Source organism: Musca domestica, unplaced genomic scaffold (genome assembly GCF_030504385.1).
Source record: "Musca domestica strain aabys unplaced genomic scaffold, Musca_domestica.polishedcontigs.V.1.1 190, whole genome shotgun sequence".
Classification (NCBI taxonomy): Eukaryota; Metazoa; Arthropoda; class Insecta; order Diptera; family Muscidae; genus Musca; species Musca domestica.
The window spans coordinates 585,995-730,173 of record NW_026712246.1 but is presented as its reverse complement, the minus strand read 5'-3'; the positions used below and the strand labels follow the sequence as shown (position 1 = coordinate 730,173).

At 35.2% G+C, this 144,179-nt stretch overlaps 4 protein-coding genes, 1 long non-coding RNA gene and 1 other non-coding gene across 7 annotated transcripts in view; 4 read left to right on the top strand and 2 right to left on the bottom strand.

The window, feature by feature from the left end:
• Positions 1-8,694, bottom strand: part of LOC131800495 (uncharacterized) — a 12,469-nt gene extending 3,775 nt beyond the window's left edge. Inside the window, exons 1-2 of the mRNA XM_059121432.1 lie at positions 8,346-8,694; positions 8,110-8,262 (exon numbers count right to left, since the gene is read on the bottom strand). Of these exons, the coding sequence (XP_058977415.1) occupies positions 8,110-8,262; positions 8,346-8,472 (280 nt within the window). The 5' untranslated portion in view covers positions 8,473-8,694. The remainder of the gene's footprint in view (positions 1-8,109; positions 8,263-8,345) is intronic.
• Positions 8,695-13,535: 4,841 nt separating this feature from the next.
• TRNAH-GUG (transfer RNA histidin (anticodon GUG)) lies at positions 13,536-13,607 on the top strand. Its single transcript has one exon. It is a non-coding gene; the product is annotated as a tRNA-His (tRNA).
• A 12,569-nt stretch (positions 13,608-26,176) lies between these two features.
• LOC131802064 (protein FAM200C-like) lies at positions 26,177-28,310 on the bottom strand. Of its 2 annotated transcripts, XM_059121414.1 has the most exons (3): positions 28,137-28,310; positions 27,549-28,080; positions 26,177-27,488 (listed from the first exon to the last, which is right to left on the bottom strand). In XM_059121414.1, the coding sequence occupies exons 1-3, from the start codon at positions 28,142-28,144 to the stop codon at positions 26,478-26,480; spliced, it is 1,551 nt and encodes a 516-aa protein (XP_058977397.1). In that variant the 5' UTR covers positions 28,145-28,310; the 3' UTR covers positions 26,177-26,477. The 2 variants fall into 2 exon arrangements, with proteins under 2 accessions (XP_058977397.1, XP_058977396.1); XM_059121413.1 differs by having other exon boundaries at positions 26,177-28,080.
• Positions 28,311-34,286: 5,976 nt separating this feature from the next.
• On the top strand, positions 34,287-74,246 carry LOC131802066 (uncharacterized). The gene is made up of 2 exons (XR_009342027.1): positions 34,287-34,899; positions 73,850-74,246. It is a non-coding gene; the product is annotated as an uncharacterized LOC131802066 (long non-coding RNA).
• Positions 74,247-74,531: 285 nt separating this feature from the next.
• On the top strand, positions 74,532-132,658 carry LOC131802065 (UPF0047 protein YjbQ-like). The gene is made up of 4 exons (XM_059121415.1): positions 74,532-75,373; positions 132,164-132,218; positions 132,284-132,365; positions 132,431-132,658. Exons 1-4 carry the CDS (start codon positions 75,145-75,147, stop codon positions 132,644-132,646), a joined length of 582 nt encoding a protein of 193 aa, XP_058977398.1. The 5' UTR covers positions 74,532-75,144; the 3' UTR covers positions 132,647-132,658.
• Positions 132,659-132,767: 109 nt separating this feature from the next.
• Positions 132,768-136,476, top strand: LOC131802063 (serine-rich adhesin for platelets-like). Its single transcript, XM_059121412.1, has one exon. The coding sequence runs from the start codon at positions 132,782-132,784 to the stop codon at positions 135,848-135,850; it is 3,069 nt and encodes a 1,022-aa protein (XP_058977395.1). The 5' UTR covers positions 132,768-132,781; the 3' UTR covers positions 135,851-136,476.
• Positions 136,477-144,179: the final 7,703 nt, after the last annotated feature.

The window sequence follows — 144,179 nt, the reverse complement described above, 5'->3', positions numbered from 1 at the left end:
TTACTACAGCCTATGACAAAAATTACTTATACAGGACCACGTCTTCGTATAGCTCCCAGATAACGGTTATCATTTGAGCGGTATTTTTTGACGCATTTTTTTTTAAATTTTCAAGTTTCTTCCATATGGTGGAAGTTTGGTCCGGCCGAACTTAACTGCTTTTATACTTGTTTATCGTAGATATGGTTTATGAATAGGGTTTTTGTTTTCACCGATGTTTGAAAGAATATTTTTTTGGATCCTTAGGAATTTATATCGTAAAAAATATTTGTATGGATCAAATAGAGCTTTTTCATCATAGATTTGGGTATCATATCATTCTTCCAGGTTTCTCTTTGAATCACAAAAGATTTGGGCCAACATATAACAAGCAAGGATCATCCGATTTTGCTTCAACTTTGCAAATCCAAATATTAGTATCATTGATAGGTCAGGTGTGAAAATTGCATTATTGGTCCACTTCATAAAGTACCTCCCCCACAAAAGGGGTAAAAATTTTGAATAATTATTACTATTATAAGATGTGAAACGCATGTCCGATTCAGTGTAAAAATTTGGCAAATCCCAATGTTTCTTATAACAAAAGGTCTGGTATGAATATGTTATATATCGGACCACTCCTTCTGTTACCTACACCACAAATGGTCAACATTTTGAATATACAAAACGATCATAAAACGCGGAATGAGCAAACGGTTCTAACCCGGCACATCCAAATATTTCTATTAACACAAGATCTGGTGTGAAGATGGAATATATCGGACCACTCCTTCTGGATCAAAATTTTTAAATAACCAAAACGCTCATAAATTGCGAAATGAACATCCGATTTTCCTCAAATTTCACACATATCAATATTTCTACTAACACAAAGTCTGCTGTAAAGGTGGAATATATCGGACCACTCCTTCTAATACCTCCCCCCCAAAGTGGTAAAATCTTGGAATAACAAAACGGTCATAAAATGCGAAATAAGCTTCCGATTCTCTTTAAAATTTACATATACTAATGGTTTTACAAAAGCGAGATTTTGTGTAAAGATGATATATATCGGTCCACTCCAAACTTGGTACATCTAAAAATTTCTCTCAACCAGGTACGTTTCCCACAAAGGTTAACGACATATATTGAAAATAAATGAAATAAATTTGTTTAATATTTCAGATCCCAATATTTATATCAATATTAGATGAAGTAGAATACATTGCATATCCCAATATTTTTATCAGTTTTAACTGTTTTACCTACATTTTCCAAAAATTATGGCATATTTCATATAAAGTGAATGAAGTAGTCGATATAGTCCTAATATTTATATCACACTTATATCAAATATGAAATGGACAATATTGGCCTACCTCATCCAAAAAAGCTCAACAGTTTGAATAATCATAACGGAAGTCAAAATATATTTTAATAAACGGACATAGGCTTAAGGTAAACATCTGTCGGCAATACCGACTGATACTTTTTAAGTTGCATTTTTAATCAATTTTGAAGATCTGTTCCGGCTTTATATTGAGTAGTTTATATATATTTTTTGTGGGAATTATTGGGCATTTTTTGACTGTTTAAAGAATTTGTTGAGTTTTTAAGATTTTCTTCGAGTGATTTTTTGTAATTTCCTAAAAGACAAATATTATGGATTGCGTTTTTTTTTGCAGGAATTTTATGGGTCTCATAGGAGTTTATATCGAAAATATGTGTAAAATATGGAATATTTCAGTGCATTTTTACACAAAAATTTCATATTCTAATGTCGTGGCTTTTTTAAAGAGCGTCTTAATAGTAAAAAAATCATATAACTCTTAGACTTTAAAATAGAAATAAGTTTAGGAAAGTATGGTAAAAAATATTGATATTGATAAATTTGATTTGTTTTAAGACTTTTAAGAATTCAAAAAAATATAATAATTTAAATATAAAGTTTTTTTTCAGATTTTTCGAACTTTTTGAATATTCTGTTTTTATTATTATTTGCCCCTTTTCTAAAAGTGGGCAAATATTAGTTTGGAACGGGTTTTTATATTTAAATAATAATAACAATTTCTAAACTAATATTTACCCACTTTTAGAAAAGAGAAAAATGAACATTTTTCTATTCTAAGAACTTCTCGGATAGCTATTTGAACCAAGACACTACAAAATGACCCTCTCTCACATTTTGTAGAATGAAAAATGGGTGTGAAGATAAATTGGAAAGTTAAATTGGATTTTAACAGACACAGTTACTTAACAGAGCTCTGTTAAGGACTTAACAGAGCTTTGTTAAAGACTGAGTAAAAAAGAAAATTTTGAAAAATATAATTATTTGTTAATTATTATATAAAAATTTATTACTTCGGTAATAAAATAGCTTGAATACAAATTAGCACTTTCAGCCCATATATAGGTTATAGTCCAAAACCGTTTCAGAGACCCAAATTGGACCCATCCTTAATAATAATAAGGTCCTAACAGATTGAACCACTGTGCAAAGCCTATAAAACCTGCGCGGATCAAACTAGGCTTAAATGAAAGGTCTCTCCGAGCACTTTCAGCCCATATATAGGTTATAGTCCAAAACCGTTTCAGAGACCCAAATTGGACCCATCCTTAATAATAATAAGGTCCTAACAGATTGAACCACTGTGCAAAGCCTATAAAACCTGCGCGGATCAAACTAGGCTTAAATGAAAGGTCTCTCCGAGCACTTTCAGCCCATATATAGGTTATAGTCCAAAACCGTTTCAGAGACCCAAATTGGACCCATCCTTAATAATAATAAGGTCCTAACAGATTGAACCACTGTGCAAATCCTATAAAACCTGCGCGGATCAAACTAGGCTTAAATGAAAGGTCTCTCCGAGCACTTTCAGCCCATATATAGGTTATAGTCCAAAACCGTTTCAGAGACCCAAATTGGACCCATCCTTAATAATAATAAGGTCCTAACAGATTGAACCACTGTGCAAAGCCTATAAAACCTGCGCGGATCAAACTAGGCTTAAATGAAAGGTCTCTCCGAGCACTTTCAGCCTATATATAGGTTATAGTCCAAAACCGTTTCAGAGACCCAAATTGGACCCATCCTTAATAATAATAAGGTCCTAACAGATTGAACCACTGTGCAAAGCCTATAAAACCTGCGCGGATCAAACTAGGCTTAAATGAAAGGTCTCTCCGAGCACTTTCAGCCCATATATAGGTTATAGTCCAAAACCGTTTCAGAGACCCAAATTGGACCCATCCTTAATAATAATAAGGTCCTAACAGATTGAACCACTGTGCAAAGCCTATAAAACCTGCGCGGATCAAACTAGGCTTAAATGAAAGGTCTCTCCGAGCACTTTCAGCCCATATATAGGTTATAGTCCAAAACCGTTTCAGAGACCCAAATTGGACCCATCCTTAATAATAATAAGGTCCTAACAGATTGAACCACTGTGCAAAGCCTATAAAACCTGCGCGGATCAAACTAGGCTTAAATGAAAGGTCTCTCCGAGCACTTTCAGCCCATATATAGGTTATAGTCCAAAACCGTTTCAGAGACCCAAATTGGACCCATCCTTAATAATAATAAGGTCCTAACAGATTGAACCACTGTGCAAATCCTATAAAACCTGCGCGGATCAAACTAGGCTTAAATGAAAGGTCTCTCCGAGCACTTTCAGCCCATATATAGGTTATAGTCCAAAACCGTTTCAGAGACCCAAATTGGACCCATCCTTAATAATAATAAGGTCCTAACAGATTGAACCACTGTGCAAAGCCTATAAAACCTGCGCGGATCAAACTAGGCTTAAATGAAAGGTCTCTCCGAGCACTTTCAGCCTATATATAGGTTATAGTCCAAAACCGTTTCAGAGACCCAAATTGGACCCATCCTTAATAATAATAAGGTCCTAACAGATTGAACCACTGTGCAAAGCCTATAAAACCTGCGCGGATCAAACTAGGCTTAAATGAAAGGTCTCTCCGAGCACTTTCAGCCCATATATAGGTTATAGTCCAAAACCGTTTCAGAGACCCAAATTGGACCCATCCTTAATAATAATAAGGTCCTAACAGATTGAACCACTGTGCAAAGCCTATAAAACCTGCGCGGATCAAACTAGGCTTAAATGAAAGGTCTCTCCGAGCACTTTCAGCCCATATATAGGTTATAGTCCAAAACCGTTTCAGAGACCCAAATTGGACCCATCCTTAATAATAATAAGGTCCTAACAGATTGAACCACTGTGCAAAGCCTATAAAACCTGCGCGGATCAAACTAGGCTTCAATGAAAGGTCTCTCCGAGCACTTTCAGCCCATATATAGGTTATAGTCCAAAACCGTTTCAGAGACCCAAATTGGACCCATCCTTAATAATAATAAGGTCCTAACAGATTGAACCACTGTGCAAAGCCTATAAAACCTGCGCGGATCAAACTAGGCTTAAATGAAAGGTCTCTCCGAGCACTTTCAGCCCATATATAGGTTATAGTCCAAAACCGTTTCAGAGACCCAAATTGGACCCATCCTTAATAATAATAAGGTCCTAACAGATTGAACCACTGTGCAAAGCCTATAAAACCTGCGCGGATCAAACTAGGCTTAAATGAAAGGTCTCTCCGAGCACTTTCAGCCTATATATAGGTTATAGTCCAAAACCGTTTCAGAGACCCAAATTGGACCCATCCTTAATAATAATAAGGTCCTAACAGATTGAACCACTGTGCAAAGCCTATAAAACCTGCGCGGATCAAACTAGGCTTAAATGAAAGGTCTCTCCGAGCACTTTCAGCCTATATATAGGTTATAGTCCAAAACCGTTTCAGAGACCCAAATTGGACCCATCCTTAATAATAATAAGGTCCTAACAGATTGAACCACTGTGCAAAGCCTATAAAACCTGCGCGGATCAAACTAGGCTTAAATGAAAGGTCTCTCCGAGCACTTTCAGCCCATATATAGGTTATAGTCCAAAACCGTTTCAGAGACCCAAATTGGACCCATCCTTAATAATAATAAGGTCCTAACAGATTGAACCACTGTGCAAAGCCTATAAAACCTGCGCGGATCAAACTAGGCTTCAATGAAAGGTCTCTCCGAGCACTTTCAGCCCATATATAGGTTATAGTCCAAAACCGTTTCAGAGACCCAAATTGGACCCATCCTTAATAATAATAAGGTCCTAACAGATTGAACCACTGTGCAAAGCCTATAAAACCTGCGCGGATCAAACTAGGCTTAAATGAAAGGTCTCTCCGAGCACTTTCAGCCTATATATAGGTTATAGTCCAAAACCGTTTCAGAGACCCAAATTGGACCCATCCTTAATAATAATAAGGTCCTAACAGATTGAACCACTGTGCAAAGCCTATAAAACCTGCGCGGATCAAACTAGGCTTAAATGAAAGGTCTCTCCGAGCACTTTCAGCCTATATATAGGTTATAGTCCAAAACCGTTTCAGAGACCCAAATTGGACCCATCCTTAACGGTTTTGGACTATAACCTATATATGGGCTGAAAGTGCTCGGAGAGACCTTTCATTTAAGCCTAGTTTGATCCGCGCAGGTTTTATAGGCTTTGCACAGTGGTTCAATCTGTTAGGACCTTATTATTATTAAGGATGGGTCCAATTTGGGTCTCTGAAACGGTTTTGGACTATAACCTATATATGGGCTGAAAGTGCTCGGAGAGACCTTTCATTTAAGCCTAGTTTGATCCGCGCAGGTTTTATAGGCTTTGCACAGTGGTTCAATCTGTTAGGACCTTATTATTATTAAGGATGGGTCCAATTTGGGTCTCTGAAACGGTTTTGGACTATAACCTATATATAGGCTGAAAGTGCTCGGAGAGACCTTTCATTTAAGCCTAGTTTGATCCGCGCAGGTTTTATAGGCTTTGCACAGTGGTTCAATCTGTTAGGACCTTATTATTATTAAGGATGGGTCCAATTTGGGTCTCTGAAACGGTTTTGGACTATAACCTATATATGGGCTGAAAGTGCTCGGAGAGACCTTTCATTTAAGCCTAGTTTGATCCGCGCAGGTTTTATAGGCTTTGCACAGTGGTTCAATCTGTTAGGACCTTAGTATTATTAAGGATGGGTCCAATTTGGGTCTCTGAAACGGTTTTGGGCTATAACCTATATATGGGCTGAAAGTGCTCGGAGAGACCTTTCATTTAAGCCTAGTTTGATCCGCGCAGGTTTTATAGGCTTTGCACAGTGGTTCAATCTGTTAGGACCTTATTATTATTAAGGATGGGTCCAATTTGGGTCTCTGAAACGGTTTTGGACTATAACCTATATATGGGCTGAAAGTGCTCGGAGAGACCTTTCATTTAAGCCTAGTTTGATCCGCGCAGGTTTTATAGGCTTTGCACAGGGGTTCAATCTGTTAGGACCTTATTATTATTAAGGATGGGTCCAATTTGGGTCTCTGAAACGGTTTTGGACTATAACCTATATATAGGCTGAAAGTGCTCGGAGAGACCTTTCATTTAAGCCTAGTTTGATCCGCGCAGGTTTTATAGGCTTTGCACAGTGGTTCAATCTGTTAGGACCTTATTATTATTAAGGATGGGTCCAATTTGGGTCTCTGAAACGGTTTTGGACTATAACCTATATATGGGCTGAAAGTGCTCGGAGAGACCTTTCATTTAAGCCTAGTTTGATCCGCGCAGGTTTTATAGGATTTGCACAGTGGTTCAATCTGTTAGGACCTTATTATTATTAAGGATGGGTCCAATTTGGGTCTCTGAAACGGTTTTGGACTATAACCTATATATGGGCTGAAAGTGCTCGGAGAGACCTTTCATTTAAGCCTAGTTTGATCCGCGCAGGTTTTATAGGCTTTGCACAGTGGTTCAATCTGTTAGGACCTTATTATTATTAAGGATGGGTCCAATTTGGGTCTCTGAAACGGTTTTGGACTATAACCTATATATGGGCTGAAAGTGCTCGGAGAGACCTTTCATTTAAGCCTAGTTTGATCCGCGCAGGTTTTATAGGCTTTGCACAGTGGTTCAATCTGTTAGGACCTTATTATTATTAAGGATGGGTCCAATTTGGGTCTCTGAAACGGTTTTGGACTATAACCTATATATAGGCTGAAAGTGCTCGGAGAGACCTTTCATTTAAGCCTAGTTTGATCCGCGCAGGTTTTATAGGCTTTGCACAGTGGTTCAATCTGTTAGGACCTTATTATTATTAAGGATGGGTCCAATTTGGGTCTCTGAAACGGTTTTGGACTATAACCTATATATGGGCTGAAAGTGCTCGGAGAGACCTTTCATTTAAGCCTAGTTTGATCCGCGCAGGTTTTATAGGATTTGCACAGTGGTTCAATCTGTTAGGACCTTATTATTATTAAGGATGGGTCCAATTTGGGTCTCTGAAACGGTTTTGGACTATAACCTATATATGGGCTGAAAGTGCTAATTTGTATTCAAGCTATTTTATTACCGAAGTAATAAATTTTTATATAATAATTAACAAATAATTATATTATTCAAAATTTTCTTTTTTACTCAGTCTTTAACAAAGCTCTGTTAAGTCCTTAACAGAGCTCTGTTAAGTAACTGTGTCTGTTAACATCCAATTTAACTTTCCAATTTATCTTCACACCCATGAATGAAAAATGTATGCTCGTAAATTTTTACGATAACTCTTTTTGCTAAAGGCTTTTGACTTAATCAGTGGAAAAAGTTACTGACCTTTAAGGACATTTATCATTGCGATTGGCTTGGTGGCATTTTGAGAAGAGAAAAAATGTTGGAAAACATGCAAAAGGGCTTGGCTGGCTTCACAGTAAATATAAGGTGTTACCATTATACAAATATTCATATGTACACATGTATGTATATAAATGGTACATAAATACCGACAAAACGAACAAACGAACATAAATGACTTTTGTTCTTAAAAAATTTACAAGAAAGTTTACGATACGAGATATGTAGGTGTAAAAATATATATGGAGTTTTTGCAAACAATTTTTAAAAAAATACATATGTACAATTTCAATTTACAATATTTACTAATCCTTATACACATACGAACATTACAAACTGTTCATTATATATAAAAGGATTACTATTTTATAAAAATAATTCAATATCCTTTCCTTAATATTATTACCTTTCTGTAAATCCATATCATCCATTTCAGAATTTTTGATTTGTTGTAATTTTTCGCGAAATTTCTTTGTGATCTGTTTTCTTTGATAGTCAGCTTCGATTTCTTGTTTTGTTCGGGGTATTCGAAAGCGTACACAACAACACACCATTATGACTACAACGAAAAAAAAAAACAAATTGTAGAGAATTTAAATTCTATAACCGTTAATTTTTGGTTTTGGTATCCTCTCATATTACTTATGCTCATTATTATTCCCAAACATATGGCAATAATGTGCCAAACACGAAATCCTCCAATTGTGGTCTTTTCTAGCCATGTTGAGTCGGGGTTTACTTCCAAAAAATCTTGATCCTCGTCGCTCATATTAAAATTTGGATTTTCTTTTTAAATTAACAGCAGAAAAATATAACTTATTTTGATTTTTTTTTGTTTATTTTTCTTATTATCCTTTTTTGTAGTTTTCTTTCGTTTTGTGATGTTTTTGTTTCAAAAGTTCGTAGCAGACTGAAATTTGAATAAAATTCTAAATGTGTTATGACCTATCCTTTGGCGGATGTGTGTGCATGTGTATTGGCCACTTAGGTTATCATAAAGATTTATTTTAAATACAGGGTGTGCCGATAGCTTATGTCTATTTTTAGGTCGGTAGAAATTGAATGAAGGAATTTGTTAAGAAATTGAGAATTTTCACAGTCGGGAAAGAAATTTAAAATTTAGGAATAGTAATGATATAAAAGAGTAGTGAAATAACTGACTGACTGAGAATCGGTGCCCAGACGAAACGGACAGGACAAAAAGTAGAATGTACGAAAAATTAAATACTTTGTATTAGACAAAAGGTATGAGCTAGAATCACAAATTTGTAATGAGAATCACCGATAGAGGTAGGATAGATGTGTGTGTGTTTTTTTTTTTTGAAAATTCGAGCTTTGAGGCTACGAAAAGTTCTAAGATGGTACTAAACTTCTAAAATGGTACAATTTGATATAATGTGAACGAATAGAGCTAAACACATGAAATTTGATATGAGAATCAAAGGTTGGAAAGTTAATTTGAGGTTTTGGAAGTGTGTACTAAAAAGCACTAAGTTTAAAACAGTTTGGCTTTAGGTGAACGGATGAAGCTGGAATTTCGAAATTTTGCAAATTTTTGTGTAGGCAGGGCTATTGGGTTCGTGGAAATTCGTACTGGGTTTTTGGAAATTCCTACTTAAAGGATACGAAAAGTATTAAATTGAATTAAAAATGAAAGCTGTGTCTGTGGAAAAACGGAATGAGCTAGAATTCTAAAATTTTGAATGAGAGTCACTGATGGAGTCCGGGATAGGTTGCGAAAAGTTCTAACTTGTAAAGAATAGAGCTAAATGCTTGAAATTTGGTATGAGAATCAAGGCTGGAAAATAAGTTTGATATATGAAGGTGGTTTCGGATATGTGTACTAAGTGTGCGAAATGTACTAAAGGGTACTAAATTTGGAACAGCTTGATTTAGGGTGAACGAATGAAGTTAGATTTGTATTGGGGTCAATGTTGATAGTTTAGTGATAAAAGGTGATTTTGAAAATGCGTTCTGCAAGTACGCGATAAGTGATAAATAGTACTATATTTGGCACAATTTTTTATTAGGTGAACAGATAGTGCTTGAAATCTTAAATTTTTGTATTAGGGTCGCTGTTCATATGTAGCCTGGACATATGGAGGTGGTTTCAGAAATGTGTACTATAATTGTACGAAAAGTACTACATAGTACTACATTTTGTATTGGGTGGAGCTGAAATCCTAAAATTTGATATAGATGTCACTGTTGGTGTCAGTGGCTAAGGTACGGAAGTTGTACCAAAATTATGTATGTGTACGAAAATTACTAAATAGTGCTAAATTTGGTACAATTAGGTGTTGGGTGATCAGATAGTGCTTTCAGGTTGAAATTTTGTATTGAAATTATGTATATGTGTAGGCTTGACATATTGGAGGTGGTTTTAAAAGTGTGTATTATAATTGTACGAAAAGTACTAAATGTTACTAAATTTGGTCTTGGTTAATGCGATAAAGATAAAATTCTGATACTTGATATTTGGATAACTGTTGTTATCTGAGGTTGAGATTTGAAGGTGGTTTAAATATGCTTCCCGAATTTGTACGTAAAGTACTAAATTTGGAATTGAGTGAATGTATAGAGCTGGAATCCCAAAATTTGATATTGAGGTCTCTATTGGTATCTGGTGTTGAGATTTGGTAGTGGTTTTGCAAATGCGTACTATAATTGTTCGAAAAGTACTAAATTATGCTAATATTAGTTCAGTGTTGGTGTGTAGAATGGAGAGATGGAGAAACATGTTATGTGGCGTTTCCACTGCACTTGATTCGCTCTCTATTCGTTGTTTGACCCTTAACTATGAAAAAACTACCTAATTCTTCACACAAAATTTCCTGAGCGAACACTCATATTTGTACGTTGTTCAAATCAAATCACTCTCAGAACAACGAAAAAATATGTCCCATCCCTAACAAATGAGAGCATTTATCGAAAAAATAAATTATGACATTTAAAAATTAAAAATAGAAAAATTTGATGAAATTTTAAAAATTTTTGGGAAGACTGAAAATTATGAATGAAAACTACAATGTTAAATGGCGTATGTACATTCAAACGAAAGTAAATTTTGTTTTCTCTCTCATTCGAGGTACGCATTTTGTCCATGAGTTAAAATTTCCACAGAAAACGCAAACAAAAGAGGCAACATTTTCAAAATGTTTCTATCGGCAGAAAAAATGTTTGACAAGTGTCTCTCCAGCAGAATTTAAAAATGGAAAAACACAAAAATGTGTTCAAAATGTCAACATTTACACAAAAAGTTGAAATCGTGAATGAAAATTGTAAAATTAATGATATAATAAATCTTCGGGAGGTAAACAATAATTTCTTCTATTCATATTAGTGGGAATTTAATGTATTTTAGTATAAATTCCCATTAAAATCAAGAAACAAAATTTTTGAAAAAAGGAATTATTTTACTATGAATTACGAATCGTGCCGTATGAACGGGTTAATTCGTGTACTTAATTCTGAGAGCGAACAACGTTGTTCGGTTTCCAGTGGAAACATGCTATTACTAAATTTGGTATTGGGTGAAGGGATAGGGATTTCAAATTCTGAAATGTCATATCTCGCAGTTTTTTCTAGGGTTTAGACGTTGAAATAGTTTTGGACAGAAAAATCGGAGGAGGGTTCATTGTGCAATGCTTTTACTAATATCCTCCTCGGTAAACTTCAAAATAAAAGATTTTGAAACTTTTTGGTGTAAAATGTAAACATTTTACTTACTTAAAAAAAAACAAAGACGAAAAAACGTGAATGTTTTAAAGAAAATTTCCAGAGGCTCTAAGAAGATGAGGATTTTTTTAAAGAAAATTCTCAGAAGCACTAAATAGACGTGAATTTTTTGAATGAAATTTCCAAAGGATATTAAAGTTCAATTTTCAAAAGGCTCTAAAAGAAAGCGTGACTTTTTCTAATAAAATTTCTAGAGCCTCTAAAAGGAAACAACATGTTCAGATGCTTTAAAAGGAGGTGCATTTTATAAGGAAAATTTCCGGAGGCTCTAAAAGGAAGTGCATTTTATAAAGAAAATTTTCAGAGGATTCAAAAAACATGGATTTTTTAAATAATATTTCTAAAAGTACTGAAGAGGCGCGTATGTTTCATAGAGAATTTCCAGAGGCTTTAAAAGGACTTGCATTTTTTTAAAGAACATTTTTAGACAGAGATTATTTTTAAAGAAAATTTCAAGATGCTCAAAAAGGTGCTGATATTTATTAGGAATATATCCAAAAAGCTCAAAAAGGTTATGGATTTTTAAGGAACATATCCAAAAGCTGCAAAAGGATATGGATTTTTTAGGAAAAATATCCAAACGGATGTGGATGTTTTAAAGAAAATGTTCAAAGGTTCTGAATCTTTTCGAAAAATATATAAAACTTTGAAAGTATGGAAATAAAGTACTGTGTATAAAGTTTTGATCAAATATTTATCAAACCGAACCAATTGGGGATTTTGAGTACTTAATGGACCTAATATGAACTGTTGGAACGAATCTAAAATTTTAAAGTGGACTTTTGGTTGAAGAAATAAAGGGCACTTTTTAGTTTAAAAATAAATATTGAAGCATTATGCCGCCTGTGTCCATAAAATGAACGCGATTCTTTTGTAATTTTGTTTGAGGCGCTTTGTGATCTGGAGAAAGAAAAAATATAATTTTATTTATGGATAAACTATGTATAAAATAATTGTCCAGACCTTAGAGACCTTAGCCAAATGTAGCTGCCTTTGCTTCACATTGAGATTTTTCGTAGTATTTTCTCTATTAAAAAGATTTGAGTTAACAATTACCTTTTAGAATATAAAAATTAAAATTTATGTCATTTTTTGAATGTTAAGAACTTTTTCTCTAAATTAACAAAAAATATGGCACTAGTAAGAACATAGTAAAAAAAACATATAAAAATCTACTTTAAAAAAATTAAAAAACTAGGAGATATCAATATTCGTTGATGCATTTACCTGTATTCTTCTACCATGGTCGGTACGAATAATTGATATCGTCAATAAATATCGAAATGGGTCTCATAGTAACCCCCAGGTCAATTTGGTTGTACAAATAGGTAACAATTAGTCCCGATTAGATTCAATGCTTGTCCATATTTTGATATAGTCATATAACGTTTCAGATTTTGAATAACTCAAACCCCAATTAGAATTTAGATTTTATCATGATAAAATTATACAGGTGGCCGCATCAACACAGATGCTGGTACAATAAGCTGTCAATTTTTTTTTTGGAATTCTAAATTTTTAACAAAAGATTATTTAAAATAGTGAAATTTGTTGAAAATCACATATCATACCAACATCTGAACGTATGAGAAAATCTTCTAAATTATAAATTATTTGAGATAATTATAAATTATTTGAGATACTTTTTTTGTATTCTTGTATTCCTGTATTCTTCTATCATAGATTTTACTATTTCTTGGCACTCAAATTTTGCATTTACTTGTATAAAAAAACGTTGTTTTTAAGTTTTTTTTTTTTTCATGGTTGTCTTCATCTTTCTTTTCAGCCAAACACCAAATGCCGTTTCAAATACTTTTTTTTAATTCTTCAAAACTCTTTGCTTTCTGATAATATTACACAACACCAAATCAAATCTGCTTTCTTTTAATTCATACACTTTGAAAATAATTTATGTATGTGGGTATATATTTTTTTTGCTGTTGTTAATGGCCAGCTAAACTTGATCAATAATTCGTAACACACTCATGTATGTTTGTATGTCCACACACGCACACATTGTTATTTTGTTTTCTTTTTTTCGTCGTTTTATTTTGATAACAGCAAGCTGTCACACGGCACACAACACTTCACATAGCCGTGATCGTCTAGTGGTTAGGACCCTACGTTGTGGCCGTAGTAACCCAGGTTCGAATCCTGGTCACGGCAATGTTCGCAGGAACATTGTCACGGGTGAAGTTTTTTTTATTATTTAAAATTTTTAATTGTTATGATGAAATTTTCGAGGGTTTTAATAGATTTGGCAATAATGAACAAAAATTATCAATTAAAACAATAATAATTTTGTCATAGGCACTTATAGGTGTTTAATCTTAAGACTGTAGGAATTACAATAGTTTGTAATGATTTAACTAAAGTTTTGATATTTAGTAGAGTCATTTGTAATTGTAAAATTGTAAAATAAAGAAGGTAATGTCATACAGCCATTAGCCTGTTTTTTTTTTTTTTCAAAATTAAAATAAAACATCTCATTGCCAAAATGTTTATTCATAGGCCTATACATGGCCTTTATAAGGTCGGCCATCGATCCCATATGACAACTACACAAATCAGAGATGGGAACCTGCTTTCAATGAAGTCAAATTTGAAGGGTAAATTACAGAAAAATGCAGAGCTGGATATTATTATATGAAATAAGGCTACTTTGATTCAATTGTACCATAACTATAATGTTTCACAAATCTGTTTGGATTTGTCTAGACAGGAAAAGCCGAAAGTCGGGTGGGGCCGACTATATGATACCATACAAACTACATGCACATTTAGTAGAGCTCCCGTAACAAATTAATTTATGTGACTTTAGAGCAGTTATAACTTGGTTTCGGAGGGAGACATTTTTTATATTTTATACCAAATAACATTGATATAGAGTGCATGATAACACTTCGAATTCCACCAAATGGAAACGTACGTCCAGAAATTCACTCCATTAGGGCTGACATTAGCTATTGTTTGCACAATAAACCTGAAATAGGATTAAGCATATATATGGGAGCTATATCAAAATCTTATCCGATGTCGATAAAATTTGGCAAATGTATTTCCAAACTTTATAAGATATCTGGAACCAAATGTCATTATTGTGGAGTGCATATTGGGAATGTGAGGGACTTACAACCCCAATTCGAATGAACCGATTTTAACCAAAATTTGATGTACTTGCTTCTAAACTGAATTTGGTCGGATGTGCCAAAATTCAGGCGATTTGGAGTAATATTGGTCATTTGGTGCACAACTAACCCGAAATCGGTTGAAGATATAAAAAGAAAGGTATAAAAAGATAAGAAAACTGCATCAAAGTCAAACGACATCACTTTTACATTTTTTTTTTAAATTTTATTGAATGAAAGCTAAAAATGTCGGAAATAGCATCAAATTTTAGAATAAGTTTACATTTGTTCGAATTGGTCACCTTTGGCACGAATTATGGCCTTCAAACGGCCAATGAAACCGTCACACGCTGCCCGAATGTTGTTCTGGGGTATTTTGGCCCATTCCCGGTGAAGCGCTTGCTTGAGATGATCGACACTTTGGTATTTTTTAGTGCCAACCATGCTTTCCAAAATACTCCAGAAACAATAGTCCAACGGATTGGTGTCCGGAGATTTTGGTGGCCATTGTGCCCTTGCGAATTGAAGCGAGGAACCTCATGTTGTAACCATTCTTGTGTGGCGTGTGCTGAGTGCGATGGTGTTGAGTCCTGTTGGAAAGCCCAAGGTCTGCGGCCAAAATGTTTGCGTGCCCAAGCCTTTAATACACCCTCCAGAATATTTTGGTGATAATATTCAGCATTTATTTTGATGCCACGGTTGATTAATACAAGCGGAAAGCGACCATCGGCGTTTATGGCGGCCCACACCATCACCATGGCCGGCGCTTGAGATCTGGTGGCCAACCGAAGGTGCACATTTTCAGCTGACCTCTTTGGCAAGTAAACCGATCATTTTGTTTGTTTACAAACTGATGGACAACGAATGTTTTCTCATCGAAGAAAACCAAATTCGGCAGTTCACCACTTTCGGTCAAGCGAAGCAACTCTTTAGCTGTTTTGTGTCCTTTTCTTTCTGTTGCGGTGTAAGTTCTTGCACTTTTTTGAATTTTTTGTGGCTTTACCCCGAGCTCATTTTTCAATATTTGCCGAATGAAATATTGCGATATGTTCAGTTCAAAATCCATTTTTCGGCCACTGCGACGCGGGTTTCGATCAAGTCGCTTCTTTACTTTTCGAACCATTTCTGCTGATGTTGTTGTTTTCTTCCGTCCACTTCCTTGTCGTCGGGCTACGCTACCAGTATCACGGTAACGAGCGATGGTACGAGAAACAAACGATTTATTCACATTTAAATGCTGGAGTGCTATAAATATAGCCACTTGTGGTATTCCAGCCAAATATAAAGAAATCACACTATCACGCTTAAATTCCATCACGAATAACTTTTTTTCTGGAAAATTCTCACCAAAATGCTTATCTGCGCTTGTAAACAATGACAATGAGCTGTCACTGGAATAATTGATACATATATTAAATATATGTAATTTATAGGGTCTACGACGAATATTTAGGGATGTTAAAACGGAATGACATGGATCATATACCCTTCCTTTCAAGGTAATTATTGAAATTTGTAAATGAACAAATTTTGACATTGAAACTCTCTGCACCTAAGTATAATAGGTCGGAATCAATTATAATTATCAATTATATATCACTAATTAAATTCTTAAACACTCCACGATATGTGGTCACCCTGTATATTTTTCTAGCCAATACTTACTACTCGAATAAACATTCCTTGTGGATATCATAGTTTTATTAATATTCATGCATACGCTACGCTCATTCATTTAAAAAAAAAGGACAAACAGGATTTATGTATGTATGGCACAAAACACACATCCACACCACTATCTTTCACGGCTATCAATGTATGAGTGTTGTCCTGTTGGCTCGAACTATGTCGCAATAGCCGAAGCAACACACACCATCATCATCATAATTATCACTATCAGAACTAGAAACATCATTGTCATCGTCACAATTATTACCACCTACAACAAAACATGCAAAAACAGTCAAATGCCACCACGCAAATTTCTTTGAACTTAGCAGTGGGGCCAACAAACAGATGCGCAGGAAGGAACACACAGACACACAACTCAGCAAGGAGTGTTTCAGCATGATAGTATTACATTTTTTGTTAAAAAATTTTGTAAGTACTTTTGTGAAAATGGGGAACAGTGGGATAGAGGGGATTATAAATTTAATAGAAAGGTGGCTTCGAAATGTTTTGATAAACGCATTATTTAAATTTCCAATTCCTTTGATTATACGTCAAATAAACAACGAATTTTCGTAAAATGCGTAGATAGATTAGCTGTCAGTGTAAACAGACTTTATGGTCCAACTCGGTATTGAAGATTTTTGTAAATGTGTGACAAAATATTTCTCGTAACTCTATAGTGTATATCATAAATTTTAAGCAAAAAAAAATAAAAAAAAAGAAACCTAATCTTAACAAGTAAAAAAGAAGCTAAGTTCGAAAAATACCTCTCAAATGTAAACTTTTATATGGAAGCTATACAAAGACGTGGTGCTGCACGTGTGGGCTATACGAAGAGGTTGACCAGCACAGACAATTTTCAGTCTTAGGCTGTAGTATTACGAACTTCAAAACCCAAATTTGAAACAATTCCGGTGAATAATGTCGCTAAAATCATCAAAATACCGACTATCGGGAGGTACCATTATATGGGGGCTATACGAAGACCTGCAAATTAATTGTGATTGGTAAATTATCAGGGTTAACCAGGCCTAATATTTTATACGTAAACGTTCTTTTATAGTGCAGTGCAAAACTAGCTTCACTACCATTGTGATTAAAATATTTCCATAATGTTTCAATTTAATTTACAATTGCATTCATACGGAGGAGATCAACTGGTTTTAACTCTTAACTTTCTAAATAGGCACCATGGTAGAAGAATACTGGTAGATGCATCAGCGGTTGGAAACATAGATATGTCAAAAAAAAATTAAATGTCTTTTCTAATATAAGTAGATTTTTATATGTTTTCTTATACGACATCACTCGGAGGTTATTATAAAACGCGTTTTTCAACAATTTTTACAAATTTAAATAATTTTTCATTTAACATTTTCAATTCCAAAATTGGTTTGACAGTTCATTGTCTCAGCAGCTGTGTCGATGCGTCTACCTATATTCTTCTACCATGATATGCACGAACATTGTCCAATTATAAGACCCCGTACCAAGCCAGCTGTCTACCAAGTTTAATGTCAAAATACATTATTGTGATTTAAATCACTGGACAAAGGATAAGCAAACAAACAAATTAAATGTCAAAACGATTTGTGCACTGTTTTTTATCCGTCTCACTCTTCAATCACAATAAGTACTTTGACAACTCGTTTAGATGATAAGCTGTGGGTTTTTGGAATATTTATACAGTATTTTTTGCTTACCTGCACAATCAAAAATTGCACGACATCTTGTGCAGCAATGCCCAAAATGCAGGTAGCTTCATTGCATTTATCTGCACAATGAAGCAGGTATCTTTAATTTTACTTACGTGCACAAAAAGTGCAGTTATCTTTAATTTTCTATTCGTGCACAACAAAGCAGCAGCAGCATAACCATCTTTTAGTGTGGGAGAGGAAGCGAGAATATGTTTTTAATGCATGCTCTTTTCTTGTGTTGTTATTGTTTTTGCGAATACAAAAACAAAAACGAAGTGGTAGTTTTTAGTGTCTTTTTTGAGTTTGCAAAAAATTTTCTTGTGCAGATAAATACAACTTTTGTAACCAAATTAAAAAAAATTACCAAATTTTCGAGGCAGGAATGTCCAATGTGCAGCTATCGATTGGGCACTTAAATACAATTCAAATAAAGGGATTCAGAAAAAATGGCATAAAAAAAGTTTTTTGGTCTGCAAAGGCCAATGCGCAGATAATGTTGATGCAGGTAAATAGAAACCACTGTATGTCAAAAAATAAGCTGATTGTTGTGTGTTTTCTTATACAAAAGTTGGAAGTTGTTTAGAAATGTACGAGTAACAATTTTAACAAATTTGAATAGATTTTTAAATGAAAACGAAAATTCAATTCCAAAATTGGTTTGACAACAGATGTGTCGATGCGAGTACCTGTATTATTTTATCATTTGCAAATGGGGAACTTATTTTTTGTACCATTTTTAGAGGAAATATTTTTCATTTCATATTTTTATAGAACAAGTATCCTAACAAATCTGTTATAAGATACTTGTTTCATGAAAATTTGAAATGAAAAATATACCGTCTAAAATTTTTCATTTGATTTATAATTTATTTTAAAAAAATGCAAATTAAACTTTTTTTAAACTTGTCAAATTTAATATCATTGAAAACTGCTTCCCATCTCTGATTTGAAAGGGTGGGCATTATTATTTGAAATGAGGATACCTTGAAGTACCAGGTTTGTATGAATTTTGGCACATTTTTACTGGTAGTCTGTTAAAGCAATTATTACTATTTGTAGCTCTTCTTCTTTTTTTCAGTGACAGCCAATCAGCTGTTTTGATTATCAGCCGTTTTATTTTAGTGAGAAATTTCAAGCACGTTTTTTGGAGATCGTAAGCCTAAATTGTTTTTAGAACAAAGTTGGGAAATGGGAAATATTCTTATTTGACAGATTTGCTTTTTACACCCTCTACCTTAGAAATTCGGAATGGAATTTGTCATTCCGTTTGTAACCCGTTTTAGAAGAATACAGTCGCATCGACGCAGCTGCTGAGACAATGAAATGTAAAATTAATTTTGGAATTGAAATTTTAAGATGACATTTAAACATATGTCACAGTAGTTTTCATTGCGTCTAGGACGTTGGTATTGAAAATGAGATTTATCGGTCTAGGTTTTGGGATAGCCCCCATATAACGGTGCCTCCACGGGAGGGTCCACGTTTTCGTATAACCCTTGTATAACCGTACCTCCTGATATTCGGCATTTTGATGATTTTTGGCACATTTAGTCTGAAAATGGTATTTGGATTTTGTAATGGGTTCCAGTTTCGGTGACAGAACATTGTACATATATGTAGGTGCACCTTTTCGCATAGCCCCCGCATGGTACCGCCCGATATTTTGATGATTTTTGCCACATCCTTTAACGGATTTGTCTAAAAATTGGTGTTTGTAGTTCGTAATGGGTTCTAGCTCCGGTGGCAGAACATTGAATATCGTCTTCCTATAGCGCACATATAACGGTTCCATCGGATATTCGGTATTTTGACGATTTAAGCCAAATTTTTTAACAGATTTATGTGAAATTTGGTATTTATGCTCCATAATGTGTTCTACAACCGTCGTCAAAACATTGTCCATATTGGTCCTAGTCACCCTAGTCACATTTATCCACGATATTATGTAAAATTTGCTATTTAAGACTCGCAATAAATTACAATCATTGTAGTATAAAATTGCCTATATAAGCTCCCATTTTAGTATGGCCCCCATTTAAAGTGGAACACCTTGAAAATGTTTTTTTGCCCAATGGTGGAGGGTATTAGAAGTTCGACCCGGCCGAACTTAATGTCTTTTTACTTGTTTATTTTTTCGGACAAATTGTTTTGTTTTGACAAATCAGCTGAACGCTTGTGCTATTAAAAGGTGTGCTTTCTGTGTACTTTTTACAGTTTACTTATAAAAAAGAGAATAAAACTACTTACTCTCTGAGAAAGTATTTGTGGCTCACAATACAAAACATGCAACAAATATATTTTGATTGGTTTTTTTTGTCTGTATATGCGCTATAAGGAAGTAAGTTCTATTCACAATGAGAAAAAAATCTGTTGCGCAGTAGTGTTAAATCTTCCCACTGTGCAATTTTATATTAATGAAAATATGAAAAAACAAAGTAATGCAAAACATTATTTCACTCGGTGTTCGAGTAAAATACCTCACTAACTCTTAACTATGTATTACAAAAACAACAATAATAATAATTCCTATACTTACATAGGTTTTTAAAGTAAACCCTCAGAGAAAAAAATCAAAATTCGTAGAAAATTAGTTAAGCTTAAAAACATTGTCCCAAGGCCATTTGTAATGGATTTCCTCGGTGAATGTGGATGGGTGGATTTTAGAGTGCCAAAACTTTAAAAGGCTTCTTAAATCACCTTTTTTCTTCGAGTGAACTACCATATAGGTTAGTTTCATGTAGAACTTTATTGTTCTTCATAGCGCTTGGTTAAATGGCACTCCCTGTTGTATAAAATTTAATTTACCCACATTCCATCTTCCTCGAACCACCCACCCATCCTTCCTCACACATTGTCATTTTGTTTACTCTTTTAAAGAAAATATTTGATAAAAAACACGAATTGTTCAAATAACTTTGTGGAGGATAACAATGTAAAAAAAAAACAAGAATAGACGAAAGAAATGTTTCAAGGAAAATTAGATAATGACCATAAATATTAGGTTTGTTGTTGGAACCGAATAAAACTTGTGTTGGATTTCTGTTTGGCTCGTTTAATTAACTTCACAAGTGATTAAGTGAAATTTTGTGTGTCTTTTGTTAATTTTTTTTGTTTTTTTTTGTTTGGCATGTCAGTGGGTGTTACCTTTTCATGTGTTTTTCCCTGTTTAATAACACATTTGTTGTCTTCGCTTTTTTTATGGGCATTTTGTAAATTTTGCATTCCACCTGTTACGGTTAATAAATTATAAATAGACAATAGGGACAACTAATATATACGCATGTGATAAGAGGCGCCGTGATATCCTTGTGTAAATATAAATGAAGATTTACACAGTAAAATCTAGCTTACACATTATGTTAAAATCATAGTGACTTTTTCACCTTTATATTTAGTGTCTTTTAGCCTGCTTTCAGGCGTTTCCAAAAAAAAAAAACTTAGAAAGAAATATAAACGTTACCGCACAATAATATATTATATACATACCATGATAGAAGAATATACATAGGTAGTCAGTCGCATCGACCCAGCTGCTGGCACAAGAAACTGTCAAGCCAATTTTGAAACTGAAAATTTCGAATGAAAAATTATTTAAATTCGTTAAAGTTGATGAAAATGCATAACATGCATATATTATAAAAATCTACTTATTTTTGAAGAAAGAAACATTTAAAAATTTTTGACATATCAATTTCCCAAGCGTTATGCCATACTTTTTTTATTTTTTTTAATTTTATTTATTTTTATTAATTTATTTTATTAATTTTAATTAAGCAAAAAAGGCGGAATTCGCACACAATTTTGGAATAAGTTTAGATTTATTCGAATTGGTCACCTTTGGCACGAATTATGGCCTTCAAACGGTCAATGAAACCGTCACAAGCTGCGGTATTTTGGCCCATTCCCGGCGAAGCGCTTGCTTGAGGTGATCGACATTTTGGTATTTGTTAGAGCCAACCTTGCTTTCCAGATACAACAGTCCAACGAATTGGTATCCGGAGATGGTGCACTGGAAATGAAGCGAGGAACCTCATTTTGTAACCATTTTTGGGTGGCGCATGCTGAGTGCGATGGTGCTGAGTCCTGTTGGTATGTCCAAGGTCTGCGGTCTGCGGCACAAATGTTTGCGTGCCCAAGGCTTTAATACACCCTCCAGAATATTTTCCCGATAAAATTCTTGGGTGGCGCATGCTGAGTGCGATGGTGCTGAGTCCTGTTGAAATGTCCAAGGTCTGCGGCCAAAATGTTTGCGTGCCCAAGGCTTTAATACACCCTCCAGAATATTTTCGCGATAATATTCTTGGGTGGCGCATGCTGAGTGCGATGGTGCTGAGTCCAGTTGAAATGTCCAAGGTCTGCGGCCAAAATGTTTGCGTGCCCAAGGCATTTTTTTCTCGATTAATACGAGTGGAGAGCGACCATTGGCTGTTATGGCGGCCCACACCATCACCATGGCCGCCGGCGCTTGAGTTTTGGTAGCCAACCGAAGGTAAACATTTTCAGCTGACCTCTTTGGCAAGTAAACACCATAATTTTGTTTGTTTACAAACAGCTGGACAACGAATGTTTTCTCATCGGAGAAAACCAAATTCGGCTGCTCACCACTTCCGGTCAAGCGAAGCAACTCTTTAGCTCTATTGAGTCTATTTTATACCCTCCATTATATACCCTATATTAATTTTGTCATTCCGTTTGTAACTCCTCGAAATACTCATGTCAGACTGTCTGTGTGTTAGTCTGTCTGTCTGACTGTCCGTCTGTCTGTCTGCCTGTCTGTTGTAATCACGCTATCTTTCGAACAAATTGAGATAGAAGGCTAAAATTTTGCACACATGTATATTTTGCCAATAGGCAGGTTAAGTTCGTAAATGGGCCATGTAGGTCCAAGTTATCATATAGCCCCCATATAACTGTACCTCCCGATATTCAGTATTTTGATGATTTTAGCGACATTATTCACCGGGATTGTTTCAAATTTGGCATTTGAAGTTCGTAATGACTACTACAGCCTAAGACAGAAAATTATCTGTGCAGGTCCACGTCTTCGTGTAGCCCCCATATAACGGTACCCGCCGATATTCGGTATTTTGATGATTTTAGCGACATTCTTTACCGGAATCGTTTCAAATTTGGTATTTGAAGTTCGTAATAGATACTAAATCCTAAATCAAAAAATGAGCCATGTAGGTCCACGTCTTCGTATAGCCCCCATATAAGGGTACCCCCCGATTTTCGGTATTTTGATGATTTAAGCGACATTATTTAGCGAAATCGTTCCAAATTTGGTATTTGAAGTTCGTAATGGATACTACGGCCTAAGACAGAAAATTTTCTGTGCAGGTCCACATCTTCATATAGCCCCATATACCGTACCCCCCGATATTCGGTATTTTGATGATTTTAGCGACATTATTTATCGGGATTGTTTCAAATTTCGCATGTGAAGTTCGTAATGGATACTTCAGCCCATGCCAGAAAATTGTCTGTGCAGGTCCAAGTTTTCGAATAGCCCCCATATAACGGTACCCCCCATATTCGGTATTTTAATGATTTTAACTACATTATAAACAGATTTTTCTTCAAGTTTCACATTTAAATTATTGTAATAACTTATGACAAAATATGCCTATGCAGGCCCACGTCATCGTATAAGAACTCGGTATTCTTAAGATTTTAACAGAATTTTTAACGGATTTTATTTTTTTGAAATTGCCAAATTTGTACCAAATGGTGGAGGGTATTAAAAGTTCGGCCCGGCCGAACTTACAGCTTTTTTACTTGTTCTTTCTGTTGCGGTGTAAGTTTTATGCACTTTTTGGAATTTCAATGGCTTAACCCCGAGCTCATTTTTCAATATTTGCCGAATGGAGCTCACGAGCCATTTTTCGGCCACAGCGACGCGGGTTTCGATCAAGTCGCTTCTTTATTATTCGAACCATTTCTGCTGATGTTGCTGTTTTCTTCCGTCCACTTCCTTGACATCGGAGACACAAAAGATTTATTCACATTTAAATACTGGAGTGCTCTAACGATAGCTACTTGTGGTTTTCCAGCAAAATATAAAGGAATCGCGCTTGAATTCCATCACGAATAACATTTTTTTCTGGAAAATTCTCACTAAAATTCTTTCGTACGCTTGTAAACAATATAATGAGCTGTCACTGGAATAATTTAACAGCTGTCAGACGTGTGGCTTAGAAATGACAGCAGTCTGAAGTTGGTTGCAGTTTTTTCATCTCAACCTGTATAATGTCGTAATGTCTACGAACTTACAAATCATTGTATTTTATTATCTAATAACGTGAGAATTCATCGCGCGAGTTATGTATTTAAGATAAGTTTTGGATTCTATTTTATTTTAATAATTCATCAACTATTTCCTTTGAATTAATTTAATCATTAGTTTATTTTGTCCTTTTCTATTAACTTTTCCCAGGAACATAGCAGTAGAGGATGGTGGGGCATCAAGTGGAGTTGATAAAATACCAAGATAACAGATGTTATTTCCATCTGTTGAAAACGGGTCTCGTTATGACTAATACCACACTGACGCCATCTGTACTTTAATTGTAATAACTATTTATACCATATGTTGTCCGTTTATGGTGAATAATTTTTTTTAGTACTTAGCACAGACACAGAGTCATGCTGTCATTCACAATAAGCAAGTGATTATTGTAAATAACAACTGTATTTGATGGTTTTATTTTAAATCAAATAAAAAAATAATTTTTAACAATTAAAAAAATTAAAAACTGGTTATTACAATATCAGCTGTTTACGATTTATGGGTATCATTTCATATATGACTCCCTTTCCCCATTTGGTCTCTTATTGTTATTGTCCCTGTGTCGTTGTCCTCCTGTCTCATTGGAACGAACACAACATACTATACACAGTGGTGAAATCTCCAATATCCTTTTTTTACAAATCGTCAAAGCCCCTCGTCGCATGAAGAAAAACTGCACTCGTTGCTTTGGCAAAATCAGCAGCATTATTACTCCACCACAGAACAGAGAGGTGGAAACACGTCGTCGTCGTCGTTGTCGATTGAAAAAAGTTTGCGTTTTTTATTGTAATTGTAGAAAGTTTAGTTGAGAAAAAATAGAAAAAAAAATTATAATAAATTTAAAAGTTCTAAAGAAGAAACAGATTTGTTGAAAAGAATCGCTGTATCGTCCGACAAATAAAAGATGCAGTGCTAAAGTCATTTGTAAAAGTCAGCCATATGAATTTATAATTGGCATTTGGAAAGAAAGAAAAAACGGAAGTAAAATTTTCTCGTGAAAAAAGGAATACGAAGCAGAAAAGAAATTCCATAGGTGATGGCGAAAAAAATATGTAAAATGTGTTATAAATTAAAAGGCCAAAATAACATACATAAGCAAATATTTGTGGTTATAGATTTGGAAAGTTCTTTGGCAGTGAAATTCAGGCAAATGGTGTGATGCAAAATCAAATATTTTAAAGGGAAAACTACTAAGCGAATTTCCAAAAAGAAAATCTTGATTTTGTTCTTATTGGTAATTTGAGGAAGTGTTGGTGGGCTACGCTGTGAGTAAGTGAGCTGTGTGAGAGTGTGTATGTGTCCCATAGGCTGGTTGGCTCTTATAGTGAAGTAAAATCAAAAGCAAGAAAAAAATATTTTGTGTCCTACTGAGTAAAGGGAGTGTGACATATATATGCCAAAAAAGGAGAGAGAGAGCGAGAAACGTGGAGAGATAAAACAACAGTGAGTGAGTGAGTGCGGTGAAAAGCCAAAGAGTACCAGGTGCTCTGCCAGTGTTACCGCTGGGAATTTTGAAAAAGTTGCACAAAAAGTCATTTTCATACAAAAAAGTCGCACAGAAAAGTCAGAATTTCAATAAAAAGTCGCACAGATTAATTTTGAAGATTTTTATTCAAACAAAGAACATAAAACATAAAAAACATAAAACTAAATAACAATTCAATAAAAAATAATACAAAATTAAATTATAATTTCATTTTTTTGAAACTTCGTTTCTGTATTTTTGTACGAGATCATCACTGGGATTCCATTCCTCTATTCCTGCATCTAGCAAATTTAGAGCTGATAGCATGGATCCACAAGTTGTTACATTTAATCTATTAGTTAATTTTGTTTTCATTAGTCCTAATTTAGAAAAAATTCTTTCCGCAGAAGCGCTGCTATGGGGCAGGGTTAATACATGTGCGGCAAAATCGTATAGGTGTAAATATAAAGGTTCGTTTAAAAGCATTTTTTAAACTACCTATAGTATGCCAAAAAATCTCAACATTTTTAATGTTAAAAATGTGTTTGTATGACTTATCATTAACTTTACTTTCTAATAGTTTGAATTCGCTAATAAAAGCTTCAGGTTCACTTATAATATAATTAAATTCATATATGAGATCAATATAATTAAAGTCTTCGTTTGAGGTAAAAAATGTTGGTTGCAAAACTCTTAAAACATTTAATTGTTTATCGTTTATATTTATCCTTGACAGTATCTCGTCACAAAGTTTTTGGTAAAATTTTAAAATATTGTTTTTTATAGTTATGCATTCAACATCAAGTATATTTTAGCTTGCATTTCTGTTTCAGCTTCATGACCTATATATATATTTAAAACATCTTTTATATTATGTGTATCTTTAAAATTTATACTTTCTAGCTTTGTGACCGATATATATTCCTTCTTCAGGAAATTTTGTAAAATTTGGAGTAAAATTTCCTTTGTATATGTAATCAGGTATACTATTTGTGATGACTCGCTTTGAAAGCATTTGTTAAATTTATTCATAAGACCCAAAATATATACCAAGAATTTTAAATAAATGAGGTTTTCAGACGACAATCCATCTTGAATTGCACGTATTTTATCCATTGTCCTTGGACATTTTTCTTCACATTGAGCCCGAAGGAAATAATGTTGTAATATCGTCCATTGTTCTACAATTCGTTTTGCCACCGACTCGAACGAAAGCCATCTAGTATCCGAAAGACTTAAAAGCTTGTGTTCTGGGACATTGAACATATCCTGCAATTCTGAAAAATCTACTCGCCTGTTTGAACTTTTGAAAAAATTATAAATGTTCTTGGGTAACTTTTCAACTTCTTCTGGTATACATTTCAAAGCTGAAATATTCATAAGATTTACAGAATGACAAACGCAACCAAGATGGAACAGGTGGGGGATTTTCTTTTTTAATAAACTAGACACCCCAATGTTTTTCCCAACCATACTGGAAGCGTTGTCAGTTGCAAACCCGATAAAATTTTCTAAGGGAATCTTATTATTTTCTAGTGATTCAATAACGGCATTACAAATTGTTTCGCCTTTTTCATTTTCTGGTTGTACTAATTGAAAAAAATTATCTTCAGTCTTTCCTCGGTCCTTGTTGAATTGCCTCACTACCATTACTAGACATTTATTGATGGAAATGTCGGTTGTCTCGTCTATAATGAGGCTAAATTGTTGTTTTTGCATTTTAGAGACTATAGCGAGTTGACCTTCTTTACCGAGAAACTGTGCAATTGCAGTTGATTTTGTACGACCACATGATACCTTAATAATTAAACAATATATATACCTATTGCTTTTTGGTACCAAAATATGTTTACATACCAATTTAGCTATATTTGAATCAGGAAAAATCATGGAATTGAATTTACCAAGTCCGTCCATAGAATTGAAAGATTGGTTTTTTGTAATTGCACGTAACACCAACTTAATTTCAGCAATAGCGACATGTTTTCGTAAGTCTGTATTTCGATGTGGCAAATAATCAGTCAGTTGTATTTTCGCATTTTCAGATGTTTTGGTTATGTTACTAAGATGTTTCTTTGTTTCAGCATGTCGTCGAAGATGGTTTTTTTGGTTTGACAAAAGTTGTTTACAAACAATGCACAGGGGCCGCTTTGTCTCACCATCTTGCTTAAGCCACCTGTATTGCATCTCCCATTCCTTGGAATAATACCGGGAAATATTGCGTTTTTTGGAGGAACATGAAGGTTCTTCATCATTTTCCGATTCGGACTCGGTGTTCTTTTCAGATTCTGAACTTGTTTCAATTATCGTGTCAGCTCCTTTGCCCAGGGTCAGCCTTGCTTTGTTGGGAGATTCATCGTCAGCCTTTCTTTTTGATCTAACAATAAATCTATTAAGTTTAAACATTAATATTTGAAAAATTAAAAAAAAAAAACAAATATTTACCTGTCCATAGAAGATTTTTACAAACACTTGTTTTTAATATAAAATGAGCACAAGCGTCTAAAAACTGAATATTGTTTTCAAAATAACACAAAATACTAATTATTTACTTCACTGAATTCAATTTAATGCTGTACTCTTTATTTTTAATTATATATTTAATTGCACTCCTCTTTCGCCAATGTGATGATAGTGATGATACTATAATGGAGCAAAATTTCATTACACAAAACTACATGACCCCCATATTGGAATGTTATGAAAATTACGTTTTTTAATTGAAAGCTAATTTTTTGTTATTTAATTTTTAAAAATATGTATTTTTCATTTTTAAATGCTTTATTTAGTTGAAAGTGTAAAAAAGAAATTTCATAAAGCAAAAATATATTTTTGGGAGCATTAAATGAAAGAGCAACATATTTTGAGAGAGAGTATTTTAATCATTCACAATAGAGTCTTACTAAAAACAAATAACAATCTCATAACGGAGAGAGCCCACGTCAATGAGAAAACGAACAGGAGAAAAAAGGTGGAAAAACACAATCAAGTGAGAAATCCAAATATATTGTTCGTGTGTTTGTGGAAAAAACATTTTTGTGAATGAGTGTGTCAAAAACAATTAACATCGTATAGTGTAGCATACTTTAAGGCATGGTATCATCGAGCAAATACGACGACGACAACGGGCCACAATAATTACACACATTCGCACACACACACACACTGCTGCTTCCTCTTCGTTGCCTTACCCAACACATACGAAAAATGAAAAATAACAAAATAAAGGATAACAAAACGGCCATTTGACCAGATTTACAAAAAAATTAAATAAAAAAAATACAGTTTTTTGTCTAAAAATTATAAATAATTTATTCTCAACCCACAGCCCAGAATCAAGTGACCCAGAGTGCAAAACGAAACGTGAGCAAGCAAGAATGTCTAAAAATATTTGCTAAAAGAGATGTAATTATTATGAGAGTGATATAAATTCTAAAGAATCCTGTTAAAAGAAGCAAAAGAAAAGAAGAAAAAAACAACAGCAACAACGATAATAAATCCGAGAATTCCATTCATCATTCCCTGTGAAAAAAAAATAAATATTATCCCCAAACCATAACCAAAGTGCTTAATTCCAACAATATTGAATCCTTGAAAATATAAAACAAATTCTTAAACATAAATTTCCATAAAAACAAAAAAGAGAAAACATTTTTGAAAAACAAAAAAATAAACTTCACAACGACCTACTACCACACATTTTGTTGTTATTGTTCTTCTTCTGCTGCCTACTTCTTCATATATTCATGCAGTTGTTGTCTACTTTATCTCCAGCAGAAGCTATACCACAGAAAGTCGTAGCATTCAGCGAACCAGTCAGCCAGCCAACAGCAGAAACTATTGTAAATGTAAGTTTGTTCAACATTATCCTTATCATATATCATTTTGCTCTTCTTCCTTGTTGGTTGGTGGAATAACTACAACAACAACAACAAATCGTTTATAATTCGATTTATTCCACTACATACTTTTGGCATATTTCCGCCTTTCCTTATAAATAGCAAATTCGCTCGTTTACCTCATTTATTCGCTTATTTTATTGCTTCGCCTTTTGCTTCTTCTTCTTTTTTGAGGGAAAATGTATATGGGAGACTGACACATTGCTATCTCTCACAACTCGTTACAAACAATCTTTTTCCTTTTAAAATCATTTCGTTTTGCTTTGCTAAAATGCAGTTTTCATAACAGATTATTTTTATTTTTTTAATAAACAAATATCCATGTTTTTGTTTTTTTTTTCGAATCGCTCCCTGTAAAATATTTACACATTTCACAAATGACAATTAGTCATGTAAAATGTCATTTGGTGTATGTCATATGTCAACAAATGAAGATAATGTTGTTTTTTTTTGGGTAGTTGTGTTTTGTGGCCTAAAATAGAATGTGAAATGTCATTCAGTTTCAACAGGAGACTCATTAGATTAGATAAATCTACAAAAATTCGTGAATGTCAACCGAATGCGTCACACGTAATTTTGTGAAAATATTAATTTATTTTCAATAAGGCATTTTAACCAACCGGAATTTGGTGTAAATATAGACTTGCTATTTGCCTAATTATAAGTCCTTTAAAGAGTAATAGGTCAAAATAATCATGGTGGGCAATAATTGTATTGAATGTCTTGAGTGTAAACCATGTCAAAATTGAGGTGGTAGATTCATGCAATTTTCAGTTGACAATGTTTTCAAAATCATTCATTTCATGACATTTCACTGTCAACATTTATATTTATAAATCAATTGTATATACTCAAATCAGAGATGGGAACCTTTCATCTGTGGATTGAAATATGACACGATACATTACAGAAATGATAGAATAAATTAAAACCTTTTTTCTACCATGTTGTAAATGTAGCTGTGTACAAATAATATGTATTTTAGAATATCGAATCGGTTTCGATGTTACAATAACATCAGCAGTGGGATTCTCTTAGTGATTTTTTGAGCTACCGACAAAAATTGGTAACTATGAAACCTTATATCTTGATACAAAAAAATTAAAGTTGACAACTTTGGTATCTATCGGTAGGCCTTAGGCTGCAAATACATAAAGAGCATATTTGGTTGGCTTAATGCCATGTTTACGTTAGAACTTTTTGTAGGGTTAACCTACTTTGAGAGGATTTATTTGAAGTAAAAGTAATGGATATGACAATTTAAATCTAAATCCAGTGGGTTAACCCTCATATATATAAACGTACTTTAAGTCATCGGTTTGCTTCTTCGTAGATGAACAAAGTAGTTTTAGGTTGACATAGTTCGATTTTGGTCCTAGGCTCCTTTGTTCATTTCCGAAGAAGCCAGCCGATGACTTAAGCCAGCCAAATAAGCGCTTTATGTATTCCCAGCTTTAGCGACTACTTTGGTTTCGCCACTAACTTATATAAAATTTTTGTTAATTACCGAAATTATAAGTATTTTAATCTTACCGACTTTTGTCGGTAACTCAAAAAATGACTTAGAGAATTCCACTAGAGGTAGATTAAAGATTTAGGAAGTAATTTACACTTTTTATTTTGGTGCCAATATTCTGTCAAAACATACAGAGTTCATATATGCATTGTTATTTTTCAACGTCAATTGTCTCTTTATTAGTTTTATTGATAAATCATTTTAGGCTATTTTTTGCGTTTCTTTTGGTTGTATACAGGCTGCAAAAAAGTCAAACGCCATAATTTTTACAGTTTTTTAAATTTTATTGAATGAAAGTAAAAAATGTCGGAAAAAGCATCAAATTTTAGAATAAGTTTAGATTTGTTCGAATTGGTCACCTTTAGCACGAATTATAGTCTTTAAACGGCCAATGAAACCGTCACACGCTGCCCGAATTTTGCTCTGCGGTATTTTGGCCCATTCCAAAATACTCCAGACACAATAGTCCAAAGGATTGGTATCCGGAGATTTTGATGACCATTGTGCGCTGGAGATGAAGCGAGGAACCTCATTTTGTAACCATTCTTGGGTGGCGCGTGCTGAGTCCTGTTGGAATGTCCAAGGTCTGCGGCTAAAATATTTGTATGCCCAAGGCTTACACCCTCCAGAATATTCTCGCGATAATATTCGGCATTTATTCTGATGCCACGGTCGATTAATACGAGCGGAGAGCGGCCATCGACTGTTATGGCGAGCCACACCATTACCATGGCCGGTGTTTGAGTTCTGGTGGACAACCGAAGTTTCACATTTTCAGCTGACCTCTTTGTCAAATAAACACGATCATTTTGTTTGTTTAAAAACTGCTGGACAAGGAAACTAAACTAAAACTAAATTTGGCAGTTCACCACTTTCGGCCAAGCGAAGCAACTCTTTAGCTCTTTTGAGTCTATTTTCTTTCTGTTGCGGTGTAAGTTCTTGCACTTTCTGGAATTTCAATGGCTTTACCCCGAGGTCATTTTTCAATATTTGCCCATGCGACGCGGGTATCGATTAATAGTACGTTTACGTTGTAGGGGATTTAGAAACCCCAGTCAGTTTAAATTGTCAATTCCTTTGAATATACCTCAAATAAATCTTTATAAAGAATGTTAACCCTTAAAAAAATATCTAACGTAAACATACCTTAAGTCGCTTCTGTACATTTCTGCTGATGTTGCTGTTTTCTTCCGTCCACTTCCTTGACATCGGGCTACGCCACCAGTATCGCGGTAACGAGCACAAAAGATTTATTCACATTTAAATGCTGGAGTGCTGTAACGATAGCCACTTGTGATTTTCCAGCCAAAGGATATTAAAGAAATCACACTATCACGCATGAATTCCATCACGAATAACTTTTTTCTGCAAAATTCACACCAAAATGTTTTTGTACGCTTGTAAACAATATAATGAGCTGTCACTGGAATAATTTTAACACCTGTCGGACGAGTGGCTTAGAAATGACAGCAGTCTGAAGTTTGTTGCAGTTTTTTTCATCTCAACCTGTATGTATAAGTAAACAAACGTCAGCTGAGCAGTGTTTATATCCTCGTAAGGATGTTACTAAAGACACAAAATTAACTCACTGAATCCTGTAAACGCTGTGGATTTAATCAGCTGATCTTATCGGATATAAAGATCAGCTCATGTTCTATCATTAGGTCGTCCCATGGTAGAAGAATACAGGTAGATGCATCAACGCTTGGGAACATTATTATGTCAAAAATTTTAAAATGTTTTTTTTTTTTCAAAAATAAGTAGATTTTTATAAGTGTTCTAATGCCATGTTTACGTTAGAACTTTTTTTAGGGTTAACCTTCTTTGAGAGGATTTATTTGAAGTAAAAGTAATGGATATGACAATTTAAATCCAAATCCAGTGGGTTAACCCTCATATATATAAACGTACTATAACACGACACCAATCGGATTTTTTATTATATGAATTTTTCAACAATTCTTACCAATTTTAATATTTTTTCATTCAAAATTCAGTATTGTATTATGTTTACATTGGAGTTTTTTCGCCGCTTTACTCTCAATTATGAGGGTTTATTTGGTTTATATCAGCCCTGCTCAAAACAGTGTTTTAGAACATGAGCCGAGAAAAGAGATAATTTAAGAAAAAAATAAAATTCTGTTTTTCTTTATATTTTACGGTTCTATTTAATTGTTTTTAAACACGGATGTTTGTCAAAATAATTTATAAAGCAAATGGATAAAAATATTTGTATAAATAACGACTTAACACTGTTTTGTTTTAAATAAGCAAAGAGAAATTTGACTGAAAAGAGATATTTTTTCTTGAGCACCACTTGTTTATATCCACTGTGTTTACTAATTCATTCAGAGAAAGTCAGGGCCGTCGCTTGGCTATACGACACAGGATACAGAGATCCGATAATATTATCTTCTCTGATTTTCTTTTTCAATTTATACGCGAATTTAAACCCGTGGACAAGAGACATACTTTTTAATGGTAGAGTGCTTATGAAGCGTCTAAAAGTAAACTTTTCAAACATGATTGTTTTGTTCTTTTTAGACAATAATTTGGCTTCCACCTTTAGGATGAATTTTGCCAAAAATTTATTAAAATAAGTGGTTAATAATATAATGGAATCATTATCGCCGTAACTGCTCCAATGTAAACGTTGCGTATAAAATAAACATGCCATTTAAATTGCCGAAAAATCCAATGAGTTATTTTATTATCTATCTATTAGAGCGTTTATATCGTAATAATTAGCAAATCTAAAGAATATATGTCATTTTTCAATATTTAAACCTATTAAGATTGCCAATTGTAAGGCTTACCCGGCTAAAGAGTTTTATGTAAATTAACTTTAAGTTTCATTATTTACCATTCATTATTATTAGTATTATTTTGATATATGACGACCTGCCTCAATAAAATTTTTAGATTTCACGAATTCCCTAAAAAACTAAGCAATTACAATGACATCTTTATTGAAATAAATAATTATATTACGAAAACTCAATTTATATTGATGCTGTAATGCAAATTTCTATCTTCACACAATTTCATTCATTCCTTTGAGTCTACTTCCCACATTTGACATTTCATTGCAACGAGTAGGCCAAACTCTTCAACGAGTAAATATAGAAATAGAGGTAAGAATTCAAATGGAAAAACAAATAACGACTACAAGAGAGCCAGTCATAAGCTAATGAGCGACAGAGTGGTTTGTGAGAGAACAAAATAAAATAATTGAGTTCAAACAGGCACCGAAATAAGCCACAAAACGAAGAACAAGAATGCAAAGAGAAATAAAAACTCATTCATAATTTAAATTAATTCAAATCAATATTAAAGTGTTTTGTGTGTTTGACGAAAAAAGGAAATTTTTGGTTCAAAAGAAACAAATCTGTTTGACAAAGTTGGCAAATCAAAGAACGTGTTGTTATCGATATCCAATAAGAATACGTTTTATGTTATTGTGAATGATATTTCTAAATGAAATGCAAGTGTCAATCGTGTGTGTTGTTTTTCTTTACGGGAAAAAAGAAAGATTAATATCACAAATATTGCATGTGAAATAAATTGAAATAATCAATAAAGTGAGCGAGTGCATTTTTGCGGAATTTAATAGTTGCTTGCCGTTTAATCCGCTGTGCGGTCTTATCAGAAATTGCCACTGCGTTTTTTTTTGTTTTGTTTGCGGCCGCAAGTGTGCAAATTTTCCTATTGATAACCAAAGAAAAAAAAGAACAACAAAAATCTGTCAAACAATTTAATTCCTTTGCGGCGAAGCCCATTGACTGTAACAAAGGTAATTTGTCGTTTTTATTATTACATCTGAATAATAGTAAATCAATAAAAATATTGCTGTTTCCATAAAGAGGCATATCTCTGCGGAATTGGTATAGTTTTGGTTACCGGAAACCAGGGGTTCATTAAATAAATCAATGCTTTAGGGTTAGGTGGTTCGCATTTGCCTGTATTGGATTTATTAAACTAAATATTTGATTTTTTCTAGATTTTACTGATAACAATGGAATCAACTACGGCTCATAATCAGTTTTGATTCCTCAATTCCTTTTTATACATACCTAATTAGCGCTTTTGTTCTTTGGATGCAGCCATGTTAAAAAAAATTGAAATAGGTTTTCCAACATATATATGCATTTATAGGTGGTCGTACCCAATAAAGACGTTTTCAGAATTGTAACAACCCCGACCGGTTGCCTGGATGTGAACCCGGACATATATTTTTTTATTGAATACAAAATAAATATAAGCAGAGCAAACTTTTCAAATAGATTGTTCTGAAGTCTCGACGTTTTTGATTAGACTTCGACTCCCTTCCACTTTTAGCCGCGTAGCCGGTCTTGGATATACCCAGAGGAGGAAATCTGAATTCCCGGCTGTAGATTGGCTACTTACAAAAGTATGAAGTTGAGGAGAACTATGGTTCACGTAGATGGTGTTGGACATACCCAGAGCAGAAAATTTCGCTTAAAAGAAGTACCAAATTTGGAAGGGTTTTAGTTCGCGCGGCTAATTTGCCCGTCCCGAACGTAAAATAAACTGTTTACTGTTCTCAATAAGTTCAATTTTACGCAATATGTGTAGCACCGTCTTGTTGAAAGGAAAGTCAAGCCCTTGCATTTTCGACAAAAAAGTTCGATGTCGGAAGCACTCACCATTCACAGTTACGTTATGGATATTAAACCCAAAATCGACAGTTATACTTGAGCCAAAAATGAGCTTTTCGTAGATGAACACAGTGAGGATATAAAGGGTGAGATAAAAAAACTGCAACAAAAACAAACGCCATAATTTTTACATTTTATTTTAATTGAAAATTAAAAAAATTGCAAAATGACAGCAAAAAATGTCGGAAATAGCATCAAATTTTAGAATAAGTTTAACTGGTCACCTTTGACACGAATTATGGACTTCAAACGGCCAATGAAACCGTCACACGCTGCTCGAATGTTGCTCTGCGGTATTTTGGCCCATCACCGGCGAGCCGCTTGCTTGAGGTGATCCACACTTTGGTATTTTTTAGTGCCAACCTTGCTTTCCAAAATACTCCAGACACAATAGTCCAACGGATTGGTATTCTGAGATTTTGGTGGCCATTGTGGGCTTGAAATGAAGCGAGGAACCTAATTTTGTAAACATTCTTGGGTTGCGCGTGCTGTTGGAATGTCTAAGGTCTGAGGCCAAAGTGTTTGCCTGCCCAAGGCTTTAATACACCCTCCAGAATATTTTCGTGATAATATTCTGAATTTATTCTGATGCCACGGTTGATTAATAAGAGCGGAGAGCGACCGTCGGCTGTTATGGCGGCCCACGCCATCACCATGGTCGGCGCTTGAGTTCTGGTGGCCAACCGAAGATGCACATTTTCAGCTGACCTCTTTGGCAAGTAGCTAGACAACGAATGTTTTCTCATCGAAGAAAACCAAATTCGGCAGTTCACCACTTTCGGCTAAGCGAAGCAACACTTTAGCTCGTTTGAGTCTATTTTCTTTCTGTTGCGGTGTAAGTTCTTGCACTTTTTTTCAATGGCTTTACCCCGAGCTCATTTTTCAATATTTAGCGAATGTAATCTTGTAATTCAGCTCTCGAGCAATTTTTGGGCCACTGCGACGCGGGTTTCGATCAAGTCGCTTCTTTGCTATTCGAACCATTTCTGCTGGTGTTGCTGTTTTCTTCCATCCATTTCCTTGACGTCGGGTACGCCACCAGTATCACGGTAATGAGCAATGGTACGAGACACAAAATATTTATTCATATTTAAATGCTGTAGTGCTCTAACAATAGCCACTTGTAGTTTTCCAGCCAAATATAAAATATCACACTATCACGACTGAATTCCATCACGAATAACTTTTTTCTGAACAATTTTCACCAAAATGATTTTGTACGCTTGCAAACAATATAATGAGCTGTCACTCGATTAATTTTAACAGCTGTCGGACGAGTGGCTTAAAATTGACAACAGTCTGTAGTTGGTTGCAGTTTTTTCATCTCACCCTGTATGTCTTAACTTCCAATTTGAAAACATTATTGCTGTTTGTGGAATTTATCATATTCCAATTTTCAAAGTTTTCAATTAAATAAAAATGCATTTTAAACCTAACTTCTATTCATTCATCGATGTGAAATTTCGAATCTTCTGTGAAAAAAACTTTTTCTCGTCATAATTTTCTTTCTTTTCTTATGTGAGGAAGTTTTTCCAATTTTAAATGATTTTCCTTTCGACTTACCTGTTAATTCTTTTTTATTTCATTTCATTTGCTTTTCACCTTCCCTGTTTTCCCTTCTTTTTCTCTTTCATTGTTGTGCGTTGGGATTTCCATTTAAGACAAATTTTACGCACTATTTAAATACATACACTGCATTGTTTAAATAGATACCTGCAATTTCTTTGCAATTAATTTAAGCTCATTAACTGTCCGATGAGAAATGCCACATTATATGGTAAACCGATAAGACAAACCGGACAGTTTAAATGAGGATTGTCAAAGTAAATTTCTCTGTCTTTGAGATTAAATAAAAGTAACTGGTATTACGTTTCTGCCCATTTCTGGTGTGACATAAATTAATCAAAATCTGTGATTTGAATTCTATTGAAAACTATATCATAGTATAGCCGAAGAAAATATATATGGGGTTTTATATTGATGTGGATGAAAATAGGTCACCTTGGTGACAAAATATATTCCCTTGCTACAGTTTTTGCATTCCGTCAAATCACATTTCGGAACGAAATAATTTAACGATTATAAATAATACGAATGCTATGAGAACTGGAAAGGAATGTATTATTAATGTTAGGCGTATTTTTGGAGAATATCATCAGACAAACATTTCGAACCCAAAGGATAAAACAGATCAAAGCTTACATCTTGACTTCAGGTTGGAAATACAAAAATTTTGCCATTTTTGGCTGTAGGAAACGTGAAATTATCAGCTACAAGTGGGTATCACTTGAAAGCTTATGGGAAATACTTGGTTTGAACTGGTTTCGGAGTAATAAAATACAATTTGTATTTTTGTACTGGAACTTTTTTAATAATTATTGAAAAGTACTAAGATGCTAATACTACATTACAGACTACACTCAGGCCTTTGGTGTATTCCGATATTGTATACGAACTTTTAGGTCAAATAACCGGGCATTTCCCTCCCGTAAAAATTAGGTTTCCGTGATCAGGTTAAAAATACCTACAGGTGCTAAAAATATCAGGTCAATCCGAGCACAGCCACTAAACGGCACTTAAGCCGAAAAATTTGCGAAAGGATTTAGGAGTGAAGCCTTTCAAAATATAGTAGATGCAGGAATTGAAGCCAAACGACCTACCGCAATGAAGAATTTTTCGGCGAACGGCCTCTTTTGGAGTGGATACACTATTTTTTAAACAAAAAATTATTGTTCAGCGACGAAGCACATTTTTTGGCTCTCTGGCTACGTAAATAAGCAGAATTGGTGATTTTGGAATGAAGTTCAGCCAAAAGCATTGTAAAAGCTACCAATGCAACCAGAAAAAGCCGCAGTTTCGAGCGGTTTATGGGATGGTTGCATCATGGAACCATACTTCTTCAAAAGATGCTGCGAATTGTAGCTGTGCGCTACCTCGAGATGATGCCCAACTTTTTTTGTCCAAAAAGAGGTTCCATCCAGGCGGCGCCACATGTCACACAGTACCGTTCCAATACTCTTTACCAGATGGTCTGCGGAGATGAGAACATAGCTGAATGTGCAGGTCGAGGGAAATATAATTGCGACCAAGAACAAGATCCTAGGGGTCACACTCGACAGCATGCTTAAGTCGTCCGTGCAAACCACAGCTATGTACGACAAAGTGAAAAGTAGGAACAAGGCCCTCAAGGCGCTAGCCCGCATAACTTAGGTGCGGACAAGGAGACATTGTTGAACTCTTATAATGCGATAGGTCGGTCTGTGGCCAGCTATGTGGCCCAGTGTGGTCTACAAATATAAGTGCTACGCAGGTGAAGAACAGTCAGAACTTCCCGAATGATGCCCTGAGAACTGCACCAGGAAGCGAAGGTTCTTCCGTACTTCAATATAACGATATGCTTTCGCTGCAGTACCTGCCTGGGTGTTGTCTTGAGAGACATCCAAGACACAAGGCGTGTTAGGGAGGGAGGTCAAATTTTTGAGGTTACCGTTTGGCATACCATTAGAGCTAAAACGGATTACAATCGATTTTGTTAAAAACATAATGTTAGACATAATAAATTGTTTGATGATCGACCAGAGATTCGATCTAAGAAACAGATTTTTGTACCCTCTACCATACTATGGAGGGTATATTAACTTTGTCATTCCGTTTGTAACTCCTCGAATTGCTCATGACTCAATAAAGTATATATATTCTTGATCAGGGTAAAATTCTAAGTCGATTTGGCCATGTCCGTCTGTCTGTCTGTTGTAATCACGCTATCTTTCGAACGAATTGAGATAAAATGCTAAAATTTTGCACACGTGTTTATTTTTCCAGTAGGCCGGTTAAGTTCGTAAATGGGCCATGTAGGTCTACGTCTTCGTATAGCCCCCATATAACGGTACCTCCCGATATTCGGTATTTTGATGATTTTAGCGACATTATTCACCAGAATTGTTTCAAATTTGGTATTTGATGTTCGAAATGGATACTACAGCCTAAGACAGAAAATTGTCTGTGCAGGTCCACGTCTTCGTATAGCCCCCCATATAACGGTACCACCCGATATTCGGTATTTTGATGATTTTAGCGACATTACTCACCAGAATTGTTTCAAATTTGGTATTTGAAGTTCGAAAATTGATACTACAGCCTATGACAGAAAATTGTCTGTGCAGGTCCACGTCTTCGTATAGCCCCCATATAACGGTACCTCCCGATATTCGGAATGTTGAGGATTTTAGCGAAATTATTCACCAGAATTGTTTCAAATTTGGTATTTGAAGTTCGAAATGGATACTACAGCCTAAGACAGAAAATTGTCTGTGCAGGTCCACGTCTTCGTATAGCCCCCATATAACGGAACCTACCGATATTCGGTTTTTGACGAGTTTAGGTACAATAATCACCGAAATTGTTTGAGATGTCGTATTTGACGTTCGTAATGGATGCTATAGCCTGCGACAGAAAATTGTCTATGTGGTCCAGGTCTTCTCACAGCTCCGATATAACGGTACCTCCCTATATACGATATTTTGATGATTTTAGCTACATTATTCACCGTTTATTTCAAGTTTCGAATTTGAATATGGTAATGGCTTATGACAAACAATGCCTATGTAGGTCCTCGTCGTATAGACCCCAATATAACGGCTTTATTCGATATTTTTTAAATTTTAACAGAATTTTTTAAGGAATTTTTTATTTTTTGAAAATTTCCAAATTCGTTCCAAATGGTGGAGGGCATTCAAAGTTCGGCCCGGCCGAACTTACTGCTTTTTAACTTGTTCTTTTTCTTCTTGGTAACATTGCAATCAATTTTAGAAATTTAAAGTTTATTTAATTTCTATATAACCTAATATGGAAATTGTATCTAGATGTTCATGGCTTTAGCTTTTTCTTTCAAGCACAATACATTGTATCTTGTAAATCTTTACGCCCAATGCATGCATACATAATAGAAAAAAAGTAGTCTGTTGTAGATTTTTTTCAACAATAATTAATCTCAACCAAATCAAGAACATGTACGAATATTTGATTTCTTATTTCCCTTATATGGTAATACGCAAAAACTACAACCTACATTTCGTTTAACTCCCGGATATCTTAAAATAAATCTCTTTATCTAAATTGAAAGTAAGTGGCTGGCCACCACACACACAAATTGTCGATAAATTGTTAACTAATTGATTTAACATTTGTTTTGCTACCGAAATAATAATAATATCAATACTTCCATTGGAGTGGAAATACATATATCACAAATGGTGTTGAGTTTGGTCTCAACGATTTTTGGATACACTTCATCATGGAAATCTTATTGTGGACTCAAAAATTAAAATCAAAATGATCACATTTCTATAATATTAACACAGGGTGTGTGTTGAACATTTATTTCAATTTTGTAATCCTATTATGTATCTTACATTACAAAACCCACATTAGATATTTATTAAAGACAGCATATTTGATTAACTCGTAAGAAATTATTATTGCTTAGCGAAATTAAATTACTTTGCACAAAAAAAAAAACCTAACATAACTACATTTTTTCTTAATTAGAAAGCTATTTTAAAGAAAATTGCTGTGGAAATATAGACGCTTGTGGCATAATTGAGATTATTAGCCTTATTACCTTTTACTCTATTTTCACATTTTTCAATGTTCTTCTTCGTTGTGGCGAAGCGAGCCGCATATATTCGTGGAATTCTTAATTTAATTAATTTTATTATTTCAGAGTTTGAAATTCTAGTTTTTAATGGATTTTAGAGGACTACATGGATCTTTCCTATTATTTTCAAGGCCTACGAGAAGTTTATTCGAGGATTATTTAAAATCAGGTTTAAATACTTTTCAGGGCCGAGTGTAGCAATTAACGTGAATTTAAAGAAACAGTTTTTCAATAAAAACCAGTAAAGAAAGTCTTCAAGTCGGGCGGGGCCGACTTTATGATACCCTACACCACTTTGCTAATTAAGTAGAGCTCCACATAACAATTAAAAGTTTTTATGGGAGAATTCAATCATACACGCTATGATTATAATTATAATTTAAAGTTCAAAGAACTAAACATGCCGAAGCATTTGTATTTTTTTTTAATTCGGACTTGTATTGCCCATTTGGTGCAAAATTAATTTGAAATCGGATAAAAATATATATGGGAGCTATATCCAAATCTGAACCAATCTCGATAAAATTTGGCAAAGATATTTCTGAGCTGTATTTGATATATTTCCCTGAATATCGTTGTTACGGAGTGCATATTACGGCTGTGGGTAACAAATATAACAAATCGGATGAATAATACATATGGAAGCTATAGCTATATCTGAACCGATCTTCACCAAATTTGACATACTAGCTTCTAAACTCAATTCGGTCATAAGTGCCAAATTCCATCCCATTTGGACAAATATTAGACGTTTGGTGCACAACAATAGGTAAATCGGACGAAGTTATATATGGGAGCTATATCCAAATCTGAACCGATTTCGATAAAATTTAGCAAATGTATTTCTGAGCTGTATTTGATATATTTCCCTAAATATTGTTGTTGCATAGTGCATATTACGGCGGCGGTGGACAAAAATAACAAATCGGATGAACAATATATATGGGAGCTATAGCTATATCTGAACCGATTTCGATCAAATTTGGCATACATATTTTCAGGCCTAAGTTGGGTGTATATGCATTATCTCCAATTTCAATAGGGTTCGTCCTTGGGCCAAACAAAAGATCTTTGCAAAATTTCATCTGGATCGGGCAATAAATGCGACCTGTACTTTGTTTACAAAAATACATGGACAGACGGACGGACGGACATGCATAAATCGACTCAGAATGTGATTCTATGCAGATCATCAAAAGGAACTATGGGTCTATCTCGTTTCCTTCTGCCAGTTACAAACAAATGCACAAAGACATAATACCCTGACCACCTTGTGGTGTAGGGTATAATTACAAATTCAGAAAACTGCATGACTTCGGTACATACAGGGTGAGATAAAAACTGCAACAAAGTCAAATGCCATAATTTTTACATTTTTATACCCTCCACCATAGTATAGAGGGTATATTAATTTTGTCGTTCCGTTTGTAACTCCTCGAAATACTCATGTCAGACCCCATAAAATATACATATTCTTGATCAGCATAAAATTCTATGTCGATTTAGCAATGTTACGTCCGTTTGACCATCTGTGGAAATCACTCTAGCTTCCGAACGAAATTAAGTATATTGATAAAATTTTACGCAAATGTATATTATGTCTGCAGGACTTTTGGTATTGAAAATGGAATTTGTTGGTAGTCGTTTTGGTATAGCCCCCATATAACGGTACCTCCCGATATTCGGTATTTTTATGATTTTAACGACATTATTCACCGGAATTGTTTCAAATTTGGTATTTGAAGTTCGTAATGGATACTACAGCCTAAAACAGAAAATTGTGTATGGAGGTCCACGTCTTCATATAGCTCCAATATAACAGTACCTCCCGATGTTCGGTATTTTGATGATCTTAGCGAATTATTCACCGGAATTGTTTCAAATTTATTAGTTGAAGTTCGTAATGCATGCTACAGCCTAAGGCAGAAAATTGTGTGTGTAGGTCCACGTCTTCGTATAGCCCCCATATTACGGTACCTTCCTATATTCGGTATTTGGATGATTTTAGCGACATTATTTATCGGAATTGTTTGAAATTTGTTATTTGAAGTTCGTAATGGATACTGCAGCCTAAGGCAGAAAATTGTCTGTGCTGCTCCACATTTTGATATAGCCCCCATATAATAATACCTCCCTGTAGTGATGATTTTAGCTACATTATTCACCGAATTAGCTATGGTGGTATTTGAAGTTCGTAATGCATACTACAGCCTAAAATAGGTCCACGTCTTCATATAGCCCTAATATACGGTATCTCCCGATATTCTGTATTTTGATGATTTTAGCGACATTATTCACCGGAATTGTTTAAAATTTAGTAGTTGAAGTTCGTAATGGATGCTACAGCCCATGATAGGAGATTGTCTGTGCCGGCCCACGTCTTCGTATAGCCCCCATATTACGGTACCTTCCTATATTCGGTATTTTGATGATTTTAGCGACATTTGTTATTTGGAGTTCGTAATGGATACTGCAGACTAAGGCAGAAAATTGTCTGTGCAGCTCCACATTTTGATATAGCCCCCATATAATAGTACCTCCCTATATTGATGATTTTAGCTACATTATTCACCGAATTATTTCGCATTTGAATATTTTGATGACTTATGACAAAAATTGCCTATGCAGGTCCCCGTCGTCGTTTAGACCCTAATATGACGGCTACATTTGATATTTTTAAGATTTTAACAGAATTTTTAAGGGATTTTATCTTTTTTAACTTGCCAAATTCGTTCCAAATGGTGGAGGGCCGAACATATAGCTTTTTTACCTGTCGGAACTAGCATCAAATTTTAGAATAAGTTTAGATTTGTTCGAATTGGTCACCTTTGGCACGAATTATGGCCTTCAAATGGCCAATGAAACGTCACATGCTGCCCGAATGTTGCTCTGCGGTATTCTGGCCCATTCCCGGCGAAGCGCTTGCTTGAGATGATCGACACTTTGGTACTTTTTGGTGCTAACCTTGCTTCCCAAAATACTCCAGACACAATAGTCAAATTGGATTGGTATCCGGAGATTTTGGTGGTTATGTGTGCGCTGGAAATGAAACGAGTAACCTCATTTTGTAACCATTCTTGGATGGCGCGTGCTGAGTGCGATGGTGCTGGGCTTCGGTCAAAATGTTTGCGTGCCCAAGGCTTTAATACACCCTCCAGAATATTTTCGTGGTAATATTCGGCATTTATAAACACAATCATATTGTTTCTTTACAACTGCGGGACAACGAATGTTTTCTCATCGGAGAAATCCAAATTCGGCAGTTCACAACTATCGGCCAAGCAAAGCAACTCTTTAGCTCTTTTCAGCTCTATTTTCTTTCTGTTGCGGTGTAAGTTCTTACACTTGGAATTTCAATGGCTCTACCTTGAGCTCATTTTTCAATATTTGCCGAATGGAATATTGCGATATGTTCAGCTCACGAGCCATTTTTCGACCACTGCCACGCAGGTTTTGATCAAGTAGCTTTTTTTACTTTTCAAACCATTCTGCTAATGTTGTTGTTTTCTTCCGTCCACTTCCTTGACGTCGGGCTACGCTACCAGAAAATACCAAAAAATTTATTCACATTTAAATGCTGGAGTTCTCTAACGATAGCCACTTGTGGTTTTCCAGCCAAATATAAAGAAATCACACTATCACGCTTGAATTCCATCACGAATAACTTTTTTTCTGGAAAATTCTCACCAAAATGCTTTTGTACGATTGAAAACAATCTAATGAGCTATCACTGGAATAATTTTAACAGCTGTCGGACGACTGGCTTAGAAATGACAGCAGCCTGAAGTTGGTTGCAGTTTTTTAATCCCTCCCTACATTCGTGGAATTCTTAAATTAATTAATTTTATTATTTCAGATTTTGAAATACCATTTTTTATGGATTTGAGAGGACTATATGGATTTTTCCGTTTATGTTATACAAGGTCTGCGAGAAGCATATTTGCTGTAGGTCTCGATTTTAAAGAATTTTTTGACGGAGTACCACAGCTATAATAATTTTTTAAGAATAAACACAAACTCAGAAAATTGCATTAAATCCTTATTTGGATTGATATGATAATAACTTAATGTTAGAAGATTATTTTGTGAAAATATTGCTTTTGTGAAAATATTTTCCAAGAACCAACAAACTTTAATTTCTAGAATATTTCTTAATGATTAGATAATTATCTTAAAACCAAAAAAAAAAAAAAAAAAAAAAAAATAAAAACGTCGATATTTTTAAAATATTTTACAAGGGCCATCAGTTTTTTAAGTCATTTTTGAAGAACCGCTCCAGTACCAACTATGACTAAAAAAAGATTATCATAAATATTTATAGTGCAACAAACAGTTAGCATTTCCAACACTTTTCCTTCCCTGCTTTCCATCGCACTTCTCATGCACACAACAGTAGCCGCAGCAGTAATAACTCACTCATAATATCCATTTCTTGGTTGGTGGCATGGAGTTGCTGTGTGTAGGCCACCAGTACATGGCCCACAACTCTGTCGATTCGTTGGAAAAAACACACACAACAACGAATGAAAAAGAAAAACAAATAGTTTTTTATTCAACGTCGATCGAAGAACGACGAAATAAACCGCGCGCACTATGAACGTCGGACAACCACAAAATGTGGCTTAAGGCGCGGCGGGATGCTATCAACGGAATTTTCGTTAACGGATATCGTCGCTGAACTTTTGTGATTTTTGTTTTTTGGATTGCTATAACTGGGAAAACTATTTTTGTTTCGCATTCTTTTTTCTGTGGAGGAAAAGTTTGAAAGAAAATCATTTTTTTTTAAAAATATGTGAAATGGAGTGTCTTAAAAATGTGCAAAGACCACGATAATCATGTGGCGATAGCTGCAGAAGAAAGTGAAGTAAATATGATAACAGTGATTAATTTAAGAGTTTAAAGAATTTATTCTTTTGCTTCCAAGAATCCTGTACGAACTTCAAATATGAATCCGTATTACAAAGAGGTTTTTATGGACTAGTTCTATGGAATTTTTATTTTTTTAATATCGTTGGATTGTGTCATCATATTTTTGTTCAATTTTTAGGGGTATTTTTCGCATTTACTGTGGATTTTTGCGAAAAAAAATTATCTGAGAATATCCCATATTTCCAATTTTTCAAAATTTGATTGGATACCAGGGCTGTAATAATAATACTAAATATGTAATTTTTTGTCTTGATGTTCTACTAGATATAAAACTGCGTTTTTATACCCTCCACCTTGAAAAGGAGGGTATATTAACTTTGTCATTCTGTTTGTAACACCTCTAAATATTTATCGTAGAACCCATAAGTAGATTATACCGATGTCCGTCTGTCTGTCTGTTGAAATCACGATACTGCCCACATTATTTGACGCAGAGCTTCAAATTATTTGGCAGAACAATTTGTATTGTGGCCCATGTTTAGGTATAGCCGCCATATAACGGTACCATTCGATATTCAGTATTTTGATGTTTTTCGACATATATATTCACGGATTTTTTGAAAAATTGGCATTTGTAGGTCGTAGTGGGTTCTAGCTCCGGGGGCAAAAAATTGTACGTATGTACCGTACCTCCCGATATTCGGTATTTTGACGGATTTTGGCACATTTTTCTACGGATTTGTCTAAAAATTGGTATTTGTAGTAATTGGTTCTAGGTGCGGTAGCGCAACATTGTATGTATAGGTCGACGTTTTTGTATAGCCCCCATATAACGGTATCTCCCAATATTCAGTATTTTGATGATTTTTGCCACATTTTCCAACGGATTTGTCCAACAATTGGTATTTGTAGTTCGTAATGGGTTCCAGCTCCTGATGGGGCTCCTGATAGTGCCACATAATGGTACCTTCGGATATTCAGTATTTTGATGATTTTTGTCACATTTTCCACGTATATTTTTTTTTTTTTTTTGTAAAAATTGGTATTTGTAGTTCATGATGAGTTCTAGCTCCGGTGGTAGAAAATTCTATAGTTAGGTCCACGTTTTCCTACAGCGCAGAAATAACGATACCCACCGAAATTCGGTATTTTGATAATCCTAGTCACATTTATCCACGAAATTGTTTCAAATTGGATTTTTAGGAAGATTTCGTAAACGACAATCCTTCAAATATAAAATTATCTATAGAGTTTTCCGTTTTGGAATGGCCCCCATACAACGGTCTCACCCACTTTATGGTTTTTTGAAACACGTTTGAATTCAGATACTTTTATATAAAAATGTTTTCATTGCCCAAAGGTGAAGGGTATTAAAAGTTCGTTATGGATTTTAATTTTTCTAGGGTTATTATTGTTTTTCGTGATCTATTCTATCTATCAGATCGATTATTAGGTTTTTTAGAAGGGCTTTGTGAGGACCAGCGCTGCAAAAATTTCCTTGAAGTCATTCCATAGAAAAAATTTTGTTTTTTTTTTCAATATTTGTAAAAAGTATTCCCGTGAATTTAAAATAATTAGTTTTGAGTGCTATATGATGGTTTTTAGAAAGATATGTTATGGATTAAAAAAAAGGATATATTTTTCTAAATTTATTTTTGAAAAGTATATCAGAGTTATAATAGTCAATTTTTATACAAAATATTTTTGAAAATTATATTATCACCCCTATATTAAAATGAATATCGATATATGATCGTCGTATTTTTTTAATATTCCTGAAAGTTACCTCAAAATTTTTTTGAAAGCCATATTAGAGCTGTACTCATATTAGAGCTATGAAAAAATATATTTTTTGAAATCTATATTGGAGTTATATAGTCGTGGATTTAAAATAAAAATTATACGTATATCGGAGCTATAATCGTGGATTAAAAAAAATGTTTTTAGATGATACATCAAAGCTATAATTGTAAAGTTTAAAAAATATTTTTTAGAGGTATTTCAAAGCTATAATCATGGATTTAACGTAGCTTTGGAATATTTATTATGGTGACTTTTTGGAAAAGAAAATATGTGAGTGTGATTCTCACTTACTTGAAAATTCTCGATACTTGTTTGCTTTTCACCACACAGTCGTCATATTATAAGCTATAAGAGCCAAACAAATATTGTAAAGCTATTAGTTTCGTCTTAAGAACCTTTTTTATTTCATTGTGGGGAAACAGCCCGGGAACGGTATATCAAAACTGTATTATTACTTTTTTTGTAAATATATTTGAAAGATGAATCCGAGCTGCGATTGTAGATTTTTAGTAAGCCATAACAGATATGAAGCCGTAGAATATAACAGATAATCTAAAAATAAAACAAAAATAAAAAAAACATTTTTTTCTCTCCACCATATGAAATCCTAAATGTTTGGGAGTTTGGTTACATGAGGACCATGCCTACATAGAATATTTTTGAATGAATCTAATCTACCCACGCAGAACCCGAAACGACAAATGACAGCTGATGTAGTTTGGAAACCTTCAAAATACCGATAAAGAGGTGATACCGTTATTTGGGGGTTATATCTAAACATGGATCGATATATTCCATATTTAGTATAAAACATTATATAAATAATTTCAATAACAATGTGTAAATTTTAGAGCTTTATCTATAATAGAATACACATCGTATGCCCTTAATTATATGGTGGAGGGTAAAAAAGGCATTTACAAATATTTATGGATTTTCCATTGTGGACTTTCTATGGACATTTTTTTGAAGTACTTTAACAATATTTTTTTTCTGAAAAATTTGCTGTTGCATACATATGCATTTTTCTTATCCTGTTTTTATTCTACAAATAAAATGAAACCATTCATTTGAGAGGATTTTGTAAACATTACAGTTTCTGTTTATAAACCTGTCTTGTGCAAACTATTTAATACCTTTACACATACAAGCATGCATACATACATACATATATTTTAGAAAATTGTCTTAATATGGCCAAAATTTATTGTTCAATCAAACGAACCAACGAACGAAGGAGCAAAGCAGTAAAACAACAGCAACAACTGCTGCTGCTGCTTCAATTTGTTTTGAAATTGAAAAGCTTAATGAAATGCATTTTTTATGCCACCCTTTGGTATTTGGAGTAGGGTATGTTGAATTGGTCATTTTATTTGTAACTCCGTGAGGTTATAAATGTAGACTGGGGCTTTGGAGTCGACATTGATTCTTTCTTACAGATCAGATATCAATATTTTGTTTGTAATTTCTTGAAAAGATAAATTTAGACCAGGTCTTTGTAGCCGAATTCAACGTTTTCTACAAGATTCGAAGTATGAGCCTATCCCGGGAGATATGGTTTTTCCGAAACGCTTAATATTAATGTAATATCCATTTTCCGACTTTGGAGTCTGGGTTGAGACTCATGAGGGATATATACAGGGTGATATGAAGAAAACTGCAACCAACTTCAGACTGCTCTCATTTCCAAACCACTCGCCCGACAGCTGTTAAGATTATTCCAGTGACAGCTCATTATATTGTTTATAAGCGTGCAAAAGCATTTTGGTGAGTGATTTCCAGAAAAAAAACTTATTCGTGATGGAATTCAAGCGTGATAGTGTGATTTATTTATATTTGGCTGGAAAACCACAAGTGGCTATCGTTAGCTTTTTGTGTCCCGTACCATCGCTCGTTACCGTGATACTGGTAGCGTGCCCGACGTCAAGGAAGTAGACGGAAGAAAACAGCAACATCAGCAGAAATGGTTCGAAAAATAAAGAAACGACTTGATCGAAAACCTCGTCGCAGTGGCCGAGAATTGGCTCGTGATCTGAACACATTGCAATATTTCATTCGGCAAATATTAAAAAATGAGCTCGGGGTAAGGCCATTGAAATTCCGCAGCAGAAAGAAAAGAGCAAAGAATTTGGTTTTCTCCAATGAGAAAACATTTTTTTGTTCGTAAACAAAAAATGATCGTGCTTACTTGCCAAAGAGGTTAGCTGAAAATGTGCACCTTTGGTTGGCCACCAGAACTCAAGCGCCCGCCATGGTGATGGTGTGGGCCGCCATAACAGCCGATGGTCGCTCTCCACTCGTATTAATCGACCGTGGAATCAGAATAAATGCCGAATGTTATCGCGAAAATATTCTGGAGGGCAAATGGCCACCGGATACCAATCCGTTGGACTATTGTGTCTGGAGTATTTGGGAAAGCAAGGCTGACACTAAAAAATACCAAAGTGTCTATCACCTCAAGCAAGCGCTTCGCCGGGAATGGGCTAAAATACCGCAGAGCAACATTTGGGCAGCGTGTGACGGTTTCATTGGCCATTTAAAGGCCATAATTCGTGCCAAAGTTGACCAATTCGAATAAATCTAAACTTATTCTAAAATTTGATGCTATTTCCGACATTTTTTTCTTTCATTCAATAGAATTTAAAAAAAAAATGTAAAAAATTATGACGTTTGACTTTGTTGCAGTTTTTTTTATCTAATCCTGTATATCTTTATCCGATATCAGGTATAAAGTGTACCGAATGGCAAATATCATCCCAAATGAACTGAATCTTGGCAATTCCGACTGACTTCATCCCAGAAACAAGTACTTCAAATTTTGGTGAAAATCGGTTCAGATATAGCTGTAGCTCTCATATATATGTTTCATCCGATTTGGTGTTAAGGTCCCTCACATGCGTAATATGCACTCCACAATAAGAATATTTCATACCGGACATCAAATACAGCTTGAAAATATCTCTGCCAAATTTTATCGAAATCCGTTCAGATTTTTATATGTCTTCTATATACATCTTCATCCGATTTTACGGTTATTGTCCGCCATATATGTAATATCAGCCTGAATTGGGTAGACTTTTAACGGGAGCTTTACTAAATACGCATGGTGCTGTAGGGTGTCATGTAGTCGACCCCGGCGAAATTTTTTATTTAAGAAGATACAAGGGGAGACCTTAAATATATGTAGACCTTAGTTAGACACGCTTAGATCGAAATTTCAATAAAATAGATTCAATATTGAATGGCAAAATTTGTTCCTATGGGTCCAAAAAATATACGAGCAACTCCTGCATACCCTTTGCGGAGTCCTTTTTCAATTCTTTATTTTTTTTAATTTTGAAAAAAAAAAAAAAACATTCAATGACCGAATATAAAAACCTCCATGTTCCTTAACCAGAAGAATGCAGTTTAACATCATGACTGCGGTCGTTTGGGGCCTAACTGATGGGGCTGTTAGGACGAGTGGTCTAGCAAGCTGCTGCACAACGGCTTTCGCTTTGCTTGTTAGCAGTTAACATATTTCACCTTTTGCTTACCTTTGAAGGAAGAAAAAAAAGCAAAAAACAAAAAACGGCGTAACCTGGCTGTTTAGTTATTCATCCGTCCATCCATCCAGCCATTCAAGCGGCCTCATGTTTGTCTGTCTGTCTTTTGGTCCGCATGTCTGTCTTATGGTCGGCAATTCAATGGGAAAAAAAGGCGGAAAACGGAAACATTACAATTTGTTCGTTCTCACTCTCCCGGCAGATGACTACGTAGTTTTGGACGCCGAACTGGCAGGAGTGGCGGTAGGATGTGTGAACCTCAAGTCGACCGAACGACCCATTGCCGTTGTACATTTAGATAACTGTGAGCAGGCATATGCTTTAGTTAGTCAGCGTGTATTGGCTGCTCCCCACTTTGAGTGTGTGTGTGTGTGCGTTTGTGTGTCGGTGTGTTAATATTCTGGAATTAGGTTAAAAGTGTTGTAATATGGAAAACAATGAACTTTATGCGAGCTTTCCTTTCTTCCTCGTTTTCCATGCTTTCTTTCTTTATTTCTCCAACTATATTCATTCCTTCCTTGACTGCTGCGACTGGCTGCCTTCTACTATACTTCGGTTCGTTGCTTACGTGTTTTTCTTTCCGAGTTTTGTTTTATTCATTCTATCGTCCTCACACACACACACACGTCGTTTCTTTGGCTCGTTTTAAACGAAAGACAATTTCCACTTTTTCGTTGTTGTTTTTCCTTTTTTGTTTTTGCGGCAAAATAAGAAACATTTGGTACTGCGGTTCTTTTTCCAAAGTTTATTTTATTTTGCTTTTTCTTCGCATTCTTTTTGTTGTTTCTTTTGTGTCCTTTGCACCTTTCGATGGCATGCCTTGCAGTTGGATTTCAGTGTTTCTTTTTTTTAATATTTTCAGTTCACACAGTGGGTGATGTTTTTGTAGAATATATTTTAAAAATTGGACGGGTCATTTAATGGGAAATTTAAAGGAAAATATGGCCTTTAAGGAAAAATATGACCTTTTTTGGGATCTTCTACATCCAAAATTAAAAACTTTAAAAGGCCTTCTATCTAAAGAAGACCTGTTCAAAGTGTTATTCTTGTGGAAGAGCTATTCCATTTACAGAAGACTTACGAAAGACCTTCCATCCATAGATGACCTGTGACTAGATATCTGCGATCCTTCTATAGATAGCAGAAATGTATTCTATCCAAAAGGACTCTTATTTGAGAAGGTCTTCATAGAACACATAAAAGGCTTTCCAACCATTGAAGATCTAAGATAGAGAGATATCATAACCACAGAAGACTTGAGAGAGACCTTGAATTCGTATAAGACCTGATTGAGGTCTCCTATCCCTAGAAAGTTTGTTATCAGTATCTGCAAAATCCTTACATCCATGGACGAATTGTGACTCGTTTCCAACCAAAAGAAAAACGGTGGAATCTCTGCTATCCATTTATAGATAGGAGAAAGGTAGGGTCTTCTAATTGTGAAGGTTTCAATGGAAGTCCAGCAAAAGGCTTTCCATCCATTGCAGATCTGAGAGAAGACTTGAGGGAATTCTTGAACCCATATATAGGGTATAATAGTGGTTTCCTATCCTGTGACTGGTTTCCAACCAAAAGAAAAACGGTGGAACATCTGCTATCCATTTATAGATAGGGAAAAGGTAGGCTATGGGTCTCCTAATTTAAAAGGTCTCAATGGAAGACCTGCAAAGGGCTTTCATCCATCAATTGAAGATCTGACAGAGGTCTCCTATCCACAGATGACTTGAGGGAAATCTTGAATCCATAAAAGGTCTAATAGAGGTTTCCTATCCACTTTCTCTTCATAAAGAACCTTTGGGAAGCCTGCTATCTATAAGAGACCTGAAAAAATTCTGCTATATTTAGAAGACCTGTGAAAGATCTCCTATTTATAAAATGAGTATGCATAGAAGACCTGGGAAAGATATCCTATCCATAGAAAACCGATTGGGAGGACCCTCGTCCACTGAAAGGAGACCTCGTCCATAGAAGATCTGTAAAAGTACTCCTATCCATAGAAAATCGATGGGGGTCTCCTATTTATATACATGGAAGGCCTTATACCATAGAAGGCATCTGTATGGTCTTCTAGAAGACCTCTGGAAGATCTCCTCCCCATAGAAGACCTCTGCCAGATTTATTTTATCCATAGATGAGCTCTGGAAGGTCTTCTATTCATAGATGAGCTCTGGAAAGCATTCTATCCATAGAAGACTTTTGAGAAGGTCTTCTATCCGTAGACGACCCCTAGAAGGGTTTATATTCATAGAAGACCTCTGAAGAATCTTCTATTAATAGAAGACCTGGAAGGTTTTCTATCCATAGATGGCCTCTGGAAGGCCTTCAATCCATATAAGACATCTGGAAGTTCTTTTATTTGTAGAAGGCCTCTGGAAGGCCTATTCATAGAAGCCCTTTGGAAAGGCTTCTATCCATAGAAGAGCTCTAGAAGGTCTTCTCTGGAAGGTTTACTGCCCATAGAAGACCTCTAGAAAGTCTTCTATTCACCTCTGAAAGGTTTTCTACACATAGAAGACCTCTAGAAGGTCTTCTATCCATAGAAGACCTATGCAAGGTTTTCTGCCCATAGAAGACCTCTGGAAGGTTTTCTGCCCATAGAAGACCTCTGGAAGGTCTTCTATCCATAGAGCTCCTCTGAAAGGTCTTCTATGGATAGAAAACCTTCAAGAGGTCTTCTATCGCATAGAAGGAATGTTTCTATGCATAGAAGGTCTCTAGAATGTCTCCTATCCATAGAAGACCTCGGGAAAGGCTTCTATTCATAGACGACCTCTGTAAGGTCTTCTTTTCTTAGAAGACCAGAGGAAGGTCTCCCGTTTATAATAGACTTGCAAAAGGACATGTGAACAATCTCCTACCATAGAAGACCTATAAAAGGATTTCTATCCATAAAATACCTGAGAAATATCTTCCACTTATAGAGGTCCTCGGAAAAGTCGATAGATAACGAGTTGTAGGACGAGTTCCCTTAGTTTTTGGAGACCTCGGGAAGGCCTTTTATCTATCGAAGTCCTGGAAAGAGCATCCATCCATTAAACCAATTTTAAACTATGTGCCTCCATGATCCCACTGTGTGAAATTTCCACCGGTCTTTTTTTCCAAAAGCGTTGTCCCTCTTTTATTCTCATTTGCACTGACGTTTTGAGGCATGATCCGAATGTTTTATTAAATATTTAAAATATCGGCATACATAACGTTCATCAAACCGTGTTACTGGCCGTAACTGTCGAATGGTTTTTGTGACGTTGCTTCTGGATGTAATGATTCCGATGTTTTCAAAAAAGCTGAAAAAAACGAGAAGTAACAGCAGCATGAACGGTAGGAGGAACAGGAACACCAGTTAGCAATATGTAAATTCCATTGACATTTTTACTGGTTTGCCCCTTTCCTTTTTTTTGTTTTTGCTCACGAACATTGAGAGCCAACAAAAAATAAACGAAACAAAAAAAAATAAAGAATTGACCGCACCATAGTGTCCGCGTACACGTTTTAGTTTCCTTTTGTGTGTTTGTCGTTCTTGTTGTGGTTTTTATTTAACTCAATTTTTAGCACGACAAATGATTCCGTTTCCATACAACGGAACACATAAACTTTTGTGTAATGAATAAAAATCAGGGAGGAAGAAGAAGAAGCAAATGAAAAGGAACAAAAGCTCAGGTCCGAGCCGATGTTGAATTAAAAGCAGCATTTATGAGTTCATTGACATTTCCCTCTTTCGACCATAAATCTCATCACAAATACCCAAAGATGATTATTCGCGTGTATATATGGGTTATGTGAGGTGAGGGGTGAGGGGGAGGAGGAATATTTCGTTTTGTTTTGATGGGGCGATTTTTGCGTGTTTTTCATGGAAGAGGTGGAAAATCGAGTGGCCATCATCAGCGAAATTTAAAAGGGGTTGTTTAGAATTAAATTTTGGCAGGGTAACAATTTTGTTATGTAAGGAAAAGAGTCTTCTATGGATAGAATAACTTTCATTGTAGCTTCTCAATTTAGTACCCTCCACCATACATAGTATGGAGGGTATATTAATATCGTCATTCCGTTTGTAAAATTCTAGCCCTATCCGTCCGTCCGTCTTTCCGTCTGTTGAAATCACAAAACGAATAAAGATAGGAGATTAAAATTTTATACAGGCAGGTCAAGTTCGAAGATGGGCTATATCGGTCCACGATACCGTATAGCCCCCATGTAACCGAACCCCCTGATATTCGGTATTTTTATGATTGTAGCCAAATTTTTCAATGAAATTGTCTGAAGATCCACAAAAGGAGTTCCTTTTGAATACTTTACCCCCTGGAAGAGAAATGTCTTCATAGGTCCACGATATCGTATATCCCCCATAGGACGGTACCTCCCTAGATTCGGTATTTTGATGATTTTAGCTACTTTTTCAATGGAATTGTCTAAAAATCCATACTAGAAAGTCTTTTTAAGCACTTTAACCCCTGGAAGAGAAGTGTCTATATAGGTCCACGATATCCTATAGCCCACATACAACGATACCTCCTGATATTCGAAATTTTGACGATTTTAGGGACATTCTTGACCGGATGTGTTTCAAATTTCGTATTTAGAATTCGTCATGGGAACTGCAGCCTATGACAAAAAATTGCGGATGCAGGTCCAGGTCTTCGTATAGGCCCCATATATCAGTACCTCCTAATATACCTCGGAATATTTATGATTTTAGCGACATTATTCACCGAAGTTGTTTCAAATTTCATATTTAGAGCTCGTAATATGAACTACAGTCTATGACAAAAAATTGTCTATGCAGGTCCAGGTCTTTGCATAGGTCCCATATCTCGGTACCTCCGTATATTCGGTACTTTGAAGATCTAGGAACAATATTAACATGAATTGTTTGAAATTTCCTATTTGAAGTTCCTGATAGGTACTATAGGCTGTGACAGAAAATTGTCTATGCAGGTCCAGGTCTTCGTATAGGCCCCAAATATCAGTACCTCCCTATATTCAGTATTTTGGCGATTTTAGTTACAATATTAACCGAAAATGTTGAAAATTTCTATTTGAAGTTCCTAATAGGTACTACAGCCTGTGATAGAAAATTGCCTATGCAAGTCCAGGGCTTCGTATAGCCTACATTCGGTATTTTAATGAATTTAGCTACCTTTTTTACGGGATTTTTTTTTTCAAGTTTCGTATTTAAATGCTGTAATGGCTTATGACAAAAGTTGCCTACGTAGGTCCACGTCTTTTGCTATATTCGGTATGTTTAAGATTTTAAGAGAATTTTTAACGGATTTTATTTTTTTGAATATTTCCAAATGGTGGAAGGTATTCAAAGTTCGGCACGTCCGAACTTTATGCGTCTTTACTTTTTAAAAAGGTCGTTGATGGCAAGAAGCTCTTCCTGGAGTTGTTTTGGTTTCTTAGAGGCAGTTCCAAAGCTAGGAAATCCATTAAAAAAATAAAATTGCCTATATAAGGCATACTAGAGGTTCGTAAGGACGATGAGAGACCTGTTAAGCTAATTTAAATATATATTTTCTTAATTTTTTTCACTTTCAGTTATTAAATATTTGAAATAAATTGTTATCACCGCCACAGCATCACTTAACTCTTCCATAAAAAAAATCGAAATCGAATTATTATTCTTCAAACAAACATATCATACAAACAAACGCCTGGCCACCTGGTGGCGCACACAAAATTCAGGTCATTTCCAATTCAATATTCTGTTACCAATCTCAACAATTGAAACTGTAATAATCCATTTAGTTCATTTTCATTTGACCAATTGAATATTTTACCCGCCCGCATGCTGTATGCCGCCCGCACTCTGTTGCCTGCCTGCTGCCGCCTGCATGCCAGCCGATACGGCGCACAAACAAAACAAAAACAAACAAAAAATCCTCTTTTAATATTTCATAAACAACAAATTGGCGCTTTGACCCGATTGAGGTTATTCAAATAACCCTTTGTGTCGATAACACAACAACACACCACACATCGATGCTGCTGCTACCCCTTTGCCAAAAAATCTGATTCTTCCTCAATGAAAATATGGTTTTTTGTTTCATGTTTCGTTTTAATAAAGAAATATATTTGGTCTTCCTTTTTAATTGAGGCTTTGGAAAAAATGTAAAAAAGTGTGGAAAAGGGTTTTGATATTGAAAAAGAGATTCAAAAAATTATTAAAATATTCGCTGTTTATTTTAGTTTTGTTCATGATTATTTATTATTAATTATGTGCGATTTTTTGTGTTTCTTTTTCGCCCATTTTCGGTCCAGACGTTGGGGACCATCAGACGCCGACATAATTTTTCTAACTTTTTTTCAATGCTGATTTCAAGCAAGTTAGATTGTGCTTGCTGGTTTGACGATAGATTTATACCCTCAGACTATATTTCATATCATTCTTCATTCTTTAGTTATTTATGTAAAATTCATATGTGTTCTTTAGAATGATGTCCTTAAATGAGTTAAGATATTTTCACAGGTTGTCCTTAAGAAATTTTAAAAATGTATATAATTTTTTTTCAAGACGTCCTTGAAAAATCCAATAATTTTTGACATGATGTCCTTGCAAAATTCTTTTAAAACCCCGTGATAATTTGCTATGAAAAATCCGCAAAATTTGCATAGGCAAAAAATAGCGTTTTATCTGGTCGAGAAGTAGTTGAATATAACAGCAAATCTTTGAAAAATATTAAAACAAATTATAACGAGTAAAAAAGCTGTAATTTCGGTCGGGCCGATCTTTGAATACCTTCCACCATTAGGAACGAGTTTGGCAATTTTCCAAAAAAAAAAAAGCTTTAAAAGTTCTCTTAAAATCTTAAAAATACCGAATGTAGCCCTTTTATCAGTGTCTATACACCAACGTGGACCTGCATAAGCAACTTTTGTCATATGCCATTACAAAATTCAAATACGAAACATGAAAAAAAAATCGGAGAATAATGTAGCTAAAATCATCAAAATACCGAATATTGGGAGGTACTTTTATATTGGGGCTATACGAAGACGTGGACCTGCACAGACAATATTTTGTCTATTGCGAATCTATCTATTACGAACTTCAAATACCAAATTTGAAACAATACCGAAAAAAGGAGGTACCGTAGGTGGACCTACGTGACCTATTTTCAATACCAATAGTCCTGCAGACATAATAAACATTTGAGTAAAATTTTACCAACCTTCTTCATTTCGTTCGGATTTCCATAGACCGACAGACGGACGGACATGATGTGAGGGATGTCTTTAATTTTCCAATCCGAGAAATCTTTAAAAATATATTTTCTAAGTCTTAAATTCTTGTTGCCCATACGGTCCACTCCACTTTCATTTCTTCCCAGCCTCAACCCCGCTCCAAATGAAATGAGCATCCAAATCTCTTCAAACTTGGCACATCTCAGTATATTTAAAAGCATAAGGATACGGCGGACCACCCCTTCTGGTACCTCCCACACAAAGGGGCTAAAATTTTTAATAAATGATTCATTCTAAACATCCCACAAAGGGTAAACACTTCGAATAAAAAAAGCGCTTATAAGAAGTGAAATAAAAGTCATCGGCTTCTCAATGTATATGTGCGGGTTTTCTGTGTCCAAATAGAAGTGCTTCTCTACTTCCAACATCTGTACGCTATTTTTGCAGACATTCTGCAACATTTCTATGATTTTCATAGAGCTAGGTGTTACCATTCACGAAATAAGAACTAGTTGAAAAACAAGTTAGATTGCAGACTCTATATATGGCCGAGAAGTTTTTGAAAATATTTTTAAAAAATTCTCGGTTTTGGACGGAAAGTCCTTTTATAAGATTAAAAAATCGCTAATTTATAATATTATTGAAATCTTTTTAAAAAAATCACAGACTTTTGTTCAGGAAGTTTAAAAAATCAATTTCCACGGCCAGGAAATCCTTGATTAAATATTTTCGATAACTCTTGGAGTCTGGTCGGTGTGAACCGATATTCATATTGACACACTTTCATGTCTTCATTTTTTTAACATTAAAAAATATTGAGAAATTAATGAAGAAAATCTACCAATAATTTGTGGTGGATGTACGAGCAGCGAACCAACATTAGTTTCTTCTTTTCTGCCCTAAGTCTGATAAAAATATTATCATGTAACAAGTTTGGAATATATCGATTACTCAATCCGCTTTATATGGGATATATAATTTTTTTTAGAAAATATTAAACTTTTGGTGCTAGATAGGGTAGCCCGAAATATTCCATTTTCCAACTTGATCAAATTTGGAAAAAATACTTGGATGCGCAAATAATCTGACACTGGTTGCACATTTTATGAATGTTATTTTAATGAAATTTATTTTTTTTACGAGGAACAGTGGACCTATAGAATATAATTTGAATAGGATTCTATAATACCGTATATATAATTCTATAAATAGATCACCTTCTATAGGCATTTGGCTCAATCTATGGGTCTTGTATGGATAGAATACCCTCTATAAGTCTCCTAAAGAAAGAAAAGAGGAAAGGTATTTCAAAGTCCTTTCAAGTTCTTCTTCTCATCAAATTGAACTTTGAAAATATAATCTCTGAAAATAAACTACCAATGAATATTTTCTTCCCATTCCCCCCCCGATGCCCTTTATTGCAATAATCTTTAACGATTAAATAAGCATAGAGAACGTTCTTTGCCCTTTTTACTTGTTATTTGAAATAATAGTAAACAACAACAGCATCAACTACTACAACAACATCAACTACTACAACAACATCAACTACAACAACAACAAAAAACTATTGAGTATGCATTTTGAAAAAGCATTTTTGTTTGTTAACATTATTCACAATTTACATTTAACCCAAAAGCATTCAACCATTATCAGAGAGTAGCTACAGCACACACACACATTCATTCACATACACCATTCCATATAAACAATCATATTCATGATGTTCTCTTTTGCTACTCTCGCTCGTCATTTGAACGAAATCATCCTTGCGCGCCAACAAATGTTTTGCCAAAATCAACAGAAGAACCAAAAAACCCAACGTAATCCAAATCATATTCAATTGTAAAGTTGTGTTCGTGTATGTGTGTGTGTGTGTGGAGGGGCTTGTGAGCGTATGTATTGTGATAAAAGGAAATGAAATCGACCCATAAAAATAAAGTATGAGAAATAAGTAAATAAAAGGGGAGAGAAATAGGGGCAAGTGAAGTCAAGACGAACTTTTCATGCCCTCCAACATAAATGGTCCGTTTGACTGTTTTTTTTTGGGTTTCGAGCGTCAAAAAGTTGTAAACCTTATTATACCTGTATAAAACGTCGAAAAAGTAGAAAACATCATAAAATTCTAAATTATTGTAATATCCCATAAAATGCCGCCCGAATTGGGTGAATTTATTTCAATGAAATGAAAAATTATCTTTCTTCTTCTATATCTATAAAAGAGGAAAATGTGTGAACAAATTTTCCTGAACATTTCCAAATGTACTACAGCATAGCCTAAAAGTAACATAGACTACATAAATTTTTGAAATTACACTTGGAACTGTAGATATAGCAACAACTTTGATTTTGGATGCACATACCCATTGATCGATCACAGATATAGTGTTCAAATTTGGAATGCGTAACGAAGCAAAAATAATTTTGTCATAAAATAAAAAAAAAATTGCAACAAATTCAAACACCATAATTTTTACATTTTTTTTTAAATTTTATTGAATGAAAGCAAAAAATATCGGAAATAGCATCAACTTTTAGAACTAGTTTAGATTTGTTCGAATTGGTCACTTTTGGCACGAATTATCGCCTCCAAACGGCCAATGAAACCGTCACACGCTGCCCGAATGTTGCTCTGTGGTATTTTGGCCCATTCCCGCCGAAGCGCTTGCTTTAGGTGATCGACACTTTGGTATTTTTTAGTGCCAGCCTTGCTTTTCAAAATACTCCAGACACAATAGTGTAACGTATTGGTATCCGGAGATTTTGGTAGCCATTGTGCGCTGGAAATGAAGCGAGGAACCTCATTTTGTAACCATTCTTGGGTGGCGAGTGCTGAGTGCGATGGTGCTGAGTCTTGTTGGACGGTCCAAGGTCTTGCGGCCAAAATGTTTTGCGTGCCAATGCTTTAATACACACTCCAGAATATTTTCGAGATAATATTTTCGGCTGTTATGGCGGCCACACCATTACCATGACAAGCCGGCGCTTGAGTTCTGTTGGCCAACAGAAGGTGCACATTTTCAGCTGACCTCTTTGGCAAGTAAACAAGATCATTTTGCTTGTTTACAAACTGCTCATCGGAGAAAACCAAATTCGGCAGTTCACCACTTTCGGCCAAGCGAAGCAACTTTTTAGCTCTTTTCAGTCTATTTTCTTTATGTGGCGGTGTAGGTTCTTGCACTTTTTGGAATTTCAATGGTTTTACCCCGAGCTCATTTTTCAATATTTGCCGAATGGAATATTGCGATATGTTCAGCACATGAGCTATTTTTCGACCACTGCGACGCGGGTTTCGATCAAGTCGCTTCTTTATTTTTCGAACCATTTCTGCTGATGTTGCTGTCTTCTTCCGTCTACTTCCTTGGCGTCGGTCTACGCTACCAGTATCACGGTCTACGCTACCAGTATCACGAGCGATGGTACGAGCCACAAAAGATTTATTCACATTTAAATGCTGTAGTGCTCTAACGACAGCCACTTGTGGTTTTCCAGCCAAATATAAAGAAATCACACTATCACACTTGAATTCCATCACGAATAACTTTGTTGCAGTTTTTTTATTTCACCCTGTACAGATAACGATCTCCTATATACGAAGGAACTTGTGCCTAACTCCAACATATGATGCCTGTAAGCGATCGAGTGCCTTCTATATGCCTTCTATGAATAAAAGAACATATAGAGATGTAAATCTTCTATAGATAAAATGCCTTCTTCATATTTAAAGGAATTTGTTCTTCCTACGTTATGTTGGTGCATATAATTTTTTACAACTCCTAATGATTGGAACTTTTTTCTCCCTATAAATAAAAAAAAACTGAACATTTTTATAATCCTTCAAATTTCAACTGACAACATTTCCAGCTGTCGGACAAGTGGCTTAAAAATGACAGCAGTCTGAAGTTGGTTGCAGTTTTTTCATCTCACCCTGTATACCTATTTCCAAAATTTCCAAAAATGTGCACATATCTCATATAAAGTATAGGAAGTAGTCGATCTGTATACTACGTTACTTGTTTTAGTATAAAGTGGTCTACAAATAGGGTATATTATATTTTAATCGAAGCTAAAATATTGAGCTACAAAATTTGTTGGTATTTTTGCTGGTATCATTCAACTCAACTATGTAAGCTTTCAACAAACGTATTTCCCCTTCGCTATTATCATTATTATTTTTTTTAAATACATATCTATTGTGTGTAGGTATTGTGTTTCCCCACCCATACATGTACAAAACGGATACACACACATCCATACACACACACACACACTATCATACGTATGTACATATGGATAAAACTGCCTTTGGAGTAACAACCATGGCAAGAGTGCCAAACGTCATAAGCCAGTGGCAGGCGCTACCAAAGTTACGACAATGTTGTCCAAAGTGAATTTTTATTCGTTGCGACAATTTTGTGTTCTTCAATAACTTTTAGGCCAGAATTATTTGCTAAGAAAACAATCAAGACCGAGGAAACCAAAACGAGCAACCACAACAACAACAACATCAATAACAACACTGACGACGATGATAACTGCATGAAGAGGATTTGTTATAAGTGTTCGAAAATTGTTTTACTAATTTGCTTGGCTCGTTTTTTTAATTTTTTATTTGTGTTTTTTTTTTTTCATTTTTTTGTTTCTTCTTACGTCACACCTCTATGGTACTTCAAGAAGGGCAGAGGATGGCAAAAGTCAAGCAGTTTGTGTGGGAAACTGTGTATGCATTTATTTACAAATAACACTGACCAGAACCGAACCAAGACCATGGTTCGAGCCGCTAGAAAAAAAAAAAAAAAAAAACATTTAAAAAACCGAACCATGGTACAAAATGTAGTGTGAACCATTAAAACGAACCAATCCAAATCGACAATTGGTTTGCAGCCCTGATTGAAACTATGGAAACCTTAACTGTCTCCTTGAACATTGTTTCCCAACTCTGGCGAAGATTTTTACCATTAATGGATTGGAACAAGCAGAATCCTTCTTGACTAAGAGTAATCTTGCTGTAAAAGTAAACTTGTTGTTAGTACAGCTATGAAGCTGGGGGCGATCCTTTGGTGCCAATTTCCCATCTCAGCTCCATAGTATTCTATATGCATATATTTGTATATCCTCAGTCATATGGCGATTATTTTATCCATTTAAGAATCGGAACAAGCAGAACCTTCCTAGATCAAGGATTTTAATAAGACCTATTGTATAAAAGTCATCTTGCAATGAATATCGCAGAATTCAATCCTTTGGTGCCCATTTCCTATCTCTGTTCCATCGTATCGTATAGACATATAATTGTATACCTTCAGTTATAAGGCTACATCGAAATAACGGTTTTAGACCCTAAATCCGTCATAGGACATTTGGAGTCGATCTACTGATGTCCGTCCTTCTGTCTGGCTGGTTTGTTCGCACGATAATTCTCGAAGACAGTATCCAATTTGGTCCAAACTTTGTACATCGTAATATTATTATTATTATTATTATAATATCGGTCCACTCCTTCTGGTATCTTGCCCACAAAATTTACTTTGTAGAGCATGAAAAGAGCATCCACTTTTGTGCAAACTTTGCAAGTATGTATATTTTTATCTATGCAAGGTCAGGTGCGAAAATGAAAAATATCGGTCCACTTCATCAAGTACATCCCCACAAAGGGTCAAACATTTTAATTTCGTGGTTATTAGCTCATAAAATGAGAAATGAGTATCCGATTTCTTTCAGACTGGGCACATACCAATATTTCTACCAACGCAAGATATTGTGTAACGATGGAATAGATCGGACCACATATTTTGCTACCTCCCCCACATAGAGTCAACATGCGAAATAAGCATCCGATTGTCATCAAATTTCACACATAAAAATATTTCTACTAACGCAAAATCATGTCAAAGATGGAATAAATCGGTTTTCTCCTTCTGTGACCTCCCCCACAACGGGTCAAAATTTTGAATAGTCATGAAGCTTATAGAACCCTTTTTGAAATGCGAAATGAGTATCCGATTCTCTTAATTTTTCAAATTTCCCAATATTTTACTAAAACAATATCTGGTGTGAAGTTGAAATTTATAGGACCACCCTCCCATAAAGGGTCAAAATTTTGAATAATTATATCTCTCATAAAATGTGAAATAAACATGCGATTGTCCTCAAATTTCACACATACCAATATTTCCACTAAAACAAAATTTTGTCCAAAGATGATATGTATCGGACCACCCCTTCTAGTACATATCCCAAAAAGGGTCAAAATTTTGAATAATCATCTCTTCTATAAAATGTGAAATAAGAGTTTCATGCTCTTCAAATTTCACACATCCCAATTCTTTTATCAAGACATGATCTGGCATCTTGAACGGATTGAAAGGACCTCCCAACAACGGGTAAAAAATTTGCATAACCATGACACTCATAAAAGTACTACTTCTAGTACCTACCTAACAAAGTGTCAAAATTTTGAATAATTATAACTCCTATAAAATGTGAAAAAAAAAATTCCGATTGTCTTTAAGTTTTGCACAACGAAATATTTTTAGCAACACCAGATCTGGTATGAATATGAAATATATCGGACCACTTCCTCTGTTACCTCCCTCACAACGGGTCAACATTTTGAATAATTACATTCCAGACAAAATTCGAAACAAGCATCCAATTCTCTTCAAATTTCACACATCCCATTATTTCTACTAACACAAGATCGGCTGTGAAGATGGGGTATATCGGACCATTCCCTCTGGTACCTCCCCTACAACGGGTCAAAATTTCAAATAACTAAAAAGGCTCATAAAACGCGAAATGAGCATCCGATTCCATTCAAACTAGGTAGATCCCAATATTTCTATCAACCCAAGATCTGCTGTGAAAATAGGATATATCGGGCCACTCCTTCTGATACCTCCCCAAAAAAGTTTGAACCTATAGAGTTGCAGAATGCTCATAAAATGCGAAATAAGCATCCGTTTCTCTTTAAATGTCACCCTTGGTACCCTCTACTATTTGGAAGAAACTTACATACGCAATTTGTTCATAGGCTCTTTAGGACATTCAAATACAAATTAAAAAAAAAATCCGTTGAATAATGTCGCTAATATCATCAAAATACCTAAAAAGGGGAGGTACCGTTATATATGGGTTATACGAAGACGTGGACCTGCATAGATAATGTTTGGTCATAGGTTGAAGTATCCATTACGAACTTCAAATAAGAAATTCGAAACAATTCCCGTGAATAATGTCGCAAAAATATTAAAAATACCGAATACCGGTAGGTATCGTTATATGGAGGCTATATGAAGAAGACGTGGGCCTGGATTACACATTTTTTGTCATATGCTGTATTGCCCATTATGAACTTTAAATACGAAATTTGAAACCATCCCGGTGTAAAATGTCTCTAATACCATAAAAATGCCCAATATCGGGAGGCAGCGTTATGTGGGGGCTATACGAAGACGTGGACCTACATAAGTAATTTTTTTGGTTAGGTCGAAATACCCATTAACATCTTCCAATACGAAATTTGAAAGAATTCCAGTCTATAATGTCGCTAAAATCATTAAAATACCGAATATTGAGAAGTACCGTTACATGGGGACTATACGAAAACGTGGACCGACATTACCCATTAGGTGATTATCTCAATTCGTTCGAAATATAGCGTGATTACAACAGACGGTTACACTGATAAACAGACGGACATCGCAAAATCGACTTAGAATTTTGCACTGAACTGGAAATATATACTTTTTAGGGCCTATCATGAGTATTTCGAGGAGTACGGTGGAGGGTATAATAAATATATAAATAAACGGACATTGGCTCAGGTATATATATCTGTCGGCAAGAGCGAATGAACTTTTAAATTTGTTAAAGGATTTTGTAGAAATATTTTTTTCAGGAACCAACTGACCGAAAAACCCAACATTTCAAGTATTTTAAGCGATTTTTTCAAGGACTTTTTAGAATATTTCAAGGACCAACAAATTTATTTATTTTAAATTTTTAAATTTTTTATTTTAAAAAATTTAAATTTCAAATGATATTTATTTTAAGTCTCTACCCTTTGTTAGACTAAGATAAAATACATCTACCCACACATTGCTATAGAATAGAATACAACAACTACCCAAAGATGACCATATAAGGATAAATCAATAAATGTTTTTTTGTTTCAGTCGACACATATTGCAAAGATCACACACGAACACAGACACAAATATTCAAATAATAATATTTAATGACATTTATAATTTAAAGAACATCCAAACGACTTCTTAAATGCATAAAACGAATAACAAAAACAGTAGAAGCAACAACAACAACACATCGAATACAGCAACAAAAATCCAACTAAAATCCATTACGCAAATTGCCAATGTGCCAATAAAGACTAGAACAAAAACAAAACAAAGCAATACAACAAAAAAGCAGATAGAATTGAGTCAACAGAGCAACAAACAATAAAAGGAAACCAAAGTTCGCCAACATTTTTCCAAGTTGGAAGTCAATTCTTCGACACGAGCCAAATGCAATCAGTGGATGAACGAAACAAACGAGCGTGCATGGGAACATCACACACGCTCCCGTGCATACGGACACATACACAGGCCGACAGACTGACATCCACACAGACACCAATAGCCGTAGTTTGTCGTATCAGCAACTGTAACGAACGTCACAAAGTCAACTAAGTGACGTACTTTAATTTGAAGGAACAGTGACTAGAATAATTTTAAAATGGTCCACGTGTATTGGTCTTAGAAAAATTAGGTTTCCTTAAAATTATTCCTAAAAAAAATAATGTTGCTCTGTGGGTCCTTGAAAAATGTTTTTAGAATAGTCCATAGCCCTTAAAAAATATTTTCAATAATTCCACCTGAAAAAATATTTTCAAAAATTCCACCTGAAAAAATATTTAAAAAAATCCCTGTCCTTAAAAATATTTTGAAAAATCAAACTTGAGAAAATATTTTTTAAAAAACACACGTCTGTTGATCCTTAAAAAATATATATTTTTTAAATAATCCTTGAAAAAATAAATAATCCAATTTCTATTGGTCCTTAAAAATATTCTTTAAAAAATCAACGTTTCTATTGGTCCTTAAAAAAGTTATTTTCGAAAAATATTATTTAAAAAAATCCATGTTACTATTGGTCCTTTAAAAAAATTTAAAAAAATCCAAGTTTGTATTGGTCCTTAAAAAAGTTATTTTCGAAAAATATTATTTAAAAAAATCCATGTTCCTATTGGTCCTTAAAAAACATTTTTAAAAAAAATCCAAGTTTGTATTGGTCCTTAAAAAATATTATTAAAAAAATCCAACTTTGTATTGGTCCTTAAAAAATGTTTTTAAAAAAATCCACGTTTCTATTGGTCCTTAAATAATATTCTTTAAAAAAATCCACGTTTCTATTGGCCCGTAAAAAATATTCTTTAAAAAAATCCACGTTTCTATTGGTCCTTAAAAAACATTTTTAAAAAAATCCAAGTTTGTATTGGTCCTTAAAAAATATTCTTTAAAAAATCCACGTTTCCATTGGTCCTTAAAAAATATTCTTTAAAAAAAATCCACGTTTCTATTGGTCCTTAAAAAATAATCTTTAAAAAAATCCACGTTTCCATTGGTCCTTAAAAATATTCTTTAAAAATTCCCCGTTTCTATTGGTCCTTGAAAAAATATTCTTTAAAAAATCCACGTTCGTTGATCCTTGAATTTTTATTATTTTAAAAAAATCCACGTTTGTTGATCCTTGATTTGGATTTGATCCTTGATCCTTGAATTTTTATTATTTTAAAAAAAATCACGTTTGTTGATCCTTGAATTTTTGTTATTTTAAAAAAAATCCACGTTTGTTGGTCCTTGATTTTTTATTATTTTTATAAAATCCACGTTTTTTAGATCTTGAAGAAAGTTATTTTTTGAAATAATCCAGGCATTTTGGTTCTTGAAAAAAGTAATTTTTAAAAAACCACGTTTTTTGATCCTCGAAGAATGTTATTTTTGAAAAATCCACGTTTTTTGGTCCTTGAAAAAAGTTATCTAAAAAAATCATTCGATTTTTTTTAAATCCAAGTTTTTTGGTCCTTGATAAAAGTTATTTTTAAAAACTCAAAATCATTCGATTTTATTTTACTGGTCCCTGAAAATGGTTATTTTTATAAAATCCCAGTTTCACGTTAAAAAAACATTCTTAAACATTATTCGTAACACTGTGCCCGCAACATTGTTTCAGTATCTCTGATACTATTTTTCAAAATTTACTAAATAACACGAAATATTTTCCTTTTACCGTGTCACAACGTCATTCCGTGTATTGTTGTTGTTGGTGAATTATAAACGACGAACATACGGCTGTTTGGTGCTGGGCTGGGTCGGGCTGTTGCCGGTGGTGACTTGGTGATTGGTGACTAAGACACAATGACAATTTGCGACTACGTAAATATCTTAAGACCCTTATAAGCTTTGACTTAAGGCAAAAATTACAAGAAATACTACGACGACAACAACAACAACAACCGCAACAACAACAATGTTAAATTGTGGAATCAACGTCAGCGCCGGACTGGTAGCGCAGCAAATGATAGTGAACGACGAATAAATCCACTTGTAACAACTTGAATATTCACTAATCGCTACAATAACCTTTTGCGCTTCTTTGTCTTGCAGTTCTTTATTTCGTTTAATTCTTTTAGAGTAGTTTTTGTTTTTTTTTCTTGTTTTAATTGACAATTGCAATTATGTCGATGAGTTGTAAGAGTGAAAGCATACATTCATTGAATACAAGGGAACAAGAAAATATATAAATATTTCGGAATTATAAATTAAAGACATTTGAGATGTTACAGACAGGGATGGGAAGTTGAAATCAAAGGTTAACATCTGGAAGGACTGAAGTTCTAAGAGTAGCGCTCTTTAAATGCCTTGAGGAAATATTTAAAAGAAATCCACATTTCTTATAGTCTGTGAAAAAATATTTGAAAAGAATCCATGTTTGTTAGAAGGTCTTTGAGGAAATATTAAAAAAATCCACGTTTTTTATATTTTAAAACGATCCTCGTTGTTTTATACCTTTACCATACTATGGAGGGTATATTAACTTTGTCATTCCGTTTGTAACTCCTCCAATATAAGGCTATGTTCGGTATTTTCAGATTTTAACCGAATTTGTAACAGATTTTATTTTTTTGAAAATTTCTAATTTCATTCCAAATGGTGGAGAGTATTTAAAGTTCGGTCCGGCCTGCTTTTTAACTTGTTAGTCTTTAAAATATATATTTTTTTAAATCCACATTTGTTTTAGTCTTTAAAAGGTATTTTTTAAATCCACGTTTGTTTTAGTCTTATTTTTCTTAATTCCTCGTTTGTTTTTGTCTTTAAGGAATACTTTTAAAAAATCCACTTTTAAGTGTTTTATAAAATAATTTTTAAAAAATCCACTTTTTGGTGTCTTAGAAAATAATTTTAAAAAATTACGTTTGTTTTGGTGTCTTAAAAAATATTTTTAAAATTTACGTTTGTTTTGGTTTTTGAAAAATATCAAAATCATCGTTTGTTTTGGTTTTCGAAAAATATTTTTAAAAAAATTCACGTTTGTTTTGGTCTTTGAAAAAAAATTTTAAAAACATTAGCGTTTGTTATAGTCCTTTAAAATATTTTTTTTAAAGAAATCCACGTTTCTGTTGGTCCTTGAAAATATATTTTTAAAAAATCCAAGTTCCTGTTGGTCCTAGAAAATATATTTTAAAAAAATCCAAGTTTCTGTTGGTCCTTGAAAAAAATATTTTTAAAAAATTCACGTTTCTGTTGGTCCTTGAAAAAAATATTTTTAAAATATCCACGTTTCTATTGGTCCTTGAAAAAAATATTTTAAAAAAAATCACGTTTATGTTGGTCCTTGAAAAAATAATTTTAAAAAATATCAACGTTTCTGTTGGTCCTTGAAAGAAATTTTTAAAAAATATCCACGGTTCTGTTGGTCCTTGAAAAAATATTTTTAAAAAATCCAAATTTGTTTTGGTCCTTAAAAAAATATTTTTAAAAAATCCAATTTTCTGCTGGTCCTTGAAAAAATATTTTTAAAAAATCTGTTGATCCTTGAAAAAATATTTTTAAAAAATTCACGTTTGTTATAGTCCTAGAAAAAATATTTTTAAAAAATCTGTTGATCCTTGAAAAAATATTTTTAAAAAATTCACGTTTGTTATAAAATTGAAAAAACATTTTTAAAAAATCTCTTGGTCCTTGAAAAAAATATTTTTAAAAAATCTGTTGATCCTTGAAAAAATATTTTCAAAAAATTCACGTTTGTTATAAAATTGAAAAAACATTTTTAAAAAATCTCTTGGTCCTTGAAAAAAATATTTTTAAAAAATCCACGTTTTCTTTTAGTCCTTTAAAAAATATTTTTAAAAAATCTGTTGATCCCTGAAAAAATATTTTTAAAAAATCTGTTGATCCTTGAAAAAATATTTTTGAAAAATTCACGTTTGTTATAAAATTGAAAAAACAAATCAACGTTTCTGTTGGTCCTTGAAAAAATATTTTAAAAAAAATCCACGTTTCTGTTGGTCCTTGAAAAAAATATTTTTAAAAAATCCACGTTTCTGTTGGTCTTTGAAAAAAATATTTTAAAAATCCACTTTTCTGTTGGTCCTTGAAAAAAATATTTTAAAAAAAATCCACGTTTCTGTTGGTCCTTGAAAAAAATATTTTTAAAAAATCCACGTTTCTGTTGGTCTTTGAAAAAAATATTTTTAAAAAATCCACTTTTCTTTTAAAAAATATCAACGTTTCTGTTGGTCCTTGAAAGAAATTTTTAAAAAATATCCACGGTTCTGTTGGTCCTTGAAAAAATATTTTTAAAAAATCCAAATTTGTTTTGGTCCTTAAAAAATATTTTTAAAAAATCCAATTTTCTGCTGGTCCTTGAAAAAATATTTTTAAAAAATCTGTTGATCCTTGAAAAAATATTTTTAAAAAATTCACGTTTGTTATAGTCCTAGAAAAAATATTTTTAAAAAATCTGTTGATCCTTGAAAAAATATTTTTAAAAAATTCACGTTTGTTATAAAATTGAAAAAACATTTTTAAAAAATCTCTTGGTCCTTGAAAAAAATATTTTTAAAAAATCTGTTGATCCTTGAAAAAATATTTTCAAAAAATTCACGTTTGTTATAAAATTGAAAAAACATTTTTAAAAAATCTCTTGGTCCTTGAAAAAAGTATTTTTAAAAAATCCACGTTTTCTTTTAGTCCTTTAAAAAATATTTTTAAAAAATCTGTTGATCCCTGAAAAAATATTTTTAAAAAATCTGTTGATCCTTGAAAAAATATTTTTGAAAAATTCACGTTTGTTATAAAATTGAAAAAACAAATCAACGTTTCTGTTGGTCCTTGAAAAAATATTTTAAAAAAAATCCACGTTTCTGTTGGTCCTTGAAAAAAATATTTTTAAAAAATCCACGTTTCTGTTGGTCTTTGAAAAAAATATTTTTAAAAAATCCACTTTTCTGTTGGTCCTTGAAAAAAATATTTTAAAAAAAATCCACGTTTCTGTTGGTCCTTGAAAAAAATATTTTTAAAAAATCCACGTTTCTGTTGGTCTTTGAAAAAAATATTTTTAAAAATCCACTTTTCTGTTGGTCCTTGAAAAAAATATTTAAAAAAAAATCCACGTTTCTGTTGGTCCTTGAAAAAAATATTTTTAAAAAATCCACGTTTCTGTTGGTCTTTGAAAAAAATATTTTTAAAAAATCCACTTTTCTGTTGGTCCTTGAAAAAATATTTTAAAAAAAATCCACGTTTCTGTTGGTCCTTGAAAAAAATATTTTTAAAAAATCCACGTTTCTGTTGGTCCTAAATAAATATTTTTCAAAAATCAACGTTTGTGTTGGTCCTTGAAAAAAATATTTTTAAAAAATCCACGTTTCTGTTGGTCTTTGAAAAAAATATTTTTCAAAAATCCATGTTTCTGTTGGTCCTAAATAAATATTTTTCAAAAATCAACGTTTGTGTTGGTCCTTGAAAAAAATATTTTTAAAAAATCCACGTTTCTGTTGGTCCATTAAAAAAATATTTTTAAAAAATCCACGTTCTGTTGATGCTTGAGAAAATATTTTTAAAAAATCCACGTTTCTGTTGGTCTTTGAAAAAATATTTTTAAAAAATCCACGTTTCTGTTGGTCCTTGAAAAAAAAATTAAAAAAATTCAAAATAACTGGATTTAAAAAAATTCGCGTTTGTTGGCTACTCCTTAAAAAATTTATTTTAAAAAATCCAAGTATTTTGGCCAGTCTTTAAAAAAATATTTTAATAAAAACCACTTTTGTTGGCTAGTTCTTAAAAAAAAAATCCACGTTTGTTGGCTAGTTCTTAAAAAAAAATAAAAAAAAATCCACGTTTGTTGGTTAGTCCTTAAATTTTTTTTTGTAAAATCGACGTTTGTTACAGTCCTTGAAGAAATATTTTTAAAAAATCCAATTTTGTTATAGTCCTTGAAAAAAATATTTTAAAAAAATCCACTTTTGTATGGTCGTTGAAAAAATAATTTTAAAAATCCACGTTTGTTATAGTCCTTGAAAAAATATTTAAAAAAAACCACTTTTGTTATGGTCGTTGAAAAAATATTAAAAAAAACCACGCTTGATGGCTGGTTCTTAAAAATATCAAAAATATGTTTTAAAAAAATTCGTATTTGTTAAATATGTTTGAAAAAAAAAAAAATACTTTTTAAAAAATCTATAGAGGACCTCCCAAAGGATCACTTTTTATTGGTAGTTAATGTAGTAATAAATTTATATCAGGTACCCCGTATCGTATACTTTATGTCATGACTTATACGCTGCCGATTCTTTTTTTATGATATTTGATTAAAAATTTCCAATTTATTGTTTTCTCATCCTCATTTTTTAAATATTTCCCCCACCACGTACATATATTCTCCTTGGACAACTGCATAATCTGACTTTATTTAACCCATTTTTCTTTCTTCTCTGTTATATTGCAGGTGTTCTGTATATTTGTTTCCTGGTGAAACCTATGCAAGATTCCCCAAAAGATTTTCACAAGAATTGAGAGTGGTGTGGCTACGAAAAGAAAGATAAAGCAGCAATAACCTAAAAACCAAAAACAGAGGAAAAAAATAAAACCAGAAAAAAAGGAAATCGAAAAGCAATGATTTTGAGAAAATAAAAGCAGGCTAAGCCAGCAGGAAGCGTACGAGTGAAATAAATACTAGAGTGGCAGAGAAAAAAGTAGACGAACAGAGAACAAGGAAAAGGAAGCTACTAAAATCCTCCATCCACCAAAAAACAAACTCCCCGAAAACGAAGTTATTGCAAAATAAAAAAAACGGAACGTGCTTCTCTGGCTTGGTGCATTACCGAGTTTAGAAAAAAAAAACATTAGGGAGTTGCCAAAGTGGAGGAAGCAGTACTGGCTTTGAGTGTAATTACATTAACCATTCCCTCACTCCCCACCACCACCAACACTACCACCTTTTTCCGTGAAGAACAACAAAAGGGACCCTAGGAAGTTTCTTCCATTTGTTGGGCATTGTAATTTGAAGTTTTGAAGAATACAACAAAAATTCACTTAATTGCTGGTTAAACAACACGTTCCAACAACGAGGGTGAAGTGTTAGGTCGAGCGAGCTGTGTGCAACGAATCGTTCTATTTTGTTCATAATTATTGGAAAGGCTTTGCAAAGGGCCGCCACAGAAGGGGGAAGCCTACAACGCAACGACTACAACTAAATACGGGCAAAACGCTACTGTTGCTGCCGCTGTTAGTGGATTATCAACGACCAACAACAACAACAACATCAACAACTACAACATTAACGTCATAACAACACAACCAACATTGCAACAACAACGAACCTTGTTAGAAACATCCACTGGTAACAATTTCGAAGCGGTGCCACACAACCACACGTGTCCAGAGCTTTTGTTATATCAGGAACAGTCAAGGGATAACTTCACAACCCGCAATCCATTATCAACAGCGGCAGCAACGGCAGCAGCTTCAGCCACAGCCACAGCCCCAACCCCAGCCAATTCCACCACCTCCGCCAACACAAGTAAAGCAGTAGCAGCAGCCGCAGCAACAACTGCCACAGCGCCGCCGAAAAGCTCACGCAGCCGTAGCCATAAACAACGCAGTAACAGCACCAGCATCACCACGAATCCTCACGGCAAAAGCGGTTCATCGACAGCGGCAGGCCATTCGGGCACTGCCACGAACATCAAACAGAGCGCCAGTCGCAACAGCAATATACGCAGCTCATCGTCGAACAGCACAATGGCCTCGTCGAATCACAGAGGCGGGGGCGGCGGCGGCGGAGGGGGCGGCACAGGTGGCGGTGGCGGTCATGGTCATGCCGGTTCCGGTCTACAAATCGGCTCAGCGTGGTTTCAGCGCAAAATCAATCTCAGACCCCAGCATCGAGGTGTTCATTTAGTGACGGAGGAGATACTCCGACAGATGCCAGAATTATCACAGTTTTCGGTGGGATTATGTCATGTGCAAAGTGAGTAGTGGCAATTTTTGTATAAATATTTTTGTTTTTTTTTTTTTTTTTTTTTTTTTTTTGGTATTTACATAGGATTGGAAATTGAAAATGGCATTAAATTTTTCCATTGACATTGTTTGAAAGCAAAAAAAAAAAAAATGAAAGAAAAGAAAAGAAAAGAGAACAAGACAAAGCATAGCTTTTAAAGATATTTTCCTTTTGGTTATAGACATATTGTCATTTTTGAAGGATTTTTATTGTGGCATTAATGTTTGTGATTTTGGGCAGTGACGTGGGAAATGTGAGTTTCTAGGGAGGGGTCATTTTTACTCGGCGAGGAGGAAGCTATGAGTTAAAAACATTTGTTAAAATTTTAAATTCTTTGGAGGGCAAAAAAGGTTTTATTTTATTATGGCATTTATGATTGTGATTTTGGCCAGCGGTGTGGATAATGTGAGATTTCGGAGAGGTGTCATTTTTACTGAGCGACGAGGAAGCTATGAGTATGAATTTTTTAAATTTCAAAGCTTTTGAGGGTAAAAATGATGGAGTTAGTATATTTTCAGGGGAGGTTTTCTAAAGAGGGAATTTTTCTAACAATGTCAACAAAATTTGAAAGGTCTCTTGGATGTAAAAGGAGACCTCTACCACCCTTCATATCAAGGCCATACGCCATTGCTTTTCTCAAGCTAATCAGAAGCGGTGAGGGTGGAGGGGTGAACTGCAATTTCTGGCATGATAAAATGTATTCTTAATGAAGGCTGTTGCCTCTTCCGTATATCGTTTTGTATCTCAATCCTTTGTCTACAATGTGAGAATTAATTTCTTAAGAATGAAATGTTGGTTTCCGTGATGCTATTTTCTTTGGTTGATTGAAAAATGTAGAGATTTCTTTCTGACATCAGACATCGGGACATCAGGTTTGACCCAATTCAATATTGTTACGAATATAACTTTAGATTTAAGTTAATTTAGATGAATTCCGTTAATTTATGAATTTGAATTGTAACGTAAATTTCTACTACGCAGTTTATTTGAATAACTTCACAACAACAACTACTGTATAGATTTTTCTACATCCTTCCATTTCCTCTTTCATTTTCTATTTTGTTGCTGACGTACAATTCTTGTTAAACGTCATCATTGATGATCGCTTAATTCCTCTTTCTTTGTTACCCCCTCGCCTGTGTATGTGTTGTTGTTATTGTTCACTCAATGTAAGTTTGTATGTGTTGTTGTTATTGTTCACTCACTGTAAGTTTGTATGTGTTCGTTGCATTGGTAGATTGTTCATAATCTAGGCGTTACCAGATCGTCTAGAAACTTCTGTAGCGACAGGCGAGGCTCATATAAATAGGGGAAATGGAAAGGCAGTTAGTCAGTTGTGAATGAGATCGCGAATTGAAACCGTCGAGTAAAGTGCAAATAAAATCATTGTAATAATCGTAATCCGAAAGAACCCGCGTTTTATTTGGTACGAGCTGTATCGGGAAATAAAACAACGTCTACACGGGATTAAGTAAAATCCAAGAATCGTAACAATTGGTGTCGGAAGTGAGATTACGATAATACTACGATGAAGTTTAAGGATCTACGAGTGGAAGACTTGAAGAAGGAACTTAATAAATTGGAATTGTCCTCTACTGGCAACAAGGCTGAACTACAAAAACGTCTGTTGGATGAGTTCGAGCGCCGTGGTATGAACATCGACACATATGAGTTTGACAGTAAGGATGAAGTGGATTTATCGGAAATGGGCGAATCCAACGGTGGGGAAGTCTCGTCAGTAGCTGCCAGGGGTGACGATTTCAGAGAAATGCTAGCCAAAATGTTTGAGGAAAATTTCAGAAGAGTCGAAGAGAATTCCAGGAAGTTAGAAGAAAACTCGAGACGAATGTTCGAAGAAAATTCGAGAATAACGAACGAGAAACTCGAGTACATTACAGAAGTTATTGGAAGGAGAGTGGAAACCGTGGAGGTCCAAATTAAAGAGTTGGATAAGAAAGTGCAGTCGGTTGACGAGAAATTTCTGTCCCACGACCATAGGGTTACAAATCTGGAGAAGAAAATTTCGGAACTGGAAATCAAAGGTGGTCCGGTGCGAGTTCCTGATAACACACTAAAAATCAAACCTCCTGTATTCGACGGCTCTACGTCATTCAATGTTTTCAAGTTACAGTTCGAGACAGTGGCTTCTAGAAATTCGTGGAACGACAGCGACAAAGCGGTTGCACTACTTCTGGCATTGAAGGGCAGTGCTGCTGATGTTATACAGAGTATTCCTGTCGCTTCTAGAAACAACTATGAAGATGTTATTGCTGCACTGGAACGTAAGTACGGTGGCGAACATAAACGAAACATCTACCTTATGGAATTAAGGGGAAGAGTACAGAGGGCAAACGAGACGTTACAAGACTTTGCAGCTGAGGTGGAACGTTTGGTGCTAATGACGTATCCAGGAGAGGATCACCCATTGCTGGACCGTATGAAAATCGAAACCTTTGTGAATGGCATACGTGACCCTGAGATTAAGTATGCAACATATGCGTCACCAAAAGCATCATTTTCCGAAACTGTGTCGTTTGCCCTTGCCCAAGAGACGGCAAGAATAGTTGTTAAGCCCCAGACCCACAAGATTCGCCAACTGGAGACCGAAGGTTGCGAACCCAAATCTCTCGTTAACTCGATCGAAGACGCCATGAGGCGGGTAATAGAAGAGACAAAGTTAGTTGGGATGACTAAGCCCAGGGTTAGATGCTACAACTGCGATAAAGCAGGTCATATTGCGCGCGAATGCAGAGCTAAGCGCAAACGATCCAGGTCATCGTCACCACCTCCAACGAAAGATGGTAGAAGAATGGCCCAACAGTCCACCAATGAGTCACAGTTAAACTAAATCGAGCCAGTCCAGCGGGGCATGAACTGGCTCCCATCGACGATGGCCCCACAATCTCCATAGCAATAGTACAACAGGAAAGTCACAACCTAACAACTGGGTACATCAATGGTGATAAGCGAGTTCTGACGTTAGATACTGGCGCATCAAAGTCCATCGTAAGATCAGATCTGGTAAAGGGTAAAATAACGCAACTTAATGGAGTCAGACTGCGCACAGCAACGGGGGAGCCCGCGGCAGTACACGGTAAGATTACCCTGAGACTAACTATTGCCAATAAATCGGAGAATTACGAGTTTATAGTTGCCGATATCGTAGACGAAGTGATAATAGGCGCAGATTTTATGATTGCCTTTGGTATCAATCTGGATATGAAAGAACGTGTGATGACCTGGTCTAACGTCGAAATTCCGTTAAACGTGGGCTACGATGAAAGTACACCCATTAGACGTCTGACCACGGACCATCCAGAGATAATACCGCCCTGTGCCGAAGCAATAATATGGGTACCAATGAATGGAGATTGTGGAGCCGAGAAGTTGTGGGTGGTGGAACCAGCAGAAAACAGAAACAGTAACATCCTAATAGCGAATGCCCTGGTGAAAAACAACAAGGACGGATTAATTCCTGTTAGAGTTTTGAACCTGTCAAACAAGCAAGAGCAAATTTGCCAATTTTCCGATGTTGGACAATGCACACCAGCTGAAGCTGTAGTTAATTTGGAAACTAACACCGAAAAGCCAGCTGCCATGGAGAAGAAGCACCTCGACGGCTACATAAAAGAGTGGACACACCAATTATCACCTTCCGAGAGGAACAAGGCTAAGCAGCTATTATGGAAATATGCCTCTACCTTTGCGTTGACAAAAGAGCACCAAGGAAGAACATCAGTGGTGAAGCATGAAATCAATACAGCAGACGCGAGACCCATTAAACAGCCTCCAAGAAGTGTTCCCCTGGCAAAAAGAGACGAGGTTCAGAAGCTGATAAGTGAAATGGAAAAGAGTGGTGTAATAGAACCATCGTCAAGTCCATGGTGCTCCCCAGTGGTCTTGGTCAAGAAGAAAGACGGAAGCACCCGATTTTGTGTGGACTACAGAAAGTTGAATGATGTCACCAAGAAAGACAGCTATCCGCTCCCAAGAATCGACGACACATTGGACACATTAGCCGTGACGTCATGGTTCTCCACCCTCGACCTGCAGAGTGGGTACTGGCAAGTAGAGATCGCCGAGAAAGATAAGGAGAAAACAGCGTTTGGCGTAAATGGGGGTCTCTGGCAGTTCAATGTCATGCCATTCGGACTCTGCAACGCCCCGGCTACATTTGAAAGGCTGATGGAGCGTGTGTTAAAAGGGCTGCAGTGGAAATCGTGCCTCATATACCTGGATGACATCATAGTCATGGGACGCAACTTCGACGAACACATCAAGAACTTAAAGGATGTTCTACAGCAGCTTTCGTCTTCAGGCCTCAAGCTGAACCCAAAGAAGTGCAGTCTCTTCCAACGAGAGGTGAAGTTCCTGGGGCACCACGTGACGCCGGAGGGCATATCGACGGATAAGGAGAAAATTCAAGCCGTCAGAGATTGGCCGCAGCCCCGAAATCTCCATGAGCTGCGAAGCTTTCTGGGTCTCTGCACATACTACCGTCGATTTGTCCAAAATTTTGCCAACATCGCCGCCTGTCTACACCGTTTGACGCAAAAAGGCCAGAGGTTTCAGTGGGGCAACGACCAGGAGGAGGCATTCAGAAAGCTCAAAGACATGCTATGCAGAGCCCCCATTTTGGCATACCCTATACCTGGCGGCAAGTTTGTCCTGGACACAGACGCAAGTGAGTGCGGCATCGGTGGCGTCCTTTCCCAGGAAATCGACGGACAGGAAAAAGTCATCGGGTACTACAGCCGGACATTGTCGAAACCTGAGAGGAATTACTGTGTGACGAGGAGAGAGCTGCTTGCTGTCCTTGAGTGCGTTAAACACTTCCACAAATACCTATATGGCCAGCATTTCCTGCTGAGGACCGACCACGCTGCTCTCCAATGGTTGCTGCAGTTTAAGAATCCGGAAGGTCAACTAGCCCGTTGGATCGAGAGGCTCCAGAGTTATGACTTTAGAATCGAGCACAGAAAAGGCGGAAAACACGGTAATGCTGATGCCCTGTCTCGTCGGCCATGCAAAGTGGAATGCAAGCACTGCTCAAAGGCTGAGAATAAAGAGAATATCGTTGATGTCCGACTATTGCAATTTGAGTCGGGTGAAGATTGGTCGACGGAACAACGAAGAGATCCCATTCTGGGCAAAGTAATTTCGGCCATAGAAACGGGCATACGACCTAGTCGCAAAGAAATTACCTCCGAAAGCCCTCTTTTAAAATCCTATTGGGCCCAGTGGGACAGTCTACTTATAATAGATGGTTGCCTATATCGCAAATGGGAAAGTGAGGACGGTAAATCTCACCGGAACTTGATCGTCGTCCCAGACTCCAAAATAAGAGATGTCTTGTCGGAATTTCACGATGGGCCAAGTGGAGGACATCTTGGCATAGCAAAAACCGCTGAAAAGGTAAAGCAGAGATTCTACTGGGTCGGCTGTCAAAAATCCATTGCCGACTGGATCGCCAATTGTGAAAGGTGCATAAGAGCTAAAGGTCCAACACGGAAGAGTCGAGGCTACATGCAGCAGTATAATTCAGGAGCCCCTTTTGAAAGAATCGCAATGGATGTAGCTGGACCGTTCCCAACAAGCGACTCTGGGAACCGGTATGTCTTAGTGGTCATGGATTACTTCAGTAAATGGCCAGAGGTTTATGCTATCCCAAATCAAGAAGCCAGGACAATTGTGGATGTGTTCAGCAAAAATTGGATTTGTCGCTATGGTGTTCCATCTGAGGTTCATTCCGATCAAGGGAGGAATTTTGAATCAGCGCTCTTCAAGGAAATGTGTGACTCCTACGGAATCAAGAAAACCAGAACGACGCCCCTACATCCACAATCAGATGGCATGGTGGAAAGATTCAATCGCACCCTGGAAGAACATCTACGGAAAGTGGTGGACAGTGGCCAACGAGACTGGGATGAGCATATTCCCAAGTTTTTACTGGCTTATAGATCGGCCATTCATGATTCCACATCCCGGACCCCAGCCAAAGTTCTGTTCGGAAATGAATTAAAACTACCTGGCGATTTGATATTCGGTGCTACCCCAAACGACGATGTGAACCAAGATGAAGACAGTCAAAACTCTTTTAGTAAAGTCCACGATGCAGTCCGACATCGAATAAAAATGGTTAGCAACCGCATGAAGGCAAGGTACGATCGAGCGGCAAATACCGATGGGTTTCAAGAAGGGCAACTGGTACTATTGTTCAACCCACAACGAAAGAAAGGACTATGCCCCAAATTACAAACGCACTGGGAAGGACCCTACAAGATTGTCACGAAAATAAATGACGTCGTTTATCGCATCCAGAGGAGCGACAGTCCCAGGTCGAAGATGAAAGTTGTACATTTGGAGCGGCTGACCCCCTACGGAACGGGAACTGTGCCTATTCGGGACGAACAGGCTTAAGCGGGGGGCAATGTTACGAATATAACTTTAGATTTAAGTTAATTTAGATGAATTCCGTTAATTTATGAATTTGAATTGTAACGTAAATTTCTACTACGCAGTTTATTTGAATAACTTCACAACAACAACTACTGTATAGATTTTTCTACATCCTTCCATTTCCTCTTTCATTTTCTATTTTGTTGCTGACGTACAATTCTTGTTAAACGTCATCATTGATGATCGCTTAATTCCTCTTTCTTTGTTACGCCCTCGCCTGTGTATGTGTTGTTGTTATTGTTCACTCAATGTCAGTTTGTATGTGTTGTTGTTATTGTTCACTCACTGTAAGTTTGTATGTGTTCGTTGCATTGGTAGATTGTTCATAATCTAGGCGTTACCAGATCGTCTAGAAACTTCTGTAGCGACAGGCGAGGCTCATATAAATAGGGGAAATGGAAAGGCAGTTAGTCAGTTGTGAATGAGATCGCGAATTGAAACCGTCGAGTAAAGTGCAAATAAAATCATTGTAATAATCGTAATCCGAAAGAACCCGCGTTTTATTTGGTACGAGCTGTATCGGGAAATAAAACAACGTCTACACGGGATTAAGTAAAATCCAAGAATCGTAACAATATTGTTTTATTTAAACCAATCTCAAAAAATGTAATTATTAGCGCACTGTACCTTGGGGCGTATAACTGGTATGAATTCGTGATGTTCTTAGTGCGTATGATTAACAATTTTTATCAATTATGCGGGAGGGTGGTCAAACTTCGAACGACAATCGATTTATTTTATAGTCTATATCATAAAGTGATGTTTATTTTATATGCGCCGTTTGACCTAAACCTGCCTTTAAATTATGGCTATACAGGACGTACGACTAGTGTGAATTCGTGAGGTCCATGGTGCGTATGATTAACAATTTTTGTGACATCAATTATCCGGTCTAGTGTCAGACTTCGAACAACAACGGATTTATTTTAAAGTCTATGTCATAAACTGACGTTTATTTTATATCCGCCGTTTTGCCTAAACCCCCTTAAAATTATGGCTCTACAGGATGAGATAAAAAAACTGGAACAAAGTCAAACGTCATAATTTTTACATTTTCTTTTTACAATTTATTGAATTAAAGCAAAAAATATCGGAAATAGCATCAAATTTTAGAATAAGTTTAGATTTTTTCGAATTGGTCACCTTTGGCACGAATTATGGCCTTCAAACCTCCAATGACACCGTCACAAGCTGCCGGAATTTTGCTCTGTGGTATTTTGACCCATACCCGGCGAAGCGTTTACTCGAGGTGATCGACACTTTGGTATTTTTTAGTGCCAACCTTGTTTTCCAAAATACTCCAGACACAATAGTGCAACGGATTGGTATCCGGAGATATTGGTGGCCATTTTGTAACCATTCTTGGGTGGCGCGTACTGAGTGCAATGGTGCTGAGTCCTGTTGGAATGTCCAAGGTCTGCGGCCAAAATGTTTGCGTGCCCAAGGCTTTAATACACCCTCCAGAATATTTTCGCGATAATATTCGGCATTTATTCTGATGCCACGGTCGATTAATACGAGCGGAGAGCGACCATCGGCAGCTATGGCGGCCCACACCATCAACATGGCCGGCGCTTGAGTTCTAGAAGCCAACCGAAAGTGCACATTTTCAGCTGACCTCTTTGGCAAGTAAACACGATCATTTTGTTTGTTTACAAACTGCTGGACAACGAATGTTTTCTCATCGGAGAAAACCAAATTCGGCAGTTCACCACTTTCGGTCAAGGGAAGCAACTCTTTAGCTCTTTTAATCTATTTTCTTTCCGTTGCGGCGTTAGTTCTTGCACTTTTTGAATTTCAGTGGCATTACCCCGAGCTCATTTTTCAATATTTTCCGAATGGAATATTGCGATATTTTCAGCTCACGAGCCGTTTTTCGGACACTGCGACGCGGGTTTGAATCAAGTCGCTACTTTACTTTCCGAACCGAAATCGTTAAAGATATATTTGGGATCTATATCCAAATCTGAGTCGATTTCGATAAAATTTGGCAAAGGTATTTCTGGGCTGTATCTGATATCTGGTACCAAATATCATTCTTGCGGATTGCATATTACGAATGCGAGGAACTAAAACACCAAATCGGATGAAACATATAAATTGGGGCTATAGCAATATCTAAACCGATTTTCAGCAAATTTAATGCTTCTAGACTGAATTTGGTCGGATTTGCCGAATTTCAGGTCATTTGGACTGATATTGGTCATATGATGCACAATTAACCCGAAATCGGTTGAAGATATATATGGAAGCTATATCTAAATTTAAATCGATTCTCACCAATTTCAATAGGGTTCGTCTTTGGGCCTTTCATTTTTGAGAAATTTCATCTCAATCGGATAATAAATGCGACCTGCATTTAGTCCACAAAAATACATGGTCGGACGGACAGATGGACTGACATACATAAATCGAATCGAAAGTGATTCTATGAAGATCCCCAAATATAACTATGGGTCTATCTCGCTTCCTTCTCCATGTTACAAACACGTGCACAAAGACATAATACTCTTACCACTATATATATATATATAAAACTTATAGTCGTACTGCAGTGCATATGACCAATATTAATCCGAAGTGCATTGAGTCGTATGACTGCCACTTACTCATTCATCAATCATACGTATCATAGATTAAATTTCTTTCCCTTTTAAACCACAAACTTTAATTGGATTTTACTCCATTCTATAGCCAACCATTTCTTCTTTAGATCAATCATATGGTAAGGGCTTTGTGCATTTAATAGACATTTCTTATCGTTGTGCCATCAACTTAATAAACATTTTTACTGTCACCTATTTTTTGCATTGTCGTCTAATAATAATTCCTAGTTATCCAGATTGTCATATTTTTCATCTTCTCTGAGTATATGTGTGTGTGTGAGTGTACCACATATTTTACTTACTCTACTTACACATAACAAAAGAGTTCTCAAGTTTAACGTTTAGTTGTTTGTGCTCTATATCCACCCGTCTCTCTTTCCATTTTTACATTAAAATATTTTTCCTGGCCTCCCTTTATCGCCCACCTCCCGCCTCCCTCCTCGATGACATTGCTAATTTATGGTTTATTGTAATGGTAGTGTGTTATGATTTGAAAATCTTTTATTTTATTTCCTTTTATTGCCAGTAAATCGATATCATTGAATATTGGACTAGGGCTCTTTTCCCCTTTCCGGCTCTCTCTCTTTGTCCCTCTCTAGAAAACCCCTATATGGCTAAACATTACCAAGCACATTGAATATGATTTGTGGGTTGTCAGGTAATATGATTTGTTTGTGTTCGAGAAACGATGACGTTGGCGGCAACTACAATGTAAATAGTGACGACGGTAATGGTGGAGACGAATACGACGACAACCAATTCCATAGAAAAAGCAATGGCACACCCCACCCATATGTGTCCTTCCGCCGCCCTCCTCTCTCTATTATTATTGTAGTATGTATGTCTGTCTCTGAGTAATGTTAACCTAATTTTAGGGGAAAATATTTTTCCATCTACTTATCCATGTATGAGAAGGGGGCTTTGTCTAGCTAAGTATGTTCGGTATGTGTGTGTGTGGCATAGGGGCTTTTGGATAATATTGAATTAAATGAGCTGTAACAACAACTACACGAACTTGAGTATGTTTGGCAAGCTGTATTTATTTCGAATCGAGTGTTGGCCACTTTTCTTCGTGGATTTTTGATTTTTTTAACATTTAAACGTTAGGTTTTCTTAATGTTATTACTTGGAATAGGCTGTCTTTTTAGTATCAGTCGTTTTTGTCAACAGATGTTTACCCCAAAAACCTGCCAATGTTCGATTGTTGACCCTCTTTGGAGAAGTTTTCGAAGGAATGAACCACTATTTTGAATTTCGTATCGGACCTCAATAAATATGCTATAAATATTGTAAAGTGCCAATTTTGGACTACACTGGTTACTTATTTCACTTTAAATGAGATATGTGATAATTTTTAGAAAATGTTAAAATGTGCGTGAGGTACCAAATGTAGTCGACCGAAATATTCCATTTTCATACTTCATCTAATACAGACATAAACATTGGTATGGGTAAAATTACATGAAAATCGAAAATTTATATCCAATTTTATACGAAATCATAAATTCCATATTCCTCTCAGATTTCGGGTTGAGAGTAATATTTGGATATAGCGAGTTGTAGAATCGCTGAGTTGTTTCCCAAGTTATGACAGATAAAAGTGATGAAAATTGTGACCCTTTGTGGGTGAGGTACCAGAAAGGGTTTCGCAGATTTATATAATCTTCACAAGAGATCTTGTGTTTTTGCAAAAAATGTTTGAATGTGAGAAATTTGAAAAGAGTTTGAAGCTTATTTCGTTTTCTTTGAGCGTTTTGCTTTTCAAAATCATGAATCCTATGTGATGGAGGTAGCCGAAGAAATGAACCGATCTGTACCACCTTTATAACATATCTTGTGTTGTTGGAAATATTGAGATGTACCAAGTCTGAATGGAATCGGATGTTAATTTCGCGTTTTGTAAGCTTCATGGATATTCAACATTTTGACCCTTTTGTGGGGAAGGGAGGAGACCGATATATCCCGTCTTCACAGCAGATATTTAGTTAGTCGAAATAGTGGGATGTGTGAAATATTAAGAGAACCGGTTGCTTATTTTGGATTTTATGAGAACCGGTTGCTATTTTCGGATGATTTGACCCTTTGTGGGGGAGGTATCAGAAGAAATGGTCCGATCGGTATCATCTTTATAACAGATCTTATGCTGGTTGTATTAAAATATTGAGATGTACAAGTCTGAATCGAACCGGATGTTAATTTCGCGTTGTACAATCTCATGGATATTCAAAATGTTGACCCTTTGTGGGGAAGGTACCAGAAGGAGTGGACCGATATATCCCATCTTCACGGCAGATATTATATCAGTAAAAATAGTGATAGGTGTGAAATATGATGAGAATTGGATGCTTATTTCGGATTTTATGATCGTTTTGGTCATTCTAAACTTTTACCCTTTGTGAGGGAGGTACCAGAAGAAATGGCCCGCTCTATACCATCTTTATAACAGATCTTGTGTTGACGGAAATATTGAGATTTACCAAGTCTAAATGGAATCGAATGTTAATTTCGCGTTTTATGAGCTTCGTGGATATTCAAAATGTTCACCCTTTTTTGGGGAGGTACCAGAAGGCGTGGACCGGTATATTCCATCTTCACACCTGACCTTGAATTAATAGAAGTATTGTGATGTGTGTAATTTGAAGACAATCGGACTCTTACATCACATTTTGTAAGAGTTATAGTTATTCCGAATGTTGACCCTTTGTGGGGGAGGTACTTGATGAAATGTTGTCTATTTTCGCACCTGATTAAGCACTGATGCAAATATTAGGTTTTGCAAAGATGGAGCAAAATCGGATTATACTTTTCTGTGCAGCATTTTTTTTTTTAAATTTCGACATTTTGTGTGAGAGGTACCAGAAGGAGTGGTCCGATATTACGCATCTCCGAACTTGATAATAATATTACGATGTATCAACTTTGAACCAAATCTGATACTCCTTTCGAGAGTTATCGTGCGCACCAGCCACACAGACGGACATCGCTAGATCGACTCCAAATGTCCTGAAACGGATTTGATCCAGAGAGACCTAAGGTCTAAAACCGTTATTTCGATGAGACACGTTTTGGCCGTATCAAAAGATATATACCCTCTCTAGCCATATGACTGAGGGTATAATTAATAATGAAACGTATAAAATAGTCGAAGATTAATGACGAATTGCCCCATCAACACCCGAAAGGGTTTTAAAAGAGACTAAAAATATTTTCAAAAAATCATGTTAAAATATTTCAGAAGAGGAATTTAAAAGAGGCTAAAAATGCTTTAAAGTAGTCCAAGTTTTAAAAATTGCGATTCCAGTTTTTCTGACAAAGTAAAAATGTTCTTAAAAAGTTGATTTCATAAGTTGAGAAATTTAAAAGATACAGGAAAAGTATAAAATTAAAAAAAAAAAAAATAATAATAAAATTTTGAAATTGGGATTTCAGTTTATCTGACAACGTAAAAATATTCTCAGAAACTTGATTTCTAAACATGGTCTTTTTAGTATCAAATGAGAAAATATCTATTGACTTAATTCCACTGCTGCCTCCATCCTCCACTTTTCCAAACACAGATTAAACTTTTTTAAAATTGTTGTAATACAATCTCTGTTAGTTTGGCATTTGTTTTCGCAGTCGCAATTGTGGGCCTACAGATTTTTCACACGCCTCAGAATACCAGAGTAAACTTTATGCTGCTGCCATGGCAAAGGGACATTTGCAATAGGTCAAATAGGATTCTGTTTCACGAGAGAGTGAGAAGGAGGGATAAAAACTGAAACTCCTTTTGTATTGCCCCAGCAAGCAACATCGTTATGAAGTTTAGGCAGCGCCAGCTTATGTTTGCAAAGTAAACTCGAAAGTACCATTGAGAACCGTTTGTTGTTTGCCAGTTGTGACAATAGTAATTGTAGCCAGCTGAGCAAGTTAGTCAACCGGCCAGCCAGCTCGCCAGTAGTTTGAACGAATGTGCGCCGCCACATGATGCAACTCAATTTCGCCGAATATTCTGTTTCCGTTTCCTTACGACGAAATGCGCGGGTATCTTCTTTGCACACTTTGCCTTCCGTTTGAGATTTTGTTGGTACCCAGTTCGACATTCGAAAAGTGGGGTTATCATTTGATATCAATGACCCTCCCCCCTTCATATTGACAGTATGTAGAGAGAAAACGATCTACTGTTGGCCAGTGAACTTTGAAATATTTCAAAGCTAAAAAAATAAATTTTACCCCAACATCCCCTTCGCCAATACAAACGTTGTCCGTCTTCTTCATTTAAAGTTTAGATCCTGGTGTTCAACTTAAAGTCCATAAACTATTTTGGTAAGTGGAAACATTTCCAACTCCAGATGGAATAGAATTCTCAATTTTCATCTCAATTTTTGTTGTTGGATTTGTTGTATTCTACATTACATGTAAATATTGTGTTGTTGGCCCATGTAGTTGGTTAGTTTTGTTTTATTTTCTACCTGAGATAGTTTTTCTGGGTGGTTGGAAAATTTAAAATGTTTGCTTGAATTTTGGAAGGGTCTACTGAGTGCATCATAAGGTTTGTAAAATTCACACAACAACAACAATTTTTTATTAAAGAGAAAAGAAAATTCATAAAAAAATAAAGGTACAACATTTTTTTATACAAATCCAGGTTTTTGGACGTTAAAAAATCCAGGTTTTTGGATTATAAAAAATTCACGTTTGAAGACTTTAAAGGAGGCTAGAAAAATTCTTTAAAAGATCCGGTTTGGGGCTTTAAAAAATCCACGTTTGAAGACTTTAAAGGAGGATAGAAAATTTCTTCAAAAAATCCACGTTTGAGGACTTCAGAGTAGGCTTTTAAGAAACCACTTTTAAGGATGTCAAAGGAGGCCAGGAATTTTTTTAAATTCACGTTTAATGAGGCTAGGCTAAAAATTCTTAAGAAATCCGCGTTTAAAGATGTCAAAGAATATTTAAAAAAACCACATTTAAGGATGAAAAATTCCTAAAAAATAATCCACGTTTCTGGACTTTGAAGGAGGCTAGAAAAATTCTTTAAATAATCCACGTTCTGGACTTTGAAGGAGGCTAGAAAAATTCTTTAAATAATCCACGTTTCTGGACTTTGAAGGAGGCTAGAAAAATTCTTTAAATAATCCACGTTTCTGGACTTTGAAGGAGGCTAGAAAAATTCTTTAAATAATCCACGTTTCTGGACTTTGAAGGAGGCTAGAAAAATTCTTTAAATAATCCACGTTTCTGGACTTTGAAGGAGGCTAGAAAAATTCTTTAAATAATCCACGTTTCTGGACTTTGAAGGAGGCTAGAAAAATTCTTTAAATAATCCACGTTTCTGGACTTTGAAGGAGGCTAGAAAAATTCTTTAAATAATCCACGTTTCTGGACTTTGAAGGAGGCTAGAAAAATTCTTTAAATAATCCACGTTTCTGGACTTTGAAGGAGGCTAGAAAAATTCTTTAAATAATCCACGTTTCTGGACTTTGAAGGAGGCTAGAAAAATTCTTTAAATAATCCACGTTTCTGGACTTTGAAGGAGGCTAGAAAAATTCTTTAAATAATCCACGTTTCTGGACTTTGAAGGAGGCTAGAAAAATTCTTTAAATAATCCACGTTTCTGGACTTTGAAGGAGGCTAGAAAAATTCTTTAAATAATCCACGTTTCTGGACTTTGAAGGAGGCTAGAAAAATTCTTTAAATAATCCACGTTTCTGGACTTTGAAGGAGGCTAGAAAAATTCTTTAAATAATCCACGTTTCTGGACTTTGAAGGAGGCTAGAAAAATTCTTTAAATAATCCACGTTTCTGGACTTTGAAGGAGGCTAGAAAAATTCTTTAAATAATCCACGTTTCTGGACTTTGAAGGAGGCTAGAAAAATTCTTTAAATAATCCACGTTTCTGGACTTTGAAGGAGGCTAGAAAAATTCTTTAAATAATCCACGTTTCTGGACTTTGAAGGAGGCTAGAAAAATTCTTTAAATAATCCACGTTTCTGGACTTTGAAGGAGGCTAGAAAAATTCTTTAAATAATCCACGTGTCTGGACTTTGAAGGAGGCTAGAAAAATTCTTTAAATAATCCACGTTTCTGGACTTGAAGGAGGCTAGAAAATTCTTTAAATAATCCACGTTTCTGGACTTTGAAGGAGGCTAGAAAAATTCTTTAAATAATCACGTTTCTGGACTTTGAAGGAGGCTAGAAAAATTCTTTAAATAATCCACGTTTGGACTTTGAAGGAGGCTAGAAAAATTCTTTAAATAATCCACGTTTCTGGACTTTGAAGGAGGCTAGAAAAATTCTTTAAATAATCCACGTTTCTGGACTTTGAAGGAGGCTAGAAAAATTCTTTAAATAATCCACGTTTCTGGACTTTGAAGGAGGCTAGAAAAATTCTTAAATAATCCACGTTTCGGACTTTGAAGGAGGCTAGAAAAATTCTTTAAATAATCCACGTTTCTGGACTTGAAGGAGGCTAGAAAAATTCTTTAAATAATCCACGTTTCTGGACTTTGAAGGAGGCTAGAAAAATTCTTTAAATAATCCACGTTTCTGGACTTTGAAGGAGGCTAGAAAAATTCTTTAAATAATCCACGTTTCTGGACTTTGAAGGAGGCTAGAAAAATTCTTTAAATAATCCACGTTTCTGGACTTTGAAGGAGGCTAGAAAAATTCTTTAAATAATCCACGTTTCTGGACTTTGAAGGAGGCTAGAAAAATTCTTTAAATAATCCACGTTTCTGGACTTTGAAGGAGGCTAGAAAAATTCTTTAAATAATCCACGTTTCTGGACTTTGAAGGAGGCTAGAAAATTCTTTAAATAATCCACGTTTCTGGACTTTGAAGGAGGCTAGAAAAATTCTTTAAATAATCCACGTTTCTGGACTTTGAAGGAGGCTAGAAAAATTCTTTAAATAATCCACGTTTCTGGACTTTGAAGGAGGCTAGAAAATTCTTTAAATAATCCACGTTTCTGGACTTTGAAGGAGGCTAGAAAAATTCTTTAATAATCCACGTTTCTGGACTTTGAAGGAGGCTAGAAAAATTCTTTAAAATAATCCACGTTTCTGGACTTTGAAGGAGGCTAGAAAAATTCTTTAAATAATCCACGTTCTGGACTTTGAAGGAGGCTAGAAAAATTCTTAAATAATCCACGTTTCTGGACTTTGAAGGAGGCTAGAAAAATTCTTTAAATAATCCACGTTTCTGGACTTTGAAGGAGGCTAGAAAAATTCTTTAAATAATCCACGTTTCTGGACTTTGAAGGAGGCTAGAAAAATTCTTTAAATAATCCTCGTTTCTGGACTTTGAAGGAGGCTAGAAAAATTCTTTAAATAATCCACGTTTCTGGACTTTGAAGGAGGCTAGAAAAATTCTTTAAATAATCCACGTTTCTGGACTTTGAAGGAGGCTAGAAAAATTCTTTAAATAATCCACGTTTCTGGACTTTGAAGGAGGCTAGAAAAATTCTTTAAATATCCACGTTTCTGGACTTTGAAGGAGGCTAGAAAACCTCTTTAAAAAATCCACGTTTGGGGACTTAAAGAAATCTAGAAAAATTCTTTAAAAAATCCACGTTTGGGGACTTTAAAGAAGTCTAGAAAATTCTTTAAAATCCACGTTTGGGGACTTTAAAGAAGTCCAGAAAAATTCTTTAAAAAATCCACGTTTGGGGACTTTAAGAAGTCTAGAAAAATTCTTTAAAAAATCCACGTTTGGGGACTTTAAAGAAGTCTAGAAAAATTCTTTAAAAAATCCACATTTGGGGACATTAAAGAAGTCTAGAAAAATTCTTTAAAAAAATCCACGTTTAAAGATGTCAGAGGAGGATAATTCACGTTTAATAATGTCAAAGGAAGCTAAACAAATTTCTTTAAAATATTCCAGTTTATGGACATCAAAAGAGGCTAGGAAAACTCTTTAAAAAAACCACGTTTAAGGATATCAAAAGAGGCTGGGAAAATTCTTTAAAAAATCTACGTTTAAGGATATGAAAATATTCTAAAAAGTGTTCTTAAAAAATCCACTTTTAAGGATTTCAAAGGATGCAAGAACAATTCTTTTAAAATCCCCATTTAAGGATGCTAGAAAAAATCTTTAAAAATCCATGTTTAAGGATGCCAAAGAAGGATAGAAAAATGCTTAAAAAATCCACGTTTAAATGTAGCTAGAAAATTTCTTTAAAAATTCACGTTTAAAGATGTTAAAGGAGGCTAGAAAAATTCTTTAAAAAATGCACGTTTAAGATGTCAAAGGAGGCTAGAAAAATTCTTTAAAAAATCCTCGTTTAAGGATGTCAAAGGATGCTAGAAAAATTCTTTTAAAAATAAACATTTAAGGATGCTAAAGAAGGATCGAAATATATTCACGTTTGAGGACTTCAGATGCGGATTTTAAAAATCCACTTTAAAGGATGTCAAGGAGGTTAAATTCTTCCATGTTTAAGGATCCCAAAGAAGGATAGAAAAATGCTTAAAAAATCCATATTTAGGAATGTCAAAGGTGGCTAGAAATTTTTCTTTAAAAATCCACGTTTAAGGATGTTAAAGAAGGCTAGAAAAATTCCACGTTTAAGGGTATAAAAGCATGTTTGGGATCTCCAAGGGCACGAGAAAAATAAGGGTGCACCAAATACGGCCCTATTTTAACCTAATGTCATTGTTACTATCCTTCTTATTTGAGAAGAATTCCAACATCCGTAAAGTGCAGGAATTTTTGAAATAACATCAGTCAACGGCAGCTAGCTATCCATTTGTTACATTCTTCTTCTCCCATATTCCCAGAGTATCCGGGTTCATATGTTTTGTATTTTTTCCTTCTATTTTTGTTAACAAAAATATTTCACACATCGTCGACGTTGTTGTTGTTGTTGTTGTTGTTGATGTTGTCGAGTGAACAAGTTGTTGCAAGTAATATTTTATGAGAAATAAAACATTTACGTTTTGTTGCAAATGTGAAAACTATTTCAATAAAAATCAGAAAAAAAATATTTTCCTGTCATGGTAGCGGGGCGGTGGGGGATGTAAGGAGTAAATTCGGTTGTTAGGGTACAATTTTTTATTTAGGTATTTGAATGAGTTTTCAGTTTGGATTGAAAATTATAATTATAAAATTATATAGGTTTGTGGTGCTTTGGAGATTATATAGGCTACCTTATCATGGAGCCTATAGATTTTACTTGGTCTACTTTGGGCAACATAATCGTGGATTAAAAAAAAATTTGGCCTACGTTGAGAATAATTTTTAAGGAACTTAATACCCTACTTTGAATTTCCTAAAAGAGGACTTTTTAAAGAATTTTGGTAACCTACATTGAATTTCCTAAACGTGGATTTTTTAAAGAGTTTTGGTACCCTTCTATGATTTTCCTGAACGTGGATTTTTTAAAGAATTTTGTTAACCTACCTTGAGTTTCCTAAACGTGGATTTTTTTAAAGAATTATTGTAGCCTACTTTGACTTTCCTAAACGTGGATTTTTAAAGAATTTTGGTATCCTACTTTGACTTTCCTAATCGTGGGTTTTTATCTCTTTCAAATAATCTGAAAGAATTTTGGTACCCTACGTTGACTTTCCTAAACTGGAATTTTTAAAGAATTTTGGTACCCTACTTTGATTTTGCTAAACGTGGAATTTTTAAAGAATTTTGGTACCCTACTTTGACTTTCCTAAACGTGGATTTTTTAAAGAATTTTGGTACCCTACTTTGACTTTCCTAAACGTGGATTTTTTAAAGAATTTTGATATCCTACGTTGACTTTCCTAAACGTTTATTTTTAAAGAACTTTGGTACCCTACTTTGACTTTCCTAAACGTGGATTTTTCAAAGAATTTTGGAACTCCACTTTGACTTTCCTCAACGTGGATTTTTTAAAGAATTTTGGAACTCTACCTTGAATTTCCCAAACGTGGATTTTTTAAAGAATTTTTGTACTCTACCTTGAATTTCCTAAACGTGGATTTTAATCTCTTTCGAAATAATCTGAATTTTGAAAGAATTGTTCTACCCTACTTTAAGTTTCCCAAATCCCGATGAAATGCCTCATATCTCCACCAACCAACCACATGTATAATGTTCCAATTACTAACCACCTAGTGAAGTAATGAAGACACACTTTCTCCCTGCAGCCGCAGCCTACATTCCCTCGCTCACTCACTCTCAACAAATATTCGGTCGACAAGTTATGTGTTCTGTGAAAATATGTATGTATATACATATGAATGTACTATTAACACACCTTGATATAGATATATGTGTGTTTATATTTCTATGGACTTATCATGCGTATGGCAGATATATGCGTTCCGTTTAATGTGTCAACAACCCAATGGAGTTACCCTGGTTGTTGCTGGATCGGAATGTGGTGTATTTCCTGTGCGTGTAAAGTCCTATTTGCATTTCCGTTTTCGTGCTATACTTTATTGTTGTTGCTATTGTTGTTGTCGTTGTCATTTAGTTAAATACAAACATAAATACCTTTTCCACCTTGCGCCAATGGTTGCTTGTTTGGTTGGTTGGTATGCAACCCAAGTTGCCTGGGAAATTGATGTTGGATGGCGTCGTTGTTGGGAGTTGGAGTCTAAGGCGGCAATGTTTACTGACATGTGTGAATGATATTTGTTGTCTTAAACCAAATGTCTTTAATTGTTTGAAATATTTTCCGGAACCGAGAACATGGTTGTTGGTAATTTGCATATTTAGATATTTATGCAAAAAGTGTTCTGTTAATGCTTTGTGGTTTTAAATTTGCAATTGCAGTGGGGGATTTTTTGAAGGAATTTTGGGGCCCAAAATACTTAAAGAATTCCTCTTTGCCTCTAAAGTTTCCTAGTCCTCTTTAACATTTGACATTTTTTCTAGCCTCCTTTGATAACCTTAGACGTGGATTTTTAAAGATTTTTCCACCTTACTTTGGCATCCTTAGATGTGGATTTTTTAAAAGAATTTTTCCATCCTCTTTGATATCCTAGCTTCTTTGACATCCTTAAACGAGGATTTTATACAGAATTTTTAGCCTCTTTTTCTAGCCTCCTTTGACATCCTTAAACGTGAATTTTTCCATCCTCTTTGATATCCTAGCTTCTTTTGACATCCTTAAACGTGGATTTTTTAAAGAATTTTTCTAGCCTCTTTTAACATCCTTAAACGTGGATTTTTTTAAGAATTTTTCTAGCCTCCGTTGTCATCCTTAAACGTGGATTTTTATGGAATTTTTCCAGCCTCCTTTTACAACCTTAAACGTGGATTTTTTTTTAAGAATTTTTCTAGCCTCTTTTGACATCCTTAAACGTGGATTTTTTAAAGAATTTTTCTAACCCACTTTGACATCCTTAAACGTAGATTTTTAAAGAATTTTTCTAGCCTCCATTGACATCCTTAAATGTGGATTTTTTAGAGAATTTTTTCCAGCCTCTTTTGACATCCTTAAACATGGATTTTTAAAGAATTCTTCTAGCCTCCTTTGACACCCTTAAACGTGGATTTTTAAATAATTTTTCTAGCCTCCTTTAACATCCTTAAACGTGGATTTTTAAAAGAATCTTTCTAGCCTCCTTTGACATCCTGAGCAACGTGGATTTTTTTAAGAATTTTTCTAGCCTCTTTGGATATCCTTAAACGAGGATTTTTTAAAGAATTTTTCTAACCTCCTCTGACATCCTTAAACGTGGATTTTTGAAAGAATCTTTCTAGCCTCCTTTGACATCCTGAGCAACGTGGATTTTTTTAAGAATTTTTCTAGCCTCTTTGGATATCCTTAAACGAGGATTTTTTAAAGAATTTTTCTAGCCTCCTCTGACATCCTTAAACGTGGATTTTTGAAAGAATTTTTCTAGCCTATTTGACATCCTTAAACGTGGATTTTTTTAAGAATTTTTCTAGCCTCCTTTGTCATCCTTAAACGTGGATTTTTATGGAATTTTTCCAGCCTCCTTTTACAACCTTAACGTGGATTTTTTTAAGAATTTTTCTAGCCTCTTTTGACATCCTTAAACGTGGATTTTTTAAGAATTTTTCTAGCCTCCTTTGTCATCCTTAAACGTGGATTTTTATGAAATTTTTCCAGCCTCCTTTTACAACCTTAAACGTGGATTTTTTAAAGAATTTTTCTAACCCCCTTTAACATCCTTAAACGTGGATTTTTAAAAGAATCTTTCTAGCCTCCTTTGACATCCTGAGCAACGTGGATTTTTTTAAGAATTTTTCTAGCCTCTTTGGATATCCTTAAACGAGGATTTTTTAAAGAATTTTTCTAACCTCCTCTGACATCCTTAAACGTGGATTTTTGAAAGAATCTTTCTAGCCTCCTTTGACATCCTGAGCAACGTGGATTTTTTAAGAATTTTTCTAGCCTCTTTGGATATCCTTAAACGAGGATTTTTTAAAGAATTTTTCTAGCCTCCTCTGACATCCTTAAACGTGGATTTTTGAAAGAATTTTTCTAGCCTATTTGACATCCTTAAACGTGGATTTTTTTAAGAATTTTTCTAGCCTCCTTTGTCATCCTTAAACGTGGATTTTTATGGAATTTTTCCAGCCTCCTTTTACAACCTTAAACGTGGATTTTTTTAAGAATTTTTCTAGCCTCTTTTGACATCCTTAAACGTGGATTTTTTTAAGAATTTTTCTAGCCTCCTTTGTCATCCTTAAACGTGGATTTTTATGAAATTTTTCCAGCCTCCTTTTACAACCTTAAACGTGGATTTTTAAAGAATTTTTCTAACCCCCTTTGACATCCTTAAACGTAGATTTTTAAAGAATTTTTCTAGCCTCCTTTGACATCCTTAAATGTGGATTTTTTAGAGAATTTTTTCTAGCCTCCTTTGACATCCTTAACGTGGATTTTTTAAAAAATTTTTGAGACTCCTTTGGTATCTTTGACGTGGATTTAGAAGAATTCTTCTAGCCTCCTTTAGCATCCTTAAACGTAGATTTTTTAAAGAATTTTTCTAGCCTCTTTTGACATCCTTAAACATGGATTTTTTATAGAATTCTTCTAGTCTCCTTTGACATCCTTAAACGTGGATTTTTAAATAATTTTTCTAACCTCCTTAAACGAAGATTTTTTAAAGAATTTTTGTAGACACCCTTAAACGTGGATTTTTAAAGAATTTTGCAAGCCTCCTTTGACATCCTTAAACGTGGATTTTTAAAGAATTTTTCTAGCCTCTTTGAACATCTTTAAACGTGGATTTTTTAAAGAATTTTTCTAGCCCCCTCTGACATCCTTAAACGTCCGTTTTTAAAATAATTTTTTCTAGCCTCCTTTGGTATCCTTTAAGTGGATTTTTTAAAGAATTTTTTTCTAGCCTCCTTTGGTATCCTTTAAGTGGATTTTTTAAAGATTTTGTTTCTAGCCTCCTCTGACAAACGTGGATTTTTTAAAGAATTTTTCTAGCCTCCTCTGACAAAGGTGGATTTTTTAAAGAATTTTTTTAGCCTCCTCTGACATCCTTAAGCGTGGATTTTTTAAAGATTTTTTTTAGCCTCATTTGACATCCCCTTAAAATGCTCAAAATTCCAAAAAAAATATGTTTCCAATCTAAAATAAAATTCATTTTTATTCAAGAATAATCTAAAGGCAACTGCTGTCCCGTTGCTAATTACACCCCACTCAAAATTTGCAGCTCGTTCGTTCTGCAGCATGGATTCAAAACTCTAAGGCCAATTCATTTCCATAGAAAGGTTTTGAAGCATATCATTGACTTACTTTAGCTGGTCATCATGATTGCTGCTGTTGTTGCCGTCGTCCGTCGATGCAGACGAAGATGGTGATAAAGGCTAAATGCACTCACCTCACACAGGATTTGTAGATTTTGTTTTTAATTGAAGACACTGACACTGAAGAAAATGACAATATTTTTTTTTAAATTTTCAAAATCAGAAAAAAATCTGCCCAGTACTAAGTTTAAGCTAAGGATTTCAAATTATTTCATTTCAAAATTTCTTACAACTTTTTCTCAGTGTACTCTTGCCAGTAAGCCAATACGAGGAGTCTCCAACAAAAACAACAATCAATTTTAATTATTAACATCAGTATTGGCAGCTATAACAGCAGTAGCAGCAACATAAAGAGTGCGAACTACAAATTCTGTTTATAGTTGGGCTGCAAACAGTAAAGCTCTTCTTACTCCCTCTTCCTCTCTCTCTCCTTGGTGTGTATGAGCGTGTCATAGCAGCAATAATAATCGCACCAACATCATCATCATCGACCCCCTCGGCACTGAGCAGCAGCCAACAGCAACAGCAAACATAATCAATTGAGGTCGAGACATATTTATTGATTTTACTTCCTTTCTCTCCAAGCTACTGCGTTTTGTCCTTTCGTTGCTTGCTTTTCGCAATGGCGGTCATTCATTTGAGCTTCGCATTTTTTTCTATTTCGTTTCTAATATTTTCATAATGAATCTGAAGCAAAACAGTGCTTTTGAGTTCATATTTTTGGAAGCCAACAACGCAAACTGAATATGTAAGCAATGGCGCAGCGTTGTAATTTTGCAGCTGCAAACGTGGTTATATTTTTGATGCACATTCAATGCTGGATTATTGAGTCCAACAGCAATTTAGGGCAGAACGAGCGTAAACGATTTCAAAATGAGCAAAGTGGAGGAAAATGTGAAGTGAATTGATTAAGGATGGAGTTTTTACTTTTTGTTTAGATGAATTAGATCCTCGTGTGTTTAGAGTCGCCTAGTATTCAAATACTCGGGAATATAGCTGTGTTTAAAAATAATGCCAAAAATGCGATAAATAATATGATTTTATGTGATTTTTTTCTATATTTTGTCAAATTTTTAATCTCCAGAGGGGATCTCCAAAGAGGCTAGATTTTTTTTTAATCAGATCCACGAAATTTTTAGAAATTCAGGATGTATGGCCTCAAAGGAATTAAAATTCGTCAAAATTCCACAATAAAAACCAAAGGAAGTTGGAACATTCCTGAATTTGAAAATTAGATGGAAAATTCTTGAATATCCTGGAAGAAGTTGGAAAATCCTTTAAGATTATATACTCCAGAGGATGCTCAAAAGTCTTTAGGAAATAAGAATCCATATTCCCAATGAAAGACCTCAACATCTGTAAACAAAATTAAATTGTTAAAAAATTGTTAAATTGTCAAAATTGTTAAAACTATCTTTAAGGACATTCTACAAAGGCTTTTTAATTGTGAAAATTTTTAAAGATTTTCTAGGGTTTTTGAGATTTTTTATCGAGGGTTTTGAGAACTTCTTACTAGTTTCCTTTGAGATTCTTATTCGTGGTCTTTGTCTTAAAAGTCGAAGAAGTAAAAAAGCAACTAAGTTTGGCCGGGCCAAACTTTTAATACCCTCCAGCATTTGGAAGGAACTTGCAAAATGTTAAGAATACTTTGTTGAAAAATACCGTTTACATGAAAACCGTTATATGAGGTCTATACGAAGACGGCCCTAGTAACCATTAGGACATTTCAATACGAAATTGAGACGAATTCCGTTGAATAATGTCGCTAACATCATCATAATACCTCTTTCCGTTATATGTGAGATATACGAAAAAGTGGACCTGTGCGTACAATTTTCTGTAACAGGTTGAAACTTAGATTAAGAACTTCAAATACGAAATTTGAAGCAGTTCCGGTGAATAAAGTCTCTACAGGATGAGATAAAAAAAAAACTCCAACAAAGTCAAACGCCATATTTTTTACAGAAATCCTCCAAGTAAGGTCTATTACGAAATTGTAAGTGAATATAGTTAGTTAATAATAAGACGATGACGAGGCAAATGAGATCAAGTGGAAGTGATGTGTCCGTGAGACGGATGTTTAATTAAGATCCAAATATTTATAACTTTCCAAGGAAATAGTTAATCCAATTAGAGGGCCTTATAGCGTGAAAATAACTGCAACGAAGTCAAATGCCATAATTTTCACATTTTTTAATTTTATTAAATGAAAGCAAAAAATATCGGAAATAGCACCAAATTTTAGAATAAGTTTAGATTTGTTCGAATTGGTCACCTTTGGCACGAATTATGGCCTTCAAACGGCCAATGAAACCGTTACACTCTGGCCGAATGTTGCTCTGCGGTATTTTGGCCCGTCACCGGCGAGCCGCTTGCTTGAGGTTATCAACACTTTGGTATTTTTTAGTGCCAAACTTGCTTTCCAAAATACTCCAGACACAATAGTCCAACGGATTGGTATCCGGAGATTTTGGTGGCCATTGTGGGCTGGAAATGAAGCGAGGAACCTCATTTTGTAACCATTCTTGGGTGGCGCGTGCTGAGTGCGATTATGCTGAGTCCTGTTGGAATGTCCAAGGTCTGCGGCCAAAATGTTTGCGTGCCCAAGGCTTTAATACACCCTCCAGAATATTTTCGCCAGAATATTCGGCAATTATTCTCATGTCACGGTCGATTAATACGAGCGAAGGGCGACCATCGGCTGTTATTGCGGCCCACACCATCACCATGGCCGGCGCTTGAGTTCTGGTGGCCTAGCTGACCTCTTTGGCAAGTAAACACGATTATTTTGTTTGTTTTCAAACTGCTGGACAACGAATGTTTTCTCATCGGAGAAAACCAAATTCGGCAGTTCACAACTTTTGGCCAAGCTAAGGAACTCTTTAGCGCTTTTGAGTCTATTTTCTTTCTGTTGAGGTGTAAGTACCGCGAGCTCATTTTTCAATATTTGCCGAATGGAATCTTGCGATATGTTCAGCTCACGAGCCATTTTTCGGCCACTGCGACGCAGGTTTCGATCAAGTCGCTTCTTTTTTACTTTTCGAACCATTTCTGCTGATGTAACTGTTTTCTTTCGTTCACTTCCTTGACGTCGGGCTACGCTACCAGTATCACGGTAACGAGCGATGGTACAAGACACAAAAGATTTATTCACATTTAAATGCTGGAGTGCTCTAACGATAGCCACTTGTGGTTTTCCAGCCAAATATAAAGAAATCACAGTATCACGCTTGAATAACTTTTTTTCTGGAAAACTCTCACCAAAATGCTTTTGTACGCTTGTAAACAATATAATGAGCTGTCAGTGGGAAAATTTTAACAGCTGTCGGACGAGTGGTTTCGAAATGACAGCAGTCTGAAGTTGGTTGCAGTTTTTTCATCTCATCATTTACACATTTGTGCCAAATTTTGATTACGACGTCCATTATTGAGGTACTACGTCGGGAACCTAAACACAATTTTCAAAGCCTCCTTCATTATGGGATTTGAAAAGTTCCGATGAGGTTCGAAATTGTGGAGTTTTCAAGAATTATCAATATCTGCCGTCTCTCATCCGGCTTTGCGGTTATTCATCGTCGAGTTTTCTGATTTATCCATGTCTTTTTTAAGCTTTTCTTAGCGATTTTGGATATTTTATTGTTTGTGTTTTTTGTAAGAACTTCGCAAGCGGTTATCGTATATTTTTTGTAAAGAATTCTTCTAGTCTCCTCCTCCTCCTCCTGATGAGTAGGAGAGTTTGAAAAAAAATAAAAAAATTTGTAGACGAAAAAAAAAAATTGAGACTTTCGGTTAGCTTGAAATACCTGGTACCTTTTCCGCAAATAGTTATTTTTTTAATAATTATAAGTGTCATTAAGTATCAAAATATTACTAGTATTTTATGTTATATGTACGTCAACTATATTGAAGGCAAAGCTTTTGTTTATATTTCTTTGAATTAAATGAAATGATTACAATTCCTTCCATTGCTTCAAAATGTCTCATCAAGTCGTTTCTAGAAACATTTTTTTTTTATTTTTAATTTGAATGTGATTTACATATTTACTAGTACTACTACTACTACCTACCACTTTGTGTGACGTACATGTACACCCACATAAAGGACACACTACAATAAATACGTTAAAAGAGCAATGATATCAAAAACTATGTCATACAATTTATTTATAGACATTAAATATGCATAACTTTTATATGGTCCATTGACTTTTTTTTCCTTACCAAGAGGGTTTCCATGTTCCAGACGTGAATGCAATTATCTACCCATGTTAAGGAGTTATAAGATGGGAATTATGTAAATTCATGGAATTATACATATGCACATTTAAATGTTCGACGGAGTTTCTTTGGAGGGAGGTTGTATTCGATATTAAATAATTACTTTGAACGATGTCTTGGAAATAAAATAATGATAAAGAATGATGAAAATGTACTCCAGGCACTAAAACCTATATATTTCGTATGTGTAAACCACTAATATGTCAGTTGAAGCAAATTAAGGACGAAACCTTTGGTCCTTAAGCAAATGGTTTAGTATGACAGTTTTCGGCTCGTCTTCGATTTTCGTGGGCTTTCACAAATTGGTAACGCATTAAAGGCTACATAAAAAATCCAATATTAAATTGTAATAATAATAAATGCTAGTACCTTCTCGTTTCTTAAATTTTGACTTTAAAAATAGTGCAGATATCCATTTGGCATTTCTGTCAACAGGGAACAACTATACGTTTCACAAAATTGTGCTACTCATCCACAAATACACCACCACCCAGTGCTTGGCAAAATTACTCTGGAGCCAATATAAACTCTCCCTACATGCAGCCGCTTGCCCATATGCAATTGACTGAAAAACGAGGGACATTTAAGAAGTTTAAGATATCCCCACATAGCCCATTAAGCAAATCAACTTAATTTTTGGTACGAGCCTCTTTCACTTTCCAAAAACCATTAGTAACGACGATAAAGCCAACCGATGACATTTTAGACCGGCATGACGTAAAACAAGCAGCAAATGAAAAGGAAACAAATCGCAAGATTTTTCTTTTAAACCCAAAGACGCACACAAACGAAAGAGGAGTTGAAGAGGACAGTGACTTAAAACTCACACATACACAAGACTAGAGTTGCCATGTTGGGGGGTTCGAAGACAAAACTAATGTGGATCAATTAGCCCTATCAACGAGACACTCAATTTATCTTCTGTAACAAATCCATTGGCCATTGGTGTTCAATAGCAACTACTGCTCTTCTATGAACAACTGCCGCTCTTTTAGGAGAACAGCAACAACTGCTGCTCTTTTAGGAGAAGAGCAACAACTGCTGCTCTTCTAGGAGAAGAGAAACAACTGCTGCTCTTCTAGGAGAAGAGCAACAACTGCTGCTCTTCTAGGAGAAGAGCAACAACTGCTGCTCTTCTAGGAGAAGAGCAACAACTGCTGCTCTTCTAGGAGAAGAGCAACAACTGCTGCTCTTCTAGGAGAAGAGCAACAACTGCTGCTCTTCTAGGAGAAGAGCAACAACTGCTGCTCTTCTAGGAGAAGAGCAACAACTGCTGCTCTTCTAGGAGAAGAGCAACAACTGCTGCTCTTCTAGGAGAAGAGCAACAACTGCTGCTCTTCTAGGTGAAGATCAGCTACTACTGCTCTTCTAGGAGAAGAGCAACAACTGCTGCTCTTCTATGAGAATAGCTGCTGCTACTGGCTCATCTATGAGAAGAGCTGCTGCTACTGGCTCATCTATGAGAACAGCTGCTGCTACTGGCTCTTCTATGAGAAGAGTTGCCGCTACTGGCTCTTCTATGAGAAGAGCTGCTGCTACTGGCTCTTCTATTAGAAAAGCTACTGGATGTCTATAAGAAAAGCTTCTGGTCTTCTATAAAAAAGCTTATTGGTTTTTTTCTAACAAGGCTTATTGATCTGCTATAGGTAGTCCTATTCGCATTCGATTGAAAGATATATTGATCTTCTATAGGAAAATCTATTTGTTTTCTTCGAAAGCCAAGGAGAAGAGCAACAACTGCTGCTCTTCTAGGAGAAGAGCAACTACTGCTGCTCTTCTGTGAGAGCATCTCTTCGAAAGCCTTATGGTCTTTTTTAAAAAGACTAGGTCACCTTCTGTTAGTAGGCCTATTGTTCCTAATCGAAAAAAATATATTAATTTCCGAAGTGATCTTCTTTAAGAGATTAATTTTTCTTTATGAAGAATTTGTTTTCTATACGAAGACTTGACCTATTGGCATTTTATTAATAATATATATAAATAATTTACTGCTCTCGTCATAAAATTTGTGACAATCCACCCACACTCCCGTTCCCATCTCTATTTCTCTTCTTCTTTTCCGGTATCTTCATTATTTCCCACTACTGCATGTTTTGTCAAATAACCGCAGTAAACAAGCAAACACGCACTCGGCAAGAAAAACCAAGAACAACAACATGAACACGACAGTAAACAAATGGGAAATTGTGTTTGTTGGGACAATGCCGTTGTCGTTGTTGTTTTCTTGTTATTGTCATTATTGTTGTCAAGCATCACAGTAGCTGGAATGTTTGCAGTTGTAGTGGTTACTGACTGTTTGACATTTCGTGGGTTTATTTTTTATTTTTCAAAGACGTCATTTCGTGTGGGTTATGAAAGAAATGTAGTTTTTTTAACGAAAACGAAAAGAAACTAAATTTTCGTTTTTCGTCTTGAATTTAAAATATCTCAACTGCTTTAAATATCTCTAATCACAATTTATTATAACTCATTAATAATTTTTCCCACACAGTGACATATGGCGTATGAATAACATGCGATAAAATTTACATTGACATTCAGTATACGTCACATGACTCCAAGCTCAGTCACCACACACACACACACACACCCTCCATTCATGCACTTGCCAGCCTTGCTGCCATACTTTCATCTATGTTCGACGTCTTTTAGTCTACAAAATTTTCTCAATTGTTTTGTAGTTTTATTCACGTTGAACAAAAGCAAAACAAACACACACCAGAAAAAACTGCTGGTGAGCAGACAAAAGTAGCTGCAGGAGATATTTTTGTTACAGGAAAACTAAAAAGGAAGTTAAGAAGAAACTAAAATAAAAATATCCAACCCACCCTCACACCCATTAGCAGGAGAGAAAAAAAGGTAGAACAACTTTCTGGCATGCGAATACGTGAATACACAGCAAACACATGTGGCACCCACAAACACAGACAAAGCCATACATACAGAGGATAACAGATTTGTAGGGATTTCAATGGAGGTTTTTGCAGGAAGAAAGTAAAATATTTGTAGTATATGTGTGCTTGAGAAAAATATTTGAAAAAATAGGCTTGGATCTTGAATAAATATTCTTAAAAATCTTAAGTAGTTGGTTTAAAAAAAAATATTCTTGGTCTTAGAAAAAGTATTAAAAAACGTTTTATTTGAAATTTAGGTGATCCAAGGTATTTTTAAAACAAGTAAACTAGTATCAGTCGGTTTTTGGCGGGGGGGTTGGGTTAAGCAAAAATGTTTGGACGTGTGAAATTTGAAGAAAGTTGGAAGCTTACTTCGCGGTTTAAGAGTTTTTTTTTTTTTAAAATTTTGAACACTTTATACCCTTTGAGAAGGATACTAACATTTTTGTGTTAGTAAGAATAATGGCATGTGCTCATATCGGAGTTTATGATCGTTTTGGTTATTCAAAATATTGAACCCTATGTGGGAGAGGTACCAGAAGAAATAGTGCGATCTCTACCTTATTTATAACAGAGCTCGTGTTGATGGAAATATTGAGATCTATCAAGTCTGAATGGAATCGAATGTCAATTTCGCGTTTTATGAGATTCATGGATATTAAAAATTTTGACCCTTAGTGGGGGAGGTACCAGAAGGAGTGGACCGATGTATCCCATCCACACCAGATATAGGATTAATATTGTGATGTAAGTAATTTGAAGAGAACCAGATCTTTATTTCGGATTTTATGATCGCTATGGTTATTCAAAATTTTGACCCCTTGTGGGCAGGTGCCAGAAGGAATGGTCGAATCTCTACCATCTTTATAACAGCTTTTGCGTTGATGGGAATATTAAGATGTGCCAAGTCTGAATGAACTAGGATGTTAATTTCGTGTTTTGTGAGCTTCATGATATTCAAAATTTTGACCATTTGTGGGGGAGGTACCAGAAGGAGTCGAAGCCATTTTTACACCTGGCCTAGAACTGACGTAAATATCAGGATATGCAAAGTTGGAATAAAATCGGATTATCGATTCTCTTTCTGTGCAGAAAAAATATATTTTATATATTATATTTTTTTTTGAAAATCTCGATAATTTGTGTGGGAGGTACCAGAAGGAGTAAACCGATATATTTCATCTTAACACCAGACCTTGGGTTAATATAAATATTGGGATGTGTGAAATTTGACGACAATCGGACTCTAACATCACATTTTATAAGAGTTGTAATTATTCAAAATTTCGACCCTTTGTGGGGGAGGTACTTGATGGAGTGGACCGACATTGTTCCTTTTCTCTTCCGACCTAGCACTGATGCAAATATTACGATTTGCAAAGTTGGAGCAACATCGGATAATCGTTTCTCTTTCTGTGCAGAAAATATATTTTTTTGAAAATTTCGTCCTTTCGTAGGGGAGGTACCAGAAGGAGTGGACCGATATATTCCATCTTAACACTAGACCTTGGGTTAAAAAAATATTGGAATGTGTGAAATCTGAAGACAGTCGAACTCTTACATCACATTTTACAAGAGTTGTAATTATTCAACAGGTTGACCCCTTGTGGGGGAGGTACTTGATGGAGTGGGCCGATATTATTGTCCATTATCGCACCTGACCTAGCATTGGAAAAATTTTTGGGATATTCAAAGTTTGCACAAAATCGAATCATTTTTCTCTTTCTATGAGTTAAGTTATTTTCTTTTAAAATTTTGACCTATGGTTTGGATCAAATAGAATACTCCCTTCGAGAGTTATCGTGTTCACAGCCGGACAGACGGACGAGCGGACATCGCTAGATCGACTCCAAATGTCCTCAAACGGATTTGGTGCAAAGAAACCTAGGATCTAAAACCGTTATTTCGACTATGCATGTTTTAAACGTATCAAATGATATGTACCCTCTCTACCCATATGGCTGAGAGTATAAAAATCCGCTTTCTACACCCTCAGCCATATGGCTTCAGAGGGTATATAATTTAATACGACCAAACCGTGCTTCATCGAAGTAACGGTTTTAGACCCCAGGTCTCTTTGGACCAAATCCATTTCAGATAGTTGAAGATGTCCGATGTCCTAGAGGAGTCCGTAACTCTCGAATATTTTTAAAAAATTTGAATCGAGTTCGGAGTTATAATACTGGTAAATCCTCCGCAAAAAGTTCACATTTTGAATAATTATAACTCTCATAAAATCTAAAATAAGAGTCTTCAACTTTGTCCTTTTAAATTTTTTCTTTGAAAAATCCATTCTTGTCAGTCCTTGGAAACAATATTCTTTAAAAATTCATATCCTTAGAAAAAATATATTTAAAAAAACCACGTTCATTGGTCCTCGGAAAAAATATTCTTTAAAAAATCATATCCTTGAAAAATCTGTATTAACAAATCCAAGTTTGTTGGTTCTTGGAAAATATATTCTTTAAAAAATCATGAAAAATGTTTCTTAAAAAATGCACGTTTCTTGTTCCTTAGAAAGAATCTTTAAAAAACGTCGTTTCTGTTTTTTTTTTTTTTTTTTTTTTTTTGAAACATTTTCATTAAAAAATCCACGTTTTTTTGGTCCTTGAATACATTTTCTTTAAAAAATTCACGTTTGTTGGTTCTTGGAAAAATAGTATTTAAAAAATCATATCCTTGAATAGATTTTCTTTCACAAAAAATAAAAAAATCATATAAAAACGTCGTTTCTGTTGGTTCTTGAAAAAATATTCTTTCTTAAAAAAGTTTTTTTTTTTTATTTCCACGTTGCTGTTGGTTCTTAAAACAGTCTTTTTTAAAATTCCACGTTTCTGTTGGTCGTTGAAAAAATATTCTTTAAAAATCCACGTTTCTGTTGGTCCTTGAAAAAAAGTCTTTAAAAAAATTGTTATCCCTACTCATATTATCGCATTTGTCAAACACACACGTTCTTACATATGTGTGTATGAGTATTCTTACATTTCGTAGTGCCTACGTTTTGTTTTCGTGTGGCACCTTAATTTCCCCCATTATTGTTTTTCTTTTTTGAGCAAGAATTGTGTTTCGTATTTAATTGTCGTTTGTTTTTGTTTTATGAAAAAAGGAGAAAAAAAGAAAACAAACGATGTTTGCATAAAAATTAAAATGAAGTTAATTTTCTTTACGTAATGTTTTATTCTCTCACTCACTCGTTTTCCATTCTCTCATTATTTATGCAACAATTTCAATTATATTCAAATATAAGTGAAAAATACAGAAATAAAAAACAAAGACTGGGAAATGCAAGAATGGTGGATAATGTAGACAATGGAAATGCATATACATATGTATGTGTATATACAAATATATTCACATGGACACACATACAGACATGCAAAGAGGACGACACTTGACACGAACAGGAATTGACTTACAAATTAAATTTTTGTTGCTGACAAAGGATGAGAGTTGTGGGGGGTTAGTTAGCTAGTTAAACAATTAAATACATAAATAATTTAATTAAATATCAGCCATTAAAATGTTGAAGGAAAAAAATATTTTAAGTATATTTTGTCCAGGACCAAATACGTACATTTAGAAAAATATCCGGGATCATCAAACATGGACTTTTTTAATTATTTTTTCAAAGAACCACCGGACCAGGATTTTTAAAAAAAAAATAGTTTTTAAGAAAAATTTAAAGACTCAACAAACGTAGGTTTTTAAGAATAATCATTAAAGGAAACTAAAACGTGTATTTTTAAGAATACAGGGTGAGATAAAAAAAAAACTGCAACAAAGTCAAACGCCATAATTTTTACTTTTTTTTTTAATTTTATTGAATGAAAGAAAATATGTCGGAAATAGCATCAAAATTTAGAATAAGCTTAGATTTGTTCAAATTGGACACATTTGGCAAGAATTATGGCCCTCAAACGGCCAATGAAACCGTCACACGCTGCCCGAATGCTGTTCTGCGGTATTTTGGCCCATCCCCGGCCAAGCGCTTTTTTGATCGACACTTTGGTATTTTTTAGTACCCACCTTGCTTTCCAAAATACTCCAGACACAATAGTCCAAATGATTGGTACCCGGAGATTTTGGTGGCCATTGTGCACTGGAAATGAAGCGAGAAACCCCATTTTGTAACCATTCTTGAGTGACACGTGCTGAGTGCGATGGTGCTAAGTCCTGTTGGAATGTCCAAGGTCTGCGGCCAAAATGTTTGCGTGCCCAAGGCTTTAATACACCCTCCAAAATAATTTCGCGATTATATCCGGAATTTATTCTGATGCCACGATCGATTAATACGAGCGGAGAGCGACCATCGGCTGTTATGGCGGCCCACCATATCACCATGGCCGGCGCTTGAGCTCTGGTGGCCAATCGAAAGTGCATATTTTCAGCTGACCTCTTTGGCAAGTAAGCACGATCATTTAGTTTGTTTACAAATTGCTGAACAACGAATGTTTTCTCATCGGAGAAAACAAAATTCGACAGTTCACCACTTTCGGCCAAGCGAAGCAACTCTTTTTCTCTCTTTTAAGTCTATTTTCTTTCTGTTGCGGTGTAAGTTCTTGCAATTTTTGGAATTTCAATGGCTTTACCCCGAGCTCATTTTTTTATGAAAAACGTGGATTTTTAAGAATAATTATTAAAGGACCCTCAAACGTGGATTTTTAAGAATAATAAATAAAGGTCCCTAAAACGTGGATTTTTAAAAATAATTATTAAAGGACCCTAAAACGTGGATTTTAGTAGAATTATTAAAGGACCCTAAATCGTGGAGATTTAGGAATAATTAATGAAGGACCCCAAAACGTGAATTTTTAATTAGAATTATTAAAGGAACCTAAATCGTGGGGGTTTAGGAATAATTTTTAAAGGACCCCAAAACATGGGTTTGTAAGAATAATTAGTGAAGGAACCCAAAACGTGGATTTTTAAGCATAATAATTAAAAGAGCCTAAAACGTGGATTTTTAAGCATAATAATTAAAAGACCCTAAAACGAGGATTTTTAAAAATAAATATTAAAAGACTCTAAATTGTGGATTTTTATGAATAATTATTAAAGGATCCTAAATGTGGACTTTTAAGAATAGTTGTTAAAGGACCACAAAGCTTGGATTGTAAGGTATAATTATTAAAGGGCCCTATAAGTTAATTTTTTTCAAATATTTTTTTAAGGACAAATAAGGCAAGGCCAATATAAAAATATTCTCTCAAGTACCGACAAGCAATCATAAAACGTGGATTTCTAAAAAATCAAGGGCCATAAACTTTTTTTTTTTAATTCTATCAAAAAATAATTTTATAAAAATAATTTTTCGGGACCAACAAAATTCGTGGAATTTTCATTAAAAATATGTTTAAGGACCAAGAACATTAGTGTTGCTTTAAATACGTTTTAAGAGCAATATACGTGGATTCTTTAAATTGTTTAAGGACCAAAAAAAAAAAAAAATCATGGATGTCATGTTACCAACAACTTATGCCCGCATCTAGTTCTGTCATTTCTTATCCATATGATGAATTAAAAAAATCGAATAAATTTTGCAATTTATTACTTCAAAATATGAATATATTAACCATGCCTTAGAAAGTAAATGGTGCATTGCTAAATAAAACAACCAAACTAATAAAAGAAAATGTTCACACATTTATATTTTTTTTTTTGTTTTGGAAAAAATGAAAAGCGTGGAAAATGAAATCTGACAACATTTTTACCCAAAAGTGCACTCAAGTACACCGCTCATGTCTGACTGTCTGGCTGGCAGTTTTGCTACTTTGTTTTACTGGTTGCTTGGCGGCGTACATGCTTTCGCTTAACTTGGCTAACGTGCACGGTTGCGTCGAGCTATGATGACGTCGTCAAGTGCAGATCTGATGTGAAGATGAGTTAAACGAATTTTTGTGTGTGTGTGTCGTTGCCACCATGACCGGCGCAGATTAACTGAAATAAATTTCATAAATTTTTTCGCCAAAAACAAAAAATGTTGCTGCCTCGAAGAGTGGTAAAAGTGGCAAATATGAATGAAAAGAAAAAGAACCGCCACCAAACTGATGCGTGTTATTCTATTAAAACGAAAAAGGCCAAAAAACAACAACAAACATACTAGGGGAGGGAGGGAGGTACAGACAGGCAGGCCTGTTATGACTGCCAACGAACACTTCATGCTTCGTTGGATAGTAGGTTCGTAGTTATGGAATTATCCGTCATAAATGATACCGCCACACTTACTGTCTGCTATGGCAAGTGAAATGGTAAATGAGAAGCAACACATGTGATGGCAGAATGATGGATAGATGTTATGCTTTTTGGGTCACAGTTGCACCTCCATTTGTCTATTGCATATTTATGTGCATTTTGCATGTAAAAATATGTTGCATTGCAGATGTATGTACGTATGCACGTATCCCATCGATTTGTATTTACTTTAAACTTTTTTAGGGTCTTGAGAAGATACAGAAGCATGGATAATATTGTGCATTAGTGGGAAAATTGTTTAAAAAAATATGCCATAAAAAGATCACTTTAGGGTCTCTTATAATCCTTAAAATTTATTCGTAACGACTTTACGCCGAAAAAATCAAAAATTTTTCGGCAATGTCGATTTGCTTTTTATAAGAAGACCTGTTGGTCTTTTTTGAGAAAAATTATTGAGCGAAAACTTTTAACATTCTTTGTGAAAATTTCTTGCGTTTTTGTAAGAATATCTATTGAGAGTATATTAGATTTGTCATTCCGTTTGTAACTCTTCGTAATATTCGTCATAGACTCTGCAAAGTATTTATATTCTGGATCAGCGTAAAATTCTGAGACTATATAACGATGTCTGTCTGTCTGTTGTAATCACGTTATCTTTCGAACGAATTGAGACAGAAAGCTAAAATGTTGCACACATAAATATTTTACCAGTAGGCAGGTTAAGTTCGCAAATGAGCCATGTCGGTCTATGTTTGGTATAGCCCTCATATAAGGGTACCTCCCGATATTCGGTATTTTGATGATTTTAGCGACATTATTTACCCGAACTGTTTCAAATTTCGTATTCAAAGTATTTAATAGGCACTACAGCCAATGCCTAAAAATTTCGTATGCAGGTCCATGTCTTGGTATAACCCCCATATAACGGTACCTCCCTTTATTTACTATTTTGATGATTTTAGCGACCTTATTCACCCGAATTGTTTAAAATTTCGTATTAGAAGTATGTAATAGGCACTACAGCCTATGCCTAAAACTTTCGTATGCAAGTCCACGTTTGGTATAGCCCCCATATGAGGGTACTTCCCTATATTCCGTACTTTGATGATTTTAGCAACATTATTCACCAGAATTGTTTCAAATTTCGTATTGAAAGTTCGTAATAAGTATTACAGCATATGCCTATAAATTTCGTGTACCGTTCCACGGTTTCTCATAGCCCCCATATAACGGTACTTCCCTATATTCCGTATTTTGATGATTTTAGCGACATTATTCTACCGATTTGTTTCAAATTTCGTATTCGAATTTTGTAATGGGTACTGCAGCCTCTGCCTAAAAATTTCGTACGCAAGTCCACATCATCGTATAGCCCCCATACAACGGTCCCTCCCTTTATTCGATATTTTGATGATTTTAGAGATATTATTCGCCGGAATTCGTATTTGATGATCTTTATGGGTACTACAGCCTATGCCTAAAAATTTCGCCCACGTCTTTGTATAGCTCCCGTATAAAGGTCATCATTTAAACGGTATGTTTCCGAATTTTTTGAAATTTTTAAAGTACCTTCCAGATGGTGGGTGGTATTAAAAGTTCGTCCCGGTCGAACTTAGCTGGTTTTTACTTGTTAAAAATCAGATTTTTGGTCTTCTAGAGAATCATCTGTTGAACACCTCTTTGTCTACAAGAAGACCAATTTATCTTTTATAGGAATAAGCATTAAGATTGTAAAGATCTATTGGCCCTTTACAAAAAACCCTATTGGCCTTCCATAGGAGAACCTATTGGGTGTTTATAACAAGAATTATTGATCTCCTAAAAGAAAATCTATTTATTTTTTGTAGAAAAACATATTAGTCTCCTCTAAGCTGTTCTATATAAAGATCGACTGTCTACTACAAGAAGACCCATTGTAGACCTATTTTGCTTCATAAAGAATCCCCTTTGTTTTTTTTGTTAGAGGGCTAGATTGAAAAAAGTGTTTCTAAAATATATGTTCCCCTATTAGAATTCCCTATAAAATATTTATATATTAATCCATTATAATATTTCTGACAGCTGGGGAGAATATCCCAGACTAAAAGCAAGGGAACATGTTACCCCCTGGTAAATAAATGCTGTATAGGTATTTTGGTCCTTGAAAAATTCTCTTAAAAATCCAAGTTTTTTGTTCCCTTGTTTCTTTGAGCGTTTTGTTTTTTTAGAATCTTGAAACCTACGTGAGGTTGTTACCAGCAGAAATGATTCGATATCTACCATCTGTATAGCAGATCTTGTCTTTATGAACATATTTAGATGGGATCGGATGGTAATTTCGCGTTTTATGAGCTTTATTGATATTCGAAATGCTGACCATTTGTGGGGGAGGTACCAGAAGGAATAATCCGATCTCTACCATCTTTACAGCAGATCTTGTGTTAGCAGAAATAATGGGATGTTCAAAATATGAAGAGAACTGGATGCTTATTTCGGATTTTAAAAAGTTTGACACTTTGTGGGGGAGGTACCAGAAGGAATGATCCGATCTTTACCATCGTTATAACAGATCTTGTGTTGATAAAAATATTGAGATGTGCCAAGTCTGAATGGAATCGGATATTAATTTCGTGTTTTATGAGTTTCATGGATATTTAAAAGTTAAACCCTTTGTGAGGGAGTTATCAGTACCTTGGGTTAAATAAAAATTAATAAATATATTCTTAAAAATATACTCTGTATAGCTCTTTTGGTCATTGAAAAGTAGTTGAAATTATTTTTGAAAAATCCATGAATATTATTCTGACATTGAGAGAAGAAATATTATGAAAATGGTCTGATGGTACCTGGAAAAATATTTTCAAAAAAATCCGAGCTTGGTTATCAAATAATCCCCACGGTTTTTGGTCTATTGGTCCTTGGAAAAATATTCTTAAAAATTCACGTTTTTTGATTTCTGAGAAATATATTTGTTGGGCCTTAATGTAAATGTAGTTATTTATCTCTGAAAAAATCCAAGTTTGTTAGTCCTAAAAAGTCACTCTTGCTGGTATAAATATCCTTGCAGAAGTAGTCAAAAAAATCACAAGTTTTGACTAATTGGTCTTTTTAAAAAATAATTCTTGAAAAATCCACTTTCATTGGAATTTTGTTGGTCAATTTGACAACATATCCTCAAAAATACATATAAATTAATCCAATGGAAAATGTCAAAATACAATCATGAACCCAGATTTGTTGGTCATTGAAGAAGCACTATAAAACATCCACTTTTGTTGGATTGCTGGTCCTCAGAAAATATTTTTAAAAAACCACGTTAAATATTTAAAAAATATACATTCAGACTATTAATCCTTGCAAAAATATATATACAAAATTTAAATGGGTCCTTGAATATTAGGAATATTATTTTGTAAAAAACCCACGTTTGTGGGAGGTTGAAAAAATATATAGCCCCCACATAACGGTACCCCCCGATGTTCAGTATTTTGATGAATATAGCCAAATTTGTCAGTGAATTTGTCTGAAAATCCACAAAATGAGTTCCTTCCGAGTACTTTGCCCCCTGGAAGAGTATTGTCTATATAGGTCTACGATATCGTATATCCCCCATAAAACGGTACGTCCCTATATTCGGTATTTTGATGATTTTAGCTACATTTTTCAATGGAATTGCCTATTCAAAGTTGCCTATGCAGGTCCATGTCTTCGTATAGACCCCAATTTTACGGCTATATTCGGTATTTTTAAGATTCTAACAGAATTTTTAACAAATTTTATTTTTTTGAAAATTTCCAAATTCGTTCCAAATGGTGGAGGGTATTTAAAGGCAGAACTTACTGTTTTTTTATTTCTTTTAATTCCCTTTTGTTGGTCTACAGGTTCTTGAAAATATGATAATAAAATCCTCGTTTGTTAGTCGTTGGTCCTTGAATAAATGTTTATAGAAATTCCACGTTTGTTAATCCTTTAAAAATAATATTTTTAGAGAAAAACACTTTCAGACCTTTAATTCTTAAATAAATTAAAATAAATCTAAGAACTGTCTTTTAATCCTATGTTTATATTTATGAAATTCGGTTTGTTCCATTTTCTAAGAATATTCTCGCTTGTTTCTCCTCCACTTCACGTTTGTTTATTAAAAAAGGCTTGCTGGCGTTTTGATCCTTAAAAAAATAACCTTATAAATCTACGTTTGTTGATCTAAAATACCTTGAAAAAAGTTTTCTAAAAAGTCCGTTCATCCTTGAAAAATTATGAAAAAAAAATCCAATTTCTTTGCTATTTAAAAAATATTCTTTAAAAATCCATAAAAATCGCAATAGTCCTTCAAAAAATATTTATTAGGAAATCTATATAATCATACTCAATTTTTGTTGTGCTTCTAACAAAACTCTGCAAATTTGTCAAATTTTAAAATATTTTTTAAACCACTGCTGCGTTGATTTGCTTCATGCGTTAAAGCTGTCGCAACACGCATAGTCCGCTTTAAAGAAAAAAATCAGTGAAGACGTTCGTTGGCGTTGTTCCGCTGTTACCATTCCGGAACGAACATGAAACACCTGTTCTTTTTGGAGAAGAAAGTTCTGAATTACACTTGTTGTCTGCGAAAGATACCTGCGAATACCTTCTATTCTTTGGAGAGAAAGAATCTAGACAAATACTTTCACATTAAGAAATATGTTACTGTTGCGGCCATTGCTGCACAAAACAGAGCCTTTGCCGAACTTTCTCTTGCATTCGTTCTCTTATGCTAGCTGCTGAAACATCTTGATTGTGTTCTATTTTTATAACTTATTATTAGTTTTTAATATATTTAAATAATTCACGCTGTCTAATTATTGAAAAAAATTAGGAAAACATATCAAATGCAGTATTTTAAATATTTAAGATAAATATGCTTCTTACTCCTTGTGTCCCAATAGTGTAGACTATCTTTGTAACTTTTACCTTTATTAACCTTTCTATCTCTCTCAGAACTTCTCTTTATTGCTTTAGAGTTAAATTTAATATTAAGCTATTCTCAAAGCATTAATAATAAAATCTATATTTCGGCTAAATTTTAGAGAAATAGATTCACGATTGCCCACTTTGACTGACAACCTAACAATTATCCCTGATCTACTAGTACCTGCAAATTGAAATGCCCCACTCCTCCCAAACAATGGACACCATAATCTCATTTGCAATAAGATTACTCCATAACAATAATTTGATTTCCCAGAATTTGTTGCCTTTCCCTAGGAGAACCACCTGCTAGTTGACAACTCCCAAACAATAAAAACAAAGAACAACAACAACTACAACATCCATCGTAAACAATTAACAGTTGTTGCTATCATTGTTGTTTGGCTGGTTGCAGTTCCCATTTTTTATTTCATTATTAATACAGCATGACGATGCCCGTGAAGATAAATTGTAAAATATAAATGCAATGTGTTGGTGCGCAAGGGGTTAATTGAAAAATAGTTTTTTTTAATATTAATGATTTTTACCATTTTTTTTGGATAAATCAACGTATTTTTAAATTAATTTAAATTAAATTAACTAATTAAATTAATTTAACAGGAAAATGACACAATTTCCCGACGAGGACGAATAACCAGAGTGGTGTTGGCGGTAGGGAAACTGCATGGAAAATGCTGAATTGCACAAAAACTATGCTAGCTGCGTCATTGAGGCGGGTCTTAAATGAAAGGTCTCGAGGAGTACTTTCTGGCTATATATGCCTTATATTCCCAACTGATTTCAGATAATCGATTTTTTTCGATTTTCTAACCAAAGTGGCGGTATCGGTAGGGAAACTGCATGGAAAATGCTGAATTGCACAAACACTATCCTAGCTGCGTCATTGAGGCGGGTCTTAAATGAAAGGTCTCGAGGAGTACTTTCTGGCTATATATGCGTTATATTCCCAACTGATTTCAGATAATCGAATTTTTTCGATTTTCTAACCAAAGTGGCGGTTTCGGTAGGGAAACTGCATGGAAAATGCTGAATTGCACAAAAACTATCCTAGCTGCGTCATTGAGGCGGGTCTTAAATGAAAGGTCTCGAGGAGTACTTTCTGGCTATATATGCCTTATATTCCCAACTGATTTCAGATAATCGATTTTTTTTCGATTTTCTAACCAAAGTGGCGGTATCGGTAGGGAAACTGCATGGAAAATGCTGAATTGCACAAACACTATCCTAGCTGCGTCATTGAGGCGGGTCTTAAACGAAAGGTCTCGAGGAGTACTTTCTGGCTATATATGCATTATATTCCCAACTGATTTCAGATAATCGAATTTTTTCGATTTTCTAACCAAAGTGGCGGTTTCGGTAGGGAAACTGCATGGAAAATGCTGAATTGCACAAAAACTATCCTAGCTGCGTCATTGAGGCGGGTCTTAAATGAAAGGTCTCGAGGAGTACTTTCTGGCTATATATGCCTTATATTCCCAACTGATTTCAGATAATCGAATTTTTTCGATTTTCTAACCAAAGTGGCGGTTTCGGTAGGGAAACTGCATGGAAAATGCTGAATTGCACAAAAACTATCCTAGCTGCGTCATTGAGGCGGGTCTTAAATGAAAGGTCTCGAGGAGTACTTTCTGGCTATATATGCCTTATATTCCCAACTGATTTCAGATAATCGAATTTTTCGATTTTCTAACCAAAGTGGCGGTATCGGCAGGGAAACTGCATGGAAAATGCTGAATTGCACAAACACTATCCTAGCTGCGTCATTGAGGCGGGTCTTAAATGAAAGGTCTCGAGGAGTACTTTCTGGCTATATATGCATTATATTCCCAACTGATTTCAGATAATCGAATTTTATCGATTTTCTAACCAAAGTGGCGGTTTCGGTAGGGAAACTGCATGGAAAATGCTGAATTGCACAAAAACTATCCTAGCTGCGTCATTGAGGCGGGTCTTAAATGAAAGGTCTCGAGGAGTACTTTCTGGCTATATATGCCTTATATTCCCAACTGATTTCAGATAATCGAATTTTTTCGATTTTCTAACCAAAGTGGCGGTATCGGTAGGGAAACTGCATGGAAAATGCTGAATTGCACAAACACTATCCTAGCTGCGTCATTGAGGCGGGTCTTAAATGAAAGGTCTCGAGGAGTACTTTCTGGCTATATATGCATTATATTCCCAACTGATTTCAGATAATCGAATTTTTTCGATTTTCTAACCAAAGTGGCGGTTTCGGTAGGGAAACTGCATGGAAAATGCTGAATTGCACAAAAACTATCCTAGCTGCGTCATTGAGGCGGGTCTTAAATGAAAGGTCTCGAGGAGTACTTTCTGGCTATATATGCCTTATATTCCCAACTGATTTCAGATAATCGAATTTTTTCGATTTTCTAACCAAAGTGGCGGTTTCGGTAGGGAAACTCCATGGAAACATGCACAAAAACTAGTCCCCTGTTATGATCTAAATAATTACACTCGTATCCATGATCCAAAATGCATCAATAATCATAACAGTGGCAAAGTCCAAAACTGCCTCACTTACCTAGGCAAGCGAACAAGTTTGAACGTTCAGATGGAACTTGTTTGATGATTGCCTACTATAGTAGGCAATGGACAGAAGACGTTCTGGATAAACAATATGTATGAGTGTGTGTGCGAATAACGTTTCATTGTTTTTTTTTTGTTTTTTTTTTTTTGAAGAGAAGCACATCACTCAAATTTTAGTTTGTGAAGTTGCACATAGACCGTTGAAGGAGTTAATTTGGTGAAATTGATTGATTAAAAAAATGAAGAAACAAATTTGGCTATTTTCAATTTTTGCAAAAATATATTACATCGTAAAAAAAAGTGACGGGTTTAAATTAGAAGGATTTGCAAAAGGAAAATCAAATACAAAATTTTTGACTTTTTTAAAAAAAATTAATGAAATTCAAGCTGCTATTGGTATGGCCAAAACTGCAGACAACCTTAAACGACGAAAACGAGTTTATGCTCATTTTCAAACAGCGGTAAGTTGTAGTAGTTTACAGCGTTCGAAAATAAACAGTATGGTACTTGATACATCATAATATTTTTGTCAAACTTAGATCGAGTTCGGAGATGGGCAATATCGGTCCACTCCTTCTGGTACCTCCCCCGCCACATTGGTTAGAAAATCGAAAAAATTCGATTATCTGAAATCAGTTGGGAATATAAGGCATATATAGCCAGAAAGTACTCCTCGAGACCTTTCATTTAAGACCCGCCTCAATGACGCAGCTAGGATAGTTTTTGTGCAATTCAGCATTTTCCATGCAGTTTCCCTACCGAAACCGCCACTTTGGTTAGAAAATCGAAAAAATTCGAATATCTGAAATCAGTTGGGAATATAAGGCATATATGGCCAGAAAGTACTCCTCGAGACCTTTCATTTAAGACCCGCCTCAATGACGCAGCTAGGATAGTTTTTGTGCAATTCAGCATTTTCCATGCAGTTTCCCTACCGAAACCGCCACTTTGGTTAAAAAATCGAAAAAATTCGATTATCTGAAATCAGTTGGGAATTTAAGGCATATATAGCCAGAAAGTACTCCTCGAGACCTTTCATTTAAGACCCGCCTAAATGACGCAGCTAGCATAGTTTTTGTGCAATTCAGCATTTTCCATGCAGTTTCCCTACCGAAACCGCCACTTTGGTTAGAAAATCGAAAAAATTCGATTATCTGAAATCAGTTGGGAATATAAGGCATATATAGCCAGAAAGTACTCCTCGAGACCTTTCATTTAAGACCCACCTCAATGACGCAGCTAGGATAGTGTTTGTGCAATTCAGCATTTTCCATGCAGTTTCCCTACCGAAACCGCCACTTTGGTTAGAAAATCGAAAAAATTCGATTATCTGAAATCAGTTGGGAATATAAGGCATATATGGCCAGAAAGTACTCCTCGAGACCTTTCATTTAAGACCCGCCTCAATGACGCAGCTAGGATAGTTTTTGTGCAATTCAGCATTTTCCATGCAGTTTCCCTACCGAAACCGCCACTTTGGTTAGAAAATCGAAAAAATTCGATTATCTGAAATCAGTTGGGAATTTAAGGCTAATAGCCATAAAGTACTCCTCGAGACCTTTCATTTAAGACCCGCCTCAATGACGCAGCTAGGATAGTTTTTGTGCAATTCAGCATTTTCCATGCAGTTTCCCTACCGAAACCGCCACTTTGGTTAGAAAATCGAAAAAATTCGATTATCTGAAATCAGTTGGGAATATAAGGCATATATAGCCAGAAAGTACTCCTCGAGACCTTTCATTTAAGACCCCCCTCAATGACGCAGCTAGCATAGTTTTTGTGCAATTCAGCATTTTCCATGCAGTTTCCCTACCGCCAACACCACTCTGGTTATTCGTCCTCGTCGGGAAATTGTGTCATTTTCCTGTTAAATTAATTTAATTAGTTAATTTAATTTAAATTAATTTAAAAATACGTTGATTTATCCAAAAAAAAAATGGCAAAAATCATTAATATTAAAAAAAATATTTTTCAATTAACCCCTTGCGCACCAACACATTGCATTTATATTTTACAATTTATCTTCACGGGCATAGCATGACGTTGAGGTTTTACGCTTTTGCCTTTTCTGTTCTTGTTCTTGTTGTTTTCATTCATTTGTTGGTAATTTTTCTGTAGTAGCCGTTGTTGTTGTTGTCGTTGATTCTGCAGGGCCTGTTGTTGTCGTTGTTGTATGTGCTGCGTGAATATTGTTACCCTCAGGTATTCGAGTCAGTTTGGCTTAAGTCATTTTATTTCTTCAGTTTTTTTTTCTCTGAAAATAAGCCTGCAAAGAGGAGGTAGGGCACAGTGGGTAAAATAAGATATGGTCTTCCCATCTTTTAACAGAAGACTTTCCGGTGCTCTATCTATATCTTAGTCTTCTAAGAGAAGCCCTCATGATTCTCTAAGAGAAGACCTCATGATTTTCTATAAGAAGATATCCTGGTCTTCTATGAAAAGAACTCCGGGTCTTCTATGAGAAGTCCTCTTCTATGAGAAGACTTTCTTCTGGTCTTCTAAGAGAAGACCTCCTTCTGGTTTTCTATGAGAAGATCTCCAGGTGGTCTATAAGATCTCCAGGTGTTCTATGAGAAGACCTCCGGGTCTTCTATGAGAAGATTTCGAGATCTTCTATGAGAAGATTTCGAGATCTTCTATGAGAAGACCTCCAGATCTTCTTTGAGAAGACCTCCGGATCTTCCATGAGAAGACCTCCAGATCTTCTTTGAGAAGACCTCCGGGTCTTCTATGAGAAGACCTCCTGGTCTTCTATGAGAAGACCTCCTGGTCTGGTCTATGAGAAGGCCTCCTTCTGCTCTTCTAAGAGAAGATCTCCTGCTCTTCTAAGAGAAGACCTCCTGGTCTACTTTGAGAAGACCCCTATGGTCTTCTATGAGAAGACCCCCATGGTCTTCTATGAGAAGACCCCCATGGTCTTCTATGAGAAGACCCCCATGGTCTTCTATGAGAAGACCCCCATGGTTTTCTATGAGAAGACCTCCTGGTCTTCTATGAGAAGACCTCTTGGTCTTCTATGAGAATACCTCTTGGTCTTCTATGAGAATACCTCTTGGTCTTCTATGAGAAGACTTCCTGGTCTTCTGTGAGAAGATCTCCTGGTCTTCTCTGTGAGAAGACCTCCTGGTCTTCTATGAGAAGACCTCTTGGTCTTCTATGAGAATACCTCTTGGTCTTTTATGAGAATACCTCTTGGTCTTCTATGAGAAGACTTCCTGGTCTTCTGTGAGAAGATCTCCTGGTCTTCTCTGTGAGAAGACCTCCTGGTCTTCTGTGAGGAGACCTCATGGTCTTCTAAGGGAAGACCTTATGATCTTCTAAGAGAAGACCTCATGATCTTCTAAGAGAAGACCTCATGGTCTTCTGAGAGAAGACCCCATGGTCATCTAAGAGGAGACCTCATGGTCTTCTGAGAGAGGACCTCCTGGTCTTCTATAAAAACACCTCCAGCTCTTCGATAAGACGACCTCCAGCTCTTCGACAAGAAGACCTCCTGCTCTTCTATATGAAGACCTCCAGCTCTTCTATATGAAGACCTCCAGCTCTTCTATATGAAGACCTCCAGCTCTTCTATATGAAGACCTCCAGCTCTTCTATATGAAGACCTCCAGCTCTTCTATATGAAGACCTCCAGCTCTTCTATATGAAGATCACCAAATCTTCTATATGAAGACCTCCAACTCTTCTATATGAAGACCTCCAACTCTTCTATATAAAGACCTTCAGCTCTTCTATATGAAGACCTCCAGCTCTTCTATATGAAGGACTCCAGCTCTTCTGTTTGAAGACCTCCTGCTCTTCTATGAGAAGACCTCCTGCTCTTCTTTGAGAAGACCTCCTGCTCTTCTATGAGAAGACCTCCGGGTTTTCTATGAGAAGACCTCCGGGTTTTCTATGAGAAGACCTCCGGGTCTTCTATGAGAAGACCTCCGGGTCTTCTATGAGAAGACCTCCGGGTCTTCTATGAGAAGACCTTCTTCTAGTCTTCTATGAGAATACCTCTTTCTGGTCTTCTATAAGAAGACCTCCTTCTAGTCTTCTATGAGAAAACCGCCTTCTGGTCTTCTTTGAGAAGACCTCCTTCTGGTCTTCTTGGAGAAGACCTCCTGGACCTTCTGCTCTTCTTGGCAAAGACTTACTATTTTTTCTCTGAAAAGAATTTCTGTTTTCTACGAGAATTATTTCATTTCTCCGCTAAAAAATTTTCTGCTCTTCTCGGAGAATTCCTTCCGTTCTTCTCTGAAACTACCGTTTGGTAACTTTTTTAGTGAGGAATCTACTGTACAGCATTCTCCTTTTTTGATTTTTCTCCCGGTGCTGGTTGTCACCAACAACGTTGTCGTCATCTCGTCCTCAACCATATTTTGTTGTTCTTTTTTTTGTTTGTTGTTGCCGTTGTAAGTTTTGTTGTTATTGCTTCCAAAGTGTAACACCTTTTGTCATAAAGTAATTAACAACAACTTTTGGGGGTGTGAGTGGTAGGATGGGCTATATTGGCCTGGACTGGGCCGGGCCGGGCCGTGTTGCGTTGGATAGTTTGTTGGCTGGCTGGGATGGTTTGAATAGCTGCTGGATTGGGCTCAGAATAGTGATGACATAAATTACAAACAATTGCTGTGCAACCTCATCGTCGACGCTGTCGTCATTGTTACCAATTCTAGGAACCCTTTGTTGGTGTTGTTGTTGTTTTGGGTGTTGATCGCGCTATTCTGAATGTCATTGCTGTTGCTGTTGTTCATTCTTTAACGTGAAATATTTACACACTTTGAACATTTTCATTCATTCATTCTTTTAGTGGAGTTTTTTTTAAGTTCTGGCTTTTTTCGCCTGAGGCATTGTAAAGGTATGTTGTGGGTGTGTGTGTGCGGTCGGGCGGGTGTGTGGAGGTTTGTGTGCGTGTAATTCACTTTTTTCTCCTGTTGTTATTGCTTACCTTTTGTCCCTTCTTTCCTTTTTTCGTTCTTTTACGCTTTTTTTTTGTTATTGAAATGTGCAAAGCTAATTAATCTCTCTGGAGTTGTTGAAGTTATCACCTGGGGGAGGCGTGCAATGATGACAGAAGGTTGGTTGGTTGGTATGGACGGATGGATGGGTTACTGGCTAAAATAGTTGTTGGTTGTTTGGTGTTTTTTTTTTTTCTTTCATCCCTTTCCTTTGTGTGTTAATTTAATAATAATAGTTACTGTTGTTCTTGTTGCTAGTTTATTAAACAAACAAATTGTCATAATGTGTTCATTTCTTTGAACATAAATGTCAATTCCTTGTCCACTTTTTTTTGTACATTGTCCGACTAATAAATGTTGATAATAATGAATGTCCTCTTTTGGGTCTTGCTTTGGTGCTGCGATAAGTAATCGACACACATACTCATACATACTCGGTGATGTTCTGCTTGTGAATGTATGCGGTCAAGTAATTTGTGGTAATTACAAGTGTTTAACTAATTGGAATTGCCTCAAATGCCTGGGGACAAATTTTCATTAGCATTTTAACTCATTCCAATGGATTTTTATGAGCATATTAGCAGCTACGACAATAGGAGAATTGGGTTAGCGTTTTGGGGGTAAAGATAATTGGGAATTGTTGGTAAATGTTTACTCGATACTAAAAATTTACTCGACAAAAAAAATTATAGTTTTATTACATACTTATTACGATGAGTCGAAAGGATCCAAACATTAGGTTAAACAAAATAGGAATAGAAAATGTTATAAAGTATGACTCAGTTCCCGACAGATATAAAATATTTGCCTATAAACATTATTACACGTTAATAAATTGAAACAAGTAAAAAAGTTCGGCCACGCCGAACTTTGAATACCCTCCACCATTTGGAACGAATTTGGCAATTCTCAAAAACAAAAAAATCCGTTAAAAATTCTGCGAAACTAAAAAAAACGGTTATAATGTCGATTAAATCAAAATACCGAATCTCAGGAGGTACCGTTATGTGGGGGCTATACGAAGACCTGGATCTGCATAGACACTTTTCTGTCGTAAGCTGAAGTTTCCATTACGAACTTTAAATATCAAATTTTAAACAATTCTAGTGAAAAATGTTTCTAAAATCATTAAAATACAGTATATCGGGAGATACCGTTATATGGGGGCTTTACGAAGAGGTGGACCTGCACAGACAATTTTCTGTCTTAGGCTGTAGTATCCATTACGAACTTTAAATATCAAATTTGAAACAATTCCGGTGAATAAATTCGCTAAAATACAGAATATCGGGAGGTACCGTTATGTGGGTGCTATACGAAGACCTGGACCTGCACAGACAATTTTCTGTCGTAGGCTGAAGTATCCATTACGAACTTTAAATATCAAATTTGAAACAATTCTGGTGAAAAATGTCCCTAAAATAATTAAAATACCGAATATCGGGAGGTACCGTTGTATGGGGGCTCTACGAAGACGTGGACCTGCACAGACAATTTTCAATCTTAGGCTGTAGTATCCATCATGAACTTCAAACACAAAATTTGAAACAATTCCGGTGAATAAATTCGCTAAAATCAATCAAAATACCGAATATCGAGAGGTACCGTTATATGGGGGCTATACGAAGACGTGGACCTGCACAGACAATTTTCTGTCATAGGCTGTAGTATCCATCATGAACTTCAAATACAAAATTTGAAACAATTCCGGTGAATAAATTCGCTAAAATCATCAAAATATCGAATATAGGGAGGTACCGTTATATGGGGGCTATACCAAAACGTGGTTCTAAATGCCAAATTTCAATACCAAAAGTCCTGCAGACATAACATACATTTGAGCAAAATTATTATTAGTATACTTCAATTCGTTCGGAAGCTAGAGTGATTTCCACAGACGGAAAGACGACAGACGAACGGACATCGCTAAATCGACATAGAATTTTATGCTGATGAAGAATATATATACTTTGTGGGGTGTAAAATGTGTATTACAGGGTGCGATCAAAAAACTGCAACAAAGTCAAACGCCATAATTTTTAAATATCATTGAATGAAAGCAAAAAGTGTCGGAAATAGCATCAAATTTAAGAATAGGTATAGATTTGTTCGAATTGGTCACCTTTGGCAGGAATTATGGCCTTCAAACGGCCAATGAAACCGTCACACGCTGCCCGAATGTTGCTCTGCGGTATTTTGGCCCATTTCCGGCGATGCGCTTGCTTGAGGTGATCGACACTTTGGTATTTTTTAGTGCCAACCTTGCTTTTCAAAATACTCCAGACACAATAGTCCAACGAATTGGTATCCGAAGATCTTGGTGGCAATTGTGCGCTGGAAATGAAGCGAGGAACCTCATTTTGTAGCGTGCCGAGTGCGATGGTGCTATGTCCTGTTGGAATGTCCAAGGTCTGCGGCCAAAATGTTTGCGTGTCCAAAGCTTTAATACACCCTGCAGATTATTTTCACGATAATATTCGGGATTTATTCTGATGCCACGGTCGATTAATTCGAGCGGAGAGCGACCATCGGCTGTTATGGCGGCCCACACCATCATCTGCGCTTGAGTTCTGGTGGCCAACCGAAGATGCACATTTTCATCTGACCTCTTTGGCAAGTAAACAAGATCATTTTGTTTGTTTTCAAACTGCTGAACAACGAATGTTTTCTCATCGAAGCGAAGAAAACCAAATTCGGCAGTCCACCACTTTCCGCCAAGCGAAGCAACTCTTTAGCTCTTTTGAGTCTATTTTCTTTCTGTTGCGGTGTAAGTACTTGCACTTTTTGAAATTTCAATAGCTTTACCCGGAGCTCATTTTTAATTTTTTTCCTGAATGAATGATGGTACCAGACACAAAAGATTTATTCAATACAAATTCTGGAGTGCCCTAACGATAGCCTCTTGTGGTTTTCCAGCCAAATATAAATAAATCATACTATCACGCTGGAATTCCATCACGAATAACTTTTTTCAAGAAAATTCTCACCAAAATGTTTCTGTACGCTTGTAAACCCTTTAATGAGCTGTCACTTTAATAATTTTAACAGCTGTCGCACGAGTGGCTTAGAAATGACAGCAGTCTTAAATTTGTTGCTGTTTTTTCATCTTACCCTGTATGTCCCATTATCGCATACATAAAATGTCTATAGAAATATTAAGATTTTTAATGTTCGTCCCAGTCCTATTCATTGTCATTTATGAGAGATCCAATTTTTAAAAAGTTTACTTTTTATAGAGGAGTAGATGGCAGTGGTAAGATATATTTCATTCTCATTTTTATATAATATTGGTAAGAATATTTAGAAGGTCGACATTTGAAGAAAATTATTTACTTGTAGCTAATAGTAGTATTGGGATGTTGGAAATAAAACGAAGAATAAAATTAAAAATTTTCTTGGTAATGTCTTCAGAAAAAAATTTTAAAAATTCTTGAGTTATGCACTTTATGAGCTTAAAAAAATATTCTTTAAAGTTTCACGATTATTCCCCTTAAAGGGTTTTTAACAATTTTCTTAAAAAAAAGATTGTTGACCTTACAGTACTTTAAATATGGTCTGGTCTGATAAAAAATATTACGCCGTGTAAATTTTAAACTAAATCCTTTCCTACGTTCTTTAGGGTATTTAATTTTTTTTCGACAATTTTTAACTTTTTTGTACTATGCATCCTTGAACTCAATCCAAATTTGAAAAATATATTTCGATGTACAAATCATACTTTATGGCTAGAACTACTTCAAATATTCTGAAATTAATTTTGTTCAAAGAGACATATGAACTTTAGCTATTAATTTCATGAGGCATATTTCGGCCAAATCAAATGGATCAAATGTGAGAGTATAATTATCAAAAAGTCCAGGTATTCTTCTTAAGTTTCTTAATATTCATAAAATTTAAATTTTACCAATCCTTGTATGCTTTACATATTTATTTCCTATATTTTTCATTTACCAAATAATCTCAGCTGTGTCTGAACAATTCCTTATGCCGTGTAGGAATTCATTTCAATTAGAACACAAATTTTTACACCTTTAAAGCCTTTTTTCCTATCGACAAAACTCAAAATATAAGTAGCTGCTCACATGCATACACACTACAAACATATGCAAGTGCGCCTGTGTGTGTGTGTGCGGTTATTGCATGTACAGATGACAGCTGTATTGTATATAGCCATATGTAAATTGCAGAATGATATACAATTTTATATAAAAGTGTGGCATAAGAGGTGTATGACTGGTAAAGACCTTGAGCTTTATAAATGATTTACACTCGAGGAAATGTGTGGAAATGTGATCGGGAGAAAAAAGTTTCAATGATTGAGAGCTGTAAAAAATTATATGGCACCAACATATCGCAGGAAGAAATTTTATTTATAGCAGATTTAGATTTCTACGTTTTCTTTTATTCATTGAAGACATATAGAAGGCACTCGATCGCTAACAGGCATCATATCTTGGAGTTAGGCACAAGTTGCTTCCTATATAGAAGATCGTTATCTGTACAGGGTGAGATGAAAAACTGCAACCAATTTCAGACTGCTTTCATTTCTATGCCACTCCTCCGATTGTTTACAAGCGTATTGGTGAGAATTTTCCAGAAAAAAGGGATTTGTGAGGGAAGTCAAGCGTGATAGTGTGATTTCTTTATATTTGGCTGGAAAACCACAAGTGGCTATCGTTAGAGTACTCCAGCATTTAAATGTGAATAAATCTTTTGTGTCTCGTACCATCGCTCGTTACCGTGATACTGGTAACGTAGCCCGACGTCAAGGAAGTGGACGAAAGAAAGCTGCAACATCAGCAGAAATGGTTCGAAAATCAAAGAAGCGACTTGATCGAAACCCGCGTCGCAGTGGCCGAAAAATGGCTCGTGAGCTGAACATACCACAATATTCCATTCGGCAAATATTGAAAAATGAGTTCGGGGTAAAGCCATTGAAATTCTAAAAAGCGCAAGAACCTACACCGCAACAGAAAGATAATAGACTCAAAAGAGCTAAAGAGCTGCTTCGCTTGGCCGAAAGTGGTGAACTGCCGAATTTGGTTTTCTCCGATGAGAAAACATTCGTTGTCCAGCAGTTTGTAAAAAATTATCGTATTACTTGCCAAAGAGGTCAGCTGAAAATGTGCACCTTCGGTTGACCACCAGAACTCAAGTGCCGGCCATAATGATGGTGTGGGCCGACATAACAGCCTATTGTCGCTCTTCGCGAGTATTAATCGACCATGGCATCAGAAAAAATGCCGAATATTATGACAAAAATATTCTGGAGGGTGTATTAAAGCCTCGGGCATTCAAAAAGTTTGTCCGCAGACCTTGGACATTCCACCCAAAAATGGTTACAAAATGAGGTTCCTCGTTTCATTTTCAGCGCGCAATGACTACCAAAATCACCGGATACCAATCCGTTGGACTATTGTGTCTGGAGTATTTTGGAAAGTAGGGTTGGCACTAAAAATTTCAAAGTGTCGATCACCTCAAGCAAGAGCAACATTCGGGCATCGTGTGACGGTTTCATTGGCCGTTTAAAGGTCATAATTCGTGCCAAAGGTGTCCAATTCGAACAAATCGAAACTTTTTCTAAAATTTGATGCTATTTCCGATTTTTTTTGCTTTCATTCAATGAAATTAAGAAATTATGGCGTTTGACTTTGTTGCAGTTTTTTCATCTCACCTTGTATACGTCTTTTAATTCGTAGAACCCCTGTATGAGGTACATGATCTCTTATAGGCAGCAGAACATCATAAGTAAAAAGAGAGACAAATTCTATCCTAAACAGGAGATCTGTATATTTAATTTAATTTTTTTTTCAAAGAAAGGCCCATCGACTGACCAAGCTATTAATTGAAAGAGACTTAAATCCTGTTCAAAATGTTCTGTCAGTATAATATCTAGCAATGATTACATGTCAACAATAAAATCCTTAAGAAAGCCTTCTTATTTATGGAAGTCCTATACAATTTCTCCCATTAAAACCGTTTTTGTAGATTCCTGTAGAAGGTCACCCATTTAATTTTTCTCCGAGCGTATTTATTCTCATTTCAGTTATGTGTATAGGGCTGCTATTGCTGGCAAGCAGGTTAAAAGCAAAAATGTATGCATGTGGGTCAATGTCATTCGACTAAAGTGACACATTATTCAAGCCAATACTTAATTGACGGAACTTACAAAAGAATTTGCGCAGTAAAGAAATACCAACCAACAACCGAACGAAGGAAAGTATTAAAGGAAATGCCAAGAAAAACAAAAAACATTCAACAAAAAACAAAGAAGTGATTAAACAGTTGTAATTTTTCTTGTTGCTGTTGTTGTTGTTGTTTTTATTTGTTGTTAAAGACGACGACGAAGACGAAGGTTTAATTACCCAATGTATGACAGCTGAAGTTGAATATGGAGTGAAAAATTGCAAAAATAGCAACATGCAAATGTCTGTAGAGGAGGGGGAAAATCCTACAAGAACAGGAAGTGGATTATACTTTGGTTTATTAATAGGTATCCACGTTATATGGGAGGAGAGTAGGTCTGTGGATGGTAAAGTATTTGAAGAAGACTTATGGAACGCGAGGACATCACACATAATATATAAGATTAAAAAAAAAACTTCTAACTATAAAAAACTTATGGAACGTCCTCTATCTACGTCCGATATATCCCATCTTCACACCATATCTTGTGTTATCAAAAATATTGCGATGAGTGAAACATGAAAAGAATCTTGTGCTTATTTCGTATTTTGTGTCAAGTTTTAAAATAATTGGCTACATATTTCGCATTTTTTGAGCTCCATGGTCATTCAAAATGAAGGGAGGTACAAGAAGGAGTGGATCGATATCTAGCATCTAATCACTAAAATGAATGTGTGAAATATGAGGAGAATCGTATGCTTATGAGTGGCTTAGAAATGACAGCAGTCTGAAGTTGGTTTCAGATTTTTTTTCACTCCACGTTTGGAGTTTTTGTCTTTGAAATAATATTTTGAAAAAATCCACGTTTGGAGTTTTTGTCTTTGAAATAATATTTTGAAAAAATCCACGTTTGGAGTTTTTGTCTTTGAAATAATATTTTGAAAAAATCCACGTTTGTTGGTCCTGGAAACATATTTCGTTAGAATTTCACGTTCGTTCATCCTTGAAAAAATATTTTTTTTCAAATTCCACATTCGTTGGTCTTTGAAAAAATATTTTTTCTAAATTCCGCGTTCGTTGATCCTTGAAAAAATATTTTAAAAATAATCCAGGTTTTTTGGTCTTTCAGTCCTTGAAATAATATTTTGAAAAAAGCCAATATTCTTATTCATTGGAACTTGAAAAAAATATTTTGAAAAAATTGACGATTGATGGTTAAAAAAATATTTTGAAAAAATCCATGTTTGTTGGTCAGTTGGTCGTTGAATTTTTTTAATATTCACGTTTGAAAAAATCCAATATTTTTAGTCATTGAAAAAAAATGTAATTCCACGTCTGTTGGGATTTGAAAGATATTTTATAAAAATCCACGTTTTTTGTCCTTAAAAAAAATATTTTGAAAAAATACACGTTTGTAAGTCTGTTGGTCCTTGAAAAAATATTTGGAAAAAATCCAAGTTTGGTGGTCTCTTGGTCCTTGAAATAATATTTTGAAAAATCCAATATTCATACTTAAAAAAATATATTTTTTTTCAAATTCCACGTTTTTTGGTATTTTAAAAAATATATTTTTTTAAATTCCACGTTTTTTGGTATTTGAAAAAATATTTTTTTTTTCAAATTCCACGTTTTTTGGTATTTGAAAAAATATTTTTTTTTTCAAATCCACGTTTGTTGGTACTTGGTATTTTGAAAAAAAAAATCAACGTTTGTTTATCCTTGAAAAATATTTTGAAAAAAATCCAAGTTTCTTGATCTATTGTTCCTTAAAATAATATTTTTAAAACATCCAGGATGACGAAAGCCCTTGAAAATAAAGTGTTTTAAAATTTCACGTGTGTTAGTCCTTGGAAAACATTTTGTTGGTCCTTGAAAACATATTTTAAAAAAATTTACATCTTTTGATCTGCTGGCCTGAAGTAAATCTTAAACATTCACTTATGTTGGTCATTTGTTACTTGAAAAATATTCGTACGAATATTTTAACAAAATCTTGAAAAATTCCCGATTAAATCCACAAAAAATTCTTTAAAAATCCACTATCTCTGACTTACATTTTTTTCTTTCTCTTTACAGTTTTACACACATCAGCGAGTTTAGCGTTAAATGAAAGTTGGGATCCGGATGTCAGGTAAAGTATGAATTCATTTAGTGTTACCAAAGTCATAATAACCCTTTCTTTCTTCTTACCCACAGAGACGACATGGAAATGATGTTAAATAAAATAGTTCCCGAAGGATTACCCTATAGGCATTCATGTGAAGGTCCTGATGATATGGTGAGTTGTTTTCACCTCTCTTTTGTTATATACATTCATTAACACTGGTTTTTCTTGTATTTCAGCCTGCCCATGTGAAAGCCTGCTTTCTCGGCAGTTCATTGACAATCCCCATAACGGATGGTAAATTATCCCTTGGCACTTGGCAGGGTGTTTGGCTATGCGAGCATCGTGATCAGGCCGGTTCACGAAAATTGGTGATAACATTAAGCGGGTGTCCGAGAGAAACGGCACGCAGTCCCCTATCACCGGTGTCACCAATTGCCTCCACATCCAGTTAGGGAAGGCCTCGCTCCACCCGTGATAGTCGGTAATCGCGGGGGAGCGACAATAATGAACGCATTTCGTCGTCGTCGTCAAGGAAATTAATTTTGAATAGAAATTTAGCTAATACCAATTTAAATACAACTAATAAAATGATGATGAACAGGCGTGGCCTGCCGCAGCAGCAGCATAGCGCCGCCGTCGCAGCCACCACCAACACAGCATCATCTGTCTCGGATGCAGCCACAACTCCAACAACTAGCGCATTATTAAATGAGAGTAGACAATTGTTGTTAAAGCAGCAATTAAAATTACAATTAAATTTAAATGTTAGTGAAATGATGGATAATTTAAGACGTAGCGTTGATAATGATTACAACAACAAACATCAAAAGCAACAGCAACAACATCAACAATACGATGGTGATCTGAATTGGAATCGGAATCTGAGTTTAACTCGTGTCCAAGAAGAGGAACAGCAGCAACAGCACGATAGCAATATCATTGTGTCTAGAAGAGGGGGTACTACCATGGTGGCTGCCGACAGGGAGGTGATGGTGACAACAACCAGCAAAGCCTACAATGCCACAGCCAACAATGCCAAAGCCCGCAATGCCCGCCATGCCAACATAAATGCCATGCATGCCGCCGCCGAGGAGCAGGGAAACGAGAATGGACAAAATAAATTAGATACCGTCACAACAGTGCCTCAATTACAACAAAAATTTAATAAATTTAATATTATAGCCGATGAAATAACAACAACAACAGCAACAACTACGGATGCCGCTGCAGTGAGAACAAGCATTGGCGCCGCAGTGACATTAGCGACAACATCCTTTGCATCGGCCACCGTTGCCGGTGTAACCGTTACCACTCTCATGACCTCGACGTCATTGTCGTTATCATCATCAGCCGCAGCCGCTGGAACAACAACAACCACAGCAACAGCAGCAACAACGTATACATCATTAACACAAAAACAACCATTGAATACGGCATTAGCTAAATTTAATCGAATTATTGACAATACAGTGCCGGTAATAAATAATTATCAACAGCCGTCGCCATTACAGGTTGCTGATTCCATTACCAAATCACAGCAGCAACATCCCCAGGAACAACAACAACAGCATATTGTAGGGATGCCCATATTAAGTGATAGTTTAAAACGTAGATTGGCCTCACATCATTATACCGACCTCGTTGTAAATAATTCAAAAATTAATTTCTCATACGAAGATAGAAGAACCAATGTGGAAGCAACCACTACCACCGCCGCCACCTTCACAACCACTACTACATCCCAACCACAGTCATTATCTAGAACGACAACAGCAACAACAACAGCCACAACCACAGACTCATCTTCATTAATATCTTTGGAAAGCATTACCACCATGCCCAAAAAGGTATCAATGGAAGATGAGTATGATGAGGATGGTGCCAGTAGTGATTGGAAACGAAATGATGTTCATTATTTGTTGAAACAATTAAATAGTTTTAGTGATATTGAAGAAATAGAAATTGTTGATATGAAGCAAAAACAGCGTCAGCAACAACAAAAGCTTATTATTAGAGAACAAGAGCACCAGCTGCAGCAGCATCTGCATCTGCCAAATGCTGTTGTTCAACCGCTGACTCAGAGTCAAACGGAAATTGCCGCCTCCGCGCACTTGCTGGAGGCGAAAAACCTAACTGTGGCCTTGCCACCCACACCACCTGAACAATATGTTACTAATGCTTCCTCAAACATAATAGCCCAATCCCATAGTTATGCCTACACGACCACAACACCAAGTATTTCCTCCTCCTCCAACTATCACACGCATCCTCCCGTTTCCAGTTTACCTCAATATATTTCTAGTTATTCAGCACATATTTCGGAGCTTACACAACACTCTGGCAGCGGAATAGTTGCTGATTCTGAGCATGAGCTTGAACAGCAGCAACGGCACGATGCAGCAGCAGCAACAGCAGCAGTTACTCACATGGAAAGCAAGCAACATTCCACATCGCCCCTAGTAGATTCACCCACAGCCACTTCACTTGTGATATACTCACCATCGTCACAATCGCACAAAGGCATACGGCGTTATGCCTCCCTAAATCAGCAACAGTCACCGGATGAAGATGAGGACAGTCATCTGCATCATCACTATCATCAACGCCAGCATCAATGCTTTCATCCACAACATCACCACCACCATCATACACATCATCACCCGTTTACACATACTAGCGCCCGCCTAACACACGAGCATTATTCCGAAGGATCCATACTGGACTCTGCTGTGGCAGCACGAGCTGCAGCAGCCTGTGATCCGCTGGCCTTACAACAATTTGTGGATGATTATATATTTCAATCCTGCCATTATTTGGAAACAAATAATTTTGCCGCCAACTATTGCACTGCCATGGTCGAGTCCTCGTCACACGAGTTTCGGCCGTCAACCACCACCACCACACGCACCTCCAATGAGGAGTACGACGATGAGGAGTGTTACGTTGAGGATCATTCATCGGCCCATTCGTTTGAGCTGCATGAATGTGAGCCGCCCACAGTGATATGCAAGGCCCCGGCACCGCTGGCCGCCGACAGCACATTGCTGGCTCAACCCCAACCGATGCGCTCCTCAATGCGTCACTTGGCACCGATAACATCAATGCCCACAGCACCACAAGCCACACCACCACAATATACAATGGAGACACGTTTATGTAGCAGCGGTGTACAGACTGATTTAACGGCTCCATCTTTAGCGCAAAGTTTTAGCCTTAGTTCATCGACATCATCGTCATCATCAACGGAACAACGTAAACGTAAACAGCCAATATTCAAGTGTTGCTACACACCCTTGGATCGGTGGCGGGAAAAACGACAACAGCAACAACAAATCGAATTAAAGAAACGCACAAAAACTGTTGTCGCTGAACACCAACAGTTGACTGCTCACACCAATGCCAGCCATGATAGTAAGGCTGCTGCCACCACCTCCACTACCACCATCACAACTCGGTCGTGTTTGAAAAACACCAAAGTTAGTGTAATGGCGGTAAGCGGTGGCGGTAGTAGTATGGCCGGTGTTTCCGGTTCCTCTGGTATTCATAATGCAACCACAACCACCACCACCACCACAACATTATCATCCGCCGCAGCCATAGTTGTCCATTCACAGCATCATTCTTTACCAACAAAAAATGCACCTTATGCAGTTTGACAAATGCCTTTGAAGCAACATGTTTTTTGGTTTTTGGAAAAATGTTGCTTGCTTTCTAGCCATTTATATATATACTCTTACCTTAAACTAACAAACAACAACAACAACAACAAAAATACTAAACGATACAAAAACAACAAACACTATATAGTTTTCCTTTTTGTAAAAATATAAAAAAATGGAAATTTTTGCCGCCCACTTAAATACAAAAAAAAAAAAACATTAAACAACAAAAAAATATTGAAAAAAAATTACAAAAAAAGAAAACACACAATGAATGAACAAAAAAAAGTAAAACAAAAAGAAAATATTTAAAAAGCCGCCGCTGTCTTATTTTTGTAAATCTATTTTTTCTCTTTTGCGATATCAACAATTTTTTGCTATTTCCTAAACAAACGAAAACAACAACAAAAACATAAATTAATAATAACAACAAAAATACTAATTTTGTATAACCTCTTTACACACAAAACCAAAACCAAAAAAAAAGTAAACAAAAAACTCCAAATCCTCCCTTCCCCCCCTCCTCCATACCTCCATCAAAACACACAATTAAACAAAATCTAATTTTGAAAGAAAAAAAAATCAAAATTAAATTTTCCTTACATGCATAACGTACGTACACTCACTCATTATATACATATAAATATCAATTAAATTCACCACGCTAAGCAATATCTGGTATATTTCTTCTAACAAAATATCACAATCATCTTTCTTCCTAAAATGATTTTTTTTTTAAATTTGTTTTTCAAATCTACACAGCTCCTCACAACTATTCACCCGATAATATATAAATATATATAACTTTAATAACAATAACATTAAAACTATTTGAAGAACAAAAACAAAATTCACAAAACATCTTTCTTGTTTCGCAACAAACAAACAAACACACACCCACATCTATCTCCATTAATAAAGCAGAAGTTTGTTATAAACAAAAAAATGGTTTATTAAAAATACATGATTATATAAAAAAATATAATTAATATTAATAATTGCTGAGCAAAGACCTCTTTTCTTAAAAAAATAAATAAAACAAACAACTATTGTAAAATATCAAATGTGTAAAGCTCCTTATTTTTTCTTTAATTTTTCTATATAAAATATATTATTTACTAACACCCATTGTTATTTCTCCTTATATATTATACTTTTTTATATTATGCTGAAGTTTTAAAATGTTTTGGTTATAAATATTATTCAGTGGGTATTTTTTGGTTTCTTTTATATAAATATTTCTGTTAAATAATCTCTTTACTATTATTATGGGCTTATTTTTTTTTTTTTTTTTTTTTTTGTGAATTAATAAATATATTGTTTATTTCCTTGATTTAAAAACATTAATTTGTTTTTCTTTTATCTTCAAAGTAATTTTGATTTTCAATATTGTGGAATACGTTACATATAGGGTGAGATAAAAAAGCTGCAACAAAGTCAAAAGCCATAATTTTTACATTTTTTATAGCCTACAACACTATGTTTTTTGGGGGTATTATAAGTTTGATTGGGCCAAAAATTATATAACACCTCAAAATATTGGTTTCCCCGATAGGAAAATATATATGGATCTTGCTGAGCTGAGTCGATCTAGCTATGTATGTCCGTCCGTCTGTACATGTTAACTTATAATGACTCTGCAGGTCACAATTATGGCCCGATCTTCACGAAATTTAGAATGGAGATTGGGCTAGAGTCAGAATAGAAGCCTATTGCTATCGCATAATATTAAGGGGTTGAAATGGACCAAAAATTGAAAAATTTCCTTATTTTGCAGTTGGTCTACAGATCGGAATTATAGACTAATCGACGCGGAAGTTAGTATCGGGTTAGAGCTTAGGGCTGGACAGAAGCCTTCCAATTAGGATGGTCATCGGTAATATTTAGTGGGTGAAATAGCCCATAACATTTGTGTTAAATAAAAGTCAAACTTTCCATTAAACCGCGAATATTTTTAATAGACAAACAGGTCAATTCTAACCGTTACGTACATGCCAATAGTAAATATATCGGATAATTATGGCGAAATATATATAATATGTGTATATACAAAATGAGGGGATGTTAGCTAGAATGGTTATATCTCAAGAATGGCTGGACCGATTTTGAAAAATTTTGTCAATTCAGAATGCCCTCTTGGCATAAAAGTATAAAATCTAAACAAAGGGCTAGGCCTATTGTTTTCAAAGATCTCCGCAATATATTTAGGGGTTGAAATGGACCAACAACAACTAAAAATGTTCCTGGTTTTGCAACCGTTATAAAGGTCATAAATAGAAACCAATGGACACGAAATCACATAGATGAGTCTAAATTTGGAGATACAAGCCTCTTGCTTTTGGAGATGATCGCAAAATGTTTAGGGGTTCAAATGAACCAAAAATAGAAAAAAATCCTGATCACACAATCGAAGCCATTCGACACGTCTGAGAAGAGCGTTAACGACAGGGAAGGTTTCTAGCATTTTGGATGACCTTTGGATTGTATTTAGCTGTAAAATGAACCACAAAATAACAGCACGACGGAGTGCGTAAATATTGGTCAAATGTCCCTGGTCAAAATGCTAAGGGTAATATCTGAGCAGTGCACCGTGAAATAATTTCAAAAGTGAAACCTTCCGAAATGTATTTGTACATAAGAGGGCTTATAATATGTTGTAGTGTTGTAGGGTATCACATGATCGGCCCAGCACGACTACAGCTTTTGCTTGCTTGTTTTTTTTTTCTCAATTTTATTGAATGAAAGCAAAAAATGTCGGAAATGGCATCAAATTTTAGAATAGATTTTGGTGGCCATTGTGCGCTGGAAATGAAGCGAGGAATCTCATTTTGTAACCATTCTTGGGTGGCGCGTGCTGAGTGCGATGGTGCTGTGTTCTGTTGGAATGTCTAAGGTCTGCGGCCAAAATGGTTGCGTGCCCAAGGCTTCAATACACCTTCCAGGATATTCTCGCGAAATTATTCGGCATTTATTCTGATCGACCATCGGCTGTTATGGCGGCCCACACCATCACCATGGCCGGTGCTTGAGTTCTGGTGGCCAACCGAAGGTGCACATTTTCAACTGCAGTTCACCACTTTCGGCCCCGCGAAGGAACTCTTTAGCTCTTTTGAGTCTATTTTATTTCTGTTGCGGTGTAAGTTCTTGCACTTTTTGGAATTTCAATGGCTTTACCCCGAGCTCATTTTTCAATATTTGCCGAATGGAATATTGCGATTTATTCGGCTCCCACGCCACTGCGACGCGGGTTTCGATCAAGTCGCTTCTTTACTTTTCGAACAATTTCTGCTGATGTTGCTGTTTTCTTCGGTGCATTTCCTTGACGTCGGACAACGCTACCAGTATCACGGTACGAGACACAAAAGATTTATGCACATTTAAATGCTGGAGTGCTCTAACGATAGCCACTTGTGGTTTTCCAGCCAAATATAAAGAAATCACACAATCACGCTTGAATTCCAAACGAATAACTTTTTTGTCTGGAGAATCCTCAGCAAAATGTTTTTGTACGCTTGTAAACAATATAATTAGCTGTCACTGGAATCAGCAGTCGGACGAGTGGCTTAGAAATGCCAGCAGTCTGAAATTGGTTGCAGTTTTTTTATTCTCACCCTTTATAGCCTCAATAGCCATAAATCAGAGGGTATAAATACCAAGTGTTATTGGTAAACATGGCAAGTCAGGAGAGTCCAACTCATTCCACAGCCGTAAAAAGTAAAGTGTTATTGAAATAAATGCTTGCCTTTGTATGTTAAGACCATCAGAACCAAGGTTATACGGCTGAATACAAAATGAAGCGTTATTCCTTATCGAAATAACTTTCTTCTCCGAAATTCCTTTTTACACCCTGATTTTTTGTATGGCCGAAAAAGCCACATGTTATTCGATTTTGTACTTTAAATTTGCTGAATCTTTTGAAAATTAGAAGAGTTACCAAATATGACCCAGAACTGAAATGATGTAATCATTTTTATGCAATTCTACGATTGTTGTGATCGTCTCATTGAATACAAAATAATCCTTAATTTAAAATATGTAACATCCTGCACCAAACCTTAATGAATGAACTGTTATATATGTTTTGAAAACGGACAAGATTACGTTGTGTATCATTTTAATATTTCTGATTATTTCTTCGAAGAAGATCCAAGGAATGTTGCGAATTTCTATTATTTTCGCCGAGAAAATACTCTCATGTATATTTTCCGATTAAACTCACATTTTGAGGGGTGATGATATTCGAACGCACAAACTTCAGCAAAAAAAATAATTACAAATTCTTAATTTTTAAAAATTATTTTTATCTTCCTATTTTTATTGAGTTACCTATTTTTTAAATTTTTTCCCTACCTAGGTTTCCTTAAAACTACACAGCGAACTATAAACCAATCATTATGAAAACCACATTATAACTAAATTATGTAAAACACACACACACACACTCGCCCATACATGCATCACCCAACCAACCGACACATATGCATTGCAAAAAGTAATAATAATAATAAATAAACTCTGTTTAGAATAAAACTCTAAGAGCCTAATAAGAATAAAAAAACAAAAATTTATATAAATAAAATATGAAAGAAAAAGATAAACTTATAACGAAATTGAAAAAATAAGTAACATTTTTAATATTAAAAAAAAAATAAAAGAAAACAAAAATAAACGGAAGAAAATAATTTTTAGAAAAACAAAACTAGCAATAAATGAAATTAAGACAACAACAAAAACCTATAAATATTAACAAAAAAAATTATATAAAAAAATTGCTGCAATTATGACAAAAAAAAGAAAATAAAAAAATAAATAATTTGTTAAAACAAGGCATATGATTATGACGCTACAAGAAAAACCGAAAAATAAAGAAATTTATTTTTTAAGTATAATGATAATAATTACAGAAAAACAAAATATTTAACATAATTTAAATTCTAATAAAAAAATATAAAATCTTACAAAAATAATATTGGCATGTAATAATGTTTGGGCTGGAAATGTTCCAGGTCTTGAAGAAAAATTCTACGAGATTTTTTCCATTTGAATATTTCTGTTAAAAAAAATAAAAATATCGTACCAAAAAATATTTTTTTTATTTTTTTTTTTCGTTGATTTTTGATTTTGACCGATTTTTCTCTTACCTCCTAACTTTTTAAAAATGTTTTGAAAAAAAACTTTAGCAATTTTATAAATTACTTTTTATACCCTACAACACTTTCGTGTTGGGAGTAATATATGTTTGATTAGGCCAAAAATTATATAACACCTCGAAATATTGGTTTCCCACATAGGAAAGTACATATGAATCTTCCTATCTCGCCGAGCTGAGTCGATCTAACTATGTATGACCGTCCGTCTGTCCATGTTAATTTGTAATCACTCTACAGGTCGCAATTATTCCCGATCTTCACGAAATTTAGAATGGCGGTGGGGCTAGAGTCAGAATAGAAGCCTATTGCTGTTGGAGATTATCGCATAACATTTAGATGTTGAAATGAACCAACAACTAAAAATGTTCCTGATTTTGTAGCCGTTATAAAGGTCACAAATAAAAATCAAAGGACACGAAATGTCGGCAGAGGGTAGAATGCACCTCTAGGCGATATCCGAAATACTCAAAAGTCGAACTTTCGCTTAATTTTCCTGATCACACAATTGAAACCAATCGACACCGAATTTTGCCTGAGAAGAGAGTTAAGGACAGCGAAGAAGTCTAGCATTTTGGATGACATTTAGCTGTAAAATGGACCGCAACAACTAACAGCATGACGGAGTCCGTAAATATTAGGCAAGTTTTCCTTGTCAAAATGCAAAGGGTAATATCTGGCAGTGCTCCGTGACATAATTTCAAAAGCGAAATTTTCCATAGTGGATTTGGACATAAGGGGACTTCTAACATATTGTAGTGTTGTAGAGTATCACATGGTCGGTCCGCACGACTATAGCCTTTGCCTACTTGTTTATGCTGATTTCGTCGACGAATATAGCCAAATATCGTAGACAAGCAAATCATATATATGAGTCTAAATTTGAAGCTAAGCTAAGCTAAGCGAAATCTTCCAAAATGGATTTGGACATAAGGAGGCTTCTAACATATTGTAGTGTTGTAGGATATCACATGGTCGGCCCCGAACGACTATAGCCTTTGCTTACTTGTTTTTATTTTCCATTGAAGATTGATTTTACTTTTCATTCTCCAACTCCTTAAACTTGATTGAGAAAATAATTTTTTTAATTTAACTTATATGTTTTAATTTTAAATTATTTGTTGTACAGTATTTTGTAAATAATCAAATCTTTAAAATGATAATTTTGATTTTCTATATTTTGAGTATTAATATATTATATATACAATTCTTCAGAAATGACAAAAATTCGTATAATTTATTTTCTTCCTCGAACGTTCCAGCTCATGCGTTATAACAAAGAAGAAGAAGAAACAAAAATCCGCAAAAAGAATGCATAATTATTTAAGACGAAAAAAACTTTATTAGAGAGCTTGTATAGTAAGTTTAAATAACTAAATAAATAATATTATTAGACAAAATGCTAAAATAATTTATAAGCTAATTTATTAAATAATAATAAAAAACAAAAACAAAAAACCAACAACAAAACTATGCATAAATAAATCCAAAAAAACAACACTAGAGTAATAGATGATAATAAATACGAATGCTAAATAAAACAAAAGAACAAAAAAAAAACTAAATAAAAATAATTTTTATTATTATTAATACCGAAAAAAAACAAACTAAAATTGTAAACAAAAAAGGCAAATACCATAACTTACATAAAAAATAAAATATCAATAAAAAACACAAAATCGCAAACAAATAAAAAATCTCCCAAAAAGAAAACAAACAAGCGACAGCAACCTATTATTGATAAATGAATGACAACAACAAGAAAAAACAAACACAAAACGAACAATTTATATGAAATATAAAATAAAACAAAATAATAATAAATACATTGCAATTGTTACATATTATCCCGCAATACAAAAAAAAAAACCAACAACAACAACATACATATAATACAAAAAGGCAATAATACTGTGTTTCTGAAAGTATTTATTTTATGTGATGGGATACATATGGATTTGAATAATGTTCATTGGTATAACAAAATCTCCGTAGAAGTTGGTAAAGTAAGATTAGTAATAAGTTTTACTTATTTTCCGAACACAAAAAAAACCTTCTACATAACTTTTCTACTCAGAAGATATTTTCGATACCGCAAATATTTACTGGTTTTTATAGATTTTTATCAGTCTTTTATAGATGGATGATTTTCCAGAGGTTTTCCATAGACGAAAGGCGGGCTTCGGAACATTTAGGAGTCTCTACTAGAGTTTCAACAAGAGCATGGCCATTTAACATTTTAAGGATAGAATATTTTCAATGTCTTTTAGAAACCGTAATAAGACCTTTCAGCAATTTTTGGCAGACCACTTAACCTCTGAAGATTGTCCTTTGGGATAAAGGACTTTTATATGACGATACGATCGATATCTTTGTGTGTCCGTTTGTCTGTTCACTTTAATTTGTAATCACTCTACAGGTCGCTATTATAACCCGATCGATATATGTCTTCAGGATTTTTCTCTGTGGCTCTTTCAGGAATCAGCTTTTTGTTGTTTCATTCCCATTGTTTCATTTAATGGTCAAGGGAAAATTGACTTTGACTTCATTCCATCCAGCATGAATAGCTGGAAGTTGGGAAGTACCCATGCACACAATTGAGCCTCATTACTTAGGAACAAAGCCTAACTTATGTCCGGTTGGGCTGCATATATCATATTACCATACACGGGACCAGAATACAGCCCAAGTTATGTTTCTTAGCCCTGACCGTTGCCAGTATGGCTCCAAACTGTTCATCTATGGTGACTAAGTACACAAACGCCTTTACGGGTAACCTAAAGACATCAAGACGACTTCCGACAGCTTACGTTAACATAGGTTAACGTTTTCAGACAGAGACTCATGTTCACCAAAACAATGACAATATACACGCAAGAGGTGCGCTGTATATATTAACCGACAAAATAACGATCACCCATAGGGAGATTGGGCGAAACGAAGAGTTATACGTTACAGCAGATATCTTTCCGCCGAGCGGAGATATGGGTGATTTTTTTTCGAACGTTCCCATGCCTCACATTCCCACCCCTGCTTTGGGCCTAGACGGAATCGCCGATATTTGAGTACCTGACCAACGGACCGGGAGGTCCAGCTCCAGAAGCCAACAAAAGCGAATCATACAGACAAGGCAGGCTTTAGTCTTTCCCAGAATCAGAGGAAACTTTCTAGTTGCAAAC

What these genes read in the sequence shown, in the direction of transcription:
- LOC131802063 (XM_059121412.1), top strand. Translation starts at nt 132,782, where the DNA reads ATGATGATGAACAGGCGTGGCCTGCCGCAGCAGCAGCATAGCGCCGCC.
- LOC131802065 (XM_059121415.1), top strand. Translation starts at nt 75,145, where the DNA reads ATGGCCTCGTCGAATCACAGAGGCGGGGGCGGCGGCGGCGGAGGGGGC. An exon ending in GGGATTATGTCATGTGCAAA is followed by an intron (nt 75,374 to 132,163) that starts GTGAGTAGTGGC and finishes TTCTCTTTACAG; the next exon opens with TTTTACACACATCAGCGAGT. An exon ending in AGTTGGGATCCGGATGTCAG is followed by an intron (nt 132,219 to 132,283) that starts GTAAAGTATGAA and finishes TCTTACCCACAG; the next exon opens with AGACGACATGGAAATGATGT.